Here is a 144179-nt window from a genome sequence, read left to right on the forward strand (position 1 = left end):
TTCCACAACACAATTTAGTCACACACTTCAAAATGGTGTACACAGTATTATTCAGTTAAAAGATCCTACCCTCTCTGCTGGTTGTCATCAGCATGCAACCTCTGTGAGCTAACGTTACCTACCTAGCTAACGTTACTGTTTAAACAAAATGACCCAGTCAACTATTCACTTTTTAGTTTAATACATGAGGCATTGTCTAATGTTATCTAGCTGGCTAACTACTGATAGCTCCTGATATCAACAAATGATCCAGCAATAGTCGAGTGCATGATACCTCCATTAGCTAGGTAGCTAATGTTAGCTCACGTTAGCTCACTGTTTAAATGAAATGTCCCAGTAAACTAAATAGTTCACTGAGGCATTGTCTTAACGTTATCTAGCCGGCTAGCAGTAGCTACAGATAGCTCCTGATATCAATGTCTTATAACATTGATTCGATGCTTATTTGAGCCCCTGGCTTGCATCGCAGTCACAAAAGGGGCTAGCTGAGGGCATGCTGAATGTGATTTGACCAAAGCAGAGTATACACACAGACAGTGGAGCTGTTTGCAGATAGTGAGCATTTTGACTCGTTGCGTGGTGGCGATGTCTCGCAGATAATACAACTACAAGTATAATTATATAATATATATATTTGATATATAAAAAAAATAATATTTTTATAAAACCAAAAACGATCGGTATCGGTATCGGCCGATATGGCTCATAGACGATCGGTGATCGGTATCGGTGGCAAAAAACGTGGTCGTGGCATCCCTAATACAAATGTACACTGACTATTCCACACTGTATTATGCTGCAAACACTAGTGGTGATCTACACAAAGTTTTATCTTCAGAGTTATATGCAGTAACTAATTGGATACAACTAAATAAGCTGGTATTAAACAAAGACCAAATCCATTATCCTAGGAACCAGTCACAAACTATTAGCCAATCCTACACTGAGTCTGCACTTGTCTGGTGAACCCATACAACAGGTTGATAAGGTTAAATTACTGGGAGTCATAATAGATAGTCGACTGACATGGGTAGAGCACATTGACACAGTGGATAAGAAAATGGTTAATGGCATTTATATGGCAAGAAAATGTCTTCCTTGTGTTCCAGCACATATTCTGGGACAGGTCGTTAAGTCATTAGTTTTAAGCCACCTGGACTACTGCTCACCTGTTTGGTCCTCTGCATCTGACAGTGCATAGAGGAAACTACAAATGATCCAGAACAGAGCTGCCAGACTAGTCTTACATTTCCCCATAACAACGAACATAAACAGTATACATAGGGAACTCTTATTATTATTGGTAGATAAAAGGCTTGTCTTAAATACAGTCACATTCTACAATAATAGCATCCACACTCCTAAGCCTGAGTTTTTATATAGTCAAATGATCAGATGCAGTCACTTACACAATAATGTAACTAGAATGGCAGGAGAAGGTAAAATCATGTTACCTCGCCCAAAAATCGAATGCCTTATGAAAATCTGTCATTTATCGAGCCATTACTTATTGGAATAGCTGCCCAGAACACATACGTCAATTAACCTTTTAAGCCCGGAGCCCTATTTTCTAAAAATCCGCCTAAAATACATACCTAAGTAAATGGAATATTGCTCCACTTCTACAAGGTTCATTTGCATGTTCTTGGTATCTAGGGACATCTATGGACCTCAGTGAATGTATTCCCTGTGTCCGAAATATTGTGTCTATTACTAGGTTTGAGTAAATTGTGATGAAACAAAGGAGAATATAAATTATGATTTTTCTTTGCATCTTTGATGGTGAATAACACCATGCTAAAAATGACCAGACATGAAAAACTTCTCGTTCAGCACCTTGAGATCACGTGTACAAAAAATCTAAGCAAATTAATAAAGGGAATATGATTAAACGGAAGGCTTTGTAGATATAGTTCTGAATTCTGCCATCTGGACACATGCACTTTGAAATGTTGTTATAGTATATCAGGCCTATAAATTACCTTATTATAGTCAAGTTGCACATCTATGGATCGGGCCAAATCTACTCTTTCCAAATGCAGAGTTCAATCTGGATTTAGTATCACCAGGCGTGCAGCAAGAACCATGAATGAAATCTACTGTAAATAGTTATTTTCTATTATGGAAACAGATCCACCATTTGGAATCTGTTTGCAAGGCGGATTGTTGCTAAACATTCACAGAAGGTAGACAAACTAACTGCGCTCCAATCTATGCCAATAACGTTCCGTTTTTTGGTAGATAATCCCGAAAAATAAGAGAAATAAAAAGTTATTCCACAAGTCGGAAATTCCGACGCTCATTAAAAGCCCATATGAATACTTTTCCTAAACTGATATTTCATTAATAACACTTACTATTGGTAAACAAACGTATTGTTGAAAATATACACTATGACTGCTGTTTTGGCAGGATTAGGGTCTTTACTCTTGCCTACATTTGAAAAAAAAAACGTAACATACAGTCTGGAGAGATTGATTTGGCTTGGGTCCGGTACCGGAAACCGTCGGGCTTAAGAGGCAAATCATCACGCTGAATAGATCACGAATGTATTACTTAGCTAATGAGCAGTAGTCCAGTGGTTATTTATTTTTGTTTATAATTATTTGTTCTTATTATTTTCTTAACTGTGACAAGCTGAAGATGGTAATGCTGGCCTTTACAGGCATGCATTAGCTCTTCATCTTTCATGTGCAATATTGTTTTTTTTCTTTCTTTTGTATGATGTCTTTTTTGGATGATTGTAATACGTTAGGTTGTTGTATTGTGTGTACTGAATATGTGTATATATATGTATGTATGTGTATACATGTATATATGTGTGTGTGTGTGTGTGCGTGTGTATGTGTATATATTGAAATGTGGGACTTCGGACCCCAGGAAGACTAGCTGGTGCCATTGGCATCAGCTACTGGTGATCTGTTTTAATAAACAAATAAAAATATGACTGTTCTCTCAGTTTCAGAAAGGGACACAGACTGGTTTGTAATCCAAGGTTGTGAGGAGCTTGGAGAGAAAAGTGGAGCTAAACTACAGACAAGACTCTTGGAAATCCCGCTCAAGAGATTGTCAGCGGTAAGATGGGGAAGAAAATATTACATTGGGAGTTGTTTTGCATAATCCATTTTCAGATTTTATATATAAACTTTTACATGATACAAATATAGATATACTGTATTAAAAAAAACTAATAATAATTGCTTGCCTAGGCAAGACCTTGGCTGGGTCTTGCTTAACTAGGCTTGCCTAGTCTTGTTCTTGGCTGGGTCTTGCTGAACTAGGCTTGCCTAGTCTCGTTCTTGGCTGGGTCTTGCTTAACTAGGCTTGCCTAGTCTTGTTCTTGGCTGGGTCTTGCTGAACTAGGCTTACCTAGTCTCGTTCTTGGCTGGGTCTTGCTTAACTAGGCTTAACTAGTCTCGTTCTTGGCTGGGTCTTGCTTAACTAGGCTTGCCTAGTCTTGTTCTTGGCTGGGTCTTGCTTAACTAGGCTTGCCTAGTCTTGTTATTGGCTGGTTCTTGCTTAAATAGGCTTGCCTAGTCTTGTTCCTCAAGTTCAAGTTTGTTTATTATTAGTCACAACAAAATACAGAATACTTTATATGAAATGCTTATTTCTGAAAGAGCCCATGAGAGTGTGCTACATACAGTAAAAGAAAGTAAGTAAAAAATTAAATAAAAAAGTAATTAAGAAGTACGTAAAAGCAAGTAAAGTCAATATACATATATACAATATACAATACTAAGTAACAGTGAGGTACAATGCAGAAATGAGATGGGGTACACAACGTAGGGTAGGGTGCCAATGAGGTATGGATGTAGTGCAAAATCTCTTTAATAATAGATAAATATAAAGTTTAAAGTGTGTAAAGTGAGTGGTAGGGTGAGTGTTTGTTTAAAGTGAGTGTGTACATGTGGATGTGTGAGCAGTTGAGTGTAGATGATGGCGCCATCTTGTGTAGATGATGGGTTGTTACATAGTGTCATTGTCATTGAGCATCCTGATGGCCTGGGGATAGAAGCTCCTTCTGAGCAGTGTTAATTTTGTCAACGAAAATTATGACGAAAGATGTTCGTCAACAAAGGTTTTTTTCATGACATCAATGACACATGACGTCACGTTATTGAAGACCATGTGACACTAACGTGACTAAATAGTTAATTAAATACCGTTGACCACAACTGAGGACACAAAAATGTAATTTACAAAAACCAGGATGAAATTTTTCTTCATGTATGTTGATATTGTTGACTAAAACAAGACGAGACAAAATAATTATAACTTTTCGAATAATTCACATTATTATTATGCCATCGTCAAAACAGAGCAGTGTGACGGGGAGCTCTGTTATTAGCATTAGCTGAAGAGCTATCTGAAAAGCTAGTTTTAGCTTAACGTTACCTTGGCTAAAGTTGGGACTATTAATAATCTAATAATAATAATAATATTTATTTTGCATTAAAAATCACAAAACAGAGCCTCTGCTACTACAGTAGCTAACCTAAACAGAGCCTTCTGGTAGCAAGTGCAACAACGTATAACGTCTGTGTGGAACCAATGTGCCAATAACCTTTCCGTGGGTGAACTCATTGAGCATAGTTGTCAATTAATGATACTAATACTAATCTATACAATCACCTGTTGTTGAATAAATACCATTACTTTCTAGTTATTACAAAAAAAAAGTATATATAAAACAGTAGCTGTGAAAAAGAAAAGAAAAAAAAAGTTTTATAATTTATATAATATATATATATTTTTTAAATGTATGCACTGGTATCGGATCAGTATAACCAGACCTAGACCACCTCTAACTCTAACCCCTAACCAGACCTAGACCACCTCTAACTCTAACCCCTAAGTTAGGGTTGTGACTTAGAGGTGGTCTAGGTCCGGATAGGGGTTAAGAGTTGGTCTAGCCCTTTACATCCATCTATCTAAATAATAATAATAAATTATAATTAATGCTTAACTACCCCTAAGTTACCCTAACCCAGGGGTCGGCAACCTGCGGCTCCGGGGCCGCATGCGGCTATCTAGCCAATCAGCTGTGGCTCCCTTTTTTTCTCTCTTATTTTAGAGATCGATGTAATACTGTGGCACTGAAATGAAAAAATATTTCATCAACAAAAATCAACCAAACTATACAGTACGTCACACCCCACGCCTCTCCCTACCGCGTGTATCGCTTCCGCAACGGAATTCGGTTTCCGGGTTCCCCTGATTGGCCGCGACGGCCACGTGACCCACGCCGCTATACGCCCTCTCTGCCTCTGCCACTGCCTGTGTGTTGACGCGCGCGCGGCATAAACTTCACTGCCGCTTTCCCACTTCAACGCCAGAGCGCTCTTGTTTAATAACGCTGTCGCGTCATCTTCTGAGTGCAGAAACGCTGCTGTTTAATGCTGCTGTCGCTTTTCACATAGTCATCTTGAGTCAAGAATCACTTTTCCCACTTGGTGTTGTGTTCATTCATAGTTAAAGACGGTAGAGGTTGGCGTCAGTGTAAGTTAGTGTTGTGTTCATTCATAGTTAACACTTTCACTGCCACACACGAGATATCTCGGGTTTATTAATACGTGGTTGAAAGCCGGGCTCGCTGTAGCAGAAGGAGTTCTGCTTCTTCGTAGTTAGCTGCAGTAATGTCAGTAGTGGACGGAACCTCTGGGTGGTGCCACAGGAATGTCTTTAGCTGCGCACTCTCAAGGGTGGGGCAGTCGTCTATGTTGGGATCTGTGGGGACGAGTGTGTGTGTCAACCCACAGAACATAGATTTCTTCTTCTCTGCCTCCTCTTCACTCGCCTCCCGTGGGGTGGGTGTAGGCCACTCTTCTTCCGGGAGCTTGAGGAACTCGGGACCGTCACTATAGAGATTGTGACGGGTGAGGTCATCCAGGGACATTCCCCGTGTGATGACGTCAGCTGGGTTCTGTTTTGTGTCCACATACCTCCAGCATGCTGCTTCTGTTAAATCTTGGATCTCTGTGATTCTGACTCCCACAAAGACCTTGTATCCACACGAATCGGACTGGATCCATGTGAGTACGGTCATGGAGTCTGACCACAGGATTGTTCTTTGCACCGGGATGGTGAGTTCACGTTGGATTAACGTGGCGAGTTGCACTCCTGCTAGGGCTGCGCAGAGCTCTAGACGCGGGATAGATTGTTGCTTGCGGGGGGCTATTCTTGAGCGAGCCAGGATGAAGGCAGTATGTATTTCTCCTCCCTCCTCTCGGGCCCGCAAGTAGGCCACCGAACCGTAGGCTACTTCGGAGGCGTCGCTGAAGACGTGCAGGTCCATCTGGCACGTCTCCGGCCTCACTGTGGGTGGGAAGTAGCTGCGGCGTATGTTGACACCTGGGAGCGAGCTGAGTTCTGTCTCCCACTCTCTCCATGTGGAGGCAAGGTGTTCGGGTATGGGATCGTCCCAGCCCTGGTCCTTGTCCCATAGCGCTCGCACAATCATCTTTGCCCTGGTGGTGTAAGGTAGAATACATCCCAACGGGTCATATTGTCTGGCGAGTGTTCTGTATACACTCCGTCTTGTGGTCGGTAGTGAAGTCGACCTTCCCTGCTCCTTGGTCAGGGGTGTGTGTCTATAATGGAGCGAGTCTGTTTTGAAGCGCCAGACTAGTCCTAATGTCATTTCTTGGGCTTCTCCTGGGATGGTCGCCATCCAGGTCTCGCTGCTTGCTGCCTTGTCCTCTGGGGAGAGGCTGCGCAATACTTGAGGGTCGCTGCTGGCCTACTGCCGGAGATCAAAGCCGCCTTTGATCAGGGAGGCGCGGAGCTTGAGTAGGAGGGCCTCGGCTTCTTCTGGCGTCGAGACGCTTTGCAGACAGTTGTCCACGTAGAAACTATTTTCTACACTTTGTCGGACCTCTTAATCAGCTGCTGGGTCCTCTGCGACGTGTTTTTGCAGTGCAAACGTAGCACAGCATGGGCTGCATGTGGTTCCGAAAGGGAGGACTTCCCATTGATAGATGGATGGTTGCTCATCCCTGATCCTCTCTCTCCATAAGAACTGCAGCAGGGGCTTGTCCTCTTCCACTAGTCGCACCTGCAGGAACATCCCTTTGATGTCGCCGCTGATGGCCACCTTGTTCTGGCGGAAACGTAGCAACACGCCCAGTAGAGAGGGGCCGAGTGTTGGGCCGGGCAAGAGCTCTTTATTCAGATTTTGTGATCCGATCTGGTAGCTGCAGTTAAACACAATACGATCCTTGCCGTTGTGGTGGACTTTGTGGTGCGGCACGTACCATGATTCGGTCGTCTGATCGGCCTCTTTAATGTCAATTTTCTTTATGGGTCCCGCTGTGATTAGCTTGTCAATCTCAGCGCGGTACACAGTAGCTTGAGCGGGGTCTCTGGCTAGGCGCCGCTCTGTGTTCGATAGATACCGCTCCGTTGCTTCTTTTGGGGCGTGGAAGGTAGGCATACCCTCTCGCCTCAGGAGTGGAGTTGCGTATCTCATCACTCCGTTGACTTTGACTCTCTTTGTCCCCTGCTCGAGGAGGGCTATAGCATAAATGTCTTCCTTGGAACGAATGTGTTTCTTTTCGTTCTTAAAGGGCATTGTCTCTAGTGTCCATAGCCTCTCGACGTGCTGTAAGAGGGCGGTGTCTTCTTCTGTCACTCTGGAGTGGAGGCAGCGAGTGGCTGCTGTTCGGTTGGGAGACCTGGAGAGGGGGCCTTGTAGTGTCCATCCTAAGCGGGTCTCGACTGCTGCTGGACAGCCTCTGGGCCCAGTGTGGACCCGGTCCATCGGGACGATGAGGTGTGCATGGTCGGATCCTATCAGCAGGGTCGGGGTGGCACCGTCTATGAGCGGTATAGGTAGTTGACGCAGGTGCACGTATTTATCCATCAGCTTGGCGATGGGGTAGGTGTACTGCGACCGGCCTATGTCTTGGCTGGTGAAAGCGTTAGTGATCCTATACCGTCTCTCTGGCTGCCCGCTTGCTGCGATAGTGAAGGAGACGTTCTCACCCTTGATCGTCTTCAGGTCTCTTCTTATAGTCCGAATCGTCATCGTTTCTTCGCTCCCCCGCAGCCCCAGCTGGGCCGCAGCAGACGCGAGGAGAAGGGTCTTCTCTGACCCGTCGTCAAGGACGGCGTAGGTGTCCATGACCTTGTCCTCGTAACTCAGTGTTACGCGGACCACCTTCAAGAGCACCCGGGCGCCCCCGCTGCTGGCGGGGTCAATGTACATAACACTTGCCTTTGTGCTGCTTGAGGGTGCATGACTGTCATGTAAAATGTCCAAGTGGGCTCCGTCACACCGACTACACCTCTTCTTTAAGCGGCACTCGGCTGCCATGTGACTGCGCGCACATCGGTAACAGCGGCGGTTGGACTTTATCCATTGACTCACCTCGTCGGCGGTCATCTTCTTGAACGTGTCACAGCCAGTGTTCCTTTTCGCAGTACGGGCATACAATCTTCCACTTCTCTTTCATCGAGGGGGTACTGTGGTTCTTGTTGCGTGGTACTGATTCGGCTTGGTGCATGACGGTCACCAGCCTACGGCCATCGTTTGCTCTCCTAGGTCCCTCTCTGGAGCTTGGTGCGCTCCGCACGAATGTATCCAATCGTAGGCTGCTGACTTCTCTCGCCAGGAAGTCGGCTAGGTCTAGGAGGGATGGCTCGGGACCGTTAGGATCACGGTGGTCCCTTTGCCGCCTGAAACGTTCTTGTCGGGCGGGCGGAAGCTTCTCTAATATTCTCTCAACATTAGAGTTCGCGTACAGTTCGTGCATACCCTTTTCCTTTTGTGCCCCCAGCATCCCTACCAGGGATTGTACCTTGATAGAGAGGTCATCTAGTGAGCGATTATCTGTGGCTGGGGGTAGACGGTCAATATTCCTTATCTCTTGTATTACGTAGTCCCATATGCGTCCATAACGTTGGTCGAGGGCTACTAGAGCCGCGGTGTATGGGGTAGTAGAGTTGGAATATGCCAGCGCTATATTGTGCGCTCTGGGCACCTTCAGGTGCTTGAGTAGGAGAGCATACTTGTACGGTTCATCTGGTACATCGGACATCATTGTCTCTAAGCACATTCGTAGCTCTGTGTACTGTGCTCTGTTCTCGTGTGTGAAGTCCGGGAACGTCGGTGTGCCAACGTGGATGGCTGGCACATCGGTGAGCGTTGGGGGAGAGGCCTCCTAGGCGAGTCTCCTCTTACGTGTCGTGGTGGGCTGGTACCGGTTGGGTACCAAGGCCCGTGTACCCAGGTGCTGTTCCTCGGGGCTGGTCGTGCGTCAAGCTCACCCGTGAATTGAGTCGGGGGTCTGTAGCGCAGAGCCGCGGGGGTAAAGTCTGGGCTGTACTGGACCTCCTGGTCCTGTGGAGTACGATGCTGCTGTTGGGCTTGACTTTCCTCCTCTCCCTCTTCTTCTTCCTCTGTCAGGTCGTCTAGATCCTGTAATCGTCTATTTAGTCTCTCAGCGGCGTAGGCCGGTTCTTCCCTGTTGCTGGGTCTCGCATGGACCGGTCGGGGAGGGGGTTCGGAGAGGTGTATAGGCTCTTTATGTTGGCCGGGCTCAGGGTCGCTTGATCGGGTAGGGGAGGGTGCCCTAGACCCTTGTCTTGACGAGGCCCTGGAGCTCCGTGCGGAGGGAGGGGGGGTTGCCCTGGCAATCAGTTGCTCCATTATCTGCGCTTGTAATCGGTCGCGCTCGGCTTCGCGCTTGATGTGAGCGAGGTCGCGCTCTGCTTCGCGCTGGGCTTGGGCTGCGTCGCGCTGTGCATTGGCGGCTCCGCGGTCTCTTTCCATATTCTCTTCCGTCTGGAGGCGTCTAGTCTCTAGGCGTATGCGGTCGTCGTCACTCCTTTGCTGCGCCTGGAAGCGCTCTCGCTCGATCGCAGAGTGTTCGCGTTCACTAAGGGCTTGCACTTGGAGTTGCGCGTGGAAGCGTTCTCTTTTGTCTGCAGATTGTTCGCGCTCACTTAGTTGTTGAGCCTGCAGGCGGTCTCTTTCCATGGTAGAGTGTTCGCGCTCACTTTGGCGTTGCGCGCGGAGGCGCTCTTGTTCCATGGAAGAATGTTCGCGCTCGCTAAGCGTCTGTGCTTGGAGTCGATCGCGTTCAGTAGAGGCTGCCAGGGTGGCGATAAAAGCCTGCGCCAGCATCTTGTCCGCCTCGCTGGGGGAAGACACTGATGGAGGTGATCGGCTTCTGGCAGTGCTCGTTGGAGATCCGTTCTCCTGTCGCGCTCCGAGGAGGTCCATCTCCTGGGTGCGCGTCTCTTCTGGTGGTGGGTCGGGCTCCGTCCCTGGAGGACTTTCTTTATCCTGGAGCTCTCCGGGGACTGTCTCGTCGACGTTGGCGGGGGGTAAAGTCATGTCAGGTCCCTCCTGGTCCCCCCCATGAGCTTGGTCAGTTACGTTAGAACCCACTAGGGTCTCTACTGGCAGGGTCGCCTGTTCGGTAGGGTTTGACATACTTTTACTATCCGCTTTTTCCGCGTTTAACGTCTGTATAAAGCTAGGTAGTAGACTGGCAGCGTAGTCCTCTAGGTAACGAGGTGGCTGCCGTCTGCGCTCCGGGCGATCTAGCTTAGGAGAACCGTTTGTGGAGTGTTCATCATTGGCCATGTTAATATTAATATTATATTAATATTACGCTAATTACCATCCGGCTCGAAGGACCAATTGTAACTGAGGGGTACAATTCCCTGACTGTATTGAATAAGTATGGTATCATTAAACCACTACTGACTTATGTACATTACTACTGGCCATACAGTACACAGGTATATGAGATGAACACATCCACAATAACACGGCTTCACAACAAATACTTGTTTAGAAGAATATTTATTAGCAGCACGAAGATTATCTTACATTACTTTACTTATCAAGATTGAGAGTTGCGCTTGTAAGGCGAAGAATGTGCATGAATAGGTCAAGAGCGTAAGTCCATGAACATATTACGCAGGAGATAATGAATACCACCTGTATCATAAGAATTATATATATGGTACACTAGTAGGGCAGCTGGAGATACTAATAGGGTCCCTCCGGTTGTAGGCCAGCAGGGGAGAGGATTTGTCGGTAACGAAAGTCTGGGTCAACGAAGAATAAGGAGACTCCAGGTACAGGAGACAGTGCAATAATCTCTTGATCCGCAGACGAACAACAGCTATTCTCCGGTATGCGGTGCAGCATGGAGGAAAGCTAGCCAGCCTCAGGCGTCCTAGAGGCGGGCTCGACGTTGCTCCTCACAGGGTAAATCCCACACAATTGTGGGTGTAGACCAGGGGTAGGCAACCCTAGGCACGCGTGCCTGCATAGGCACGCGGGGGCATTTTCATAGGCACAGGGGGCAGCACAATTTTTTTTTTTGAAATATTATAGTGAAATATTTTGCACTGTTGTCGCATTTATCTTGTTGAAATCCTCCCACAGGTTCTTTTTACTACCACATATTTAATTGAGACCCTTTATTTGTTTATTATTTCAATTTAGCTGGAAATACATTGCTACATCATTCAGTAACATTTGCAGAGCCTTATAATAAAAACATTATTACGGTCACCATTGTGACCAGTGGGATTAATCAACTAATTTTATTATTTATTTTTCTATTTCATTGAACATTGCACATATTAAAAGCCATTTTTTTAACTCAAAATGTTAGTATTACCAAGTCAACTTGTGTTATTAAAACAATGACAATAAACAGTTTTATTAGGTTGAAATAATGTGGTTGTGTACTTATTTTTCTGTTAACTTATTATGGATTGAAAACTGAAAACCTTAATGCACAGTAACTGAACTCAATATTTTTAAGTTCTGGTAACTTATTATTATTTTTTTTTACAGTGTAGTCTTGCGATCAATCAAAACTTATTTACACGATATACCTCACATTCACCCTCCATTCACATCCTGGTGTTCTCCTGGTGTTCTCCATTAGGCCTGTAGGTGGAGCTATGACAGCACACATACAGTACACACACCGATGGTGTGTGATGTGTCCAAAACTTCGGACTAAGTGCTTCTGTATTCACCTGCGCCGTATTTATACGTTTAGGTGAACAAACTAGTACCAGCTTTATTCCTGTCTCATATCCTTGCGCAGAACCGTTCATGTCCAGGCAAGTCCCCGGCGGTGACTTTGAACCAGACCTTGGAGGTATGGCTATGGCGCCTGTGGACCGCTGTCCAATAGGAGAATGAAATATTATGGTCTGTACTAGGCTAAAGGGATATTCCGTGTATATGTACAAGGAATATACAAGGGATATCAAACGATATACAAATATTATGCAATATATATCAATCAATAAATATATATATTCGGTTTAATCTGATCCTTCGTAACATTAATACAATTACATGCATCATTGTTTACAATGAACGGGTGGGGCTAGTCAAAGGACTGGACACGGGGACAAGTTAAACATGAATTAATTTATTATAACACTCCGGTAGTTTCGAGTCGTGCTGCAGTGCTTACGCACCACAGCTATTCTATTATATACTGCTTTGACGCTTCCTCCTCATCGTTGATTGCCTGTAGTAGCTGCATCTAACGTTAGTAGCTAACGTTAAAACTAACCTAAAGTTAGTTGTTCACCAACAATCTCAACATTTGTTATTAGGTGGTCCAGAGGGGGGGGGGGGGGGGTGCGTCTCTACTAGGAGGTGGTCCAGTAGAGACTTGTTTTAAATTCTTTAATTCACATTTGTTTATTTCACAAGAATTTTCCCGACATAATGCTACCTGCCCCGACCAGATCCGTGACTCGTTGCGATACAGATGAATTATCTACTCAGAATAGTGGCTATCTTTTATGTGTATTTTAGCTGCTGTAGATCACTGCTGGTACGTGCGTGCAGAACCTTTATTTCAGCGGCGACTGTACATGTTTATTTTATGTTACTGTACAATATATGTGTATTAAAAGACGGCGCTGTCTTTTATTGTAATATAATAATTATTAATATTAAAAATTATAATAATAATTTATAGGCTACCTAATATAAACATCAAAATAGATTGTATGCCTCTACGAATCATATTAAACCATGCAGGTAGAAAATGTACGGATAACTTTAATCCCTGGGTATTAATCGAACGTTAAAAGAACGAAATGAAGAAAGTCATTCATATTCCAGCATACATTAATGACACCAACGGGCAACGGCAAACAGTGGTTAACGGTCTTTATTAGTGTTTTGTGGTGTCCAGGCAGCAATGGTCTTTTAGAAAGTTAATAGATATAATATCCGACATCACCATGTACATGTCTGTCAGCCTGTCGTGTATTTCTCCCACACAAAATCTCACCTCTTCATTGGTGTACTTCTCTCTTATCCAGGTACAATTGCTGCATTGCTCCCCAACAAGAAGCAGAGATATGGATGAGTCAAGGCCTCACTGCTGTGACCAGTGTGGAAAGCGCTTCATCAAAAAGTCCACTTTTCTAAAACACCAGTGCATTCGTACAGGAGAGAAGCCTTACCATTGTGACCAATGTGGAACGCGTTTCAGTACCTCTGCAGAATTAAAGAAACACCAGCGCATTCATACAGGAGAGAAGCCTTACCACTGTGACCAGTGTGAGAAGAGCTTCAGTATCTCTGGAAACTTACAGAAACACCAGCGCATTCATACAGGAGAGAAGCCTTACCACTGTGACCAGTGTGAGAAGAGCTTCAGTATCTCTGGAAACTTAAAGAAACACCAGCGTATTCATACAGGAGAGAAGCCTTACCACTGTGACCAATGTGGCACGCGTTTCAATACCTCTGGACGATTAAAGCAACACCAGCGCATTCATACAGGAGAGAAGCCTTACCACTGTGACCAGTGTGAGAAGAGCTTCAGTATATATGACAGCTTAAAGCAACACCAGCGCATTCATACAGGAGAGAAGCCTTACCACTGTGACCAGTGTGAGAAAAGCTTCACTCAATCTGCAAACTTAAAGATACACCAGCGCATTCATACAGGAGAGAAGCCTTACCACTGTGACCAGTGTGAGAAGAGCTTCACTAACTCTGGAGACTTAAATAAACATCAGCGTATTCATACAGGAGTGAAGCCTTACCACTGTGACCAGTGTGAGAAGAGCTTCAGTTACTGTTCAAACTTAAAGACACACCAGCGCATTCATACAGGAGAGAAGCCTTACTACTGTGACAAATGTGGAACGCGCTTTCGCACATCTGACCATTTAAAGCAACACCAGCGTATTCATACAGGAGAGAAGCCTTACCACTGTGACCAGTGTGAGAAGAGCTTCAGTACCTCTAGATGCTTAAAGACACACCAGCACTTGCATACAGGAGGGAAGCCTGAGAAGCTTTACTACTGTGACCAATGTGGAACGCGCTTCAGGACCTCTGGAGAATTAAAGTCACACCAGCGCATTCATACAGGACAGAAGCGTTACCACTGTGACCAGTGTGAGAAGAGCTTCAGTACCTCTGGAAACTTACAGAAACACCAGCGCATTCATACAGGAGAGAAGCCTTACCACTGTGACCAGTGTGAGAAGAGCTTCAGTCAATCTGGAGGCTTGAAGACACACCAGCGCATTCATACAGGAGAGAAGCCCTACCACTGTGACCAGTGTGGATCGCGCTTCAGTCAATTTGGACACTTAAAGATTCACCAGCGCATTCATACAGGAGAGAAGCCTTACCACTGTGACCAGTGTGAGAAGAGCTTCAGTACCTCTCCAGAATTAAAGATACACCGACGCATTCATACAGGAGAGAAGCCTTACCACTGTGACCAGTGTGAGAAGAGCTTCAGTACCTGTGGAAGCTTACAGATACACCAGCGCATTCATACAGGAGAGAAGCCTTACCACTGTGACCAGTGTGAGAAGAGCTTCAGTAACTCTGGAGACTTAAAGAAACACCAGCGTATTCATACAGGAGAGAAGCCTTACCACTGTGACCAGTGTGAGAAGAGCTTCAGTGTATCTTCTAGTTTAAAGAAACACCAGCTCATTCATACTGGCGAGAAGCCATACCACTGTGACCAGTGTGAGAAGAGCTTCAGTACCTCTGCAGAATTAAAGACACACCGCCGCATTCATACAGGAGAGAAGCCTTACCACTGTGACCAGTGTGAGAAGAGTTTCAGTCAATCTGCAAACTTAAAGAGACACCAGCGTAATCATACAGGAGAGAAGCCTTAACACTTTCAGTGCCAACTACATAAGTCATTTCTGGGCCCATGCCGTTGAGTGCCAAAAATGACTTAAGTCGTTTCTGTGTTGTTTATCCACCCAGGGAGCCTGTTGTTACCATAGGGAATGAGTCTGAGGTTGCCAAAGTCCAATACCGGCCGCATCCAGCTAGACGGCAGTATTGAGCACCCTTTGAAACCTTGTATCTTGGCCTGTGCGTCGATCTAATGGGTCCGGGTCGTTATTTTTTCAGATTGAGAAGAATCAAATGCTCCCGACGCATGATGTGTGGTGGATTATGTTGGCGACTTGGCGATACTTGGAATCGCGATCAGATAATTGGAATATTATTTTTGTGGTACATCCTAGTCAAGGTAAGAGCTATATGTGACTCGACGTGACCAAACCCGATTTGATTCGCAAGGGGGAGGTGTCAGGAAATGAAGAAAATGTCTTGCTGTTCAGAAAATCCTAAAAATCGAAATCTTGATTTTTTTTTACATATTTGAACTGTCATTAATGTGTTCCCTTATTTGCCCTTATTTGCAAACTTAAATACAACTTGTAAATGAGGTAATTATTGTTATATAGTTCCACAAGGATTTTCTCTCATGAGGAGAAAAACTACACGCGCGGGCTGGGTGCGGCCTGTCCGGGTATCAAGTGGTGGTACTTAAGAGGTGTTAAAAAACACACAGACACATTATTTAGCTCTCCTTTCTCAGAGAGAATAACAATGTTATTACACTATCTTAATGTTATAAGTTATAAGCAACGTAACGTGTGACAAACGCAGTGTCTAAATAAAAAAGATAAAAAAGAGGCCTTGACGGCCGTTATAAAACGCGTGTTTTAACTTAATTAAAAACCATTAAAACACAGTTAGAATTTTATGAGCGAACGAATTTCGTTAGGGTGCATTTTTTGCAACCTAATGGCTAAATACATCTAAATAACATAGTTGACAGCTGGGCTGTGTTAACGTTACAATGTACAATCGCGCGGGCATGCTGCTGCTGCTGCTTGGTGGTGCTGCTCGAGGCAGGAGAGATGAGGCGCATGGGACGAACGTGCGCTGGCAATTCATTTGATGACAAGACAAACGTCTTTCTGGGTCTGCATCCCCTTAACAATTGTGTGTATTGAGCTGTACTGTATTATTGCAACTTGGCTTGAATCCGCAGCAGTAAGCCAGATAAACAAATGTATTAACGTGCCTCGTTAAATCCTCCGCTGTCTCCTCTCTCTCAGTGCTCCACTGTCCGGCTGGCTGCTCTGCCTGTCTGTCTGGCTACTCTGATCCAATCACATTCAGCGTTTCTCCCCCCCCCCACCCACAGTCTGCGAATCAGAGCAGAGTAGGGCGGGTTTTCACGGAATGGAAACAGTCTCTTTGCTTGTGAAGAGTGGCAGAAACGCCGCTACCACACTACAGAAGGTTAACCCTTTCACTGCCACACTACCGAACTGTAGGAGTCGCTGTTTACAACGACCCGGACCCACCCCGCCAGCTTCTCCCACCCTCTAATACAGCCAATTGTATTAGTGTGAACGGCCAGCCAAGCTGGTAACAACCCCGGAGCTGTGAGCTGGATTCGAACAGGCGGGGTTGGTGACGGCACAGCTCCGGGGTTGGTGACGAACGCAATCTCCGCTCGGCCACCTAACCGCCTTAAATCTAGGTGTTCTAAAATCTATTGCTATTGGTAAGAGAGATACTATATAATAAGTTAGTGTCTCGGAAAACGAGAGCCCTGATCGCAATGGCGGAGTTTCAGGAAGTAAACAAGCAAAATGAGAGCTTCCGATTGGTCATTTGCTTTATTTCCCATGAAACCAGTCACTTCACTCTACTGTGATTGGACCGTTGGCTTGAGTGCAATGTGGGACTTGTAGTTTTTTAACGATTCTCAGCGGAGAAATAAAAAGTACGACTGAAGGCTGTAATCTGCAGTCGCACACCGTGCGCCTAATTGACTTGAGGTTCGCACACAAATATTTTTAGGGGCATATGCGAGCAATATGGTCGCACTGTAGAGCCCTGATCAGCAGTATGATAGCCCAGAGTCCCCAGACCAACAACCATCACCCAAGGGACCAAGTGTGATAGTAGAGAACAAGATGAGTGAACCAAGGTACAAGAAGACCAGGACCAGGTGGAACTTGGCCCGCAACTCAGAGAGAAGAGGGGCGGAACAACAGCTGTCTGAATCATCGGACAGTACTCTAGAGATGGATCTTCATCCCACAGATCCTAGAGTGCAGCCTGAAGCCATAAGACAGGAGCTCTACTCACCCTTCCTACTAAACTACAGCCCACCATTGGCCCCAAGTTATAGCACAACCGAGGGATGGCTGACAAGAAACCCACAATCAGGTGAGATGGAGAAACGTGTGATTGGTCTAGGAGAACTGCGGACTCCTTCCTCAGACCAGAAGCAGGGCCAATCCTTCCAACCCTTCCAGAGAGAAAGTGGGACCTCGTTCAAGGTTGGTATGATGTAAGCCTGATACCATTCGAAGGACCACCAGAGGATACAGAGGGAGTGGGCGAGACGGCGTTGGAAATGCTGATACGAGAGATGGAAGAGGGGATCCTGGAGATGGAGCAGGCCCAGGGAGACCAAGCTGAAGGAAAAGCAGGTCAAGGTGATTGATTCAGCGCCACCGATCCTGGGGATCCAGGAAGGGCTGGAGAATGACGAGATTCCAGATGAAATACTGGAAATACATGCCCCAGATTATGAGATTCCAGAAGATATACTGGAAATACACGCCCCAGACCATGAGGGTCAATGGACAATTTGTTAAAGGACTGGTGCTGAATACAAAGTAGGTACCAAGAAGAATAAATGCAACAAACACAAGTAGCCTCCAGAGGGCGATGAAGGGAGCGAATAGTAATAATCAATGTCAAGTATGACTGAAATGAAATAAATGTATTATAATCAACATACACAGAAACATGATTATAAATGTATTATAATCAGCATACACAGAAACATGATTATAATAAAGACAAAACCGTATCTACAAGGGAAGTGTGATACTGAAGGAAAAATAAATGAATACAGTGTACTGTGTGTAACATGATTCAAGCAGGCAGGTTGTGACTGAGTAGGGCCGTAACTGCATGGAAAGAATGACTCATGCTGGAAATGGCCCACAGAAAAAGGGACTCATGCTGTGTCTGGGCAAGAACAGATGGGAGGTCGTAAAGGAACGTTCTAGTAAGATTGGTCAGGACTAAAAAAGAGTTATTGGTTGAGCAGATAAAGGAGGGAGGACCAGGGGGATCGGAAGGCCTATATAAAAGGCTGTTTTACTAGTTTTAGGCAGAGTGCTGGGATCAGCTCTCAGGCTAAGTTGTCCTCTGCCTGAACCAACCAGATGAGGATCGGAGGATTGCTCCACGCACTACTGAGACTTCGAGGGGATCGTTAGCAGCTCCGACAAGTACCTAAGTGAGTATACAAGGCTCCATTGGTCAGGATTGAGAGCTACAGGTCGAACTGAGTGCGTTCACAGCTTACTTTCCTGTCTTGTTTCAAGTCAGGATTGTGGGCACGGGGAGGCACTCTCGACCCAGGTAAACCCTCGGAGTCCCTAGCGGAGTGCGAGGCTATAATTCTGCTCTGGTCCATCGCTCTCCCTGCTCGACCGAGGGCATTGGCCCACGGTCCGACTCCCTGTACTGGGCATCGGGCTTATTGGTAGAATACATCATCTGAGCAGGATAAGGGGAGGTAAGGTCGATCTGATCGGACTACTAAACTCCCCCAGCATGGTTATATACTCAGTCACAGTTTTATTATTTTAATTTGTTTACTCTATTTTCTTATTTAATTTGAACTAAGTTGTTTTCTCTATTTTCTCATTTAATTTGAACTGTGGCTTATTTCCCCATGTGCAAAAATAATTAAGCTTGAATAAAAAATACATCATGAGATTGTGTGGAAATTCTCTCTTTTACCCTGAGAAGGGTTTTTTCTGGAAGGTGATCGTAAAGGTTTAGGTAGAGTGCATTTTTTATTTTTTTTTATAAGTATTTTTTATTGCACATTACTTTAGTTACATTCCATATTGATGCACACATGCAATCTTATTTTTTTCTTGTTCAAAAACAATTGTCCAGCGGCATATAACAAAAAATATTCAAAGTAAGAGTAAACATTCTTTCTTTCTTTTGGCGGGTCCATACATAGATATAAACAGGATAGTTAAATAAGCTAGATTTTTGCTGAAAAAAAAAAAAAGACCAAAAAATAAATAAATAAAAAACAGAGCATTAGAAAAAGGCCAAAAGCCAAGACACAACATCGACTATACCTTCAGTTCAGACATTACTGTAATATGAGTGACCTTTTGAACTTATATTTCATTTTATATATCATTAGAAAAAGGCCAAAAGCCAAGACACCACAGAGATTATACCTTCAGACATTGCTGTAATATGAGTAACATTTTGAACTTATTTACATTTAGTCATTTTTTTAGCTGACGCTTTTATCCAAAGCGACTTACAAGTTCTGTACGACAAGCCATCAGGAAGGGCACAACTCTATCAGCTGAGCAACAATGTTCATCAAAGTGTTGAGTGCTACAGTGTAGGTTAGTTTATTAGGACAAGTGCATGACAGTGCGGTTAGTTAGGGTTAGATTTTTTTATTGTTATTTTTTTTTTTTTTTTTTTTTTTTTTTTTTTTTAATTCAGATAATGGTTGAAGAAGTGCGTCTTTAGTCGACGGCGAAAGATTGGACGTGATTCGGCTGTCCTAACTGGGGTGGGTAGTTCATTCCACCATTGTGGGGCAAGGACTGAGAATAGGCGACTTCTCTTTGATGACCCTCCCGGAGCTTGGATAGGAGTAGGTCTGAGGCGGCCAGAAGATGCAGAGCGTAGGGGTCTTGAGGGTGTGTAGTTAGAGACCATTGACCGGAGGTAGGCGGGAGCGGTTCCCTTTGCCGCACGGTATGCTAGGTCGAGGGCCTTGAAGCGGATTCGTGCAGCAATGGGGAGCCAGTGCAGGTCCCTAAGAAGTGGGGTGACATGGGCCGACTTCGGTAGGTTTGAGATCAGGCGGGCCGCTGCGTTCTGAATGAGTTGAAGAGGCTTAGTGGCAGTGGCCGGGAGGCCAGCGAGCAGTGCATTGCAGTAGTCGAGGCGGGAGATGACTGTTGATTGGACGAGGAGTTGGGTGGCTTCTTTTGTCAGGAAGGGGCGTATCCTTCTGACGTTGCTCAGGAGGAATCGGCAGGTTCTGGTCGTTGCTGCGATGTGAGCAGAGAAGTTCAACTGGTCGTCGAGGACAACACCAAGGTTCTTGGCGGTCGGGGACGCAGTCACAGCTGCATTCTCGACTGTGATTGAAAGGTCGGTTAGGGGGGAGGATTTGGCCGGCAGGTGGAGCAATTCTGTTTTGCTTAGGTTCAGTTTGAGGTGGTTGGACGTCATCCAGGCTGAGATGTCGGACAGACAGGCCGAGATCCGCACAGAGACGTGGATATCTGAGGGAGGGAAGGAGAGGAAGAGTTGAGTATCGTCGGCATAACAATGGTAGGAGAAGCCATGAGACGTGATAATGTTACCCAGTGATTTAGTGTAGAGGGAGAAGAGAAGGGGTCCTAAAACCGAGCCCTGGGGGACACCCGTCCGCAGGGGGCGGGTGGCCGACAGGGTCCCTCTCCATGACACTTGGTAGGAGCGGTCATTGAGGTATGATGACAGCCATGTCAGCGCAGAGCCAGCCACTCCCATTCCTGCGAGGGCCGCAAGGAGGATCTGGTGGTTGACTGTGTCGAAGGCTGCAGATAGATCTAGGAGAATCAGGACAGAGGAGAGGCCTTTCGCTTTTGCTAAGTGAAGTGCCTCTGTGACCGCAATGAGGGCTGTCTCTGTGGAGTGACCAGTCCTGAAGCCTGACTGATTAGGGTCTAGGAGGTCATTCTGTAAGAGATAAGTAGTAAGTTGGTTGGATACAGCACGTTCAAGTGTTTTAGAAAGGAAGGAGAGAAGAGAGACAGGACGGTAGTTGCCTATGACAGTAGGGTTCAGGGTTGGTTTTTTTATGAGCGGCGTGACTCTGGCTTGTTTTAGGGAGGTGGGGACCACCCCCGAGTTGAGTGAGGAGTTGATGGTTGCAGTTAGGAATGGGAGGATGTCTGGTGCTATGGTCTGGAGGAGTGGGGAGGGTAGCTGGTCCAGCTGGCAAGTAGTCGGACGGTTTGACGTTACCAGTGTCAGGGTCTCTGCTTCTGTAATGGGAGAGAAAGATGACAGAGTGAAGGATGAGGTTCTCGATTCAGCATTTGGAATGGGTGGGGGTTGGGAGAAGGAGCTGCGGATGTTCTCCACTTTTTCCTCAAAGAAGATCGCAAAGTCTTCGGCAGAGAAAGATGAGGGAGGGGGGGGTGGGGGGGGAGTGAGGAGGGAGGACATGGTAGCATGCAGTTTGCGAAGATTCTTGGCAGAGGCCTCGATCCTATGGTGGAAGAAAGAAGCTTTGGCATTAGTGATGGTTTTGGAGAATGTTAACAAGAGGTTGTGATATGTGTCGATGTCAGCAGTGAGGCGTGACTTTCTATACTTCCTTTCAGCTGCTCTCAGGACCTGTCTTTGTTCTCTCACTGGATCTGTCAGCCATGGACCCTTTAAGTAGTCCAACACCGGTCCCCATGTCGTATCAAACACCTTTCTCCGTCCTGTATTTTTAAATCTAAGCCTCTCTAAGTAGAGGGTCTCACCCAGCTCTCTCATCCACATTTCAAATGAAGGTGCTGCATCCGACTTCCAAAGTCTCAAAATGAGCTTTTTAGCCAACACAGCACCTAGATATATCGGCTGTACTCATTTTCAGAGTACTTAGTGACATCGTCACTATATCCCAAAATGGCCACTAAGGGGCAGGGTTCCCACTGTTTATTAAAAACCTTTGAATAAAAGTCAAATATATCAGACCAGAACGTGTGTAAGTTGGGACAAGACCAGAGTTGATGTGTAAGGGTACCATCTTGATTTTTACATTTGTTACACAGTGCTGATACGCTAGGATACATCTTATTCACTTTCACCTTTGAGTAGTGCAACCTGTGTCTCACTTTAAATTGAATCAAGTTGATTCTAACATTTACAGAGCACCGGTGAATATTTGTAAGACATGTTTCCCAGAGTTCCTCATTGAGGGGTATCCCCAGTTCTGACTCCCACTCAGTCCTATATCTTTCTGTGCTAACTATTACCTGATTGAAAAGTGTCTGGTATATTTTTGTCACCGCCCCTTTACTACCTGGTCTAACATTAATTATATTTTCCAGTGCTTGATGCTGAGGAATGTCTGACCATGTATCTACATGAGTCCTTACGAAGTTCCGTATCTGTAGATAGCGGAAAAAATGTGTTGATGGTAAATCGTGTTTGACCTTCAGTTGCTCGAATGATAGGAACTGGCCCTCTTGGTACAAGTCCTTCAAGCTCCCTATACCCTTCGCCTTCCACTGAGCAAACCCTTGGTCCATAGTGGATGGCTTAAAGGCATGGTTATTACCGATTGGAGTGTCTGTATACATATGTGGAGCTTTCAAGTATGCTTTAATCTGTTTCCATACCTTCAAGGAGCTATGTACTATAAAATTCCCTTCATATAATGATTTGTTTATCTTGACAGGGCTATTCAAAAGGGCTAGGAGAGAGGTTCCCTGACAGGCTGCTCGCTCCATTGAGAGCCATGCAGGAGTGACCTCCTCCATGCCCTCCGTAAGGTTAGCACTTCTCCAGAAAGCCATATTGTTTAAATGTGCAGACCAGTAGTAACATTTGAAGTCTGGAAGACCAAAGCCACCCTCATTTTTTGTTTTACATAAGTGTTTTTTGCTAATACGTGCAGCTTTATTCTGCCAAATAAAGGGGATTATAATCGAGTCTAGCTTTTTGAAATACCGCTGTGGTATGAATACTGGAATTGACTGAAAGATGTATGTAAATCTCGGAAGAACCACCATTTTAATAGCGTTTACTCTCCCAACCAGTGACAGTGGGAGGGTCTTCCAAAAATCTATATTCTGTTTCAACTGTTTTATTTTTTCTTTCCAATTCTCTTCCAGTAAGAGTTCAGTTTTTTTTGTAACGGTCACTCCTAGGTAAGTAAATCTATCTTTGGTAATCTTAAAGGGGATAGAGTTCAATGAGGAGCTATCCTTATTTAATTGTATTGGCATTAATTCACTTTTATCCCAATTAATTTGAAAACCTGAAAGAGAGCCAAAATAATTAAACACTTCCATAATTGGAGGAAGGGACTCCTGTGGGTTATCTCTTTAGGGTCTGTAAGAACAGTGCCTGTGTCTGATTTTATTTTTAGTATTGCACGGGAAGCTTGCGCCTGTCTTAATTGACGTGCCAGCAGTTTCTGAGGTTTGTCACCTATTTCAAATTGTATCTGTTTTATCATATTCAAGGGTAGAGTGCATTTTAACAGGTTCACAAAGGTAACTTAAGCCCAACATTTTCCTGACTGTGAAAGTATACTCATGGTTAAAGCTTTTCCAACACCCATCAGACTCAATCATAAGTAGAGCGCTGTCGTAAATTGTGGTGACTTCAGTAGTGTCTCAATCTACCGGCTATTCATTGAGAGACGCTGAGGTTGAAACGGGGGAAGACCACGAGACGGAGACGGTGAGTAAGTTGGGTAAGAATCTCTACACCTCGCAGCTTAAACACTCCGGGAGGAGCTGGGTTGGGTAAGAATCTCTACGCCTCGCAGCTTAAACACTCCGGGAGGAGCTGGGTTGGGTAAGAATCTCTACGCCTCGCAGCTTAAACACTCCGGGAGGAGCTGGGTTGGGTAAGGGCATGCATCCACATAGCTCACATTTCCAGCTGAAAAACGCTGGCAGTGCGCCGGTAGTTTTGGGATGAAGCGCATCTTGTAGCGAGATGACAGAGAGAAAGAAATCTAGCGACAGCCATCTTTTTATCGTATTTTACCGCGGTTTTGCACATATAGCATATTTTAATACACTTTATTGTATATTAATTATATATATAGTTATTGCCTGACACCACAGTTCGCCCTTTGCTTTTTATTAGTGTATTCGTGTAGTTATTAGTGTATTTGTGCCCTCATACTGCTCCTGTCTCTTGTGGGTAGACAGGCAGGCAACTCCGGTGTCAGGTTACAAACAGAGTGGTAGATATGATTGGCTGTGATTGGTTGTCTGAAAATGCGCTCAGCGCATCGCTCTGAAAAGTTCAGAAAGTTTAAACTTTAAACGCTGGGTGCGGCCGCACAAAAAAACTGAAAGGCGCTGAAAAAAGAAGCCGACTGCAGCGCATTTCCTATAGGCGGCAGCATGCGGCCGCATACGCTCTGTCCTCATTGGGAACAATTGACAAAAGACGCTTGCGCCCAGAAATATGCGGCAGGTGGATCCAAGCCCTAAGAATCTCTACGCCTCGCAGCTTAAACACTCCGGGAGGAGCTCGGTTGGGTAAGAATCCCCCCGTCCTCCAGAGCGGACCCTTTGGACGGAGAGCTGCTCAGTAAGGTAATGACTGGGATTGAACAATACTTAACCCCTTAAGCCCTAGCCCTATTTTCTGAAGATCCGCCAAAAAATACATACCTAAGTAAATGGAAAATTGCTCCACTTCTACAAGGTCCATTTGCATGTTCTTGGATCAGTGTCAGAAATATTGTATCCGTTACTAGGCTTGGGTAAATTATAGAATATAGAATATCACGCCTATAAATTACCTTATTATAGCCAAGTCTCACATCTATGGATTGGGCCAAATCTCCTCTTTCCAATGGCAGAGTTCAATCTGGATTTTGTATCACCAGGCATGATCCACAAACCGTGAATGAAATCTACTGTAAGTACAGTTACTTCTTTATAATGGAAACTGCTCCACCATTTTTCATCAGATTGCAACACGGATTTTTGCTAAACGTTCACAGAAAGGTAGATAAACAAACTGCGTTCTAATTTATGCCAATAACGTTCAGTTTTGTGGTATATAATCCCGAATAATAAGATAAATTCAAAAGTTTTTCCACAAATCATTTGATTGACAGGAGCTGGCTTGAGCTGGGTAGTGTAGTTCTTTTTTTATTCCAACGCTATTCGAAACCTCTCTGTGTCCTCTCTTCATATGACTACAAACAAAATGGCGGATATTTGCTTGTTTATGAATACATTTTCCAAACTAATAGTTATATATCGCATAGCTCTGCTCTGCGTCATACTGGAATATACTTCCATATCAGCCTAAGCACTGAATACATTTTCACATGCACCTTTACCTCATCTGCCTGGCCACACCCCCATCCGCTCCCTACATAAGCAGGGGTGTGTGGCCATACCATCAGCTCCTTCTTCAGTTTTCACCACGTCAAGTGCCTGCATGTACCACACTTTGAAGATTGCTGGATTTTTTAAGAAGAGAATAGGAGATGAAGGAGCTACGTTGACATTATATCTTTGTTTTCTCTCTCACTATTTTCGAGGAAATACAGCGATAATGTCTTCGCCACTGGGGGGTCTAGAAGATGATGATCATTCTGACCTCCACCGGCATTTTCGTATTAGGGGCTCGCGTCGCTGGCCTAATCCCCACCTGCAGTCCTCCAAGCTGCAGCTGTACAGGTATTACCTCCGCTACTGCAGCTGGACTGTGCGGGAGAGGCGACGGCTGTTGTGAGAGCTAGTTACCTCTCCGGGTGAGTGATGGTTTTTGATATGCGAGCGCCAGTTGTGTTGCTATGAGGGGATTAGCTACACGATTTACGAAAGCCGGCCCCAGACTGGTACCCTTTTTTCTGCCTCTTAGACGGCGGAGAGAGGGTCCTGGTTTGACGCCCACGGTAGTCAAACTAGTGGGACCGTGACCAAGATCTGTGGTTAAAACCCCCGGATCTTTGGACGAACGGATTTCTCTCCGTCACGTGCATGGCCCCATCTTTCAAGATGAAAGTTACCCTAGCGCGAGGAAAGTGGGTTTGGTGTTTCGTTATTGGAATTTCTCCACACACAAATCGGCTGCAGCCCATGGGGAATTGTGCCGACACCGCTGTATATCTGTTAATCACCGTTCTGAAAACTGTTAACTTCTTTTTCTCTTCTCTCTTAGGATGAGGAGGGGGACAGACGGCGGCTGTCTGAAGTGTTGGCCTTATTGTGTTCTCTCGTTGTGCAGTTCGGTGATAGCTGCTTAGCTTGCGTTCTAGCTGGGTGAGCTACCTGTTAGCCAGTTAGCTGTGCTAGCTCTGTACACTCGCTAGGCTAGGAACGTTAGCTTGATGCTACCAGTTGGCCTGGAGTTGGCTGTTAGCTTACGCTACACCGTTGAACATTAGCCGTGAGAATAGCAGGCCAAAACACTCTGACTACGACGTCATCTTTGACAGAGAATGTAGTCGACTCTGCACTATGATCGGCTGTTGGAGGGGGGCGTTTCGCCGGAGCCTTGCTCCGGCCTTGAAGAGCTTCTTTGCCCCGCCAGCGAGGGCCTTCGTCAACGTAAGGAGGCCAGCCTGTTGCGGTCCTCTCAGCCTGCGTTCATTGGTGCAGGTAAGGGTCCGTTGGACACTTAACGCCTCTTTCTTCCTTCCCTTCTGAATGTTTTGTAATAACGATGTTTTTTTCCAAAACGTACGTTGCTTCACTACATTGGGGATGCAACATGTGTTGTGTGTGAATTGTCTTGTCGCTGGTATAGCTTTATCTCTACCTAGAAAATCGGCATTGTTTTTTACGTGAGTAAAAATGAACTGGTTTGGTTGTGATGAGAAATTGTGTGTTCATGTAACGTTAGACAACGTAGTAGAGCTCACAACTAGCTGGGTTAATAACCCTGCAAAGCTATGCTTAGTGACATGTGATCGAGGGGTGAGTCCTTCTCTCAGCCTGTGATGACAATAAACAGGTGGCGTGTTCACATATTAACCGAGTCATATCGGGTAAGGTGGTGAGGGGTGATCCCCCCGGTTCCCCTGGGGCCCCCCCCCTCCTCTCAAACATTTACAATATATTGTTTCACTATGTTTGTGGGGATACGGTGTAATCCCTCAGCTTCTGCTGGGGTTGTGCTCCTGCTTAGAGAGAAAAAAATGTCCTAGAGAAAATATTGTTTGGTCGCTGTCATGTGGACTTAGCACGGCCTGTGGCCAGTACTTAATCGAGGACTTGTGTCTTCTCTTGTTATGAAAAACGGCGTTCCTCTTACGGTAGTGAGAGTGTACTTTTGCCTTTTTTGTTGTGATGATGGGTTGTGTGTGTCGTTAACGATCCACAACTGGGTTAGGTGTTGGCCTACAGAAGTCACATGTGTAAGCTCTTGTACCAGGGCTCTTAAAGGGGCCCTCTCTTGGTCTGTGTTTTTCTTCCTTTGAAAAATTCAGATGGCAGGTTCGCACATGAGTCTATGTGAAGCTGTTAACGCTTCATGTAGCATGCTATGACTGGTGTCATGACTCTGCTTTGTCATTACATCGTATCAGGGGTGAGGGGTCATGAGGGGGTGAACTGGTCAAACCTTCCTCCCATTTTTCTGATTGGTCAGGGGTTAAAAGTGGGAGCTCAACATCACGGGCCTGCTCAAGAAGGCCCAGGGGAGGATGTTCTTCCTCCGGCAGTTGAAGAAATATAAACTGCCGAGGACCATGATGGCCCAATTCTACACGGCCATCATTGAGTCCATCCTCACCCACTCCATCATCTCCTGGTTCCCTGCTGCAGCGGCAAAAGATCTTGCCAAGCTGCAGCGGGTGATTCGCTCCGCGGAGAGGGTGATCGGCTGTCCCCTGCCCTCCCTCAGGTCCCTGCACGACTCCAGGGCGCTGAAGAGGGCGAGAAAGATCATGGCCGACCCATCCCACCCCGGTCACAGCCTCTTCACCCTGCTCCCCTCTGGGAGAAGGCTGAGGATCCCAAAGGCTGTGAAAGCTCGACACAGACTGAGCTTCTTCCCCTCAGCCGCCAGGCTGATCAATGCCTCAGGCCCCCCCCCCCCCCCCCCCTCGGTACCCCCCCCCCCCCCCCCCTCTGCCCCCAAGTGACACTGGCTCAATGACATTGACTGCACTGCACTAGTCCGTACTGGATCTCTGCACACTTCACTTTATATATATATATATGTATTTTATTTATTGATTAATCCCCCACTGCACTGTTTTCGTTTCTTGTCTGTGTTGGTGTTTGTTTACTGTGAAAAAAGAAAGAATGCATACACTGTATTGCTGCAACAATTACCAATGTGTTTTACACAAATGGCTCAATAAAGGAATCTGAATCTGAATCTGAATCTGAGTCCTTCGGGCTTCCTGTCACGTTGCTGGATCAGCGCGTCACAGGGTAGGGGGGGGGGGGTTTCCTGGTCACACACCATATTGGGCGGTGGACCACGGAAATTCCCCCGCCATAGAGTACGTCACTGGGCGCGTTTCTATTGGTAAGACTTCTGTGGGTTATTCAGGCTCCATGTTGTGGACCTCTGTTACTGGGAGTTTCAGAGCCTCCTCCTCAGGGATTTTCAGAGCCTCCTGTGAGTTCAGACCCTCCCTCCCAGTGAGGGAGCCTCCTCAGAGTTTCAGAGCCTCCTCATCAGATTGTCAAGGTGAGTAGAACTTAAAAAGAAGTTCTGCTCTGTTTGTATGTGTATTGAGCTTGGTGGGTGATGCAACGCAGTAGAGACGATTTGTTCTTCTGCTCTGCTCCCTACTAGTAGTGTGTGTATTGGGTCAGAGCCTCCTCCTCAGGGAGTTCAGAGCCTCCTCGGTGAGTTCAGAGCCTCCCTCTCAGTGAGGGAGCCTCCTCAGAGTTTCAGAGCCTCCTCCTCGGAGAGTCCTAGTCCAATTGTTACATAGCTCAATATTGCAATATGTCTTTTCAATCTATTGCTCACGTGGGAAGTCTCTCTGGTGGTTCCCCGTCCCCTCCTTTATGGTGCAGGTTGACGGGGTATTGTTTAGGGAGTTCCCTGACTCCTCGCCGGTAATGGTCTGTTGAGTCATGGGTTTCCCCCCGTCATAGGGTACGTCGCTCCCCGTCCCCTCTTTTATGGAGCATGGTTGACGGGGTATTGTTTTCCCTCAGCCGCGTCGTAATACATGTGAAAAAGTAGAGCCAGGTACTAATATTGAATTGTGTGCCCAGGTAAACGAGAAGCCATTCTTCCTGTTTTAAATTATCAATATTAAGACTTGGGGGAAAGCCCAATGCCAGTGATGTTTACAGATATCCAGGAGAGGTCATATTCCAGGTCGAGTTAACTCCTATCAAGTGGAGCATGTAACGCCTTACTTTTATACATAATAAATTACCTTGGACCTAAATGTTAACAACGTATATTAAACTGGACTTTGAAGAAGTCTTTATTCATTGCACACATTGACAATGTGGTCATGCAGGGCCCAGGGGACCAATCCAAGTGCTCCTGTCCATCTTCGTCAGGGATGCAACAGCGTCAGCGATCTGTTCTGCATGTTTTTCCATTGGGTTTATCTTATCGGGAGGGGAAACCCTTGCGAGCGCGGGGAGAACATGCAAACTCCACACAGAAAGGCCCGGGAGATACCCCACCTGGGTAACTGGCAATGCGGCAACCTGGTACCCAAGTGGGAATCGAACCCTGGACATTATAGCTGTGAGGCGACTGTGTTAACCACTACTAGACCATGCCGCCATTGAACAAATATTATTCACCTGATGGTTTTCACTTTGATTTGGAGGTAAACAGATGGACAGATCTTTACTGAATGTGTCATTAGGAAGTGGAAGGATTTCAGGTCATCAGGTCTGAGACTTGAGTAACGATAATCAATAGTTTAACATCAGATTCCTCAATAGGTGCTTAATCATGATTATTATGCCCTCTAAAGTAATTGTTTAACATAGAAATCATATACAATCCATAAAATAAAATACAACACAATAATTGAAATAGTAATAAAAACAATAAATAACTAGTGGTAATGAATTAGATCAAATAAAATTAGCATGGTGAGACAGAGACTAAAGCAGCACAGTAAAGAGTCCAATTAAAATATAATGTAAAATAACCATTTAAAATTAGCAACTGGTTGGGCTGATCTAATCCCAGCAACTGGTTGGGTTGATCTAATCCCAGCAACTGCAAATACAGTCACCTAAAAGGTTGAACATCTTCTCTGTGATATCAACAACTTCCACATGCCCAGCATCAGGAGACTAAATGCACCCATGGGGCCTGCAAGCCCAGTATATGTTATGTATTTAAACATTTTAGGGATATGGTTATGAGGGTGGTTAAGGTTACTAGGTTAGGGTACACTGTGTAGGAGGTCATGCAGCAAGTGATGGCTGTTCACCAGCTGACAGGCAGAGGGCGCACATGATTAATTTACAGTACAGGGTGTCCCAGGTGGGAGGAAGTTTGCGGGGGGTGCGGTCGAGTCAGAGATAAATAATAATAATACCGTCATATTAAATGCATGCGCGAAGCAGAAGACGATTTATTGCAAGCGGCAACAACAAGCATACATCACCAGCCTACCCCACCTGTTGCGCCCCCGTACCAGAACGCTACGACGGATGGGGACGTCTCTAAATGTCGTGCCTTTATTTTTCAATGTTCACTATTCGGACAACAGCCGCACACTTCCAAAGTGATTATACATCTAAAATCGCTTACCTGCTCAAGGGTCCTGCGTTAGAATGGGCGACAGGCAGCTCTCCACTTCAGTCAGTCCTTTATCCATTTTGTCCAGTCTTCTGCCTTGAAGGTGAATTTCTCTGGCGGGGGGAACTTGAAACTGACTCATACTTTCGCTTTCACGCCGTTAGTGCTAGCTACCCTGCTGTCTCTAAACTCAAACTCAAACTAGTACTAACGTTACTGTAGCAGCCTACTCTAAAGTCTATACCAACGGATTTCCAGTTCCGCGTTGACGCTTCCAGGCCGCGTCTATTCGAATCCCAACCGGTTCATGCGTCGGCTACACGCTGTTAATAACACTGCATTATCGAGACAGCGCCCCTATGACGATCTGGCAATGAAGTAGGGTAAATCTGCAGTGCCGCTTCGCTCTTTGACATTGAGTAGCTTCGGTTACAATGGAATAAATGCCAAAACAACCTTGCAGTTGCAGTTACACTCCCATCCAGCAGGGGGTGCTGCAGCCCCTGCCGCACCCCCCCTTCCCGCGTGCCTGCATGGTATGAGCAGCAGCACATGAGGTCAAGTCAAGTCAAGTCAAGAGTTTTATTTGTCACGGCATACAAGTATACAATGAAATGCGGGTGGTCTTGCCCGCAACGATGTGCAATACAGTAGTACAACATATAATAGAATCCAGTAAAACAACATTGTGCAATAAACAGGTAACATAGTGGGACATCTCGGTATTTGTACATAGTTATTTACAGAGCATGGAGGACATGCTAGGTCCTTTGGTAGTGCAATACACTGTTACTGTTGCTATACTATTTTTAAAGTGACCTTTCCTTTGTGGCCATAAGTGTGGGCATGTGCAGCATGAGTGTGTGCTTGCTCATGTTAAAGTGGCTGCTAGTGTGCGAGCATGCACAGCGTGCGTGTCGTGTGTGTGCTCATGTGTGCTTGTGTGTGGAGAGTTCAGTGTTCTGTGGCACTCAGTGTTCATTGTTCAAGGCTCTGATGGCCTGGGGGAAGAAGCTGAGCAGGCTGACCTCAGCAGCTGGAACAGGCTGTTATTGGGGTGGTGAGGGTCTTTCATTATTCTGCAGGCTCTGGATTTGCACCTCTTGTTGTATAGAACCTGCAGGGGAGGTAGTGCAATACCCGTGGTACGCTCGGCTGAGCGCACCACTCTCTGTAGGGCCTTCTTGTCCTGTGCCGTGCTGTTTCCATACCAGGCAGTGATGTTTCCAGTCAAGATGCTCTCTACAGCTCCGGAGTAGAAGGACTGGAGTATCTTCCCCGATACTCTGAACTTCCTTAACTGTCTCAGGTGGTAGAGGCGCTGCTTCGCCTTTTTTACGACTGTGACTATGTGTGTTGACCATGTCAGATCCTCTGAGATGTGGACCCCCAGGTACTTAAAGCTGCTCACCCTGTCCACGGTAGCCCCGTTTATCCTCAGTGGTGTGTGTGTCTCCTGCTGTCCTCTCCTATAATCCACGATCAGCTCCTTGGTTTTACCAATGTTCAGGAGCAGGCTGTTGTCCTGGCACCAGCGTTCCAGTACCTCAACCTCCAGGTCTCCTCTCACTGAGAGGCTGGGGGGAAAAGAGGTAGAGCAGGAGGAGACATCTCTATTTATACTCGCCACCTGGTGGTGTCTTGAGTGGCTCCGCCTAGAGCGCCCTCTAGTGGAAACAGTTATATATGCAGTTAGACCGTTACTAACCATCCTACATAGAACCTCTGACTTCAACAGTTTGTAGGCTGGTGTTGTTATTCACAGCCTGGCTCAAACCATCCGGACATATGCCATTTGAAATATGATTATAGAATATTAGAACATTTTCATCAGATTGCAACGCCGTTTTTTAGATGTTCACAGAAAGGTAGAGAAACTAACGTTCTGTTTTATGGCAATAACATTCACATTTATTTCTAAAGCAAATTGATTGATTGATTGATTGAAAACGTATTAACAGATTGCAGAATGGGTAGAATACAGTAGCCTACAGCTCAATACAAAACAATTGTTAAGGGGATGCAGACCAGAAAAAAACTTTTTTCTTGTTTACATCGGGGTCCCCCATTTTCAATTCATCAAGACATTTATGACATGATACAAAACATACAGATATACAGAACTGTGTAGTAAAAAGATATCATAAAAATATATACATCCGATGGGGAACTGTTTTTTAACCCTGGTGGTGGTTCTGTACATTGGTAAACAAGACAAAAGTATTTTACTGTATTGTACCCATTCTGCAATCTGTTAATAAAGTTTTCAATCAATCAATCAATTTCTTCCCGCCTTCTCTCTCTTCTTTTCGCGGCCTCTCTCTCTCTCTCTCTCTCTCTCTCTCTCTCTCTCTCTCTCTCTCTCTCTCTCTCTCTCTCTCTCTCTCTCTCTCTCTCTCTCTCTCTCTCTCTCTCAATCACTCCATTCTGATTGACAAGCTAAAAGCAATTGGTTTTGATAGTCTATCAGTGAGCTGGATGCAATCCTACCTTGAGGGGAGGGAACAGATGGTGGAGGTAAACGGTACCCTATCCCCCCCCCCTCACAGTGAGCTGTGGTGTTCCACAAGGAAGCATACATACTAGGACCGCTACTGTTCCTAATTTATGCAAATGACATGTCGTCAGCTTGTGACTGCAACTTGTTCCTGTTTGCGGACGACTCAGCCCTGCTGGTCTCTGACAAGAACAAGTTACAGGTTGAAAAAACCCTCAGCTCGGAACTAGGCAGAATCTGCATATGGCTCGCTGATAACAAACTATCATTACACATGGGCAAAACAGAGTCCATTCTCTTCGGTTCAAATAACAAACTCAGCAAGACCGACGGCTTCTCAGTTACAGTGGGTGACAATATTGTAACAAGGAAAGATGAAATTACCTACCTGGGTTCCATCCTAGAGGCTAATCTCTCCTGTGACAAAATGGCATCCAATGTAATAAAAAAAGTCAACCAACGAACTCGATTCTTGTACCGGATCTCCTCTCTGGTAAACAAGAATACCCTGAAGACTCTGGCAGGAGCACTCATTCAGGGGTACTACGACTACACTGTAAACCCGCACGTTCAAAATAATCAATTAGTTTGAGTAGGGTATACTCAATATTCTATGAAAGTTCTACTAACTTGAATGTCTTGAGTTCGTGTGACGTGTTCTTATGTTTTGAGTAAATAAAACTCATAGTTTTTGATTGACTTGGAACTATTCACTTATTAAGTAAGTATAATGTAAAAGCATAAATTAAGTACAACTTAAGATAATTAAGTAGATACAGACTGTAAACCGCATTATGTTTTGAGTAAATAAAACTCATCGTTTTTGATTGACTTGGAACTATTCACTTATTAAGTAAGTATAATGTAAAAGCATAACTTAAGTACAACTTTATTAACAGATTGCAGAATGGGTATAGAGGTGTGATAGGTGTGATAGGTGTGATAGGTGTGATAGGTGTGAGAGGTGTGATAGGTGTGAGAGGTGTGATAGGTGTGAGAGGTGTGATAGGTGTGAGAGGTGTGAGAGGTGTGAGAGGTGTGATAGGTGTGAGAGGTGTGAGAGGTGTGATAGGTGTGAGAGGTGTGATAGGTGTGAGAGGTGTGATAGGTGTGAGAGGTGTGAGAGGTGTGAGAGGTGTGATAGGTGTGAGGGGTGTGAGAGGTGTGATAGGTGTGAGAGGTGTGAGAGGTGTGAGAGGTGTGATAGGTGTGATAGGTGTGAGAGGTGTGAAAGGTGTGAGAGGTGTGATAGGTGTGAGAGGTGTGATAGGTGTGAGAGGTGTGATAGGTGTGAGAGGTGTGATAGGTGTGAGAGGTGTGAGAGGTGTGATAGGTGTGAGAGGTGTGATAGGTGTGAGAGGTGTGATATGTGTGATAGGTGGGATCGGTGTGAGGGGTGTGATAGGTGTGAGAGGTGTGAGAGGTGTGAAAGGTGTGAGAGGTGTGATAGGTGTGAGAGGTGTGAGAGGTGTGAGAGGTGTGATAGGTGTGAGAGGTGTGAGAGGTGTGATAGGTGTGAGAGGTGTGAAAGGTGTGAGAGGTGTGATAGGTGTGAGAGGTGTGAGAGGTGTGATAGGTGTGATATAATATTTCTGCAAGCAAGCAACAGGAAACCACTGTTGTGCGCAGATGCGCAGATGCGGAGGAATTCTGGGATGATACCTGCATACCGCATGTGAGTTGCAGCAGCAGCCAGCAGCAGCCATCAAGTTAGCTGAAGCAGCGCACGTCAAGTTTCTTTCATGTGAGTATAAATATTTTTTTTATAAATTTGCCAATTTGCGGTTATCTGTGGTCATTTAATCTGTTCGGATATGCAATTTGTAGATGCAAATTGCGTGAGCTGCTAGCGCATCTTTTATAGTTAATGGCTGTTCAGTATAATTAAGCTAACTCGGTCTCCATTGTCTTCTTAAACAACTGCCTGCATGCATGCTGTGTGCAATTAAAATATTATGGCACACCGAAATGATGTTGTTTCATGCAAAATATTAAGTGTTCGATATTGGGTCAAGTGCAAGTGTGAGTTATAGTGCAGGTAAACATGGCGTCGCCATGCGTGCATGCATGCTGTGTGCAATTAAAATATTATGGCACACCGAAATGATGTTGTTTCATGCAAAATATTAAGTGTTCGATATTGGGTCAAGTGCAAGTGTGAGTTATAGTGCAGGTAAACATGGCGTCGCCATGCGTGCATGCATGCTGTGTGCAATTAAAATATTATGGCACACCGAAATGATGTTGTTTCATGCAAAATATTAAGTGTTCGATATTGGGTCAAGTGCAAGTGTGAGTTATAGTGCAGGTAAACATGGCGTCGCCATGCGTGCATGCATGCTGTGTGCAATTAAAATATTATGGCACACCGAAATTATGTTGTTTCATGCAAAATATTAAGTGTTCGATATTGGGTCAAGTGCAAGTGTGAGTTATAGTGCAGGTAAACATGGCGTCGCCCTCGTGCGTGCCATGCATGTCAAGCCGCATCTCCATTTTAGGTTTGTTTGCACATTATGTCCTATTATCGGGTTTGAGGGAGATTCATTTGGTTAGGTTGAGTGTCATGCAGGCGTCGCGTCCTCATGGCATGCATGGTCGAAGCCACATATCTCCATTTCTTTGAGCTTGTAAATTGATGTTTGTAATAGATATATATTTTTGACAAAAGGAGGTTTGAGAGAGATATTAATTCACGCTCTCATTCATCTCCGCTCTCTCTCTCCCTCCCTCCCTCTCTCTCTATCTCCTCTCTCTCTCTATCTCCTCTCTCTCGCTCTCTCTATCTCCTCTCTCTCGCTCTCTCTCTATCTCCTTCTGATTGATGGTTAAACATTCAAACTGTGAAAATTATGATCATGTTTTTGTAAGCTAATATATAGTATGAACTTGTTATATTGAGTTGTAAGTTATTCTGGTATATGTTTCATGGAGGTCTAAACGTTGTATTTTTTCCCTTGCCTTTCAGGTAGCAAGTGCTGCTGGGAAATATTCAAATGAGCCAAACAGTAAGCTGATTATTTTTAAATATAAAAACACATTTGTGAGATGGGACTGTATCGTTGAGACCAGAACATAGTTTATTAATCTGTTTCCACAGAGCTCAGTTTTTTCTCATAGTTCCAATATGGTAGTCTGGCAGTGTAAATTGTGTGCAGCTTCTTTGACTTCTAGAATACAGTTATTTAAACACTACAGACTGCAACACAGCCACTTTTCCAGAGTCAGTCCTCTTCCATGCCTCCATACTGATTGTATCTGTAAATTTAATACGCTAAATGCATTAAGTACTCATTTGTCAAGATATCATACTGCACAACTTAGCAGTAGACCAGAACAGAGTCTGAGCCCTGTGGTAATAAAATGCCCTTTGTGCGCATTTCGGGAACCCTTTTCTGAATCAATTTTCTTAAGTCATCTCAGAAAACATTTAAAAAATAATGAAACAGTGACATGCCCATATAAGGATTGTAGCTATAGCACAAATGTTTACTCTTCATTCAATTGCCATAAAAACAGAGTACACCAATTAAGTCTTGCATCAGACTTAAAAGCTGTCGTTGTTGAGGATCCCCAAGACAGGATTTCTGAGGTCACTAGTGATTTGCATGAAGAATGTCCAGGCCAGAGCATAGAAGTGGTGGATGATGATGATCAATGTGACACTGACAATCTAAGAAATCAACTTAAAATGAACCTATCTTCCTTGTTCCTAAAGATGCAGGCTATCCTCCATGTCTCAAACACAGCTATTCAAGAAATAGTAGACCACTTGAATCAGGTCTTCTCCTTATCTCAGCCATTGATCAAGGAGTCAGTTAATGACATATTGCAGAGAAATGGTCACAATATTGCAGAACCTACACTGGATGAAGTTGTTGGCGCTGTCATGAACTGCAATGTTCTGTCTACATCTACCTCTGAAGGTGCAGAGTTGTGTTCAACCAAGCGCAGAAAAAGCTTTATGGAGCGCAACTATCCATGTGTAATGCCAGTAGAGTATCAGTTGGAGCAACCAAGACATACCAGCATGTATGTTCCCATCCTTTCAATGATTCAAGAGTTGTTTAAAAACACAGACATCCTTGACAAGATTACAGAACCAAATACTACATCTGGTCAATATGTGTCATGCTCTGATGGCTCCCATTTCCTTGAAAATGAGTTACTGTCAACAGGGAATCTCATCCTACCACTTCAGCTATATATAGATGATCTGGAAATTGCCAATCCGCTTGGCACATCACGTAAAATTCACAAACTTTGTGCTATATATTGGGTCCTTGCCAATGTGCCACCAAAATACCGATCAGCATTACACGCTATACAGCTGGCAATGCTGGTAAAAGTGACAGACCTCCGTAGGTATGGATATGCAGCTGTACTTGCTCCATTGCTGCGTGATGTTCATACTCTGGAACAAGATGGTGTTTTCATTGAAAGAGTTGGTCAGAATGTCAAAGGCACAATCTGGTGTGTTTCTGCCGACAATCTGGGCGCTCATGGATTCGGTGGCTTTCTGGAGTCATTTAGAGCAGGCTATGTTTGCAGATTCTGTCTGGCCACAAGTTAACAGTTTCAAACAACTGAAGTCAGAGAGGGAGAGTTTTCTCTGAGAACCAAAGTCAGCCATGACCTGCATGTACAAACTGCACATGACACTTCGAGCAGCCATTTTGGTGTTAAAGGTGGCTGTGTCTTATGTGAATCCCTGAATTACTTTCATACAATCACAGGATTTCCTCCAGATATACTTCACGATCTTCTGGAAGGTATGGTTCCCGTGGAGCTTTCTCTCTGTGTTAAAGAGATGATTCGGCGAAAGTACTTCACTTTAGAGTATTTGAACAAAAAGATTGCATCATTCCCGTATCAGCACGCTGATAAAGTGGATAGACCTCACCCAATTCCCCAAACATTTGTTTCTCGAGGAACAATAGGAGGCAATGGGCATGAAAATGCCACTCTGCTCCGACTGCTTCCATTACTTGTAGGCAGTGTAGTACCAGTGGGTGATGCAGCATGGGCAGTTTTGATGGAGCTGAAAGAGGTGCTAGAGTTAGCATTGTGCCCATCATATACTGATGAAACCTTAGACTATTTTCAGTGCAAAATCAGTGATCATAGACAGGTACTATTAGAGGTTTTCCCTGCAGTTAAACTCCGTCCTAAACATCACTATGTGGAGCATTATCCCGCTCTAGTTAAGTGCTTTGGACCCCTGCTGCATGTTTGGACCATGCGATTTGAGGCCAAGCACCGCTTTTTCAAAAGAGTGGTGCATGACACTCAAAACTTCAAAAATATCTTGAAGACGATGGCAATCAGACACCAACACATGATGGCATATCATCTTGCTTCACCATCATATTTCAAGCCAAAAACCCAGGCATCCAGGGTTGACTCTGTTCTGGTTTCATCTCTACCAGCAGTAGCTCAGGTACACATTAGAGGACACACAGTTAGTGACACAATCTACCAGACATCAAAGGTAACCATTGATGGCACAGACTATGTCTGTGGAATGTTTCTCTCCGTCAGAGTCAGTGGTGGACTGTCTACATTTAGCCAAATAGAACAGATCTACCTTGTGAATAACGAGGTTTCTTTTCTGTGTCGAGACTATGACTCCTGGTATATAGAACATCTTAGGTCCTATGAGCTGTCAACCACACAACCACATCTGTCCATCTACCTACAGTCTGGTCTCAATGATACAGTCCCACTCTCAGCATACAAGATCGATGGTCTGCTGCTGCTGACTCCCAAGCGATTCATTCAAGTGAAACGGAACTGAGTCCAGCTAATGGTGAATAGTTATTTTATTAATCAATTATTGTGTCTTTATTCACTCGTTGTGTAATTGACCAGTTTATATTCTGTATAAGTTCATATTCTGTATATGTTAATAATGACGCTTTCTGTGTTGTGTTTATGATTACTCCTTAGGTCCTTGAGCTGCTGTCTGTCGACCGGACCACATCTGTCCACTGTCCATCTACCTGCAGTCTGGTCACAACGAAACAGTCCCACTCTCAGCATACAAGATCGATGGTCTGCTGCTGCTGCTGCTGACTCCCAAGCGATTCATTCAAGTTTCCATAGCACAATGGCAGCTGCCTCCCCACAACCCACGATCCTTCGTGTTGTTGAGCCAGACCGGGCTAGAAAATTAAAACTCAGTTCACGACCCGCCTCTGTTGATGCACTGATCACGATTATAAAAGAACAGTTGGAAATAGACCTTGACTTCAGTTTGCTGTATGAAGATCCAGACTTTGATGGGAAACTTACTTCCCTTGATGACATTACGGAATTGCCACAAAAAGCTGTTGTGCACATTTCACTTTCGCTCGACTCCAGCTCTCTCGCATCTACTGATATACTTTCAGATATGTCATCTCCAGAACGTCTAAGCAGATGGCCTCCAGGTCCTTTTCCAGTTCCTACATTTGCATTCGATGTTGAGCTGAAACTTAGAGACGGAAACAACGAATTTGAGAAGAACAAGAGACACCTTAAGTTGACAAGAGACCTAAAGCACGACATCTTAGAAAAGCTTGCATCTACAATGTATGCTTTCAAGGCTTATCCAAGTGATAAAGAGATAGCAGTGGCTTCTGCGGCTCTTGTCGCCACACATCCCTGCTTGAAGGAAGCAGGATCTGAGACCGGCTGCAATGGATGGAAGAACAGCATCAAATTCAAGATGGGCAATTTCAGGAACAAGCTGAGACGGGCAGGATGTGAGGAGGTCACTGTAAATGCTGGAAAAAGAGGTAGAAGCAATCCTGATGGCGAACCTTCACATTCCAACATTAAAAGACCCAAGCGAGCAGAAGTAAACTTCCTACCCAACTATCCCCAAGGAGAGGATTCCTTGAGGCTTGAGCAGTTGAGGCAGACAATTGCTGAAGAAGTCAAGAAGACTGAGAAGAACCTGCCCCTCATTAGAAAGCTGATGCAGACCACATTTGCCCTGCGCCGACAGACCATAGTGAAGTCCAGCCCACCAGTGAAAGAGCTCATGGACCTCTGGCCTGCTCTCAAAATGGAGTCTGAGGTAATATAGATCAGCTCTCTCTTTCCTGTGTTAACATTTGGCACATTCTGTGTGTTTTAAAGTGAAACTTGTGATTCTTAAGCCTGGTTTATATACTCTAGCGGCGCATCTGCGTGTGTTCTGTGCGCCCCCGCGAGCTAGTCATCAGCGACCGATTCCGCAAAGCATGTAATGACATGGTTGACCAGAAATCCCGCCGTCATGCTCTGAAGCCCAAACCAAACAAAGTAAGAGATCCACCAAGTTGAAGTGACTAATTGATGTTGATATACTATATTGTCCTGCTGTTTTTAAATATAGGTGTATGCAGAGTTCCAGCTGATTACCAACCAGAACCTGCCCAACACATTCTACGCTGAGCTTGACCGCCATCTTCCTCGACTGATGACGTTATTCAGACAGAAGGCGTCCAAAACTGGGAACACAGCAGATGCTTTGGCTCACATTTTAAAAATCCACGATGAACAGGTGAATAGATTATTATACATGTCATAGGTCGAACCTCTGTAACATTGAACAGGTTCAATGATTCAAATGAGCATTTGAATTTTACAATTAGTCCACCATTGTGTTTGCCATTTTTCTGATTGCATTAAAGATGTGAACATGTTATTTGTGGACATATCTGATTGGACTGTTTAAAATCCGCTTTGTTCAGTAAACATTTCCATATAATACAATTCTTTTTCTTCTTCTTAATCTTACATCTTAATAGGAAATCCATGATGTTCACACCAGGCGTACCACTGTTCTCCATGCCCTGCCTGTGTATCTGCATGAGGAAGTCGCTGGATTTTTCAAAACTTGCACAGTGAGTCAGAGTAAAAATAATTTACAGTACAACTGTATATTAAGTGAACAGTTGATCAAAATGCTAAGTATCAGTCTTCCTTCCTTCCAGGTCTCCCTTGTGAAAGAGATATTTGATCTCGACGGGACTAACCTGGTTAAATAAAAATAACCTCACCAAAAAAATTGTTCTAACTAAAATATAAACAACTTACAAACACAACTCCATATACTTAGCGTTGTGCTGCACTTTGTAGAAACCATGGATTTATTTGTGATTATTATGTCTCTTTCATTCCTTCAGGACACGTCTGATGAGCCAGAGCTTCAGGGTGTTGCAGTGGCCCTCCTTACTTTCATCAGTGACGACCATGACACAAGTCCAGTTCACTACCAGCCTGTGACAATCTCTGTTGTCATTGAAAGTCACATCATGATCAGCCTCCCCAGATTTGGTGATTCCTTCCTGGTAATGTTTGGACTAATCTATGCACTACACCTCAGCTACCCCAAGGGACTTACCAACACTTTTGAATTCATTCAGAAGATTTTACTAGGTCTAGAAGCTGGTAAACTGTCGCCCAGGTTGCAGACTCTCAAGAATGACTTGATGATGCAATAACTTTTTTTTCTTCTGATTTTTCAATGGATTTTCTCCCCGTCCCAATTAGTCGTTGTGCCAATCCCCCCCCCCCCCCCCTCCCCTACCTGGTGCTGTATGCATGTTCTCCTACGAGTCGGTATAAGGGCGTCCCGAGTCGATCGCACGCTTCCCCCGAGACATGCGCCGACAGCCAGTGACGTCTTTTCACTTGGCAGCGAGGGCTCTCATTGGTGAAGTGTAACGTGTGGGAGGGCACGCTATCTCCACCAAGTCCTGCCCCGCTTAGCAAGCGCCGAGACCTGACCTGTAGGCGTCGCTGTCCACAACGCCAGATTCCCACCCGCCAGCTTCCCCACCCCCTAATACTGCCGAATTGTATTAGTGTGAACGGCCAGCCAAGCTGGTGACAACGCAGGGAGTTGGATTCGAACACGCGAATCCAGTGTCTCCAGCGTTGGTGACGAACGCAATCTCCGCTACGTCACCTGACCGCTCTTGCATTAAACTTTTGAAGGTATTATTTTGACATGACAAGGAAATTAATACCTCACCCCACATCCTTCTTTCAGATGAGTTTCTATTCCTTACTGTAATCAGTGATCATGACACAAGTCCAGTTCACTACCAGCCTGTGACAATCTCTATTGTCATTGAAAGTCATATCATGATCAGCTTCCCCAGATTTGGTGATTCATTCCTGTAATGTTTGGACTAATCTATGCACTACCCCAAAGCACTTACCAACACCTCAAAAGTGTGTCTATAGAAACTCATCTGAAATGTCTTGTCATGTCAAAATAATACCTTCAAAAGTTGCTGTACTACTTTGCAGATGTTCAGCCAAATAGGTCCAAACTACTCAATGTACCTTGTTCTTTATTTTTTATGTAATATGTTTACATTTGAGAGTTTTACAGTTCGAATTTTCTTAACCGTCTATAGCTGGCATTATTGTAATTTCATCCAAGTAAGTTTTAGAGTTGAAAGAGTTTATCAGAATCTCAAAGGCAACATCCAAGTCCCAAACGTTTGTTTCTCGAGGAACAATAGGAGGCAATGGGCATAAATGCCACTCTGCTCTGACTGCTTCCATTGCTTGTAGGCAGTGGTAGAGTTAGTGTTCTCAGTACAGAGTACAAGGCGATATACCAGGAGCCATAAACGCAACACAGAAGCGTTATTATTAACATATACAGAATATGAACTTATACAGAATATGAACTGGTCAATTACACAACTAGAGTGAATAAAGACACAATAATTGATTAATAAAATAACTATTCACCATTAGCTGGACTCAGTTCTGTTTCACTTGAATGAATCGCTTGGGAGTCAGCAGCAGCAGACCATCGATCTTGTATGCTGAGAGTGGGACTGTATCCTTGAGAACTTGTAGGCAGTAGTATACTGCCCTGTCGAGGGCTAACCGCAGTAACTTGAAAAAAGTAAAAATTTAGTTATGAGTGAAATTGACCTTGTCAATAAATGTTTTATCTTGTGACCAAGTTTCAGATGTTAATGTCGCTCAGTTTTGGAGATATGGGGTTTTAAAAACTGCAGTAACTACAAAATCACACTCAAAACCCAGGCAGACCGCAGTAACTTCCAAACAGTGAAAAATGGCTTTAAAGTGTTTTGACTTGCCATCCAAAATGTGTTATAGGTAAATAGATGATAGTACCCAGATTTAACATGTATTAATGAAGTAATCTTTAGGCATACAAAAATATGACACAATTATTTTAATTAACCCCAAAAAAGCAGATATTGCACTCTGCTGCACGATTTCCTTAAATAATTATACAGGTAATGTACAGGCAAAGTGCAGTAACTTCAAATGCAATGTTGTTTTCCCTCCAGCTTTCATAACTTAACCTAAAGCTGGAGGGAAAACAACATTGCATTTGAAGTTACTGCACTTTGCCTGTACATTACCTGTATAATTATTTAAGGAAATCGTGCAGCAGAGTGCAGTATCTGCTTTTTTGGGGTTAATTAAAATAACTACGTCATATTTGTGTATGCCTAAAGATTACTTCATTAATACATGTTAAATCTGGGTACTATCATCTATCTACCTATAACACATTTTGGATGGCAAGTCAAAAAACTTTATAGCCATTTTTCTCAGTTTCACTGTTTGGAAGTTACTGCGGTCTGCCTTGACAGGGCAGTATAGTTAGTGTACTGTATAGTGTTCTTAGTACAGAGTACTGTAGTGTTCTAGTTATCATTCTGCAAACATAGCCTGCTCTAAATGACGGATGGTGCCTCTGACATTCTGACTAACTCTTTCAATGAAAACACCATCTTGTTCCATGATACATCATGGAGCAAATACATGCAGCTGCATTTCCATATGTAGGTATGTGCACTATTAACAGTATTGCCAGCTGTATAGCATGTAATGTGGATTGGTATTTTGGTTCCACATTGGCAGGACCCAATATACAGCACAACGTTTGTGAATTTTACATGTGCCAAGCGGATTGACAATTTTCAGATAATCTATACATTTTATTCTGTACTGTACATAGATACACTGTGTTATCCCAACGGTCACAATAGTTGCCGTCAACATGTTTGCTCATTCTATGACCACACTATACAAATTTGAGTAATTCAGCCAGGATGTAAACGGCTCTGGTCATGTGCACTGCACATATTGAGACCCTTTATTATTTCAATATTTGCTGGAAATACATTGATACATCATTCAGTAACATTTTCAGAGCCTTATAACAAACATTATTACACTATTGTGACCAGAGGGATTACATGTGTAATATACATTACATTGTATGTACATGTTATAACATGCATGTATTTATTTTCTATATATATTTTCTATATATATATATTTTCAATTTTAACATTGCCATAATGTTGGAGAGGGCAACACAATGTTTTTGTAAGATAAATAGATGTATACTCTTTGAATAGAAATAAATATAAAGAGTTTGAAGTTGTAACACAATGTTTTTGTAAGATAAATAGTTTCGATGAAGAACAAAACCTCCTAAATGCATACAAAAAAAGGGGAAAACTTCATATCTGCACTTTGCAAGGCACTAATACCTGGTCGGTATTGTTAACATATATAGTCCAAAAACAGTGTACGGTGTTTACAGTGTTATTGTACATTGCTAACATACAGATTATATATGTATACTCTTTTATACTCTTTGAATAGAAAAAAATAAAAGAGTTGTTTGAAGTTGATATAATGTGCTTGTGTAGTTATTTTTCTGTTAACTTTTTCACATGGATTTTAAAACTGAACCTTAAGTTATAGTAACTGCAAATATTTGAGTTGATTAACTTAGAAATTTGAGTTGATTAACTTAAAAGAAATGAGGCATGGGATGGCCTCAATGTCGTTGAATTCTGTTAACTTAATCACATGGATTTAAGGTTGAACCTTAAGTCACAGTAACTGAACATATTTGAGTTGCCTCCACTTGAGAACCTTAAGTCACAGTAACTGAACATATTTGAACTGCCTTAACTGAGAACTGTAAGTCACAGTAACTGAACATATTTGAGTTGACACCACTTGAGAACCTTAAGTCACAGTAACTGAATATATTTGCATTGCCTTAACTGAGAACTGTAAGTCACAGTAACTGAACATATTTGAGTTGACACCACTTTAGAACCTTAAGTCACAGTAACTGAACATATTTGAACTGCCTTAACTGAGAACTGTAAGTCACAGTAACTGAACATATTTGAGTTGACACCACTTGAGAACCTTAAGTCACAGTAACTGAACATATTTGAACTGCCTTAACTGAGAACTGTAAGTCACAGTAACTGAACATATTTGAGTTGACACCACTTGAGAACCTTAAGTCACAGTAACTGAATATATTTGCATTGCCTTAACTGAGAACTGTAAGTCACAGTAACTGAACATATTTGAGTTGACACCACTTGAGAACCTTAAGTCACAGTAACTGAATATATTTGAATTGCCTTAACTGAGAACTGTAAGTCACAGTAACTGAACATATTTGAGTTGACACCACTTGAGAACCTTAAGTCACAGTCACTGAATATATTTGAATTGCCTTAACTGAGAACTGTAAGTCACAGTAACTGAACATATTTGAGTTGACTCCACTTGAGAACTGTAAGTCAGAGTAACTGACCATATTTGATTTGACTTAACTGAGAACCTTAAGTCACAGTAACAGACCATATTTGAGTTGCCTTAACTGAGAATTGTAAGTCTTAGCCAACTGAAAACATTTGAGTTTATCAACTTAAAAAAATTGAGGCCATGTATGGCCTCAATTTTTTTAAGTTCTGGAAACTTATTCGGGTTTACAGTGTATGCTTGCACCTCATGGTACCAAAGCACCTCAAAGGCGCTAAAAACAAAATTACAAACATCTCAAAACAAACTGGTCAGACTACTGCTTGACCTTACTCCTAGAACCCACCTCACCCCTGCCCACTTTGACAACCTAGGATGGCTTAGAGTAGACGACAGAGTACAGCAACTTGCAATGGGCCTGGTCTACAAGATACACTACACGACCAAGGTACCCATGTACATGTCAAAATACTTCCCAAAGGTCAGTGAATACCACGATCACAACACCAGAGGGAGCTCCACAAATCATGTTAAACCCAGATTCGGCTCAAATAAGGGACTAAACACGTTTCGCAATTATGCCACATCAATGTGGAACGCCCTACCCAAAGCTGTAAAGGAATGTGGATCACTACCCACTTTCAAAACCTCTCTCAAGGGACACCTACGGGAGACTGCAATTCAACACTGGCCCCTGTAAATATCCTAACCCAACCCCCTCCAATGTACAGTCATTTACCTAGTATGGTTTTGTCAATAGTCCAATGTACAATTTTGTTTGTTTGTACAGTGTCTCCCCCCCCCCCTCACCCCCTCAATGTACAGTTTTGCTTGTTTATACAGTGTGCCCCCCCCCCCCCCCCCAACCACCTCCAATGTAAATTACCCAGTATGGTTGTCAATATCCCAACGTACCCAACCCCCCCCCCCACCCAACCTCCTCCAATGTACAGTTTCTACGTCAAATGTATATACTCCCTTTTCTTGACTCCTTCTGTATCACAAACAGTACTGTATTTGCAAATCTGGTATGTCATAAATGTATAGATGTAGCAGTACTGACTATCTGTATGTCATGTATGTCATATATGTCCTGATGAATTGAAAATGGGGGACCCTGATGTAAACAAGACGAAAGTCTTTCTCTGGTCTGCATCCCCTTAACAATTGTGTGTATTGAGCTGTACGGTATTGTACCCATTCTGCAATCTGTTAATAAAGTTTTCAATCAATCAATCAATCAATCACTCTCTCTCTCTCTCTCTCTCTCTCTCTCTCTCCCCAACCGCACGTCTCAACCGAGCCTGGTCAAGGGGGAGGGGCTAGGCCCAATGTGGAGTGACGTCCCCTCTCCGCCAATCAGCGCGCGGTCTCTGTGGCTGCCTCCATGAGCTCAGAAGTGCAGTCTGTGGTCTGTTGCGTGTTTCGTACCGTCGGCGCTGAGGCTTCCAACGTCTTCCTGGATTCCCGCACAAACGCTTTGTGTGTTTACAGTGTGTAGAGGTGGATGGCAATGAATAAGACACTGGAGAGAGTGGATCCATTTCAATTGACTATCCTTTGTTTAGTTCCTGCATAGCATTTTCACATCATGGCATGCAATGCCTCACTTCCTGTATTCATGCTTCTTCTTCATGCCTGTCTAGGCAGGTCACCTCTGTTGACACCAAGTGGTGCAAATAAGTAACTGCATGCTTCACACTGTGTAACAGTGGGACACAACATTTCCTCTCTTTGTAGAAAAAACATTTCCTCAGAGGCTAAATAAAATTATCTCAGAACCTGCATTCAGGCATAACCATTTTCCTTAACTGTACTCAGTACTGTATGAATAAAGGTTAGTAAACCAGAAAATATAAGAAAGGTGAACATGAACATGAACACAAAATACTCTGTTTCACAGATCTGAAATAGGATACAACTGTAGGATTTTTCTTCTTTTTTTTTTAACACTACATTGCATACTTTTGAAAATACAACAAAACAAAAGATCTGTTGACAAGCTACATTCGGAAGACCAATATCTAATCAGTCACATATTCTTGCATCCAGTTAGGCTTCTTTCTGACTCGTGGTTTCTTTGGAGAGGATGGAGAGGCAAGGTCAGGTGAAGCAGGAATGTTCTGTGGCTTTACGGCTGCACAGCGATCAGGAGCTAGGTGAGAGGCGTTCCATCTTCGGCCATCTTCCAGCAAGTATGTGCTTTGGCCGACCTTCTTAGTGACTCTCAGGGGAGCACCAAACTTTGGGTGAGCTTTGGGCACATGGAGAGGTGTTTTCACCCGTACACTATCCCCTTCTTGAAAAGGTGGAGTGCATGCGCCTCGTTTTCCATCAGTATAAGTCTTCATCTTGTGTTGATGGCGTGTGACTTTCTCTCGTACCTGTTCATCCGAGACAGGGTCAGTATGAGAGCGCGGCAGGACAGTCAACTTTGTGCGCATCTTCCGGCCATACAGTAGTTGATAGGGAGACACACCTGTAGCTGCATGCGGTGTGGCACGGTAAGCCATCAGGAAGGCAGTAATGGCAGGTTTCCATGGTACAGACTGTATGATAGCCATCTGCACAGTCTCTTTCAGGACACGATTGAAACGCTCTATGGCGCCATTCGCAGCAGGGTAGTACACAGAGACTCTGTGGTGTACAACATCCCGTTCAGCTAGGAAAGCAGCAAAGTCAGCTGAAGTAAACTGTTTTCCATTGTCTGTCACAATGGATTCCGGGTTTCCTTGTTTACTGAAGACGGAGGAGAGGAAGGATGTAACATCCTTTGTAGTGATATTTGCAGTGAAAGCGACCTCTGGCCACTTGCTGTAGTAGTCAATCAGAGTGATGGCATATCGACAGTCCCATGTAGCTGTTTCAAAAGGACCGACAATGTCCATTGCAAGCTTTTGCCATGGCCTGTCCGGGAATGTAACTGGTTGTAGTGGAGCAGGGCGTGGCTTTGCAGTCTTGTCATTGGACTGGCATGGCTGACATGACTGAATTGTAGAGTGGACCAGGTCATCCATCTTTGGCCACCAGTAGTACTCTCTCAGGCGTTGCTTTGTTCGCACCACTCCTTGGTGTGTCTCGTGTGCAAGAGCCACCAGAGTAGCACGCAGTGCAATTGGCACAACCAGACGTGCTCCCCGAAGCACCAGTGAGTTTTCCACTGACAGTTCATGACGTATGGGGAAGTATGGGGCAACTTCTGGACTCAGCATTTTCACCTTTTGTGGCCAGCCACGTGCAATCTGTTTACGGAGTGCAGAAATCTCCGGGCAAGAGGCAGCAGCAGCCTCAAAGTCAGTAATGGGCAGAGCAGCAAGAGCATCAGTGATGTAGGCAACCATTTCGGGCTCCGCATCCAGGGCAGGGTCAGGAGCTCCAGGAAGTGGAAGACGGGACAGGCAGTCAGCCGTGTAGTTGTCTGACCCTGGGCGGTAGATCACATCATAGTCATAGGTCAAGAGCCTGGCAGACCAGCGTGCAATGCGCATTCCAGCGCGACCTATGCCTTTAGTAGTAAGCAGTGTAGTGAGGGCTTGATGGTCAGTACGTAAGGTGAATTTTTGCCCCCACAAGTATGTGCGCCACTTTTCCACTGCCCAAACACATCCCAGCGCTTCCTTTTCTACAGTGGAGTATTTGCGTTCCACTGTGTTGAGAGCCCGGGAGGCAAAAGCCACTGTATGTTCCTCCCCGTCAGGATGAAGCTGGGTGAACACAGCTCCCAAGCCGTAGTCTGAGGCGTCAGTAGACACCACTGTATGCAGGGAAGGATCGAAAAGGGCAAGGGCAGTACTGTTCACCAGTAGCAGTTTAATTTTCTGAAAACTCTTCTGTGCCTCACTCGTCCAGTGAAAGTCAATGTCTTTCCTGATGCATGCCCGCATTGGCTCAGATTCTGTTGCGTAGTTCGGGATGAACTTTGAATACCATGAGACTAGGCCTAGAAAAGAGCGAAGGGCAACGCCATCTGTCGGAGCTGGGGCATTCAAAACAGCTTCGATGTGCTCTTTGTCAGGCGTAATACCTTCAGCTGACACCACGTGGCCCAGGAAGCGTAGACTTGACTGATTATAGCAGCACTTTTCCTCATTCAGGAGTAGACCTGCCTCTTGCAGGCGGTGTAGAACTTGCTTCAGTCGAGCATCATGAACTGTGCTGTTGGCTCCATAGATGATAATATCATCCAGATAATTCTGCACCCCTGGCAGGCCTTTGAGGATGGTAGCCATCATCTTTTGGAATGCAGATGGTGCAGAGGAGAGGCCATAGGGCACACGGCAGTAGCGGAAGAGTCCTTCATGGGTAATGAAAGCAGTCAGGTCCCTACTTTCCTCATGTAGGGGCACCTGGTGGTAGGCACTAGCCAGATCAATGGTTGAAAACACTGTGGCCCCACGCAGAGTGGACAGCAGCTCATCTATGTGTGGAATTGGATAGCAGTCTGTAATGACAGCCTTGTTTGGCTCTCGGAGATCCACACACATACGAATGTCTCTTGTCTTCTTTCGTGTGACAACGATAGGAGACACCCAGGGGGAAGCATCAATCCTCTCTATCACACCAGCAGCCAGCTGTCTGTTTATCTCTTCTGTGACTGCATCTCTCACAGACAGGGGCAAACGGCGCAGTTTTTGTCGAACCGGGGGAACAGAGGCAGAGACTTTGACCCGGTGCACAAACTTTTTAGCACAGCCAACTAGTGGGGGAGAGGTAGAGAGGTTCAGCACAGGGGCAGTTGGAGCAGAGGCAAAAGGAGGAGGAACCACAGCACCTCCTACAATGTGAATGTTCAGTGCAATCATCAAATCCAGGCCCAGCAATGGGGTCCCCTTCTCCACCACAAAGAAGGTTGCTGCAGCAGTGACATCATCTCTAGTCACCAATGCTGAAAGACATCCCAGCACAGGTATAGGTGACTTGGTGTATGTGATTAGTTGAATAGAAGGTGGTGTTAGGTGTGACTCACCAAAATGTTCTTCAAACACACTTCTGGGCAGTATGGACACTGGGGACGCAGAGTCAACAACCAGGTCCATGGCATAGACTGGTGAGCCTGAAGGCTGGATCTTGACATTGCATTTTATTTTATCAGATTTACCGGCAGCCTCTTGAATGCACAGGACAGTCAATTCAGGAATCTCCACTTCTCTTACTTGATGTGTAGGAGCAGAGCGGCACACTCTGGCAAAATGTCCCTTCTTGTTACAAGTTTTGCAAGTAGCCTTAGCAGCAGGACATGAGGGAGCATTTGCTAGGTGACTGTCAGATCCACATCTGAAACATGTACGGGAGGACTTCCCAGTTGCAGCAGTAGGTGCAGGTGTGAATGGTTTATGCTGAGGCCGTGATCGAAATTGTTTCTTTTGCACTGCTTGTACTTGAAAGCTAGGTTTATCTCCAACCATGCATTTAGCTTGTTCAGCTGCAGACTCAATCTGTGTAGCAAGTGTGATAGCCTTGTCTAGAGTGAGATTAGGCTCCAGTAGTAGCTTCTCCCTAATATGGGCATTTGTAACATATTGGATAAGCTGATCACGCAGCATCTCATCATTCTTATCACCAAAGTCACATGATGATGCAAGCTCTCTGAGAGCAACCACATATTGGGCAACAGTCTCATGTGGGCTTTGTACCCTTTTTCTGAATGTGTGACGTTCCACTACCACATTAGTCATTGGTGTGAAGTGTGCACTTAATGCAGTAACAGCAGCATCATAGGTATCACCTGTGTTTGGCAATGAGTGAAAAGTCCTCTGTCCTTCTGTTCCAAGGCAGTGAAGAAGAACAGCTCTTTTCCTTGCATTAGGCCAAGCATTCCCTGTTGCATTTATGACCAGTAGGTAGTTGTCAAACATTAGCATCCATGTCTTGAAAGGAATTGTAGGCTTTCCAGGGCATTGCAAAAACGGAGCAGGATTATGCACATTTACAGCCATCTTCACAAATAAATTGTCAAAAATAGTCTTCTGTAATCAAACTGTAGCAGGTGGGTTATCTCGTCGCCAATTTGTAGAGGTGGATGGCAATGAATAAGACACTGGAGAGAGTGGATCCATTTCAATTGACTATCCTTTGTTTAGTTCCTGCATAGCATTTTCACATCATGGCATGCAATGCCTCACTTCCTGTATTCATGCTTCTTCTTCATGCCTGTCTAGGCAGGTCACCTCTGTTGACACCAAGTGGTGCAAATAAGTAACTGCATGCTTCACACTGTGTAACAGTAGGACACAACACAGTGTAAAGAATATTATCTTTCGCAGAACTCTACTGGACCAAGACTTCACATCTGGATCAAAACGTTCTTCCTGAGAAAACAGACATCAGACTGTGGACACCACAACATCTGTAAGTACAATTATGTTTACATTGTTTTCCTCTCTTGTGCTGCTTCCTTGCAGCAGCGGCACAGTAGCTGTAGTTTCAAGTTTATTTAATTGTATTTGTCACATATAAGGTACAAGTACATTATGGTGAAATGATTGGTTCTGTGTGGCCCCTGATATTGTGCTTCATACAGTAAAAATGAACCAAATCAAGCAAAATTTGGACGGAGCCACAGAGAGACAGAACGCCATCTTGTTGACTTGTTGTTCACTGTTCACTGTATTCAGCCAGACCGACATTACGGGGAGCTGCTAGGGCTGGGCGATATGGCCTAAATATGATATCACGATATTTTCTGACCTTTCGGCGATACACGATACGCATCACGATGTTTTTCTTTTTTTCCCCAAACAATTCATTATGAGGCTTACCAAGACAGTATTTGAGTTTGCAAGCTAACATTAAAGACAAAATAAAATACCCATGCATTTAGCATTTTTATATTATATATTAGATTTAGATTATTGGATTATTAGATTATATATTGCATATATTTAGCAATGAGATATTATATAATTTAGATATGAAATATGATGAATCGAAAATGGGGGACCCTGATGTAAACAAGACGAAAGTCTTTCGCTGGTCTGCATCCCCTTAACAATTGTATGTATTGAGCTGTACTGTACCCATTCTGCAATATGTTAATAAAGTTTTAAATCAATCAATCAATCAATCAATCAATCAATAGGATTTTAGCATTTTTATGAAACTACTGTATATTTGTATGTCTCTAAATGTTTTGATGAATTGAAAATGGAGGACCCTTATGTAAAAAAGCCGAAAGTCTTTTTCTGGTCTTCATCCTCCAGTCAGTCCACTGTTGTTGTATTGAGCTGTACTGTATTGTACCCATTCTGCAATCGTTAATAACGTTCATTCGTTCAATCATTCAGCCGGCAACACAATAATTTTGATTGACAGTCGAGTCTGCCAATTACGTCACACCGCTTGTACCCGCCCTGCTGTTCTTAGCACCAATCGGCAGCGCTATTCTTTTTTTACTTCCTGAATGCCCTCCTTGATTTTAACGAGAGCTCAGCTCAACGACAACAACAACAGCTCACCGCAGCCGACGAGTGATTACTAGCGCACCGCAGCATGACAACGAGGCATAATGATTTTACTGCAACAAATGTTATAATAAAAGCCTTTCCATACATCTGTCTGATTGAAAACTTTATTAACAGACCGCAGAATGGGCACGCACAACTCGGCACGGACTGAGATATGAACAGTAACGCTTGCTATCTATGTCGTCATTGGACGTTGCTATGTTTGGGTAAATACGCTGATGTGTAACTATATAACGTGTAACTATATAATGTTGATGCCACAAAACGAATGCCTTTGTTAATCATACGTACTAACTTTGATGCAGTAGTGTGTGTGTGGGAGCGGCGTTGTTCAAAAGTTTGAACGGGGTGGACCAGATTGACGCGACACAATCCTCTTGGGCAAAACATCACGATATCCACGATACGTTAAAAAAGTGTATCGTTAATGAACTGTACCCGATATTTATATAATATCGTCATATCGCCCAGCCCTATTAGATGTTAACTTTAACGTGATATTAACGTTAGTTCTATCCGACCATTCAAAGTGTATTACATGCCTCACCGGGTTGTAACTTGTATTGCTATTCAAACAGCGAGGCATCGAGCTAACGCGGCTAACAACAATGGACATAGGACCCCCTCCCCCTCCCCACCTTCTATGATACACTGGATGGGTGTTTAGCTGGGGTGGAAGGTGTAGAAAATATTCTTATCAGGACTGGAACACGGATATGCTACGTAAAGAAGCACCCGTCTTCAAGGCCTTCAGTAGGTTTTCTGATCTGCACGGTTTCAGCTGATCACCCAACCCACAAGAGTATGTGATTCAACACAAACTACCACTATGAATTGAAAATGGGGGACCCTGATGTAAACAAGACGAAAGTCTTTCTCTGGTCTGCATCCCCTTAACAATTGTTTGTATTGAGCCGTACTGTATTGTACCCATTCTGCAATCTGTTAAATAAAGTTTTCATTCATTCATTCACATCTACCCGACCACAATGTCTGAACTCTTTCCTCCCCAGCCCCACCTTGGAGAGTCCAACGTTAACTCTCAGTAAAGGCTAGATCCGAGAACCAAGACAAACATCTTGGGTTAGGGATGTGGTTACCGTTACACTCTCACTCCCTACAATTGTAATGCTCCTACAGTAGACCCCCCCCCATAGGACATATTCCCCAGTATGACGCAATCAACACCAAATGAATGAACCCCCAACCTTAAGTCCAAAAGGTTACATTGAATACTTTCCCCATGGTTTGGTATTCACAGTGGGAAAGATGATTAAAGATGGAGTGCTGCATGCATGTGTCTAATCGTTGTAAAGAGCCAAGAAAAATAATAAAATGTTCAGAGACAAGTTGAAATGTATTAACTGTTCATTGCAGTGGGCTAATTTAGATGTCCCAGAAAGTGAAATTCCACAATTGGCTGTTAAAACATAACTTTGAAGAGAACAGCCCAATTATAGATGTGCCAGCTAATACAGGCGACCACAGAGAATGCTACATGCAATTTGATAATGTAAGGAAGTCAAAGTCAACTTTATTTCCATTTGTGCAAGACGTACAGACATTTTTTATTGCGTTCCCCCCTTCCCACGGTGTATATAAAAAAAGATCTAGACAATATCAAACACAAAAGTAACATATAGGACATATACAACACATAATATACAGGACTGTGGGATATGTGTAACGGTTGTGACAACGTCACCTCAAACTTCGATGCCCCGAGTGGGAGTTGAACCCCGGTCTCCCACACCGCGGGCAGCAACACAGACCGCTATACCAAGAGGTGAATTTACTACTTTGCAACGTGTCTATCTGTCTTTGAGGATGTGAGAGTGAGTTTAACCCATAGCACCGCTACTCACCCCAGCCCTTCTTGACTGCGCTTCACGATACCATCCGTTACATATGTACAATATAAACAGTAGCTAAAATGAAATTTGACAAAGACCACAAAAGGTTTGTACCAAATGCTATTTACTTTAAACATATGATACATGATTACTGTATTTTATTTTACTGGACTAGCCCTGTAACTTGCCCTGGTTTGGTTTTGTAATCAATATGGGTGTAAGAGATGTGTATTAATCCTGTAACATGGGCACAGCATCTATGAGTCAAGGTCAGATCTAGCCTGTAATAGAATACATAATGTTGATTTTGTGATGAGTAACTAGTACATTGCAGGGGTGTCCAGGGCCCAGACAGAGTAGAGAGCTGTGTGAGATTCTTGTCTGCTTGGGGGGAACAATTAAAACACCCTAAACCGCTCTGTTCTCTCTCCTCCTGTTGTTTGCTATTGGGCTCCGCAAAACCCATACCCTCACACTATGGTGTATTTCATATTGAATCTCTGGTGTATTTCACATAGAATCTCTGGTGTATTTCACATTGAATCTCTGGTGTATTTCACATTGAATCTCTGGTGTATTTCACATTGAATCCCTGGTGTATTTCAGAGTGTACTGCAGTATAGTGGTGGACGGTATAAACGGTATACGGTATGAATTTGCGCTACGGTATTGATTTTGACTATATCTTGTGACCGGTAGAGTAGAGCAGCTAGTCACATCAGTAGCAATGACGTTATTAGAGTTATATTCAAAGAAAGTTGATTTAATTAAAAAAAATACTAATTTAATCAGATTAATCACTTTATTCAAATTGGGATTTAGTTTAATTTTCCTCAACATAGATATAGTATTTTCCCCAACACAGATACAGTATTTTGCTGGCTTGTTGCCGTGTTCTTCCTTGATACATTGGTTGTATATATTTTTACTGTCCAGAGTCGTCGGAGGAGGATGTGGAAGCAGACGATGAGAGCGATGAAGACTGGAGCTCACATAGTGGACTTGCAGCAGAAGAAGAGAAGGGAGGGGGGGGGTGAAAACTCAGAAGATGAAAGAGGTAAAGAAGAGGAAGATGAGGCAGAAAGTGAAAAAGAGGAAGGTGAGAATGCTGTGGGATGGGAAAACATTATTAAGTCTAAATTATATCCTCCTGAGACCCAGGGAAAAAAGTGTTGTCACTTGTGTTTTTTTGGGGATAATTTAAGTGTTTGGGTGCTAAAGCACACAGAACACTTTATTTATTTTACTTTACTCTATTCATATTTTACAAAATGTGCACTGTAGTGCACAACCGGACTTCATTGATCGTAAAACAATAAGAATCTTACATAGGAATTATGAAAATTGCATCCACATTCACAGTCTTTTCACTGACCAAAAGGGTGTGTGACAAAGAAGAAAAGAGAACGTCAAATTAGATTCTTCTGAATTGTCTCAGTAGGAGGCAGGCCCCTTTTCTGAAGAGCATCCAGAAGACTGATGGTCTTTATCAACTTCATCTGGCTCTTCATCTTTCGTCTCTCACACTCTGACATAGAGCGGTCTACTAAATAAATATGAAACAAACTAGGGGTGCACGATATTGATTTTTTGACCCTTCGATACGATAACTTTCTGCTCCTCAAGGCCGATACGATATATATATATTTATTGTATTATCATTTTTTTAAATGTATATTGCTGTAGTTTTGACCTAACCAGATTCATCATGACATGAGCGTTACTACTATGAACAAAACAAAGCCAAGAGAACAGTTTTGACTCTTCAAATAAAGTGACTATATTTATTTTTCCAAATAAATATAATTTGAGTCAATCACAAAATTCACAATCCGACAATGTCATTAACAATGTGTTTCCCTGAACAATGAGTGAACTAAAAACCAACAGGTATTGTGCTTTGTCAGTAGGGATGGGTACCGGTATCTGTGAATCGATACCGGTACCCAACTGCACCTTTTTTCGGTACTTTAGTCTCTAAAAAATCTACCTACCGCAGTTGTAAAAAAAAAAATCCAAGCTTCAAATAACCCCATTTTCGACAGTTTTCGGCTTGCCATTGCCCCGACTGCTTTGTTGTTGAATCAAGTCAAATCCTAAGTAAGCATATATTGTGCATGTGAACGTTGACATGAAAAGATTTTTTTTTTTTTTTTTTATATATAATTATCGGAGCTATCAATAAGTTTATCGGGATGACGTCATAATAGCTGATATCGGCCCGATAATTATCGACCCGATAATTATCGTGAATCCCTAAAAGAACATACAGTAAGTCCTGATGTGCACTACAGTGTACATTAATCAATTCATGTTTTTCCTCTGAAAATAAACATGTTTAACTCTGACAACTCTCTCAAAATGCTCCTTAGATGTTTACTTACTAAAAACTATAAAAATATAACATTAAAAAAGAGTTTAAATGTGAATATCATGCTTATCATTATTTTTCCGTGCAATGTGCCTTTTGTGTTGACAGCCATTTTGAAAAGACAAAAAAGGCAAGTTTGCATGGTCACAACCCAACACATGAAATATCATTTGAAAACTACGGTTGTCCTCTGTAAGGAATGTCGGGACTGAATAGAGTGACATGTATAGTAAACCTAATGTGCACTACAGTGTACAAAAATGAATTGCTGGGTCCAGGGCTGTACGATAACTTTTTTTGCACATAGCGCTGGTGCTACAGAAGTTGATAGTTTTGTAGCACAGGCCAAAATGTTGTAGCATGAGTATAAAACATATCTAAAATCTCTCAAAACAACCACTAGTAGTGCAGTTCATTACTTAAATAGGTATGTGACTGGCAAAGGACATGAATCTTGCATACAGGGCACACAAAATCCAAACTTTAACAAGAAATGTTTTCAGACAAACATTTTCTCTTTATTTGCCCATAATGGTAAATTGCAGGGACATAACTGTATACAATACATCAATATGTTACGCTTCAAATTAGCAGTGCAAATCTGTTTAAATTAGTCATACAATGTTTTTTTGATTGAGAGTGTGTAAATCACTAATAGAACAAAAACAACAAACTGTGTGTGTGCGTTTCTAGTACTCCTTGAATGAGATCATCATCACACACACACACACACCATTGCATTAATCAGGAGTACAAGGAACTTTGCATACCTTTGTTTCACAATGAAAAGTGCTTTATAAATTTAATTATTATTATTGTAAATAACCCCATGAAAGGTTTATTTTTATGGGTAATTACATGCTTCATATTTGTGATGTTACTGGTTTCAGTGTGTGCCTAAAGTGATCTATGTGTTGGGCGGTTTATAGAGATCTATGCCAATTAATGTTTAAATGTATATCCGGGACTTTTATTATAAGAATTCAAGTCAAGAGTTTTATTTGTCACGGCATACAAGTATACAATGAAATGCGGGGGGTCTTGCCCGCAACGATGTGCATAATTCAATAGTAATGTATAATAAGAATCCAATAGAATGACATTGTGCAATAAAACAAGTAAACAAAGTAGGGCATATCGGTATATGTACATGAGTTATTTACAGAGCATGAATGAAAACTTTATTTAACAGATTGCAGAATGGGTACAATACAGTACGGCTCAATACACACAATTGTTAAGGGGATGCAGACATGAGAAAGACGTTTGTCTTGTTTCCATCAGGGTCCCCCATTTTCAATTCATATAGACATTTATGACATACACAACATACATGACATTTATGGCATAGGGACATATAGGTATATATTTCTGATACATTTGTGACTTAAACGGTATTCAAATATACAGTACTGTTACCCCTAGATCCTGACAGAGTATATACATATGATGGGGAGGGGACTGTACATTAGGAGGGGGTGGGTGGGTGGGAGAGAAATATACATACGGCGGGGAGGGAATATATACATGCAGTGGGGAGGAGACTGTCTATTAGGAGGTGGTGGGGGTTTTGGGCATTTACGGTGGCCAGTTTCGAATTGCAGCCGTAGGTTTTTGATTGATTGATTGATTGAAAACTTTATTAACAGATTGCAGAATGGGTACAGTACCGTACAGCTCAATACATACAATTGTTAAGGGGATGCAGACCAGAGAAAGACTTTCGTCTTGTTTACATCAGGGTCCCCCATTTTCAATTCATCGTAACATATGACATGCATGACATACAGACAGTACTGCTACATCTATATATTTATGACATACCATATTTGTAAATACAGTACTGTTTGTGATACAAAGAGAGCCCAGAAAAAAAAAGTATATGCATTTGCCGTAGAAACTGTACATTGGATTGGGTAGGTGGGGGGGGGGGGGACTGTACATTGGAGGTGGGTGGGGGGGGGGGGGGGGGGTTGGGTAGGAGGGGTGGGTGGGGGGGGGGACACTGTACACTACAACTGTACAAACAAAACTGTACATTGGAATATTGACAAGACCATACTTGGTAATTTACTGTACATTGGAGGGGGTTGTGTTAGGACATTTACAGGGGCCAGTTTCGAATTGCAGTCTCCCGTAGGTGTTTTTTGAGAGTGTTTTTGAAAGTGGGTAGTGATTCACATTCCTTTACAGCTTTGGGTAGGGCGTTCCACATTGATGTGGCATAATTGCGAAACGTGTTTAGTCCCTTGTTTGAGCCGAATCTGGGTTTAACATGATTTGTGGAGCTCCCTCTGGTGTTGTGATCGTGGTATTCACTGACCTTTGGGAAGTATTTTGACATGTACATGGGTACCTTGGTCGTGTAGTGTAGATACAAGAATCGAGTTCGTTGGTTGACTTTTTTTATTACATTGGATGCCATTTTGTCACAGGAAAGATTTGCCTCTAGGCTGGAACCCAGGTAGGTAATATCTTCTTTCCTCGTGACAATATTGTCACCCACTGTAACTGAGAAGCCGCCGGTCTTGCTGAGTTTGTTATTTGAACCGAAGAGAATGGACTCTGTTTTGCCCATGTGTAATGATAGTTTGTTATCAGCGAGCCATATGCAGATTTTGCCTAGTTCTGAGCTGAGGGTTTTTTCAACCTGTAACTTGTTCTTGTCAGAGACCAGCATGGCTGAGTCGTCCGCAAACGGGAACAAGTTGCAGTCACAAGCTGACGACATGTCATTTGCATAAATTAGGAACAGTAGCGGACCTAGTATGCTTCCTTGTGGAACACCACAGCTTACTGTGAGGGGGGGCGATAGGGTACCGTTTACCTCCACCATCTGCTCTCTCCCCTCCAGGTAGGATTGCATCCAGCTCACTGATAGACTATCAAAACCAATTGCTTTTAGCTTGTCAATCAGAATGGTGTGATTGACAGTGTCGAAGGCCTTTTGTAGGTCCAGCATGACCATGCCGCAGTATTTGCCCGCGTCCACCTCTTGTTTGATGTGGTCGTTTAAATAGAGAAGGCATGTGTCAGTGGAGTGGGATGTTCCGAAGCCAGATTGGAATTCGTAGATTAGATTTTTTTCCGCAAGGTATTTTTCGACCTGTTCGTATACAATTTTTTCCATGACTTTCGAGATGGAGGTAAGGATAGAAACAGGGCGGTAGTTGCCTGGGTCTAATTTACTGCCTTTTTTGTGCAGAGGGGTCACTCTTGCGATTTTGAAGTCCTTGGGGACGTGTCCCTGTTTTATGGAGAGGTTTATTATGTGTGTGATGACTGGGGTGATGGCGGCTGCTGAGTCTCTGAGGAATTTGGAGGGGATGTTGTCATGGCCAGTGGCCTTGTTAGGTTGGAGGGCGCTCAGTTTTTTGAGTACCTCATCTGTTGTTACCATTTCCAGTTTGAAGTCGTCTTTGTGGACCCCTAGGTTCTTGTAGTATGCTACTATGTGTTCTACCCCATTCAAGATTCAAGATTCAAGAGTTTTAATTGTCACGGCATACAGGTATACAATGAAATGCGGCTGGTCTTGCCCGCGACGATGTGCAATACAGTGGTACAACATATAATAGAATCCAATAAAAATACAGTGGTACAACATATTAATAGAATCCAATAAAACAGTGCAATAAACAGGTACATGGTGTGCCATCTCGGTATCTGTACATTAGTATTTACAGAGCATATAGGACATGCTAGTTAGCTTTAGTAGTGCAATACACTGTTCCTGATGTAATACTACTTTAAGTGGCCTTTCCTCTGGCCATAAGTGTGCGTGTGTGCGGCATGAGTGTTAAAGTGGCTGCTAGTGTGTGAGCGTGCTCAGCGTGCGTGTCGTGTATGTACTTGTGTGTGGATAGTTCAGTTTCTGTGTCTCTCAATGATCATTGTTCAAGGCTCTGATGGCCTGGGGGAAGAAGCTTAGCCTAAGCCTCTCCGTCTTAGTCTCTAGAATTCGCAGGCGTCTGCCTGACCTCAGCAGCTGGAACAGGCTGTTATTGGGGTGGTGGGGGTCTTTCATTATCCTGCAGGCTCTGGATTTGCACCTCTTGTTGTATAGAGCCTGCAGGGGAGGTAGTGCAATACCCGTGGTACGTTCGGCTGAGCGCACCACTCTCTGTAGGGCCTTCTTGTCCTGTGCCGTGCTGTTCCCATACCAGGCAGTGATGTTTCCGGTCAAGATGCTCTCTACAGCTCCTGAGTAGAAGGACTGGAGTATCTTCCCTGATACTCTGAACTTCCTTAACTGTCTCAGGTGGTAGAGGCGCTGCTTCGCTTTCTTTACTACTGTGACTATGTGTGTTGACCATGTCAGGTCCTCTGAGATGTGGACCCCCAGGTACTTGAAGCTGCTCACCCTGTCCACGGTAGCCCCGTTAATCCTCAGTGGTGTATGTGTCTCCCGCTGTCCTCTCCTATAATCCACGATCAGCTCCTTGGTTTTACCAATGTTCAGGAGCAGGCTGTTGTCCTGGCACCAACGTTCCAGTACCTCAACCTCCTCCCGGTAGGCCTTCTCGTCGTTGTCCGAGATCAGCCCCACCACCACCGTGTCGTCGGCGAACTTCACAATGGAGTTGGAGCTGAACTTGGCCACACAGTCGTGTGTGTAGAGTGAGTACAGCAGGGGGCTTAGAACACAGCCCTGGGGGGACCCGATGCTCAGGGTGATGGTGTTGGAGGTCTGACCCCCCACCCTGACCGCCTGGGGTCTTTCACTCAGAAAGTCCAGTACCCAGGCGCTCAGGGCGGAGCTCAGGCCTAGCTCGATCAGCTTGTCCACCAGTCTGGTGGGGACTATGGTGTTGAACGCTGAGTGGGAGGGTAGTTTGTTTACCAGTGTTGTGGCTATGTTTGTGAAGAAACTATTTAAGTAATTGGCTACATCCAGCTTTTCTGTGATGAACGTGTTGTCCGTCTTTATGTTTATGTTTGAGAATCTGGTTTTAAGTTTTTTACTGCAGCCTAGTTGGTTATTGAGTAATTTCCAAAGTTCACGTGGTTTGTTTTTGTTTTCCTCGGTTTTGTCATTGATGATTTTTTTTTTGCTGTTCTGATCATGGAGTTTACATCATTTCTTAGTCTGTTTCTTTCCAGTTTGAGTTCAGTCACGTGGGCTTGGAGTTCACTGCTCGTATTTATGGTAAGCTTTGACTGACTTTTACGAAACTCAGAGCATTTTTTGTTTCTGGTTTTCATAGCGGTCAGTATTTCAGCGTGCATCCACGGCTCCGCGCGATTCTTTACCCTGGTGGTTCTTAGGTGGTTGCTCTTTAAGAGTGGTTTTGAATGTGTGTAGGGATTCACATTCCTTTACAGCTTTGGGTAGGGCGTTCCACATTGATGTGGCATAATTGCGAAACATGTTTAGTCCCTTGTTTGAGCCGAATCTGGGTTTAACATGATTTGTTGAGCTTCCTCTGGTGTAGTGGTTGTGGTATTCACTGACCTTTGGGAAGTAATTTGACATGTACATGGGTACCTTAGTCGTATAGTGTATCTTGTAGACCAGGCCCATTGCAAGTTGCTGTACTCTGTCGTCTACTCTAAGCCATCCTAGGTTGTCAAAGTGGGCAGGGGTGAGGTGGGTTCTGGGGGTAAGGTCAAGTAGTAGTCTGACCAGTTTGTTTTGTGATGTTTGTAATTTTGTTTTAAGCGCCTTTGAGGTGCTTTGGTACCATGAGGTGCACGCATAGTTGTAGTACCCTTGAATGAGTGCTCCTGCCAGAGTCTTCAGGGTATTCTTGTTTACCAGAGAGGAGATCCGGTACAAGAATCTAGTTCGTTGGTTGACTTTTTTTATTACATTGGATGCCATTTTGTCACAGGAAAGATTTGCCTCTAGGATGGAACCCAGGTAGGTAATTTCGTCTTTCCTTGTGACAATATTGTCACCCACTGCAACTGAGAAGCCGTCGGTCTTGCTGAGTTTGTTATTTGAACCGAAGAGAATGGACTCTGTTTTGCCCATGTGTAATGATAGTTTGTTATCAGCGAGCCATATGCAGATTTTTCCTAGTTCCGAGCTGAGGGTTTTTTCAACCTGCAACTTGTTCTTGTCAGAGACCAGCAGGGCTGAGTCGTCCGCAAACAGGAACAAGTTGCCTAGAGGCCTAGAAGCGTGGCTAATGCTAATGGGGCACATACCAGAGGCTAACTGCCTACGAAAACAGGCACAGAGGCACTGAAAGAGGATTTCACCCATCTAATGAACACACTAGACTAGACAAATTTCAAGATGTATCCATCAGTGGACCAACTGCATGCTTTTGCAGAGGACAAGAAGCCTTCAGTCCACTCCTTCAGACATTAAGCACCCCCCACAGCCCAAATGGAATGATACAAAATAAAATAAAAATTGTTTAAAAAAAAATATTATACTTTAAAAAAAATATATATAATTTGTCGACCAATAGTCGACTAACGGCAAATTTTGGCCAATCATAGTCGACCATCCAAATCCTTAGTCGGGGACAGCCCTAATATATATATAAATGTGTGCATTGGCTATAATAAGGTAATTTATCTCCGCCGACATCTCCGCCTGGATGACGACCAACCACCTCAAACTGAACCTAAGCAAAACAGAATTGCTCCACCTGCCGGCCAAATCCTCCCCCCTGACCGACCTTTCCATCACAGTCGAGAAAGGTCCCCGACCGGCAAGAACCTTGGTGTCGTCCTCGACGACCAGTTGCACTTCTCTGCTCACATCACAGCGACAACCAGAACCTGCATATTCCTCCTGAGCAACGTCCGAAGGATCCGCCCCTTCCTGACAAAAGAAGCCACCCAACTCCTCGTCCAATCAAGTCATCTCCCGCCTCGACTACTGCAACGCACTGCTCGCTGGCCTCCCGGCCACCGCCACAAAGCCTCTTCAACTCGTTCAAAACGCAGTGGCCCGCCTGATCTCAAACCTACCGAAGTCTGCCCATGCCACCCCACTTCTTAGTTTCAAGTTTCTTTAATAGTTGTCATACAGAAGTACAGAATACTTTCATACAAAATGCTTCTTACTGTTACGCTCCAGAGACTGTGCTAGACAAGATAGTATCAAATAACATAGTATAGCATGTAATTTAGAAGTAGAAAATGAGGTCACAGTGTTCAGTATAGACATATGTACAATGTTCGATGCAGAATAGACGTAACTGAGTTACCATATAATATACAATACTATGCAGTGTACTAATGTACAGTACTATATAGTGCAAAGCAGAAATGGGATGAGGTACAATTTAGGTACAATTTACAGTAAGGTGTACGAGTTGTAGTGCAATCCTTCATCAATAAATATAAAGTGTGGGGAGTGGGTGCTACAGTGTGTTTGTTTAAAGTGGGTGTGTGCTATAAAGTGTGTGGAGTGGGTGCTACAGTGTGTTTGTTTAAAGTGAGTGTGTGCGTGTGGATGTGTGTGCTATGTGCGTTTGATGGTTGTTGTTGTGTAGTGTTCATTGTTCGTTTAGCAGCCTGATGGCCTGGGGATAGAAGCTTCTTCTGAGTCTTTCTGTGCTCGCCTTGAGACTCCGGTATCGCTTGCCTGACCGCAGCAGTTCAAAGAGGCAGTTGTTCGGGTGACTGGAGTCTTTAATGATTCTCGTAGCCTTGCCCCTGCAACGCTTGTTGTAAATGTTCTGGAGGGTGGGGAGCCCCCCTCCAATTGTGCGTTCGGCTGAACGTGTCACTCTTTGTAGTCTGCTTCGGTCTTGTGCAGTGCTATTCCCAAACCAGGAGGTGATGTTGCCAGTCAGGATGCTCTCTATTGTACATGAGTAGAAGTTCTTAAGGATCTTCTGACTGACTTGGAACTTCCTTAGGCGCCTGAGGAAGTAGAGGCGTTGTCGTGCCTTCTTCACAACACTGTCAATGTGTGTGGTCCATGTCAAGTCCTCGGATATGTAGGCTCCGAGGTACTTAAAGCTGTTGACTCTCTCAACCGGTGCCCCGTCGATGCTGAGGGGGCTGTAGTCCTTGACCCCCGACCTCCTGAAGTCCACAATCATCTCCTTTGTTTTGCTGACGTTCAGGGAGAGGCTGTTTTCCTGGCACCATCCCGCCAGGACCTTGACCTCTTCCAGGTAGGCCCTCTCGTTGTTGGCAGAGATCAGGCCCACCACCACTGTCGTCAGCAAATTTGATGATTGTATTGCTACTCCGCTGAGCCACACAGTCGTGTGTGTACAGGGAGTAGAGGAGGGGACTCAGAACACAGCCCTGGGGGGCCCCTATGTTGAGCGTGATGGATGAGGAGGTGCAGTTGCCTGCTCTCACCACCTGGGGTCTGCCCGTCAGGAAGTCCAAGACCCACTGGCAGAGGTCATAGTTCAAGCCCAGGTCCCTGAGCTTGGCTATGAGTATGGAGGGGACTATGGTATTGAATGCCGAGCTGTAGTCGATGAATAGCATTCTCACATAGTTCCCCTGCCTCTTGTCCAGGTGTGATGCTGCTGTGTGCAGCACATGGGCTATGGCGTCCTCCGTGGACCTGTTGGGGCGGTATGCAAATTGCAGGGGGTCCATGTTGATGGGGAGGGAGGAGCAGATGTAGCCCTTTACTAGCTTCTCAAAGCACTTCATGGCTATGGAGGTGAGAGCTACAGGGCGGTAGTCATTGAGGCAAGCAGGCTTGGATTTTATGGGTACAGGGATAATAGTGGACTTCTTCAGGCAGGTGGGGATGACGGCCTGTTCTAAGGACAGGTTAAATATGTCAGTGAATACCGGGGCCAGTTGGTCGGCACAGACTTTTAGGACGCGGCCGGGGATGCCGTCCGGACCTGCTGCTTTCTTGATATTCACTTTTTTAAAGGTCCGCCTCACCTCATGCTCTGTTACCCTGAACACTGAGTCTCCCTCAGCAGCAGACCCCCCCCCCCCCCCCCCCCATTGCCGTGGCTTGTGGGCTGGTGTTGTTATTACCAGCATCAAACCTCGCATAGAAGGTATTGAGGTCATTTGCTAACGAGATGTCACTGTTCAGTTTGAGGGAGGCGCCTTTGTAGTCTGTCATCGTTTTGAGCCCCTGCCACATAGCTCTAGAGTCAGCCTGGGCAGATCGTTCTGAATTTTCCTTTCGGCGCGCCTGGCACTTGCAGTCGAAAGCGTGTATCTTTCGGAGTTCCTCTTCTATTTCGCCCTCCTCCGTTAAACCAGACATCTTTTCAACTGATCGCATGGTCGATTCAGCTGAAAAGCCCAATGCTACAGTTTCAACGCAAATGTCCCCGTCTTCCTCTTCTGTTTCACCATCGTCGGTAGGTTTGATTGGATCTGGGACAAGTTCACCTGCACCTTCGGTCTCCTCGTCGTCGGATGATAGAGCTGGTGGCCGCTCACCTTCGTTGTCACCGATGTAGTCCGTGATGTGGTCGCTCATTAACGCAGAGGAGTCTATACTCATTCCATCTCTTTCTCTATTAAGAGCAGCTGATAATCTTTGTGCGGCCATGTTAACGGTGTTATCTAAGCAGCAAAAAAGTGTTTTGTGGGCTACAGGTGCTGTGAATATAAACACACAGTGTGGGGGCGTACCTCACATTAACAGCAGCCTTTCACATGCAAAAATAGGAGAGCCGAGGGAACAGCCCCCACAGCTTCGTGAGAGATGATCAGAGTCTGTCTCAAGGAGCCATTTTTAAACACAATTAGAGTTATTATATATGTTCGCTGTTATACTAAATATGTTCTTCAACCCTCGAACTGTAAGTATATATATATATAAAAAAAAAAAACGGAAATGAAAAATAAAAATAAAAATACTTTCCCTTCTCGTCAGGAACCTGGGTCGCCGAGTTGTAGGCGCACATGCTGGGCGGGGTCACATATGTGTGTGTGTGTATGTGTATATATTGAAATGTGGGACTTCGGACCCCAGGAAGACTAGCTGGTGCCATTGGCATCAGCTAATGGTGATCTGTTTTAATAAACAAATAAAAATATGACTGTTCTCTCAGTTTCAGAAAGGGACACAGACTGGTTTGTAATCCAAGGTTATGAGGAGCTTGGAGAGAAAAGTGGAGCTAAACTACAGACAAGACTCTTGGAAATCCCGCTCAAGAGATTGTCAGCAGTAAGATGGGGAAGAAAATATTACATTGGGAGTTGTTTTGCATAATCCATTTTCAGATTTTATATATAAACTTTTACATGATACAAATATAGATATACTGTATTAAAAATGGTTTATAATAATAATTGCTTGCCTAGGCACGTTCATGGCTGGGTCTTGCTTAACTAGGCTTGCCTAGTCTTGTTCTTGGCTAGGTCTTGCTGAACTAGGCTTGCCTAGTCTCGTTCTTGGCTGGGTCTTGCTTAACTAGGCTTGCCTAGTCTTGTTCTTGGCTGGGTCTTGCTGAACTAGGCTTACCTAGTCTCGTTCTTGGCTGGGTCTTGCTTAACTAGGCTTAACTAGTCTCGTTCTTTGCTGGGTCTTGCTTAACTAGGCTTGCCTAGTCTTGTTCTTGGCTGGGTCTTGCTTAACTAGGCTTGCCTAGTCTTGTTATTGGCTGGTTCTTGCTTAAATAGGCTTACCTAGTCTTGTTCCTCAAGTTCAAGTTTGTTTATTATTAGTCACAACAAAATACAGAATACTTTATATGAAATGCGTATTTCTGAAAGAGCCCATGAGAGTGTGCTACATACAGTAAAAGAAAGTAAGTAAAAAATAAAATAAAAATAAAAAAGTAATTAAGAAGTATGTAAAAGCAAGTAAAGTTAATATACATATATACAATATACAATACTAAGTAACAGTGAGGTACAATGCAGAAATGAGATGGGGTACACAACTTAGGGTAGGGTGCCAATGAGGTATGGATGTAGTGCAAAATCTCTTTAATAATAGATAAATATAAAGTGTGTTTAAAGTGTGTAAAGTGAGTGGTAAGGTGAGTGTTTGTTTAAAGTGAGTGTGTACATGTGGATGTGTGAGCAGTTGAGTGTAGATGATGGCGCCATCTTGTGTAGATGATGGGTTGTTACATAGTGTCATTGTCATTGAGCATCCTGATGGCCTGGGGATAGAAGCTCCTTCTGAGCAGTGTTAATTTTGTCAACGAAAATGATGACGAAAGATGTTCGTCAACGAAGGTTTTTTTCATGACATCAATGACGCGTGACGTCACGTTATTGAAGACCATGTGACACTAACGTGACTAAATAGTTAATTAAATACCGTTGACCACAACTGAGGACACAAAAATGTAATTTACAAAAACCAGGATGAAATTTTTCTTCATGTATGTTGATATTGTTGACTAAAACAAGACGAGACAAAATAATTATAACTTTTCGAATAATTCACATTATTATTATGCCATCGTCAAAACAGAGCAGTGTGACGGGGAGCTCTGTTATTAGCATTAGCTGAAGAGCTATCTGAAAAGCTAGTTTTAGCTTAACGTTAGCTTGGCTAAAGTTGGGACTATTCATAATCCAGTTGCAGACCTGCAAGCAAAGTACAGCAAGTTGGCAAAGGAGTATTCCAAGGTAAATCACTTTTTCACCAGTAACGTTACATTGTTTGTCTTTCCATCTAGCTCGTGTTAACTGCTAGCTCACGCTAACGTGGCTAACTGATCGACCTCTCTCACACATGCACGCAATTAATGACATAATGCGGACAGCCATACCGGTGACAATGTTTAGTTTTTAGTGCCAAATGATAAGAGTCTGAGGCGGAGTCTCAAAAGAGAATGTTGAATATTTATTTTGCATTAAAAATCACAAAACAGAGCCTCTGCTACTACAGTAGCTAACCTAAACAGAGCCTTCTGGTAGCAAGTGCAACAACGTATAACGTCCGTGTGGAACCAATGTGCCAACAACCTTTCCGTGGGTGAACTCATTGAGCATAGTTGTCAATTAATGATACTAATACTAATCTATACAATCACCTGTTGTTGAATAAATACCATTACTTTCTAGTTATTACAAAAAAAAGTATATATAAAACAGTAGCTGTGAAAAAGAAAAGAAAAAAAAAGTTTTATAATTTATATAATATATATTTTTTTTTAAATGTATGCACTGGTATCGGATCAGTATAACCAGACCTAGACCACCTCTAACTCTAACCCCTAACCAGACCTAGACCACTTCTAACTCTAACCCCTAAGTTAGGGTTGTGACTTAGAGGTGGTCTAGGTCTGGATAGGGGTTAAGAGTTGGTCTAGCCCATAGGTGTCAAACTCACGGCCCGCGGGCCAAATCCGGCCCGCCACGTCATTTGATGTGGCCCCCCAAGAGCTCAGGTAAAAAAAAATTTTTTTTTTTTTTTTTTTTTTTTTTTTACATTAATATTGGGTTAAAAAATAGCAGTGTTAAAATAATTGTGGGTTAATGCGTTAATAAAGCTTTAACTTTGACAGCCTTAGTTATTACACATTCTTACACATACATGTATGTTGAACATCTGAGGTAACAAAGGAAAAAAGCCAAAAGCACTTACTCCTCAGACATTCTTTGACAATTTTACAGCCCAAAATACAAAAAAGATCCAGGCGGAATAGGTAACAAAGGGTTGAAGAAATATTGTCTGAACTGTCAGATGCAAACTGGCTGTGTGACATAACCGAGCATCTCGCTCAATTGAATAAGAAGCTGTAGGGACGCAAACAAGTCCCACCCAAAACTTGACCAATATAGTTGTGAACTGAGACAACCCTTATTTTGTTATTTTTGAGTACAGTTACAGTTGTGTGTTCATGCAGACACATAATAGCAATTTCATTACGAATTGAAAATGGGGGACCCTGATGTAAACAAGTCGATAAAGTTAATTAAACTATCTTCCATTAGTTGGATGTATGGCCTCTGCAAGGTTGTGTGCAGCCATTTGTTTTTGTAACATCTGCTACATCTGTCCCACGTGTTCTTTGCAGCTCACAGTTGTTAGTTCTGCCCATCTTGACTGTGACAAAAAGGTTTTGAACAAACTTAATGTCATAGCTTGTATTTGATGATATTCTTCTTTGTTATTTACTTGAATGGTTTGATCATTGATTGGTGGAGTAATATGGGGTTCTGATAAACTAAAATTATTTGTTAAAATAACATAAGCTAACATATATTTTTACATTTATGCAAATGAATATGCAATATGTATAACTTGAATAAGTAATAAATACAGAAACACCATGTTTAACAATATGTAAATGTGTAGCTACATTTATTTTACATTACATTAACATTTATACGGTCTTTGGCCCTTTGAGGGCAACCATAATGCTGATGTGGCCCTCTGTGAAAATGAGTTTGACACCCCTGGTCTAGCCCTTTACATCCATCTATCTAAATAATAATAATAAATTATAATTAATGCTTAACTACCCCTAAGTTACCCTAACCCAGGGGTCGGCAACCTGCGGCTCCGGAGCCGCATGCGGCTATCTAGCCAATCAGCTGTGGCTCCCTTTTTTTTTCTCTTTATTTAGAGATCGATGTAATACTGTGGCACTGAAATGAAAAAATATTTCATCAACAAATATTTCATCAACCAAACTATACAGTACGTCACACCCCACGCCTCTCCCTACCGCGTGTATCGCTTCCGCAACGGAATTCGGATTCCGGGTTCCCCTGATGTGACCCACGCCGCTATACGCCCTCTCTGCCTGTGTGTTGACGCGCGCGCGGCATAAACTTCACTGCCGCTTTCCCACTTCAACGCCAGAGCGATCTTGTTTAATAACGCTGTCGCGTCATCTTCTGAGTTTACAGTATCCTGTTGTTATAGAATAAACCGCTGCCAGACACAGCAGAGAGAGAGAGGACAGACTAGGAGGTGGTCCAGTAGAGACTCGTTTTAAATTCTTTAATTCACATTTGTTTATTTCATAAGAATTTTCCCGACATAATGCTACCTGCCCCGACCAGATCCGTGACTCGTTGCGATACAGATGAATTATCTACTCAGAATAGTATAAGTGGCTATCTTTTATGTGTATTTTAGCTGCTGTAGATCACTGCTGGTACATGCGTGCAGAACCTTTATTTCAGCGGCGACTGTACATGTTTATTTGACGTTACTGTACAATATATGTGTATTAAAAGACGGCGCTGTCTTTTATTGTAATATAATAATTATTAATATTAAAAATTATAATAATCTCACCAAGTCCACATGGCTTTTTTACATACAGTTACGGCTATATTTGAAGTCTCACGGTGTTCCATTAGACATACCAATTGAACACCACAGATACCACAAATTCTTCTATGAAAGAGAGACATCGAGTGGTTTTGTTTCAGATTTTTATCATCAATTACTAACGTCCTCGTATGAAACCCTCCAACTAGACTCTGTCTGGAGGAGGGATATACCAGACCTGGAAAGCGACTTTGATTGGCAAGCAGCCTGGGCAAATATTCGATTCACATCAAGGAACCCGGACCATCAACAAATCAATCTTAACTATATTCACAGGACATACTTGACTCCTATAAGACTGAAAAAAATGGGTCTTATACAAGACTCAATGCTCCTTATGTACAAATGAGGACGAGGGGACATTTATGCACATGTACTGGGACTACCCACCAGTTAAGATATTCTGGAAAGAGGTGACTCAGCAAGTATCAGACCTCTTAACTTGGAATATACCTGTACACCCCTCTGTACTACTGCTGAATGATGTTTTTGAGTGGGCAGTACATCCACAGCTAAAGAGATTGGTTTTATCGGGTATCACAGTGGCTAAAAAGCTGATAGCATCACGATGGTTCCAACCGGAAAAAATGTGCCGAAAGGTCTGGATTATTACATATCTCGATGTGATCTATAAAGAAATATCTACAGCAAGAATTTTGGGTCTCAATGAATCCAAAATGACACTGGTTAGAAGTGGTGGAGAAAATAAAAGCTAGCATATAATGGTAATGTCTGGTTAGGAGCGAGGGAAAATGGATGGATTATCCAATGGGGGGTCCGGAAGGGGGGGGTACGAGCTGGAGCATATGTGTGTAGGTTTTTAGATAACAGGTATTAAGGGTATATCCTATATAAGACAATTAAATAAAATGTGATTTCATTTCATTGGATGTGCACTGACAAATAATGCTTGTATATCTTATCGTGTGTTGTCATGTTTGTTTATGTGTTTGTTTAAAAAATAATAAAAAAATAACATACAAAAATAATAATTTATAGGCTACCTAATATCAACATCAAAATAGATTGTATGCCTCTACGAATCATATTAAACCATGCAGGTAGAAAATGTACGGATAACTTTAATCCCTGGGTATTAATCGAACGTTAAAAGAACGAAATGAAGAAAGGCATTCATATTCCAGCATGCATTAATGACACCAACGGGCAACGGCAAACAGTGGTTAACGGTCTTTATTAGTGTTGTGCGGTGTCCAGGCAGCAATGGTCTTTTAGAAAGTTAATAGATATAATATCCGACATCACCGTGTACATGTCTGTCAGCCTGTCGTGTATTTCTCCCACACAAAATCTCACCTCTTCATTGGTGTACTTCTCTCTTATCCAGGTACAATTGCTGCATTGCTCCCCAACAAGAAGCAGAGATATGGATGAGTCAAGGCCTCACTGCTGTGACCAGTGTGGAAAGCGCTTCATCAAAAAGGCCACTTTTCTAAAACACTAGTGCATTCGTACAGGAGAGAAGCCTTACCACTGTGACCAATGTGGAACGCGTTTCAGTACCTCTGCAGAATTAAAGAAACACCAGCGCATTCATACAGGAGAGAAGCCTTACCACTGTGACCAGTGTGGATCAAGCTTCAGTCAATTTGGACACTTAAAGATTCACCAGCGCATTCATACAGGAGAGAAGCCTTACCACTGTGACCAGTGTGAGAAAAGCTTCACTCAATCTGCAAACTTAAAGATACACCAGCGCATTCATACAGGAGAGAAGCCTTACCACTGTAAGTAAGTAAGTAAGTAAGTAAGTATTTATAAAGCACCTTTCATACATGTCATGTAGCTCAAAGTGCTGTACACAATTATAGGCATATATAACGATAAAAGCAATAAAGTCATAGTGATCAGTTAAGATCAATGTTTAAAAAAAAAAATAATAATAATAATAGTAACGTAAAAATGAAAATAACGTAAAAACAGTCATTTGCTTACCAGTTTGGGAGAACAGGTCCGCACAAACATTTCCGCTCAGTGGCAACCGGAAGTGCACTAAACCAATGCACTTGTATGGTAGGTAGCAATGTTTAGGTCTTATAATGCTAGTGTAGTTACGTTTTTATCAGTGGTCATAGTTGGGTCCATAGTGCTTTACCAAGTCCCATGGATCCATCAGTGGCCGTGTATTGTGTGCGTATGTACCCGTTCGCTCATGTGGTCAGTGGCCAGAGTTGGGTCCACAGGACTTATCCAAGTCCCATGGACCCATCAGTGGCCGCGTCTTGTGGTAGAAAGAAAGAAAAAGAAAAACGTATAAAGAAAACAGTCTAAAGTTTGAAAGTTTGGGAGGTCCGCAAAAACACGCCTTCAGCTCAGAAGCTGAGGCGTGTCAAAAACTTTTGAAAAACTGGAGGCGTGTCTCCTATTGTACCCATTCCTTCATCTAAAAAGTTTGAAAGTTTGGGAGGTCCGCAAAAACACGCCTTCAGCTCAGAAGCTGAGGCGTGTCAAAAACTTTTGAAAAACTGGAGGCGTGTCTCCTATGTACCCGTTCCTTCATCTAAAAAGATGGGTCCTCAAGGCTTATCCTAGCCTCATGGATCCATCAGGTTTTTCCAAGCCATAACTATTTGTAAGCTAGACTGTATAGGTACGTTTTTAATTTTCCTTTAAAAATGTGTATAGAGCTGGCGTTTCTGATGTGTGTTGGTAGTGTGTTCCATAGTTTTGGGGCATAGTTGGCAAATGCCATACTTCCTATCCTTTTTTGGTTTCTGGGCGTGTCTAGTAAACCTGTAGTGGATGACCGTAGCGTTCTTGAGGGCAGATAACTAACTAGGGAATTTGCTATGTATTTTGGGCCTTGCTCATTAAGAGCTTTATATGTTAGGAAAAGGACCTTAAAATCAATTCTATGAGTTATTGGAAGCCAGTGCAGAGTGGCCAGGACTGGAGTGATATGTTCTCTTCTCCTTGTATGAGTTAGTAATCGAGCTGCAGAGTTTTGGATAAGCTGAAGCTTCCCAATGGTTGCTTTGGGAAGACCAGTGAACAGTGCATTACAATAGTCAAGCCGACTTGATACAAAAGCATGAATAAGTTTCTCTGCATCCTTTTTATTTACGAAAGGTCTTACTTACGCTGTGACCAGTGTGAGAAGAGCTTCACTAACTCTGGAAACTTAAATAAACATCAGCGTATTCATACAGGAGTGAAGCCTTACCACTGTGACCAGTGTGAGAAGAGCTTCAGTTACTCTGCAAACTTAAAGATACACCAGCGCATTCATACAGGAGAGAAGCCTTACTACTGTGACAAATGTGGAACGCGCTTTCGCACATCTGACCATTTAAAGCAACACCAGCGTATTCATACAGGAGAGAAGCCTTACCACTGTGACCAGTGTGAGAAGAGCTTCAGTACCTCTAGAGGCTTAAAGACACACCAGCACTTGCATACAGGAGGGAAGCCTGAGAAGCTTTACTACTGTGACCAATGTGGAACGCGCTTCAGGACCTCTGGAGAATTAAAGTCACACCAGCGCATTCATACAGGAGAGAAGCGTTACCACTGTGACCAGTGTGACCAGTGTGAGAAGAGCTTCAGTTTCTCTGGAAACTTACAGAAACACCAGCGCATTCATACAGGAGAGAAGCCTTACCACTGTGACCAGTGTGAGAAGAGCTTCAGTCAATTTGGACACTTAAAGATTCACCAGCGCATTCATACAGGAGAGAAGCCTTACCACTGTGACCAGTGTGAGAAGAGCTTCAGTATCTCTGGAAGTTTAAAGACACACCAGCGCATTCATACTGGAGAGAAACCATACCACTGTGACCAGTGTGAGAAGAGCTTCAGTACCTCTGCAGAATTAAAGACACACCGCCGCATTCATACAGGAGAGAAGCCTTACCACTGTGACCAGTGTGAGAAGAGCTTCAGTCAATGTGCAAACTTAAAGAGACACCAGCGTAATCATACAGGAGAGAAGCCTTAACACTTTCAGTGCCAAAAACGACGTAAGTCATTTCTGGGCCCATGCCGTTGAGTGCCAAAAATGACTTAAGTCGTTTCTGTGTTGTTTATCCACCCAGGGAGCCTGTTGTTACCATAGGGAATGAGTCTGAGGTTGCCAAAGTCCAATACCGGCCGCATCCAGCTAGACGGCAGTATTGAGCACCCTTTGAAACCTTGTATCTTGGCCTTTGATATAAGATATAAGAATCAAATGCTCCCGACGCATGATGTGTGGTGGATTATGTTGGCGACTTGGCGATACTTGGAATCGCGATCAGATAATTGGAATATTATTTTTGTGGTACATCCTAGTCAAGGTAAGGGCTATATTATATCAATCTTGCGTTGATCCAAGCATGTCTCCACCTCGATCCGAACATGTGTGTGTAACGTTAGTCCACAACGTATGCCGTTGGTGGCGATCAAAGCATTAAAAAAATACCCCCTCCCCTTTCATGATGAAACATAATACCTATGATATAGATTTGATTTGAGAATAATAGCGGGTCCAGGCAAGAAACGGCAACGGTTATAGTATAATACAGGAATAAGGCTATTCCTCAGCATTTCAGGAATTACCCCAGACCGATCTAAAAACATACTTATATTCACCGCGGTATAACACGTGAATGTATGCATGGAAAAATTTTCTATTTTTTGCATATTGACCGGAAGAAAGTTACTGTCAAATGACCATAGTATTGTATCCATAGCTATAATATAGAATATAGTTATAGCTCTACAAACAAGGTGGCAGACTCCTATCGTTTAAAGCGTGACATTGAATAGATGGGGCCCAAAAACAGCGCAGCACTCAAAGTGTTAGACAGTGGGGGAAACATTTAATTTGATCATTCAATTTACAGACACACCAGCACATTCATACAGGAGAGGAAGTTACACCAGTGAATACATACAGGAGAGAAGCCTTACCACTTAACCTCTTCCACCGTGGAATATTTTCACCTAAAATATATACCTAGGTAAATGGAATATTGCTCCACTTCTACAAGGACCATTTGCATATTCTTGGTATCTAGGACATCTATGGACCTCAGGGAATGTATTCACAGTGTCAGAAATATTGTGTCTATTACTAGGCTTGCTTAAATTGTGATGAAACAAAGGAGAATATCTCTTTGAAGAGAAGGAAAGTATAATTTAAGAGGGTTGTGTATTCTTAAAACATGTAAAAAGGTAAGAACTAATGTAAAAGCTAGATGTGTTTCAATTTTGAGAGTTAAATTGTGGATTAGTCTTTGTGACGGGATGAAGTTGTGTACTTCTCAGGGGAGATTTAAAAAGGCCCTGAAGGATAAAATAATTCAGGAGTACAGTTTTGAGTAAAACATTCTCTTAAATTTTTTTAAATGATATCTTGCAGCATATTTTAAGTTTTTCTTTATATTTCGTTTTTAAGAATTAAGGATAGGCAAAAATAAGCATGTGCTTCAGCCTATTCCTTTTTTTCTGTCATTGAGTTTGGATTTTGTGTGTGAGCTTACTTTGAATATGTACATTTGTGATTTTTTTTTATTTTTTTTTGAAAGTCCACACGTGTGTTTTTGATTTATCTGTAAACAAAGACAGAAAATAAACTATTCATCAATATGAATTATGATTTTTCTTTGCATCTTTGACAGTGAATAACACCATGCTAATAATGACCAAACATTAAAAACTGCCACTGATCTCGTTCAGTACCTTCTTGAGATCATGTGTACAAAAAATCTATGGAAATTAATAAAGGGAAGATGACTAAACAGAAGGTTCTGTAGATACAGTACTGAATTCTCCCATCCGGACCAATGCAATTTGAAATATTATTATAGAATAGGAGGCTTATAAATTACCTTATTATAGCCAATTCGCACATTTATATATATACATATATTATCTTTCAAATGCCCAAGTTCAATTTGGATTTAGTATCACCAGGCGTGCATAAGAACAGATCTACTGTACTTTTTTTATTTTCTCCACAGTGCAACCGTTTTGAAACTAATTTCAGATCTAATTGTTCCTACATGTTAACAATAGGGAAGAGAAACTAACTGCCTTTCAATATTTGTCAAAAACTTTACCTTTTGTGCCTTATTATCCCGAATAATAACAGTTATAGAAATAATTCATACAGAACTCTGAACCTTGAACCCCATAGAACCTTACAGGAAGTGTAGTTTTAAAAACGTTCAACGCAGAACCAGACCTGTGGAAGTCTGCTACAAAATGGAAGCAAAAAACTACAATTCCCATGGTTCAAAATAGCCAAAATGGTCCCCCTCGTGAAATAGACTTGACCAAATCAAAAAGTATCTATCTAATAACACTTTTAACCTATTGCTAAACTAACGTATTGATGATAATATACATTCTACATGCTGTTGTGACATGTTTATGATGTTTATACTTGAATACGTTTGAAATAAAAATCGCTACTTTTATACAACAGGCTGGAAAATATTGATTTATGACCAGATGTCATTTCGGGACAGGTACCGGTCCCGTCGGGTGGAACAGGTTAAAGAAGCACCAATATATTCCAGTATATTCATTCAGGTGTCAAACCATAAAATCGTGTAGAAATCTGCTTAAAAACTCAACATACTGTCAAGAGACTTGAAGAATCGAGAATCCCAACCTTCCCAGCCAGGACAAACTGGACCTCACCAGGGGATCTGTACCTGACCAAAGCCGAAATGGGTAAGAGAGCAGGTCCTATAGGTCTGGTAAATAAGGTGGTAAGATTCCAGGAGGACCCAGCAGAAGAATACGTGATGGCATGGCTGAATCCAGGAGACCCCCCTCAGCCAGGGACGTTGGAGTGGTATCAGCAGTATGATAGCCCAGAGTCCCCAGACCAACAACCATCACCCAAGGGACCAAGGGTGATAGTAGAGAACAAGATGAGTGAACCAAGGTACAAGAAGACCAGGAACAGGTGGAACTTGGCCCGCAACTCAGAGAGAAGAGGGGCGGAACAACAGCTGTCTGAATCATCGGACAGTACTCTAGAGATGGATCTTCATCCCACAGATCCTAGAGTGCAGCCTGAAGCCATAAGACAGGAGCTCTACTCACCCTTCCTACTAAACTACAGCCCACCATTGGCCCCAAGTTATAGCACAACCGAGGGATGGCTGACAAGAAACCCAGAATCAGGTGAGATGGAGAAACGTGTGATTGGTCTAGGAGAACTGCGGACTCCTTCCTCAGACCAGAAGCAGGGCCAATCCTTCCAACCCTTCCAGAGAGAAAGTGGGACCTCGTTCAAGGTTGGTATGATGTAAGCCTGATACCATTCGAAGGACCACCAGAGGATACAGAGGGAGTGGGCGAGACAGCGTTGGAAATGCTGATACGAGAGATGGAAGAGGGGATCCTGGAGAAGGAGCAGGCCCAGGGAGACCAAGCTGAAGGAAAAGCAGGTCAAGATGATTGATTCAGCGCCCCCGATCCTGGCGATCCAGGAAGGGCCGGAGAATGACGAGATTCCAGATGAAATACTGGAAATACATGCCCCAGATTATGAGATTCCAGAAGATATACTGGAAATACACGCCCCAGACCATGAGGGTCAATGGACAATTTGTTAAAGGACTGGTGCTGAATACAAAGTAGGTACCAAGAAGAATAAATGCAACAAACACAAGTAGCCTCCAGAGGGCGATGAAGGGAGCGAATAGTAATAATCAATGTCGCACAACAGAACACCAGTGTTTCTAGTAGATATGTTTATACATATATATATACATACATATATGCGCATGCGCAGCCACTCTGCCGCGACTGCCGCGTCTCTCTTGTCTCTCTTGTCGCAAGGCCGCGTGCTAGTGGATTGATTGATTGGCCGTGTGGCCAATCAGAGAAACGCAGAACGAAAAGCTGAACACAAGTTGGTTGCCTTTAATATTCACGCCTCCGGGAGGAGCTCGGTTGGGTAAGAATATCTACGCCTCGCAGCTTAAACACTCCGGGAGGAGCTGGGTTGGGTAAGAATCTCTACGCCTTGCAGCTTAAACACTCCGGGAGGAGCTCGGTTGGGTAAGAATCTCTACGCCAGTGGTTCTCAAACTGTGGTACGCGTACCACTAGTGGTACTTGGTGGTACTGCTGGTGGTACTTGAAAACATTTACAAAAAAACAACAACTGAACTTAGAAGCAGGCCAGGCCAGTGTTTCTGGTTGCGGCGGCGCGATAGGTAGATAACCTAAGTGGGGAACAACCAGGAGATCACTGTGACAGAGTAATGCAGTCTAAACAGTCATAAATCTTTAATTCAACTTCAGCCCTGATCATAACCATTTAAGATTTTTTTGTATTGTCAGATAAAAAATGAAATACTCCAACTTTTCTGAAAAGAGTTTGTTAAATCTGACATTACAAAAAATCCATCAAAATCTGTGTTGCTGCTAATCATTGACACATGCCTAGCCTGTAATAATCCCCCCCAGAAAAATTTACTTTGCATTTGATATATTGAAAATATTTAACTTTTGTGTGTTTTTTTTAACAATAATTTGTGATGCCATCACACAAACTGGCATTTAAAGGGTAAACATTCAAAAATGTATTGAATGTGTTTTCTTTTATTTTTTACAATAATTTGTGATGCCCATCACAAACACTGGCATTTAAAGGGTAAAATTTCTAAAATGCCTGCACCAGAATGCAGGAAATTAAGTTTTTGTAACAAAATAAGTGTGTGTGTGTGTGTGTGTGTGAGAGAGACGCATCGCTCAGCGCATCGCTCTGAAAAGTTCAGAAAGTTTAAACTTTAAACGCTGGGTGCGGCCGCACAAAAAAACTGAAAGGCGCTGAAAAAAGAAGCCGACTGCAGCGCATTTCCTATAGGCGGCAGCATGCGGCCGCATACGCTCTGTCCTCATTGGGAACAATTGACAAAAGACGCTTGCGCCCAGAAATATGCGGCAGGTGGATCCAAGCCCTAAGAATCCCTACGCCTCGCAGCTTAAACACTCCGGGAGGAGCTCGGTTGGGTAAGAATCCCCCCGTCCTCCAGAGCGGACCCTTTGGACGGAGAGCTGCTCAGTAAGGCTAATGACTGGGATTGAACAATACTTAACCCCTTAAGCCCTAGCCCTATTTTCTGAAAATCCGCCAAAAAATACATACCTAAGTAAATGGAAAATTGCTCCACTTCTACAAGGTCCATTTGCATGTTCTTGGATCAGTGTCAGAAATATTGTATCTGTTACTAGGCTTGGGTAAATGATAGAATATAGAATATCACGCCTATAAATTACCTTATTATAGCCAAGTCTCGCATCTATGGATCGGGCCAAATCTCCTCTTTCCAATGGCAGAGTTCAATCTGGATTTTGTATCACCATGCATGATCCACAAACCGTGAATGAAATCTACTGTAAGTACAGTTACTTCTTTATAATGGAAACTGCTCCACCATTTTTTATCAGATTGCAACACGGATTTTTGCTAAACGTTCACAGAAAGGTAGATAAACGAACTGCGTTCTAATTTATGCCAATAACATTCAGTTTTGTGGTATATAATCCCGAATAATCAAATTAATTCAAAAGTTTTTCCACAAATCATTTGATTGTCAGGAGCTGGCTTGAGCTGGGTAGTGTAGTTTTTTTTTTTTTTTTTACGCTATTCGAAACCTCTGTGTCCTCTCCTCATATGACTACAAACAAAATGGCGGATATTTGCTTGTTTATGAATACATTTTCCAAACTAATAGTTATATATCGCATAGCTCTGCTCTGCGTCATATTGGAATATACTTCCATATCAGCCTAAGCACTGAATACATTTTCACATGCACCTTTACCTCATCTGCCTGGCCACACCCCCATCCGCCCCCTACAAAAGCAGGGGTGTGGCCATACCATCAGCTCCTTCTTCAGTTTTCACCACGTCAAGTGCCTGCATGTACCACACTTTGAAGATTGCTGGATTTTTTTAAGAAGAGAATAGGAGATGAAGGAGCTACGTTGACATTATATCTTTGTTTTCTCTCACTATTTTTGAGGAAATACAGCGATAATGTCTTCGCCACTGGGGGGTCTAGAAGATGATGATCATTCTGACCTCCACCGGCATTTTCGTATTAGGGGCTCGCGTCTCTGGCCTAATCCCCACCTGCAGTCCTCCAAGCTGCAGCTGGACAGGTATTACCTCCGCTACTGCAGCTGGACTGTGCGGGAGAGGCGACGGCTGTTGTGAGAGCTAGCTACCTCTCCGGGTGAGTGATGGTTTTTGATATGCGAGCGCCAGTTGTGTTGCTATGAGGGGATTAGCTACACGATTTACAAAAGCCGGCCCCAGACTGGTACCCTTTTTTCTGCCTCTTAGACAGCGGAGAGAGGGTCCTGGTTTGACGCCCACGGTAGTCAAACTAGTGGGACCGTGACCAAGATCTGCGGTTAAAACCCCCGGATCTTTGGACGAACGGATTTCTCTCTGTCACGTGCATGGCCCCATCTTTCAAGATGAAAGTTACCCTAGCGCGAGGAAAGTGGGTTTGGTGTTTCGTTATCGGAATTTCTCCACGCCCAAATTGGCTGCAGCCCATGGGCAGGGCTGCCTGGGAGAAATGCGAGGCCCTGTGCGAGATTTAAACTTAAATAATAGCGCTGCTCGAGGCTGGGCATGATACAGTCAACATATAGCAAGAGAGAGCGAGAGAGACCTCCCGTTCTACAGTCAATATACAGTGTTATCGCTGCACAGACCCGGCAATGCCCCTGACCCTCCACCAGAGCAAGGCCAGAGAGTGAGATAGAGAGAGAGCATGTCTGTTTGTGTGTGTGTGTTAGAGAGAGAGCATGTATGTGTGTTAGAAAGAGAGAGAAATATATAGAGAGAGAGCATGTCATTTTGTGTGTTAGAGAGATATAGAGCATGTCTGTGTGTTAGAAAGAGAGAGAGAGAGAGCATGTGTGTTTGTGTGTTAGAGAGAGAGAGCATGTCTGTGTGTGTGTGTTAGAGAGAGAGCATGTATGAGAGAGATAAGCAAAGATGAGCCCCTAAAGGATATTCAACTTTTAATGGAAGAACAAAACAGAAGCAAAAGATAACTTCACAAAGGCAACAAGAATATTCTGTAAACAAGAATACCCTGAAGGCTCTGGCAGGAGCACTCATTCAAGGGTACTATGACTATGCGTGCACCTCATGGTACCAAAGCACCTCAAAGGCGCTTAAAACAAAATTACAAACATCACAAAACAAACTGGTCAAACTACTACTTGACCTGAACCCCAGAACCCACCTCACCCCTGCCCACTTTGACAACCTAGGATGGCTTAGAGTAGACGACAGAGTACAGCAACTTGCAATGGGCCTGGTCTACAAGATACACTATACGACCGGGGTGCCCATGTACATGTCAAAATACTTCCCAAAGGTCAGTGAATACCACAACCACTACACCAGAGGAAGCTCAACAAATCATGTTAAACCCAGATTCGGCTCAAACAAGGGACTAAACACGTTTCGCAATTATGCCACAACAATGTGGAACGCCCTACCCAAAGCTGTAAAGGAATGTAAATCCCTGCCCACATTCAAAACCGCTCTTAAAGAGCACCTACGGGAGGCTGCAATTCGAAACTGGCCACCGTAAATGCCCAAAACCCCCACCACTCCTAATAGCCGTGAGAATAGCAGGCCATAACACTCTGACTACAACGTCATCTTTGACAGAGGATGTAGTCGACCCTGCACTATGATCGGCTGTTGGAGGGGGGCGTTTCGCCGGAGCCTTGCTCTGGCCTTGAAGAGCTTCTTTGCCCCGCCAGCGAGGGCCTTCGTCAACGTAAGGAGGCCAGCCTGTTGCGGTCCTCTCAGCCTGCGTTCATTGGTGCAGGTAAGGGTCCGTTGGACACTTAACGCCTCTTTCTTCCTTCCCTTCTGAATGTTTTGTAATAACGATGTTTTTTCCCAAAACGTATGTTGCTTCACTACATTGGGGATGCGACATGTGTTCTGTGTGAATTGTCTTGTCGCTGGTATAGCTTTCTCTCTACCTAGAAAATCGCTGTTGTTTTTTACGTGAGTTGTGTGTTCATGTAACGTTAGACAACGTAGTTGAGCTCACAACTAGCTGGGTTAATAACCCTGCAAAGCTATGCTTAGTGACATGTGATTGAGGGGTGAGTCCTTCTCTCAGCCTGTGATGACAATAAACAGGTGGCGTGTTCACATTAACAGGGCGGTACCTGTTCAACCGAGTCATATCAGGGGTAAGGTGGTGAGGGGTGATCCCCCCGGTTCCCCTGGGCCCCCCCCCCCTCCTCTCAAACATGATTTTGTTTACAATATATTGTTTCACTATGTTTGTGGGGATACGGTGTAATCCCTCAGCTTCTGCTGGGGTTGTGCTCCTGCTTAGAGAGAAAAAAAATGTCCTAGAGAAAAGATTGTTTGGTCGCTGTCATGTGGACTTAGCAAGGCCTGTGGCCAGTACTTAATCGAGGACTTGTGTCTTCTCTCGTTATGAAAAACGGCGTTCCTCTTACGGTAGTGAGAGTGTACGTTTGCCTTTTTTGTTGTGATGGAGGGTTGTGTGTGTCGTTAAGATCCACAACTGGGTTAGGTGTTGGCCTACAGAAGTCACATGTGTAAGCTCTTGTACCGGGGCTCTTAACACTTTCAGTGCCCAGCAGGGGGCGCACATTTAGTGCTTGAATGCCCACCATCCACTGCAATGTTAGCATTAATATCGCCTAATCTATGTTTTAAATTATGGCTATGTGTCTAATCTGCCCGTCGCATTATCAATGACTCATTTCCAGTCAACATTGTCGAAGCGGATTGTTTTTTTATCGGTTCATTTCCGTTTTATAGCATTTTGAAAAGCCCTCGTTTTCAAGGAAAAATAAAAGATTCCATGATAATCGCCCTGTACTGTAATATTCTAGATCTAGAACGTTGTACATTTTCGGCCTATTTATGAATAGTTTTCAAATAAACGCTAGATTATCGATAGTATATGTGTATGTGTGCATGCTGGTGCCGCGCGCTGAAAATCCATTCTCTCAGTTCCTGATTGATCTTACAGTCAAACCGCCATATCACATTATAGGGGAAAAGCTTATATCTCCGTGAAAACGAGTCTGATTATCCTAAGACTGGTAAAATAGATTCCTTACCTGAGATCAGATGGTATCCAAATGGATTATTCCAATTCCTGATCGCCATTCCAAAAATCGATCCTTTTATTGATCCCACGCGTATACTGCTAAACACATATTACACGCTGTGCTGAGGGTCCAGAATGAAGCTGATTGGCTCCGATAAACATGCGTGAGAAGTAAAATGTGGATTCCGGAGTTTTTTTTTCTCATCCATTTTCATAGAGTCCAATCCAAAATGGTGCATTACCATCTGGGAGACGATAGGGGCCGCTTTTTTCACATCTGAGCGCCTGGCGGGGCAGGATTACCAACGGTAGACTCGGTTGATGAAATATTAATTCAGATCGCTAATAAAAAAAGATCTGAGAATTCTCGTGATGGGCATTCAATGTGTTAAAGGGGCCCTCTCTTGGTCTGTGTTTTTCTTCATTTGAAAAATTCAGATGGCAGGTTCGCACATGAGTCTATGTGAAGCTGTTAACGCTTCATGTAGCATGCTATGACTGGTGTCATGGCTCTGCCTTGTCATTACATCGTATCAGGGGTGAGGGGTCATGAGGGGGTGAACTGGTAAAACCTTCCTCCCCTTTTTCTGATTGGTCAGGGGTTAAAACCCCCTGTCCTTCGGGCTTCCTGTCACGTTGCTGGATCAGCGCGTCACAGGGTAGGGGGGGGGGGGGGACCACGGAAATTCCCCCGCCATAGAGTATGTCACTGGGCGCGTTTCTATTGGTAAGACTTCCGTGGGTTATTCAGGCTCCATGTTGTGGACCTCTGTTACAGGGAGTTTCAGAGCCTCGTCCTCAGGGAGTTTCACAGCCTCCTGTGAGTTCAGACCCTCCCTCCCAGTGAGGGAGCCTCCTCAGAGTTTCAGAGCCTCCTCCTCAGATTGTCAAGGTGAGTAGAACTTAAAAAGAAGTTCTGCTCTGTTGTATGTGTATTGAGCTTGGTGGGTGATGCAACGCAGTAGAGACGATTTGTTCTTCTGCTCTGCTCCCTACTAGTAGTGTGTGTATTGGGTCAGAGCCTCCTGCTCAGGGAGTTTTCAGAGTCTCCTCCTCAGGGAGTTCAGAGCCTCCTCTGTGAGTTCAGAGCCTCCCTTTCAGTGAGGGAGCCTCCTCAGAGTTTCAGAGCCTCCTCCTCGGAGAGTCCTAGTCCAATTGTTACATAGCTCAATATTGCAATATGTCTTTTCAATCTATTGCTCACGTGGGAAGTCTCTCTGGGGGTTCCCCGTCCCCTCCTTTATGGTGCAGGTTGACGGGGTATTGTTTAGGGAGTTCCCTGACTCCTCGCCGGTAATGGTCTGTTGAGTCATGGGTTTCCCCCCGTCATAGGGTACGTCGCTCCCCGTCCCCTCTTTTATGGAGCATGGTTGACAGGGTGTTGTTTTCCCTCAGCCGCGTCGTAATACATGTGAAAAAATAGAGCCAGGTACTAATATTGAATTGTGTGCCCAGGTAAACGAGAAGCCATTCTTCCTGTTTTAAATGATCAATATTAAGATCTGGGGGAAAGCCCAATGCCAGTGATGTTTACAGATATCCAGGAGAGGTCATATTCCAGCTCGAGTTAACTCCTATCAAGCGGAGCATGTAACTCCTTACTTTTATAAATAATAAATTACCTTGGACCTAAATGTTAACAAAGTATATTAAACTGGACTTTGAAGAAGTCTTTATTCATTGCACACATTGACAATGTGGTCATGCAGGGCCCAGGGGACCAATCCAAGTGCTCCTGTCCATCTTCGTCAGGGATGCAACAGCGTCAGCAATCTGTTCTGCATGTTTTTCCATTGGGTTTATCTTATCGGGAGGGGAAACCCTTGCAAGCACGGGGAGAACATGCAAACTCCACACAGAAAGGCCCGGGAGATACCCCACCTGGGTAACTGTCAATGCGGCAACCTGGTACCCAAGCGGGAATCGAACCCTGGACATTATAGCTGTGAGGCGACTGTGTTAACCACTACTAGACCATGCCGCCATAGAACAAATATTATTCACCTGATGGTTTTCACTTTGATTTGGAGGTAAACAGATGGACAGATCTTTACTGAATGTGTCATTAGGAAGTGGAAGGATTTCAGGTCATCAGGTCTGAGACTTGAGTAACGATAATCAATAGTTTAACATCAGATTCCTCAATAGGTGCTTAATCATGATTATTATGCCCTCTAAAGTAATTGCTTAACATAGAAATCATATACAATCCATAAAATAAATGCAACACAATAATTGAAATAGTAATAAAAACAATAAATAACTAGTAGTAATGAATTAGATCAAATAAAATTAGCATGGTGAGACGGAGACTAAAGCAGCACAGTAAAGAGTCCAATTAAAATAGAATGTAAAATAACCATTTAAAATTAGCAACTGGTTGGGCTGATCTAATCCCAGCAACTGGTTGGGTTGATCTAATCCCAGCAACTGGTTGGGTTGATCTAATCCCAGCAATTGGTTGGGTTGATCTAATCCCAGCAACTGCAAATACAGTCACCTAAAAGGTGAACATCTTCTCTGTGATATCAACAACTTCCACATGCCCAGCATCAGGAGACTAAATGCACCCATGCGGCCTGCAAGCCCAGTATATGTTATGTATTTAAACATTTTAGGGAGTGGTTAAGGATAGGGTTATGAGGGTGGTTAAGGTTACTAGCAGGGCTTGACGTTGACACCTGCCCAATGCGGGTAGAATTCGTCATTTGCGGGTAGATGCGTCATTCTACCCGCCAATCGGGCGGGTGTTTTTTTTTTCTATGAAAAAAAAAACATTGTAGTCTACAAAAGGCATCTGGAATAATGAAGTCAATCCAGCTCATACTATATAAATACTACAATTCCCACAGGACTGGGTGCGCACAGTGTGCTCATTCATTGGCCCATCCACTTCGCCCGGCCCCTATCGCGCGCGTCGTGTTGCTTCCGTGTTGTGTGTCTGGCAGCTGACAGCTGAACGAACGCTGTTAATATTAGGCTTGTTCGAGATGGATTTCGGTTTGCCTCGACTAGTAGACGAGAGTAGCCGAGTGAAGCCGGGGGAGGAGTTAAAAGGGCGGACACTGCCGATTTCACGAGAGCCTCTCGCCTATAGACGGTGGGCCGAAGGTCTCTAGAGGCTTCCGTTAATGAAATGATTGATCTGGTTTTACAGAGTATATGTTATTGTAATATGTACTACATAATATACTATAATAACACATTTCCGTTTGTTGGCAACGGTTTTTGGGTCATATCTTTATGAAATGAATGTGTTGATAAGATAAAAACTACCTACGTTTGTGAAAAGGGGCGTTGCTGCGGAACCAATCAAAACGCATTACAACGTCAGGTGACTTGATTTCTCCCAATGGCATTCTTCAAGCCCTGGAACCAGGAAGTAAATATTGCTACTCGTCTGTTCACAACACTGGATAGCTCTGCATTCGGTAAGCTCTCAATTCATTACTATTACTATTGAAATGCATTTTTACTTAACTTTACAGCATTATTCAAACGTGATAGGAAGTTATGAGTCATCAGCCGTTTATATGCAGTCCGTTTTGACGTCCGATTACACATTGGAAAATGTTGTAGCCAGCTCACACGTTACGTTAGCATTTTAACTTTCTCAGATAGCAATCTAACATTACGTTAGTGTAAATCAAACAACTCTAACCCAATACTAATAATAGTAACTTGTTTCACATTCTTGCTGTGTGTTACACTATGGTAATAGCGGTCTGTGTTGTTGCCTGTGACGTTAGAAATTTTACGTTGTCACAATGTACAAAATATACTGTCTCATAAATATACTCTTCCAATATATAAATATACATATAAATATATTGTTTTAGATGCTGTTGTCACTATGAATTACAAATGGGGGGCCCTGATGTAAACAAGACAAACGTCTTTCTCTGGTCTGCATCCCCTTAACAATTGTGTGTATTGAGCTGTACTGTACTGTACCCATTCTGCAATCTGTTAATAACGTTTTCAATCAATCAATCAATCAACATTTATAACACAATAACAAGTGTGAAAATAACATGTTATTTATTTTAACAGTAACATGTATTACAAAAACATATTCCCTGTTGTCCCAAATTACTGCTCCTTAATGATGATGATTCTTTAGCTTGGCAGGAAGTACTGCTGAGAAAAAAAATTGGCACTTTGATGGCAAGCTCCACATTCTCTGCCCTTTAATCACTGGAAACAGTTATTAGCTGATGTTGTAACAATGGAGCTTTCTACAGCTAGATTAAATGGTGCAAACTATCAAACAATAGATAGCTGGAACCAACAATGTGCATTGTATGCCTGTACATGTGCCTATCTTCCAAAAATGAAATAGAATATATGAAAAAAAGAAGAGAAAAACTCCAGTGAAAACTTAGGATACAGTGTTCTGACAGTCCAAACACAGACACATGTCTGTACATGGTAGGTTGTTTGATTTGCATGTGCATCGCCCCTTCATGCATTGTGTTTTTTTGCAGGAGCAGTATACAAGTTCCAGGATTGCGACTGGGGCTGGAGGAAGTGACATCCAGTCAATCTCGAAGAAATCTCCCTCTATCTTCCATCCATGGCTCATTGGTGGAGGTATGTCTGGCTGGCTCTGCAGGGACCTCCGGTATATGGCTGCCTGGTAGTTAGCCTGCTGAGTGTGTTTACGCAGGGAGTCCTGATTTGGTGGCAGACTGCGGTCAGTGCACTTCCCACTCTTGAACAGTTGACTTCTTGCATCATTGACATCCCTGCAGCCTTTCTGGTCATAGAGGTCACAGGTAAATGTCTCTGTGCCTTGATACAGCTCCTCTGGCAGTTCGAAAGCTGCTCCCAATGTTCTGAACGTTGCACAATTCTCCACCCAGTCACACCCAGTCACAAGTGTGAAAATAACATGTTATTTATTTGAACAGTCAGAAAAAATAAATAACGCACATCCTCCGTTTGTTGGTGCTGAGCCAAACTGTAAAAACAGTAATACATAAGAACAAAGCGGGGCTCGCAACTCACTTGTAGTTCCAAGGTGATTTTAATAAACAAAAAAGGCAGTAGATGCAACGTGTCCCTTTGAACCTAAACATCTTCTCTTCTGCACTTCTTCACTCAGCTCCAGTGGGCAGGATGGGAAGGCAGAGGAAGAGGGTGGTGACCGGTGAAGCTGCTCCCCTCCAGAGGAAAGAGGAGAATCCTGCTGCCTTGCACCGCAAGGAGAAGAAGAAGAAGGTTGACATGGGCAAAGTGTTCATCAACATCTCCATCGGCCTGTGCATCTTCAGCCTCGTCTGGTTCTTCTATGCCCTCGACATGCGCTCTGCCCTAGCTAAACAGGTGGTGACAATCCACCCCTCACCTCCTGTGCTTGATGCCAACAGCACCATGTCTGGGAAAATGTATGCCGCAATTCATATCTTACAAGAGATGCATTGATGTATGTGCAGGCTATTCTGCCTCCGTCTGATCAGTATGTAAAAATCACAAAGTTGGGGATATGGATGGGAATATATTTCACTGATTAAAAGAAAAACCAAAAAAAGAAGCAAAACTCATTCTGTCTCTAGTATTATTTGTTCACACCAACTGTTTTGGAGATGAGGGTGGAAGGGAAGAAAAACTAAAAATGGTAAAGAGCAAGAATAGTTTGGTTTTCCATTATTGTTGATTAATCATCAATTGTAATGCACAATCTTTACATCTCTTACTTAATTTCTCCATTCAATCCCCAAGTTCCTCCTTTCTGTAGTGTTCGCTGTCTTTCTCAACACCTTTTTTGTTTGTTCATGGTCCAAGTGGATGTAAGAATATTACAATATCACGATGCTGGAAGAAAGTTGGAGCAGCGTGAGGCTGAAGTTGCATTTTCTTTTTCTCAATTCCTGACTTGTGGTGTACAGTGTCTTCAACACCCATGGGGGTAATTTGGCAGTATGTTTTTATGGGGGGGGGGGGCATTCATTCTGTGTTTATTGTGTCATACTGGGGAATAATATTAATATTATGTCCTATTGGGGACATAATTTAAAATTCTGAGCAATTCAATCGTTTTTTTTATGGAGAGGACGTCTGACATTAATTGAAAACTGTATTAACAGATTGCAGAATGGGTACAATACAGTACAGCTCAATACACACAATTGTTAAGGGGATGCAGACCAGAGAAAGACTTTCATCTTGTTTACATCAGGGTCCCCCATTTTCAATTCATCATAACATATATGACATACATGACATACAGATACAGTAGGCCTACTGCTACATCTATACATTTAATTATGACATACCAGATTTGCAAATACAGTACTGTTTATGATACAAAGAGTCCAGAAAAGTATCAAACAATTGCAGATGGGATGCAGACCAGAGAAAGACGTTTGTCTTGTTTACATCAGGGTCCCCCATTTGTAATTCATAGTGACAACAGCATCTAAAACAATATATTTATATGTATATTTATATATTGGAAGAGTATATTTATGAGACAGTATATTTGCAGTCCAGAGAAAGACTTTCGTGAGAGACCAACAAAGTGAGGTATGTAAAAACTTGGAATCAAATTGTGGTCATAGATCTAACGTTAATATCACGTTAACAATCTAATGGCTAGAAAGCTCACCTGACGTCGATATGGCTTAATACAGTGCGAAATACAATCTTATAGTAAGAAACAAAACACAAGTTGAACATAGTTTTGAACGTTTTATTACAATAGTATTTAGGTCGGACCGTCGGATCTAACGTTAATATCACGTTAACCATCTAAAGCTCATCTGTGACGTCGTTATGGTTAATACAGTGCTAAATACAATCTTATATAGTAACAAAACAATACACAAATTGAACATAGTTTTGAACGTTTTATTACAATAGTATTTACTGTCTCATGTTGTGTATAATCAGCTACCGATCCATTCTCCGTTGTTCTTGTTGACAATTTTGGCGTCCCGAAATCCCGTTTCTGTATCCTGATTGGTTTATCAGCTAGAGGTGTCCAAAGATATGCATGAGCAAACATTTAATTTAAATGTAAGATTACGAACACCAATGACCAACAGACGGCTGGCCAACAAACGTATTTTGACTCAACATAATAACTAGATATTACACACAAAGAATTGTGTAGTCTGCCAACATGGATCAATCAAGTTCACTTTAGACTGACTCGGCCTCCCATCTACTAGTCTCGCATGGCAGATACGCTTTCACGTCACCACACACACATTACACACCTGTCCAGCTCATTATAATGCGATGGCCGTTTGCAAAATTAGATCAGATTCAAATGTACAGCACACACCATATACTGCTATAGTGGAATATACTATTCATATACCATAATGTATACCATCTTGTTGCGCGCTCCTGGCCGCACGCACACACAACACACTGCTGAATAATTCTGTTTTGCATCAATATATATATATGTGTTACGAAGGATCAGATTAAACCGAATATATATATTTATTTATTGATATATATTGAATAGTATTTGTATATCGTTTGATATCCCTTGTATATTCCTTGTACATATACACGGAATATCCCTTTTAGCCCAGACCATAATAGTTCATTCTCCTATTGGACAGTGGTCCACCGGCGCCAGGGACCGGCCCCCGGAGCCAAGTTCAAATCACCGACACGACATGTCTGTACTTGCCCCGGCCCTGCCCAGGGATACGGCGACAGAAATGAGAGTGGCACTATTTGTGCACCGTGCGTATAAATACGGCGCAGGTGAATGTAGAAGCCTTTTAGCCCCTTACCTCCGTACCCTTCGTGCACTTAGCATGTTACCGATAAGTTGAAGCCTCACCCACGATACAACGTGCGGTGAAGTATGGCCTGTTTGGCCTCAGAGTAGAGCATCGAGACCGCGTGCGAATTAATAACTGAATTGTCAGAGTTTGGCACTATACCGTCGAGTGCGACATATTTCTATTGAGTCTTTAATAGTCTATTTGAGTATAGTGTATCGTGCGGTTAGAATTCTATAGTGACCAGCATCTCCAACGCTTTCTCGTATTAGCTAGAGTTCTTATCCAGGCTGGGCCGACCGCATGGCGCCTTCACCCGAGGAGACCTAGGCGAGAACCATATGGGCATGTACACTGGATTAATCTACCCGACAACTGCATAGCCTTTGCGGCTGGAATATATTTGCTTTGGTCCTATGATTTATGGAGCGGATAATCGCCGACGCCTGCACGTGTTGGATTTACCCCGAGAGGAGTCAAGTCGAGTCGGCGCTCAGAGAGCTTGAGGCCGCCTAGCTTTCTTCACTGTAGAGCTACAGTCTACCAGAGAACCAAGCTGTATTCGTCTGTGGATCAAGAGACTACTGCACCGGCTTCTGTACCTGAAGTCTCCCTAGTCATCGTTGACCAGACGTCCTACTACCGACAGATCTTCTACCCCCCTTGCTGGCTTACAACCAGTGGGAACCCCTTCCAGTATCTCCCGCTATCACTAGTGTACCATAGATATAATTCCTTAAGATTCAGGTTGTATAATTACCTCCTGCGTAACCAGAGAATGGACATTCGTTATTGATTTGCCTACGCATACTCCTTTGCCTTACAAGTGCATTCAAAGAATAATGTAAAGTATCCTATGTACCTTTTGCTCCATTAAATACTTGATTAATACCTTTGACTGGAACCGATTTCATTGTGGGAAGTGTTCATCATATTCATATATCGTGTACTGTATGGCCAGTAATTAAAGTACATAAAGCGGTAGTGGTTTAATGATACCATACTTATCAATACAGTCAGGGAATTGTACCCCTCAGTTACAATTGGTCCTTCGAGCCGGATAATAACTAGTGTAATATTAATATAGTGGTATTAATATTGAAATGGCCTATGATGAACACTCCACAAAACGGTTCTCCTAAAGTAGATCGCCCGCAGCGTAGACGGCAGCCACCTCAGTACTTAGAGGATTACGTTGCCAGTATACTACCTAGCCTTCTACAGACGGTAAACGCGGAAAAAGTAGAAAGTAAAATTATGTCCGACCCTATCAACCAGGCTACCCCGCCAACAGAGGCCCTAGTGGGTTCTAATGTAACTGACCAAGCTCACGGTAGGGACCAGGAGGGAACTGACACGACTTTACCCCCCGCCAAGACCGAAGAAGTAGTCCCCGGAGAGCTCCAGGAGAAAGACAACCCTCCAGAGATGGAACTCTGCCCGGTACAAGAAGAGGAGAGCGCCCAGGAGATAGAGCTCCAGGACTCCCCGCAGGAGAACGCATCTCCAACGAGTACTGCCAGGAGCGGATCACCTCAACCAGCGTCTTCCCCCAGCGAGGCGGACAAGATGCTGGCACAGGCGTTCCTCGCCAGCCTAGCAGCCTCAACAGAGCGCGATCGACTCCAAGCACAGACGCTTAGTGAGCGCGAACATTCTTCCATGGAAAGAGAACGCCTCCAAGCGCAGCAACGGAGCGACGAAGATCGTATACGTCTAGAGATTAGACGCCTTCAGACGGAAGAGAATATGGTAAGAGACCGGGCCGAGGCAGAGCGCGCCGCCGCCGAAGCCCAGCGCGCCGCTGCCGGTGCCCAAAGAGAAGCAGAGCGCGCCGCCGCCGAAGCCCAGCGCGCCGCTGCCGGTGCCCAAAGAGAAGCAGAGCGCGACATCGCTCTCACCAAGCGCGAAGCCGAGCGCGACCGATTACAAGCGCAGCTAATGGAGCAGCTGATCGCCAGGGCAACACCCCCTCCCTCCGCACGGGGTTCCAGGGCCTCGTCAAGACACGGGTCAAGGGCACCCTCCCCTAACCGATTAAGCGACCCTGAGCCCGACCACCAGAGAGAGCCTATACCCCCCTCCGAACTCCTTCCCCGACCGGTCCCAGTGAGACCCAGCTACAAGGAAGGAACGGTATACACCGCGGAGAGGCTAAATAGACGACTACAGGATCTAGAGGACCTGACAGAGGAAGAAGAAGAGGGAGAGGAGGAGAGTCAAGCCCGACAGCAGCACAGTACTCCACAGGACCAGGAGGTCCAGTACAGCCCAGGCTCTACCCCCGCGGCTCTGCGCTACAGACCCCCGACTTAATTCACGGGTGAGATTGACGCACGACCAGTCCCGAGGAATAGCACCTGGATACGCGGGCCATGGTACCCTGCCGGTACCAGCCCACCGAGAGGCGTAAGAGGAGACTCGCCTAGGAGGCCTCTCTTCCAACGCTCACCGATGTGCCAGCCATCTACGGCATCATACATTGGCACACCGACGTTTCCAGACTTCACCCATGAGAACAGAGCACAGTACACGGAGCTACGGATGTGCTTAGAGACAATGATGGCTGATGTAGCTGATGAACGCCACAAGTATGCTATCCTATTGAAGCACCTCAAGGTGCCCCGAGCGCACAATATAGCGCTGGCCTATGCCACCTCTACTACCCCATACACAGCGGCTCTAGCAGCACTCGACCAAAGATATGGACGCATATGGGACTACGTAATACAAGAGATAAGGCATATTGACCGCCTACCCCCAGCAACAGACAATCGCTCACTAGACGACCTGTCTATCAAGGTACAATCCCTGGTAGGGATGCTGGGGGCGCAACGAGAAAAGGGTATGCACGAACTATACGCAAACTCTAATGTCGAGAGGATTTTAGAGAAGCTTCCGCCCGCCCGACAAGAGCGCTTCAGGCGGCAAAGAGACCACCGTGATCCTAACGGTCCCGAGCCATCCCTCCTAGACCTAGCCGACTTCCTGGCGAGAGAAGTCAGCAGCCTGCGATTGGATACGTTCGTGCGGAGCACACCAAGCTCCAGAGAGGGACCTAGGAGAGCAAACGATGGCCGAAGATTGGTGACTGTCATGCACCAATCAGAACCAGTACCGAGCAGCAAGAACCACAGTACCCCCTCGATGAAAGAGAAGTGGAAGATGGTGTGCCCGTACTGCGAGAAAGAACACTGGTTGTCACAATGTGACACATTCAAGAAGATGACCGCCGACGAAGTGGGTCAATGGATAAAGTCCAACCGACGCTGTTACCGATGTGCGCGCAGTCACATGGCAGCCGAGTGCCGCTTAAAGAAGAGGTGTAGTCGGTGTGACGGAGCCCACCTAGATGTCCTACACGACAGTAACAGAAGAAAGCCCGCACCCCCAAGCAGCACAAAGGCAAGTGTTATGTACATTGACCCCGCCAGCAGCGGGGGCGCCCGAGTGCTCTTAAAGGTGGTCCGCGTAACACTGAGTTACCAAGACAAGGTCATGGACACTTACGCCGTCCTTGACGACGGGTCAGAGAAGACCCTTCTCCTCGCATCCGCTGCGGCCCAGCTGGGGCTGCGGGGGAGCGAAAACCAGATGACGATTCGGACAATAAGAAGAGATCTAAAGACGATAAAGGGCGAGAATGTCTCCTTCACTATCGCAGCAAGCGGGCAGCCAGAGAGACGTATAGGATTACTAATGCTTTCACCAGCCAAGAAATAGGCCTGTCGCAGTACACCTACCCCATCGCCAAGCTGATGGATAAATATGTGCACCTGCGTCAACTACCTATCCCGCTCATAGACGGTGCCACCCCGACCCTGCTGATAGGCTCCGACCATGCAGACCTCATAGTCTCGATAGACCGGGTCCACACAGGGCCCAGAGGCTGTCCTGCAGCAGTCGAGACCCACCTAGGATGGACATTACAAGGCCCCCTCGCTAAGTCTCTTAACCGAACAGCAGCCACTAGCTGCCTCCACTCCAGAGTGACAGAAGAAGACACCACCCTCCTACAGCATGTCGAGAGGCTATGGACACTAGAGACAATGCCCTTTAAGAACGAAAAGAAAGACATTCATTCCAAGGAAGACATTTACGCCATAGCACTCCTCGAGCAAGGGACAAAGAGAGTCAAAGTCAACGGAGTGATGAGATACGCAACTCCACTCCTGAGGCGAGAGGGTATGCCTACCTTCCACGCCCCAAAAGAAGCGACGGAGCGGTATCTATTGAACACAGAGCGGCGCCTAGCCAGAGATCCCGCTCAAGAGACTGTGTACCGCGCTGAGATTAACAAGCGAATCACAGCGGGACACATAAAGAAAATTGACTGGCGACGTCGTGCGCTGCTCCGCGCCTCCCTGATCAAAGACGGCTTTGATCTCCGGCAGCGGGCCAGCAGCGACCCCCCAGTATTGCGCAGCCTCTCCCCAGAGGACAAGCCCCTGCTGCGGTTCCTATGGAGAGAGAGGATCGGGGATGAGCAACCAGCCATCTATCAATGGGAAGTCCTCCCTTTCGGAACCACATGCAGCCCATGCTGTGCTACGTTTGCACTGCAAAAACACGTCGCAGAGGACCCAGCAGCTGATGAAGAGGTCCGAAAAAGTGTAGAAAATAGTTTCTACGTGGACAACTGTCTGCAAAGCGTCTCGACGCCAGAAGAAGCCGAGGCCCTTCTACTCAAGCTCCGCGCCTCCCTGATCAAAGGCGGCTTTGATCTCAGGCAGTGGGCCAGCAGCGACCCGCAAGTATTGCGCAGCCTCTCCCCCGAGGACAAGGCAGCAAGCAGCGAGACCTGGATGGCGACCATCCCAGGAGAAGCCCAAGAAATGACATTAGGACTAGTCTGGCGCTTCAAAACAGACTCGCTCCATTATAAACACACACCCCTGACCAAGGAGCAGGGAAGGTCGACTGCACTACCGACCACCAGACGGAGTGTATACAGAACACTCGCCAGACAATATGACCCGTTGGGATGTATTCTACCTTACACCACCAGGGCAAAGATGATTGTAAGAGCGTTATGGGACAAGGAACAGGGCTGGGACGACCCCATACCCGAACACCTTGCATCCACATGGAGAGAGTGGGAGACGGAACTCAGCTCACTCCCAGGTGTTAACATACGCCGCAGCTACTTCCCACCCACAGTGAGGCCGGAGACGTGCCAGATGGACCTGCACGTCTTCAGCGACGCCTCCGAAGTAGCCTACGGCTCGGTGGCCTACTTGCGTGCCCGAGAGGAGGGAGGAGAAATACATACTGCTTTCATCCTGGCTCGCTCAAGAATAGCCCCACGAAAGCAACAATCTATCCCGCGTCTAGAGCTCTGCGCAGCCCTAGCAGGAGCGCACCTCGCCACGTTAATCCAACGTGAACTCACCATCCCGGTGCAAAGAACAATCTTGTGGTCAGACTCCACGACAGTACTCACATGGATCCGGTCTGATTCGTGCAGATACAAGGTCTTCGTGGGGGTCAGAGTCACAGAGATTCAAGAGTTAACAGAAGTAGCAAGCTGGAGGTATGTGGACACAAAACACAACCCAGCTGACGTCATCACCCGGGGAATGTCCCTGGATGACCTCACCCGTCACAACCTATACAGTGACGGGCCAGAGTTCCTCAAGCTCCCGGAAGAAGAGTGGCCTACACCCACCCCACGGGAAGCGAGTAAAGAGGAGGCCGAAAACAAGAAATCTGTGTTCTGTGGATTGAACACACTCGTCTCCACAGACCCCGACATAGACGATTGCCTCACCCTAGAGAGTGTGCAGCTAAAGACATTCCTGTGGCACCACCCAGAGGTTCAGCCCACTACTGACATTTCAGCAGCTGACTACGAAGAAGCAGAACTTCTTCTACTACAACGAGCCCAGAGAGACTCGTTCCCCGATGAGCTAGACTGTCTACAGGGAGCAAAGCCCGTCCCATCAGACAGCAGACTGCTCCACCTAGCACCCGAGAGCGACGCCCATAGTCTCATCAGAGTGGGTGGTCGTCTGCGGAGAGCCCCAGACTTACCGGATGACGTCAAGTACCCGATAGTCTTGAACAGCCGACACAAGGTCACAGAGCTGATCATAAAGAAATACGACGAGGATGTGCACCACGCAGGGGCAGAGAGAGTCTTCGCGGAGATCAGACGTCGTTATTGGATACTGCAAGGGAGAGAAGCAGTGCGGCGCTTCCAGCGAACCTGTCTAGACTGTCGTAAGTGGCGAGCGCAGCCCAGTATACCCCGGATGGCTGACCTACCTCCCTGTCGCCTCCGACTCGGCGACAAGCCTTTTCACTCCACCGGTATGGACTGTTTCGGCCCGCTGTATATAAAGAAAGGAAGAGGAACCGAGAAGCGGTGGGGTATTGTATTCAAATGCATGACCACCCGAGCGATACATATAGAACTCCTTCCAACCATGAGCACAGACTCATTCCTTATGGCCTTCCGAAGATTCACATCGCGGAAAGGCAAACCGTCTATATTGTTGTCTGATCACGGGACAAACTTCAAAGGCGGAGAAAGTGAGCTGAGAGAGAGCTTCCAAGCTATGGGCCCAGAACTTAAGACCCACCTCGCTCCATCCCAGATTGACTTCCAGTTTAATCCCCCGAACGCACCTCACTTCGGTGGAACTTGGGAACGAGAAGTACGTTCAATAAAGACAGCCCTGTACGCCGTGCTTGGGGCCCAGACCGTGGCGGAAGAAGTCCTAATGACAGTCCTCACGGAGATCGAGGGAGTATTGAACTCAAAGCCCCTCGGTTACGTCTCAAGTGATGTAGCAGATGTCGACCCAGTCACCCCCAACACACTCTTGATGGCGCGGCTGGACCCCGCGCTACCCCAGACAATGTACAGGCCTGAAGAAGCGAACGGCCGAAGAATGTGGAGGTACAGTCAAGTATTGGCTGACAAGTTTTGGAACAGCTTCCTACTCCACTACCTACCGTCTCTACAGACCCGCCAGAAATGGGTAAAAGAGAGAGACAATTTGACAGAAGGAACAGTCGTCATGATTATCGACCAGTCACTACCCCGAGCTATGTGGCCGGCTGGCCGCGTAAGCCAAGTGATCACCGGTGCCGACGGAAAGGTCCGAGCAGCTGAAGTGCTCGTCCAAGGGCGGACCTACACCCGACCCGTGGCGAGGCTAATAGAACTGCCAAGGCTCCCCGATACTATCGATGACGACCATGACCCCATGACTTTGTGAACTGACTGACCCTCACAACAGACATTGAGTAGAGGACAGTGCGGTTAATCTGTCTCTGCTTAGCTAATTAGGTGGGACTAATTAGGGGGCGGCTGTTACGAAGGATCAGATTAAACCGAATATATATATTTATTTATTGATATATATTGAATAGTATTTGTATATCGTTTGATATCCCTTGTATATTCCTTGTACATATACACGGAATATCCCTTTTAGCCCAGACCATAATAGTTCATTCTCCTATTGGACAGTGGTCCACCGGCGCCAGGGACCGGCCCCCGGAGCCAAGTTCAAAGTCACCGACACGACATGTCTGTACTTGCCCCGGCCCTGCCCAGGGATACGGCGACAGAAATGAGAGTGGCACTATTTGTGCACCGTGCGTATAAATACGGCGCAGGTGAATGTAGAAGCCTTTTAGCCCCTTACCTCTGTACCCTTCGTGCACTTAGCATGTTACCGATAAGTTGAAGCCTCACCCACGATACAACGTGCAGTGAAGTATGGCCTGTTTGGCCTCAGAGTAGAGCATCGAGACCGCGTGCAAATTAATAACTGAATTGTCAGAGTTTGGCACTATACCGTCGAGTGCGACATATTTCTATTGAGTCTTTAATAGTCTATTTGAGTATAGTGTATCGTGCGGTTAGAATTCTATAGTGACCAGCATCTCCAACGCTTTCTCGTATTAGCTAGAGTTCTTATCCAGGCTGGGACGACCGCATGGCGCCTTCACCCGAGGAGACCTAGGCGAGAACCGTATGGGCATGTACACTGGATTAATCTACCCGACGACTGCATAGCCTTTGCGGCTGGAATATATTTGCTTTGGTCCTATGATTTATGGAGCGGATAATCGCCGACGCCTGCACGTGTTGGATTTACCCCGAGAGGAGTCAAGTCGAGTCGGCGCTCAGAGAGCCTGAGGCCGCCTAGCTTTCTTCACTGTAGAGCTACAGTCTACCAGAGAACCAAGCTGTATTCGTCTGTGGATCAAGAGACTACTGCACCGGCTTCTGTACCTGAAGTCTCCCTAGTCATCGTTGACCAGACGTCCTACTACCGACAGATCTTCTACCCCCCTTGCTGGCTTACAACCAGTGGGAACCCCTTCCAGTATCTCCCGCTATCACTAGTGTACCATAGATATAATTCCTTAAGATTCAGGTTGTATAATTACCTCCTGCGTAACCAGAGAATGGACATTCGTTATTGATTTGCCTACGCATACTCCTTTGCCTTACAAGTGCATTCAAAGAATAATGTAAAGTATCCTATGTACCTTTTGCTCCATTAAATACTTGATTAATACCTTTGACTGGAACCGATTTCATTGTGGGAAGTGTTCATCATATTCATATATCGTGTACTGTATGGCCAGTAATTAAAGTACATAAAGCGGTAGTGGTTTAATGATACCATACTTATCAATACAGTCAGGGAATTGTACCCCTCAGTTACAATATGTATACTGTGTATATTGAGGCAAAACAGAATTATATATACAGTATTTAGGCAAAACAGACAACGCATGTGTGTATGTGTGTGTGTGTGTCTGACAGCTTGAAGTTTATCATGATGATATGATGATAACGCATAACATAATAAAGTTTTCAATCAATCAATCAAACGTCTCATAACTCCCTGGCTGTCACGTGGCTGGTGACTGACAACTTTTCTGAGCCAATAGGCGCTTTGCCCGACCATAGCAAGTCGCTTCCCAGCCGGGAGCAGCCGAGTGAGAGGTACTGTGGCGCCTCGCTCTGAAGGCTGCTTGTGGCTCGCTCCCGCAGGAGTTCCACGCCTCGCCTCGTCAGATTTTCAGAGCAAGTCGGACAACATTCTAACCGTCATGCAACGCGCTTGGCGAGGCAGTAGTGAAACCTGCGCAGATCTGTGTCCGCCTATCCCATCTCAAACAAGCCTATTAGCTCAACTGGTTACAATACAGACAGTTAGCTAACGGTACGTTACAATGTGGCGGCATATTGTGGGTGTGAACAGATCCGGTGAACCAAACCACCAACAAACAAAAAATAGAAAAGATAATGAGACCGAGTCCGAAAACACGAACAAAGTAGAGGAGGCGAATAAAAGAAAGTGGGTGTTCATTGAAAAGTGGCACTCAGGTCACGAGTGGCTAGGATATGACAAGATCTCTCTGCTAATCTACCAGGGGAATCCGACTGTTTAATTAACACAAAGCATTGCGAAGGCCCGAGGTGGGTGTTGACACGATGTGATTTCTGCCCAGTGCTCTGAATGTCAAGTGAAGAAATGCAATGAAGCGCGGGTAAACGGCGGGAGTAACTATGACTCTCTGTAGCCAAATGCCCCTCTTATTTTATCACACACCACACTACTGACACTTTGGATTAGATATTATTTTATCACACACCACACTACTGACACTTTGGATTAGATATTATTTTAGCACACACCACACTACTGACATTTTGGATTAGATGTTATTTTAGACGTTTCTGTTCAAATAAAATCATATGTCCAAACAAATGCTTGCAGTTACATTGTCCAATGACCTATATGTATTACTTTTTGGGTGGGGGCGCGAGTGCAGGGATTTTTGGCTGGTGAAAATGCTGAGTGGCTAGTGACTTTGGAAAACCACTAGCCACAGTGGCTAGTGAGCCAAAAAGTTAACGTCAATCCCTGGTTACTAGGTTAGGGTACACTGTGTAGGAGGTCATGCAGCAGGTGATGGCTGTTCACCAGCTGACAGGCAGAGGGCGCACATGATACATTTACAGTACAGGGTGTCCCAGGTGAGATGAAGTTTCCCTTCCTGTACCATAACATTACATAGGCCCAAGGGTAAAGTGCAATAGTAATATACTACGTATACAGGTGATTAAACTGTGTATAAAATATATAAATTAATACTACTGGGTAATAGTGCTAATCAGTAAGCTACATCACTATGCAGACCTCACCCAAGATGGCAGACAGTGCTGCCGTGCATAGATAGATAGATACTTTATTAATCCCCTTGGGGAAATTCAGGTATCCAGTAGCTCAGTCAGTTGACAGACAATAAAAAGCTATAAAAAGGACAACCAATACAACAAACAAACAATCAATGAAGGTCAGTGCTGATGTTTTAAAAAGTTCCAATAAATAAATGGTGAACACTATTGCACAGTGTTAATTACATTATACAAATTAAAAATTAAGAATGGGAACCAACTCGAGTGACAGGCCCAGGGAGATCGTGGTGAAATTCCTACGATTCAAAGACAAGATGGCAGTCCTGGAAAGACGCCATAAACTAAAAGGATCTAACATCTTTAACGAGGACTAGACTGAAGCTGTACACCAAAAGAGAAAATAACTGATCCCAGCCATGAAGGCTGAAAGGAGTAAAGGGAACATTGCATACATCACACTGCTCGTGCTTTTGGTAAGCTTTGACTGACTTTTATGAAATTCAGAGCATTTTTTGTCTCTGGCTTTCATAGCGGTCAGTATTTCAGTGTGCATCCACGGCTCAGCGCGATTTTTTACCCTGGTGGTTCTTAGGGGGGCCATGTTGTTTAGTATTGTTGCGAATTTGGTTTTGAAGCCAAGCCAGGTTTCTTCAACCAGTGTACCATTGAGTTCATCTGACCAGTCCAGGCTCTTCAGTTCAAGGTTAAAGGCCTCGCTAGAGTACGTTTTGAGGTCTCTAGATGTGACCATTTTGTGACAGCCAGCCTTTTGCTTTGGCTTTTTGCGGGAACAGAATATCATATAATGATCACTTAACCCGCATGCTATCACCCCTTTATTGGAGATCATGGACTTGTCGGAGGTCACGATGAGGTCAATGGTAGTCTGGGTTGATTCACACACCCTTGTGGGTTGGGTGATTAGCTGGCTGAAACCGTGCAGATCAGAAAATCTACTGAAGGCCTTGAAGACGGGTGCTGCTTTACGTAGCATATCTGTGTTCCAGTCCCCAATAAGGATTTTTTCTACGCCCTCCACCCCAGTTAAGCACCCATCAAGTGTGTCATAAAAGCCACTCTGTTCTGGTGGTCTATAGATTGTGCCTATTAGTACTGATTTTGCCCTTTCAAATAAGATTTCAATCCATACAGTTTCAATCTCGTCATGGTTAAGGTCAGTACGGTTGCTGAATTTGGTATCTTTGTGTATATACACACAGACACCACCTCCATACTGGTTCCTATCCCTCCTGATGATTGAATAGTCCTCGATTTCTATCTCTGGATCCTGGATCTCTCTCTCTCTCTCTCTCTCTCTCTCTCTCTCTCTCTCTCTCTCTCTCTCTCTCTCTCTCTCTCTCTCTCTCTCTCTCTCTCAAGGGGGAGGGGCTAGGCACAATGTGGAGTGACGTCCCCTCTCCGCCAATCAGCGCGCGGTCTCTGTGGCTGCCTCCATGAGCTCAGAAGTGCAGTCTGTGGTCTGTTGCGTTTCGTACCGTCGGCGCTGAGGCTTCCAACGTCTTCCTGGATTCCTCCACAGCGCTTTGTGTGTTTCCAGTGTAAAGATTATCTGTCGCAGAACTCTACTGGACCAAGACTTCACATCTGGATCAAAACGTTCTTCCTGAGAAAACAGACATCAGACTGTGGACACCACAACATCTGTAAGTACAATTCTGTTTACATGTTTTCCTCTCTTGTGCTGCTTCCTTGCAGCAGCGGCACAGTAGCTGTAGTTTCAAGTTTCACGTTTATTTAATTGTATTTGTCACATATAAGGTACAATTACATTATAGTGAAATGCTTGGTTCTGTGTGGCCCCTGAGATTGTGCTTCATACAGTAAAAATGAACCAAATCAAGCAACATTTGGACGGAGCCACAGAGAGACAGAGCGCCATCTTGTTGACTTGTTGTTCACTGTATTCAGCCAGACCGACGTTACGGGGAGCTGCTGCCATTAGATGTTAACGTGATATTAACGTTAGTTCTATCCGACCATTCAAAGTGTATTACATGCCTCACCGGGTTGTATTGCTATTCAAACAGCGAGGCATCGAGCTAACGCGGCTAACAACAATGGACATAGGTCCCCCCCCCACTTTCTATGATACCATCCCACCTACCATCCCCCCTCCCCACCTACCCTCCCTCCCCACCTACCATCCCCCCTCCCCACCTAAATTCATCAACCGTACTGACCTGAACCATGATGAAAATTGATACTGTTTGTGTTGAAATCTTGTTCGAAAGGGCGAAATCCGTACTAGTAGACACAATCTATAGACTCACAAATCAGAGTGGCTTCTATGATACACTTGATGGGTGTTTAGCTGGGGTGGAAGGTGTAGAAACTATTCTTATCAGGGACTGGAACACGGATATGCTACGTAAAGAAGCGTCTTCAAGGCCTTCAGTAGGTTTTCTTATCTGCACAGTTTCAGCCAGCTAATCACCCACAAGGGTATGTGATTCAACACAAACTACCATTGATCTCATTCTGATCTCTGACAAGTCCATGATCTCCAACAAAGGGGTGATGGCATGCGGGTTAAGTGATCATCATATGATATTATTATTCTGTACCCGCTAAAACAAAAGGCAGGCTGTCACAAAACAGTCACATCTAGGGACCTCAAAACCTACATCTCTAGAGAGGCCTTTAACCAAGAACTGGAGAGCATGGACTGGTCAGATGAGCTCAATGGTACACTAGTTGAAGAAACATGGCTTGCAGGGTTCGAATTATCATCTGAGAGCTATGGGGGCCCCCTGAATTTTATTTTGTTACAATTTTTTTTCCTGAAATTGTGGCTGTTTTTGAAGTCATATTTAGAGGAATATCTCATTAGGGTTAGTCTAATACTAATAGAATAGATCTTTATTGTCATTGTTACAGCTGTTACAACGACATTTAAAATGCAGCCCTAGGTGCTAGTAAAAATATAAAAACACAGTCCTAAACACAGTATTAAATATAAAAACAGGAGTAAGGCATAAATGACATTAACATAAGTAATAATTACATCACACAACAGTCTAATCATTAGACTATGATGTCATTATTCAGTCTCATTCTTAACAATCAATATTTGTTCATTTTCTTACTCACCTCTGATATATAATGCCATATTTACTTATTTGCATTTTGCATCTGATAAAATACAACAATTTAATTTGAAAAATGAGACAAAATGTATGAACTTGAATTAACATTTATTTGTCTCTGCACTTATAAATCAAAAACTAACTAAATAATCGATTGGAAAATAAATAGTTGTATGGCACAACAGCATTATTTATCAGGATACAGTAAGTAACATTATCATCTGATAATAAAATGAACATAAAATAAATACTTGTATAAATCAAAATAAATAATGTTATAAACAAATGTGCACAGGTAATCAAGAACTGAATGAAAAATAAATGAGAAGTAGCAGCATCTTCTTAGAACAACAAGAAGAAAAGTAACTACTGCAGCATGTCACCGACATGCAGACTGGAAGAGCCGGGATTCAAACCACTGACCTCTTTTATCCAAAGCGAGTAGTGACGACTAGCTCAAACCACTGACCTCTTTTATCCAAAGCGAGTAGTGACGACTAGCTCAAACCACTGACCTCTTTTATCCAAAGCGAGTAGTGACGACTAGCTTTACCTCCTGAGCTACAGCCGCCACATCATGACCTCTTAAACGACTTACAGTGTCACACAGGCAGGGGTTGATGCCTTTCTATCTCAGACCACGAGAGTAATAACAACATCTGCAATTGGAGCTCTGCATTATCAGAAGCCATTACATCAAGCTATAGATATCAGGGGTGCACCGATATGAAAATTGGCCACCGATACCGATACCGATTGTTCAACTAACACAATCGGCCGATACCGATACCGATAATTGTGGCAAAAAATAAGTATTTTTAATTTTCTTTAATTTTTTTTAATTTTTTTTAAATTTTTTTTAATGAAACTACTGTATATTTTTATGTGTGTTTGTATTTGTAGGCCTCTTTACTTACTTAAAAAAGGAAACATCAAGAAATATGTTTATGGTATCACTGATCCCTCTCCCAGTATCGTCTGGCGGCCTGCAGAGGGATACTATTTTCTCAACCAGAGCTTTCAACCAATGCAATGGAACCATTCTGGCGGCCTGCAGCGGGATACTATTCTCTCAACCAGAGCTTTCAACCAATGCAATGGAACCATTTTGATTGACAGTCGATTCGGCCAATTACGCCACACCGCTAGCACCCACCTCCTGCTTACCACCAAGTTTATTCATTTTTCTACTTCGGGGCATGCCGCCATTGATCTGCTTGTGAGAATGCGAGTCAAACTCAGAACCACAACAAGCTAATAAGTTAGCTGCCCGGCAGTGCCCGCCGACCAGCGCGCTCCACAGGATGGCCAAACGAGACACAATGATTTTACTGCAACAAATGTTATAATAAAACAAAGCCTTTCTATACATTTGTCTGGTTGAAAACTTTATTAACAGATTGCAGAATGTGTAGTTGGGTACGGAATGAGCAACGGAATGTAACCGAGCTATGCACGGCTTGCTTGCTATCTTCGGGTAAATACTATGCTGATGTAATTGAACGTGTAACTAACTATAATAACGTTAATGCCACAAAACGAATGTTTGTGTCATTTTAACAGCAGATACTTTCTTAAATGCCATCCTCCCGACAGAGCGGTGTTGATGGGGAGCTCTGATGGATTCGCTTGGTTGTGTTATTACATTAGCATTGAACAGCTAACCGAAAGCTAGGGTTAACTAATGTTAAAGGTTTAGCCATAACGTTACGTTGGCTAAAGTTGGGGCTATTCTTAATCCAGTAATAATGGCTGCAGACCTGCAAGCAAAGTACAGCAAGTTGGCAAAGGAGTATTCCAACGTAAATCACATTTTCACCAGTAACGTTAGTCGTCTGCCTCCCGGCTATGAACGGACTCGGAGTAATGCCTTGCTGCTATGGGTAATAATAATATGCTGATGTTATTGTCCGTGTAACACTAACTATATAACGTTAATGCCACAAAACGAATGCCTTGTTAATCATAAATAGTAACTTTGATGCAGTAGCTTGTGTGTGTGTGGGGCGGACGGCGGGCGTTGTGCAGGTAGGTCGCGAGTGAATTTTTTTTTTTTGACGCTACACAAATGGATGGTTAGTTATCGGCGACTGCTATCGGCACATTTGAGCTTATCGGCCGATAGGCCGATAGCAGTCAACAAGGCACTTATCGGCCGATACCGATACCCGACCGATATATCGGTGCACCCCTAATAGATATAGTCATCTCAAGTGGCAATTATTACGATTTTCTTAACACTTTCTCCCACAAATCTGTCAAAATGCAAAAACTATACAATGATCAAAATACCAGCAGCATGTTACCAAATAAGCAGGAACATTACATCAAGTAAACAACAGTAACAACAACTTCCGCAGTTTTTCCTCCTACAGCTCTATGACTCATGTCAGTCCAGAATCCAGAAGACCCATCACAAGCTGAGTTTTCCCTCTTCACTCATTCTCTCTTTGGTTCCGTCTGTCTGCCTGTTGAAGGACAGCACATTTGAGGTTTATTGTTTATTTATATATGTATAGTTGTTGTGTTACACATACCGTACTTTTCGGACTATAAGCCGCGGCTTTTTCCCCCATTTTTCGACCCTGCGGCTTATATAACGGTGCGGCTTATATGTGACTCGACGTGACCAAACCCGAAAATGTTAAAATCTAAATATGGCTTTTTTGACTGCATTGAAATGTTATTTATCTGTTCCCTTATTTGCTAAACTTAATACAACTTGTAAATGAGTTAATTCTTGTTATTTGTCCGACAGTATTGTGTCCCAATGCTAATTACATATGGTAATTAAACATTAACACCTGCGGCTTATAGTCCAGTGCGGCTTATATATGTACACATCATTCAATTTAGCTGCTGCGGCTTATAGTCAGGTGCGGCTTATAGTGCGAAAAGTACGGGTACATACATTTACTCTATTTCCAAGGGACAAATTGTATTAGTGTAGGCTTGAATATTGGGGGGCTTGGAGTCTGGACAGTGCTGCTTGTTATAGTCGCAGCCAATGTTTTTTTTGCCATTTTTCTATAGATACGTTATGCTTACACAGAGGCAGATGAGGGGTAAATGCATATAAATAGCCTGGTTAAAAGTAAAAGCCATTCTCTTACCATTACACAGAGAAGATAGACCAAAGTGCTCTGTTTTCAGGAGGCTTTGGTTGTGATCCTGGAACCCATGATGTTGAAGTACGATGTCCTTTCTTTATCCAGGATTGTATGGGCAAGGCCAGATTAAGACTTCAGAGGCCCCTGGGCCAGATTCTTGTGGAGGCCCCCCCACACACACATACACGTGCACGCATGCACAGTGGCGTTTTTATGTCACTTTAAAAAATATATAGAATATTTAGAGGTGGTGGGCTCTGAGGGCCAAGCTAAAAGCACTTTGATCACCCCTGCTCACTTTGACAACCTAGGATGGCTGAGAGTAGACGACAGAGTACAGCAACTTGCAATGGGTCTGGTCTACAAGATACACTACACAACCAAGGTACCCATGTACATGTCAAAATACTTCCCAAAGGTCAGTGAATACCACGATCACAACACCAGAGGGAGCTCCACAAATCATGTTAAACCCAGATTCGGCTCAAACAAGGGACTAAACACGTTTCGTAATTATGCCACATCAGAGAAACACGTTTGTCTTGTTTACATCAGGGTCCCCCATTTTCAATTCATAGTGACATGTATGACATGCACAACATATATGACATCATGACATTTATGGCATAGGGACATACATGACATACAGGTATATAGTACTGTTACATTTGTGACATATATGATATGCAAATATACAGTACTGTTACCCATAGATCCTGACAGAGTATACATATGATGGGGAGTGGACTGTACATTAGGAGGGGGTGGGTGGGAGAGAAATATACATATGGTGGGGAGAGAATATATACATTACATACGGTGGGGAGGGGACTGTATTAGGTGGGGGTGGGGCTGTATGTATGTATAAAAGAAAAAAAATACAATAGAAATATTGACTGACGTTTCTTAGGCGACTCTTTTGAAGTTGGTTAAAGGGGAACTCCAACATTTTGGGAAATTAGCTTATTTAACATCTTCCCTGGAGTTAGACAAGAAGATGCATACCTTTTTTGTCTCTGCGTGCATTTAGCTTTGGGAATAGACGCTCCGTTAGCATAGCTTAGCTTCATCACTGGAAGTGAGGCAGATCCGTAGCCTTACAGTGCCTTACAGTGTATAGTTTGATTGATTGATTGAAAAGTTTATTAACAGATTGCAGTAGGCCTGCCGCGATAAGCAATAAATCGATTAATTGCTGCGATAATTAAAATGAATGCAATGATTTTGACGGGCGCGATTAATTGCTATTTGCGCGTTTGTTTTAATGAGGCGGAACCAGTGCCGCTTGTCAGTCACTGTCCGTGTTGGGAGGCGGGCCGCTGACGTTACTAGAGTACAGCACGGGAGCTCCGTGGGGCAACGCCACAGCTTAACTACATTTCTCAATAGTGTTGCTCCTTTTAACCAAGTAGCATTATTTGTAGTGTAACGTTAGCTATTTTTAGACCCAAGTAGTTACTCGCTACTGCCCGGAGAAACTGGACTGCTAAATAAAGATGAAAGATAGAGCTTTGATTCTCATTCCATGCTAACATTAGCTAAATAGCTAACAAACGAAATACAACGTATAGCATAGCTACAAGTACAACACAGAATAACGTTAATACAATTACATGCATCATTGTTTACAATGAACGGGTGGGGCTAGTCAAAGGACTGGACACGGGGACAAGTTAAACATGAATTCATTTATTATAACACTCCGGTAGTTTCGAGTCGTGCTGCAGTGCTTACGCACCACAGCTATTCTATTATATACTGCTTTGACGCTTCCTCCTCATCGTTGATTGCCTGTAGTAGCTGCATCTAACGTTAGTAGCTAACGTTAAAACTAACCTAAAGTTAGTTGTTCACCAACAATCTCAACATTTGTTATTAGCTCAAAAACAACCGGACGAGACAAGTTGTCGGCTCATATGTTCTGCTTAGGATAATCACAACAATACTTCCGGTCCGGTCGGTGGGCTTCAAAATAAAAGTCCAAAACGGAAAAGACGGAGCGGTGGGCTTCAAAATAAAAGTTTTGGGAAATAAATTTCTCAAAAAAAATTCTCTAACCGGTCGCAATAATATCGCTTATCGCGATATTTTCTGGGGCAATTAATCGCCCAGCAAAATGTGTTATCGTGGCAGGCCTAGATTGCAGAATACACTCCAAATACAACTCCAAAACGTTCATGTAAACATGTTGTGACCTGTGTATTCACCACGTGGAGAAATACAAAATAATTGAATTAGACAATTACGTTTTATAAGCAAATATACTCTGAACAATTTTTTTGACCAACCACTACTCTATGAGCGCAGCCAGTGATTTCAACGTGACGCTGTGTGTGTTTACATTCTCATTCATTCAAAAGATCCAAACCGATTGAAGTTTATGGATACCATGACTTGAAATCCTCTTACCTTGACGATTAAAAGCCTCCCCAATTTAGAAAACAGTAATCCAATGGCTGGTATTGTTATATACCGGACGCTCTGAGCTAACCGGAGCTAACACAGACCAGGATCGCAAAGCATAATATAATGACTTCCTTTCTGGGGTTGTCAAAATAAAAGTGCAACGTTTATTAGGGATGCCCCGATCACGTTTTTTGCCACCGATACCGATCACCGATCGTCGTGATCCATATCGGCCGATACCGATCCGATACCGATTGTTTTTGATTAAAAAGAAATTAAAAATTATTTTATATAAAAAGTTTTTTTTTTTTTTTTTTTATAAAATATATATATTATATAATTAGACTTGTACTTGTATTATCTGCGACTGCGAGACATCGCCACAAGTCAAAATGCTCACTATCTGCAAACAGCTCCACTGTCTGTGTGTACTCTAGTAGCCCAGCTCAAAAGGATTCTCCGGCGCTGCAGCGGGACCCCATTGGTAACGTTAAGTGCTTTGGTCGTTTCACATTCAGCAAGCCCTCAGCTTGAATACGCATTAAATCAATGTTATAAGACATTGATATCAAGAGCTATCTGTAGCTACTGCTAGCCGGCTAGATGACGTTAAGACAGAACTTTAGTTCAATGGGACATTTCGTTTTGAACAGTAAACGAACGTCAGCTAACGCAAGCTAACTGAGGTATGAACATGAACTACTAGACTTTCTGGATCATTTGTTGATATCAGGAGCTATCGGTAGCTAGCCGGCTAAATACCGTTAGACAATGCCTACTAAACGTGAATAGTTGACTGGGTAATTTTGTTTAAACAGTAACGATAGCTAGGTAGCTAACGTTAGCGCAGGTCGAATGCAGTGCACTACAGACTCGAGCAGATGAGCCGCACCTCTTTGTTTACAAACTCTACACGGGGCGGGCGGGGCTAGGGAGGAGGAGCAGCGGCAGTTTGCAGGTCGTGTGTGTCTGAGACAGACAGCGAGTGAGAGCTTCGCTTGATCGGTTTCCGCTATCGGCGAATATGACTAATTATCGGAATTCACAGATTGCATATTTATACTGAGTATCGGCCGATAACGATCGGTGGCCGATCGATCGGGGCATCCCTAACGTTTATAGCAGCGGAAAACGTTTATTTTGTACATTATCTAACGTTAACACGAACCTAAACTAACGTTACAACTAACCTAAAGTTAGTTTAGGTTTGTGTTAACGTTAGATAATGTACAAAATAAACGTATCAATCAATCAAACTATACACTGTAAGGCACTGTAAGGCTACGGATCTGCCTCACTTCCAGTGATGAAGCTAAGCTATGCTAATGGAGCGTCTATTCCCAAAGCTAAATGCACAGAGACAAAAAAGGTATGTATCTTCTTGTCTAACTCCAGGGAAGATGTTAAATAAGCTAATTTCCCAAAATGTTGGAGTTCCCCTTTAAGGTTAGAGTATGGAATCAGGGCTGGAGTTCTATCGCCCTGCTCTAAGACAAACTCTAACCTTAACCAACTTCGAAAGAGGCGTCACACGATTGGCGCTACCAGAAACGTCAGTGGCCAATCAGAGCGCAGAACGTGAACGCGGAACTGGAAATCCGTTGGTAAAAGTATTCAGGCGTCGGGGCTGGGATGTGGAGATGCAAGTTGACTTTTTATTGCTGTTTTTACCTCAAATGGAAAACCTCAAACTCTTATGAAGAGGAGAAAAAATACTCAAGATTAGCCACTTGCAGACGGCAGGGTGTGACGTACTGTATATTTTAGTTGATGAAATATTTCGTTAATCCGGCCCTGTGTATGGGAGAGGGTCGAATTTGTTGATAGGAGGCCCATTCAGGTCCACAAACAACAGTGCGGTAACTAGCTCCTAGCTTGCAGCCGATTCCTGGTCTTACGGTCTGTGTCGTTGCAAGCAGAAAAGCCCCTCTCGCACTCTGCAGAGGTCGGAAGGATGGTGTTGCTTGCCACTATGAGTCTTTTCAAGGTTTCACCCTGTCCCTGATGTGCCTTGCCTGAAGTTAAGATCAAGATTCCATTATTGTCATTGCCAGTGCATACACCAAAATGCAGGCGCACTGCCTGAGTGGAGCAAAAACAATTAAATAAAGAAATGTATATAATAATATAGATACAAAATAAAAAAAATAATACTTTCAAGACTATTCATGCATACATCTTCACACATCACACACGTACAGTACACACTGAGTATTACATGAAGCTATAGCTTAATTAAGATCTAAAAGAAGAGGCATGTTAGTTGTCATGCCTTTCACTCTCCCGCAAGGAGAAAACATTTAGTTGTCACACCCAAACTTTTATACAATCGTATATTCTATTAGGCCTACTAAATAATAATTACACACCTTGTAGTTTCCAGTCTCGAAACTCATTGACAGCGTCATTGGCAGACTCTCCGAGAAGTTTAGCAAACTTCACCACCTCACGTTCTCCAAACAGAATAAGTTCTGCCCTCTCTTCCGGCCAGAAGTGCTGATCCATAGGCTTCAATATGGTTACCAGCTCACTATCAGGGAGACGCCTGGTGAGGTTATCGATAATTGGGTTTTCTTTATCTTAGGCAGCGTTTTGGTGAGATTGACCTCTTTGAAGTGGCTGCTGGCTATGCCTGTTTTCACTTTAATTTCCGTTTTCCCTCCTTGGTCCTTCATGGCAGAGAGCACCTCGATCGTTTGGTCAATGTGGTGGCTTGCAGTGACCAGAGACATGTCACTTCGCTGTAGTTTCAGGGAGAGACGTTGTAGTTCACGCAACACGTCTTTCATTGTGGCCAAATCAGCAAGAAATCCAGTAGATGTCAGATGCTTATGTAAACCAGTGTACTTGGCCTTCTCAACACTGGAACGTGAGTCATCTTCACTAGCAGTTTTGAAGTGATGTGCTAACACTGGAAAATCCTTCAGCACAGCTTTGACAGTGTTGAAACTGCTTGACACCCATCTTATTGTAAACACTTGTCCGATCTTCAGAATCTGCATATTCAGTTCAGCAGCCGCTTCCTGTAGCTCCCTTGCATTTTTCGTGGACTGGTCAGAACAGGACGAAAATGGACAGGAAACGCCTTCTAAAGTTCGCAAAAAGGTTTCTAAACAATGTTATATGCATCTCATGTCCGTTCAGAAAGAACGTGTACAAGATTTTACACAGAGACGGTGGGATAGATCAGGGGTTCCCAAACTTTTCAGGCCGGGGCCCAGAAGATAAGGCATCAGAGAGCCGCGGCCCAATGCACATCGTCAGGCTTTTTTTTTTTTTTTTTTTTTGTCAGGCGATCGGTTTTTTAGGCCAAATATCACTTCAATCCTATTAAGTTAGTTCAAGTTAGTTATTCATTTATATGTGCTATTTATGAGAGGGCTAACTTGTTGCAAAATAATAATGATAATAATAATAGCCTCATTAAAATACTATTGTTGCTTCGGTTGTTTTCAGCGTTTTATGTGCATAATCTGTTATTTAGTTTGAAATGTTCGTTGAAATAAGTAGATTTTTCGTTTTTGTTTATTTATTAAGTTAATATAAAACCATATAGTCACATTTTAGAATACAATAGAATATAATTTTAGAATACAACTAGAAACACTGTCCTGGCCTGCTTCTAAGTTCAGTGGCCTGACAAAAAAAAAAAAAAAAAAATCTTTTGAAAATCATCTCGCGGCCCTCCCGTGGCTGCTCGCGGCCCACCTTTGGGTCGCGACCCCGACTTTGGGAACCACTGGGATAGATCTAGAAACTGCATTGAACGGTGGCTTAACCTACCAGTCCAGAATCATACCATTGTGGAGACATACAAACATTGTTTAGAGATCGATTTGTGTCATAAATGTCATGTATGTTGTGTATGTCATAAATGTCATGATGAATTGAAAATGGGGCACCCTGATGTAAACAACACAAAAGTCTTTCTCTGGTCTGCATCCCCTTAACAATTGTGTGTATTGAGCCGTACTGTATTGTACCCATTCTGCAATCTGTTAATAACGTTTTCAATCAATTAAGATATTCCTTTATTGGTCCCATTGGGGAAATTCAGGCTTCATAGCAGCATGGGGGAGGGGAGGTACAGGTAGTAAAAACAAGCAGTGTAAACAATATAACAAGTCAATATAATTAGCTAACTAACTAACTGAAATATACAGTATTCACATAAGGTGTAGTATGCATACGGTAGTGTTATTGTCCTTTTTAGGTTCCTAGTAGTTGTAGTTGGATGTCTGGCAGCAGTCCCTGCCCACTGTTGTGGAGCCTGATGACCGCTGGTATGAAGGACTGACCGGAGGTTTATTCGTCACATACATACACAACTAACACAAGTTTAAAGTTTCAAGTTTGTTTATTATTTATCACAATAAAATACAGGTACTTTACGATGAAATGCTTGTTTCTGTATGAGCCCCTGAGAGTGTGCTTCGTACAGTAAAAAAAGTAAGTAAAGAGGAATATTCAATATACATGCAATACAGAGTAAAATGAGTAAACAGTGAGGTGTGTGGAGAGATCAGTGTCAAACTGATCTCAACTAATACAAACAAATCACACTACTACTGTATAATCCTAATCCCCTCGCCCTATACATCCCAACCCCAGTCCACACCCTCATCCACCACCACACTTCCCAGATGTTAATCATCCTCACCACTATCATCTGAGTCATCATCTCATGTAGCCCTATCTTCGGTTTCCTTAGAAACATTTGCACAGTTTTGGCATTGACAAAGATCTGTACATCAGTTTTGCAGACACACAAGAACATCTTCCTTTTTCAAATTGTCCTTGTTTGCAACCTTAGTGGACTACCTGCAACACACTATCAGGGGCCGGATTTGTAGTCATCCGTCATAGTCACTGTTAAGTGTTAACTCCCCATCCTCGACATGCCACACATTGCCAACAGGTAAAGGGGCACACATTATAGCTTTCAATGAATGTCTCATTATAGCTGCTTGGTCATTTGCCCTTTTGCAGTGTTTGCACAATGCGCCACTTGTCGGGGGCATAGAGAGTTCTGGCAAAGCCGATGATGCCATGCAGAATTCTTTCTATCTGGCATCATTCACATTCTTAGCTGATGGCTGGCCATACAGGTGGCACACATATTTGCTAAGACCATCAAAGGTAGACTGGTGTAGGGTAATTCACCTTTCCCCCTCCTCCCACACTGCAACATCCTGATGTGCAATATCCACAGTGCAATACCCACCCACTACCATCTGACACTGTGATTGTTATTTGTGTATTGCTATTGTTGTGGCTGATGGTTGTTTAACACAGCAGGAGACGATATTTCCAATTTTAACAAGTAGGTAATTTATTTAGGAAAAGAAGTTTTAACAGCAAAAGCTATGGCTCAGTAGACGGTCACCACAGTTGAAGGAAAACACTCTAACTCTCAATCCCTCTGCTTGTCCCCTAAATCCCCTCTCAGTCCTGCCCCCACATGACAGATATGATGACGTGTCATATCATGTCAGATATGACATGACGTACATTAAGATGACACGTAGATTTAACATCGGAGAGAGATAAAAACATTAAGAACATCGAAGAGAGATAAAGACATTAAGAAGAACATAGATTTAGATAAAAACATTAAGAACATCGAAGAGAGATAAACAAGATATGATGTACACACACGATATGATGTAAAACATTAAGAACATCGAAGAGAGATAAAGATTTAGTGAGATGTGTGTGTGTGTGTGTGTGTGTTTGTGTGTGTGTGTGTGTATGTGTGTGTGTGCGTCTGTGTACAGACGTGTGTGTATTGTATGTGTGTATTGTGTGTGTGTGTCTGTGTGTGTGTGCGTCTGTGTACAGACGTGTGTGTATTGTATGTGTGTATTGTGACACAGGGAATGTGTGTGTGTGTGTGTGTGTCGGTGTGTATGTCTGTGCGACTGTGTGTGTCTGTGTGTGTGTGTCTGTGTGTCTGTGTGCTGTGTGTCTGTGTGTCTGTGTGTGTGTGCTGTGTCTGTGTGTGTGTGCTGTGTATGTGTGTGTCTGTGTGTCTGTGTGTGTATGCTGTGTATGTATGAAAGAGAGAAAAGACACAAGATTAGAGCACACGATATGATGTACTGAAATGTCCATCTGCCTATCTTGAGGTTGTTTTAAGAACATCAGCCAGACTGTCGCCCTAGTGTCTTTGAGCCCTGCTAGTTGACCTATATTAAACTAGTCAAGACTAACCCCTTTCCTACCTCCACCCCCGTATACACATTTTCCACAACACTATTCTGTATATTGTTGTTATTTTGTATATTGTACAGGACTAACATTGTCTTATTGTATAACATTTAATGTTTCTGTATAGGATTTTATGTTTCTCTTTTATTACTTGTGATTTTATTACTGCACCTTTTCAGGTTTGAGTCCCAAATCTCATTGTATGCAAATATAATGACAATAAAGTAGAATCTAATCCAATCAGGGTTCCCCGTTTTCAATTCATGACATTTATGTTAGGAAAATATGCTCTAACCCCATCACACTATGCTCCGTCAAGGCCTGGAAGACTGTCCATAAGGTGGAGGGCCGAGCTAAGCTGACCTCTCCTCTTACCCCGATCATAGGCAATCCTGACTTTAAGCCAGACCAAATTGGCGGCGGCTTCAAGACCTGGCATACGCAGGGCATAACTGATCTTGGCCACCTGTTTGATGGCCAGACCCTAATGTCCTTTATACAGCTGCAGCAGCGGTATGGCCTATTGAAAACAGAATTTTTTAAATACTTACAAATTAGGCAGTTTATCACCAAGGACACCTCACTGTTAATTAACAGTTCCACCTCGCAGGTGGAGAAAGCCCTCTCCTTGCAGTTTCCTAAAAAAACAAATATCTATCTTCTATAGTACTCTAAACCTTAATTCATCTTTATCTTCCCTTGTCACTAAACAGTCCTGGGAAAAAGACTTGGACATAGAGATCACAGACGGGGAATGGCAGGATGCATGGACCTACGCAAAAAAAATCTCTGTTTGCAACCGCACCAAGTCTATCCAAGTTAGAATCTTGCACCGCATTCATATTACCCCTGCCCTTAAGAGTAAGATGGATCCCAATACATCCTCACTCTGCTTTAAATGCAAGATAGAGATTGGAAACCACGTCCACTGCTTTTGGTCCCATGTGAATGAATGAATGAATGAAAACTTTATTAACAGATTGCAGAATGGGTACAGTGCAGTACAGCTCAATACATACAATTGTTAAGGGGATGCAGACCAGAGAAAGACTTTCGTCTTGTTTCCACCAGGGTCCCCCATTTCCAATTCATCGTAACATATATGACATACATGACATACAGATAGACAGTACTGCTACATCTATACATTTATGACATACCAGATTTGCAATTACAGTACTGTATTTGTGATACAAAAAGAGTCCAGAAAGAAAAGAGTATATACATTAGGCGTAGAAACTGTACATTGGATTGGGTAGGTGGGGGTGGGACTGTACATTGGAGGTGGGGGGGGGGGGGGGGGGGGGTGTTGGGTAGGAGTGGGGGGGGGGGGGGGGGGGTTGGGTAGGAGGGGTGGGTGGGGGACACTGTATAACTGTACAAACAACACTGTACATTGGATTATGGGACTGTACATTGGACTGTACATTGGAGGTGGTTGGGTGGGGGGGGGGGTGGGTAGGAGGGGTGGGTGGGGGACACTGTACAACTGTACAAACAACACTGTACATTGGATTATTGACAAGACCATACTTGGTAATTTACTGTACATTGGCGGGGGTTGTGTTCGGACATTTACAGGGGCCAGTTTCGAGTTGCAGTCTCCCTTAGGTGTTTTTTGAGAGTGTTTTTGAAAGTGGGTAGTGATTCACATTCCTTTACAGCTTTGGGTAGGGCGTTCCACATTGATGTGGCATAATTGCGAAACGTGTTTAGTCCCTTGTTTGAGCCGAATCTGGGTTTAACATGATTTGTGGAGCTCCCTCTGGTGTTGTGATCGTGGTATTCACTGACCTTTGGGAAGTATTTAGTCATGTACATGGGTACCTTGGTCGTGTAGTGTATCTTGTAGACCAGGCCCATTGCAAGTTGCTGTACTCTGTCGTCTACTCTAAGCCATCCTAGGTTGTCAAAGTGGGCAGGGGTGAGGTGGGTTCTAGGAGTAAGGTCAAGCAGTAGTCTGACCAGTTTGTTTTGAGATGTTTGTAATTTTGTTTTTAGCGCCTTTGAGGTGCTTTGGTACCATGAGGTGCAAGCATAGTCGTAGTACCCTTGAATGAGTGCTCCTGCTAGAGTCTTCAGGGTATTCTTGTTTACCAGTGAGGAGATCCGGTACAAGAAACGAGTTCGTTGGTTGACTTTTTTTATTACATTGGATGCCATTTTGTCACAGGAAAGATTTGCCTCTAGGATGGAACCCAGGTAGGTAATATCTTCTTTCCTTGTGACAATATTGTCACCCACTGTAACTGAGAAGCCGTCGGTCTTGCTGAGTTTGTTATTTGAACCGAAGAGAATGGACTCTGTTTTGCCCATGTGTAATGATAGTTTGTTATCAGCGAGCCATATGCAGATTTTGCTTAGTTCTGAGCTGAGGGTTTTTTCAACCTGTAATTTGTTCTTGTCAGAGACCAGCAGGGCTGAGTCGTCCGCAAACAGGAACAAGTTGCAGTCACAAGCTGACGACATGTCATTTGCATAAATTAGGAACAGTAGCGGACCTAGTATGCTTCCTTGTGGAACACCACAGTTTACTGTGAGGGGGGGGGATAGGGTACCGTTTACCTCCACCATCTGCTCTCTCCCCTCCAGGTAGGATTGCATCCAGCTCACTGATAGACTATCAAAACCAATTGCTTTTAGCTTGTCAATCAGAATGGTGTGATTGACAGTGTCGAAGGCCTTTTGTAGGTCCAGCATGACCATGCCGCAGTATTTGCCCGCGTCCACCTCTTGTTTGATGTGGTCGTTTAAATAGAGAAGGCATGTGTCAGCTCCAGAGCTCCAGAGCTATTGGTTCGACATCGTAGAGGAACTATCTGATATATTCCAGACCCCCATCGAACTGGATCCCCTCTGCCTCTTACTAGGCCTCCCAGATATTCATATTGCCAATTTCAAACATAGGAGACTGTTCAATTTGTTGACATTTGCTGCTAGGAAAAACATTCTGTTGTTCTGGATCAAGGACGAGGTCCCATCAAAGAGGTCATGGCACAATATTATAATGGAATGCATTCCCTGTGAATACATCACGTGCATGCTGCACTCTAAACTGGACACTTTCTATGAAATATGGGACCCATATCTGTCTCATATCGGGCCTGCACTGTCTGCCACTGTACTTGGTGGATTTCCCCATTACCCATAGCCCCCCTATAGACCAATGCTGCCTTGTTTTTGTCTGATTGTGCTGGTGTCGTTGCCGAGGGAACCGTAATTACTATAAAGGTGCTTACATATACACGCACACATACACATGCTCACACCACACATATACGCATGCACAAACACCCATCACTCACACACATGCAACATGCACGCGTAAATTACACAGGCATATTAAACATTCACACATAAAACACGCACATAGGTAATGCACACACACATGGGTAGGTAGAACACACATATATAAAGTAGGGCTTGGCGATATGGCCAAAAATGATATTGCGATATATTTTGGCTATATCGCGATACACGATATATATTGCGATATTTTTACATTTCCTCTAAATCACTTAAAAATGCTTGATTTAACCCTTTGCTCCCAGGTGTGAATGGAAAAGAACATCTGTGCTCAGCGAACCTACCCTGGGTAAATAAAGGTAAAAAGAAATTTTTTTTTTTTTTTTTTTTTAAGATTAATGCGTTAATTATATTATCGCGCGATACTAGTATAGCGTTAACGCAGCACGTTAACGCCGTTAACGGCCCAGCTCTAGTATATACACACCCTACTGTGAGAAAATAATAATCACACACAAAGGTATAATGGCTTATAGCAGACTTAATGATTTTAGAATATTTCAGATAATGAAATTAAATGTTTATATCATCAACTATCCAGTTAGTATTTATACTGTCTGTAACGTTTGGCTACTTTAAATCATTGAATGTAGAGAGAGAGCGAGAGAGAGAGAGAGAGAGAGGGGCGAGAATGGAGCCTTGCAGTTGTACAAACCCAGTTTAATTTTACATTTGTAGTACTTTACCCTCTCCATGGTCAACTAACTGCTAGCATTTAGCATGACTGCCATGCTGTTTTTCCATCTGTACTCCCCGGTGCCAGCGTTTTTGACCATCTGTCTTTCAAAGCGGCAGTAGAACTCATTTAGGTAGACGAGGGTCGTTCATGGAAGGAGGGGATTGGGCTTGTAGTAGTGATGTTCCTGAGCCCTCTCCAGACAGAAGCAGTGTCATTTGCTGAGAGCTGGTGTTGGAGCTTCTCTGAGTACTGTCGTTTAGCTTCTCTCAGCGACTTGCTAATTTCTTATCAAAAGGAAAAGTGTCAGTTATTTAAAATAAATAAATAAACAAATTAGAAGGCCATCAATATAAAATGCAGCATACATCAAACTAACACACACACTGTACTGTTCATTCTATTTTTTAAATACGTACATTATCTGTCTACATTTATTTAGACTAACATTATTTAAATATTGAGTGCAACTGTGGTGGATTAACGTAATTTGGTGAGTTGGAACTATCTATGGGTTGGGGGGTCCGCACGGACAATTTAGCGTGTGGTACCACTAGGGCTGACCTTCGAAGCTTTTTTTGGCAATCGAAGCTTCGGGGCCGAGCTTCGATTTTAATTCGAAGCTTCGGGGGGAAAAAAAAATTATATATTTTTTTTAATATTTTTATTTTTATTTTTTTATCTTATGTTGTGGGACTTGTACAGCACTTTCGTAAACTTTGTTGTTTTTAAATGTGCTCTATAAATAAAGTGGGTTGGATTAATTAATTAAGTAGCCCCTTTCGTGACTGTGACGCATCCAACAAGGTTTCACTCGGCTGTGTGATTTAATTCAAGGTGGATCGCTGTTGTCGTTTGAACAACTTCAGATTTCATGGGAACTACCAATCCCCCAAATCAAGAATGTTTAAGATGAATGAAGTAAGATTTTGATTATTTAAAATATGGCCTGTGTAGACTAAACTATGTACAGAATTATGTCAGTCTACAAGGTCCGGATTCTACATGGTCCGGCAATGTAGACCTTGTAGACTCCACTACAGACCAATTATCAGCATTTCATGCATTTTTAAGAAGGGCAACTTCCACAAAAAAACAAAGAACTCACCAAAACATCTCAGTAGCACCTTATCTAAATGTTATATTTCATATATGGAGATTCATATTTATTTATGTATTGCATGCATTTCTACATTTTATTTCCTATTTTGTTTATTCATCCCAGTATCTTTCTTTCTTATGTGTGGAATTCTACAAGGCACACACACACACACACACACACACACACACACACACACACACACACACACACACACACACACACACACACACACACACACTTACATTTAGTCATTTAGCTGACGCTTTTATCCAAAGCGACTTACAAGTTCTGTACGACAAGACAGCAAGAAGGGTACAACTCTATCAGCTGAGTAACAATGTTCATCAAAGTGTTGCGTGTTATAGTGTAGGTTAGTTTAGGACAAGTGCATGATTCATTTTTTTTCTTTTTTTTTACTTCGATTTTTTTTTATTGTTCGAAGCTTGTGCCATCGAACGAAGCTTCGAAGTATTTAAGACAGCCCTAGGTACCACTACCTTCAAACCTTCTCGACTCTAACGTTACTGGAGTTGAATCGAGTTGATAACATGCAGTGGAAAAGCGGCAATAGTCCCGGTTGGAGTTAGTGAACACAGTTGTATGTTAGCCTTCTTGGATGTTGAATAAACGCCTATCATTGTCTTTCAACACCCCGCCTCTCAGACTCCCATTTTCTCCTCTGCTAGCTAGTACCTACTAGCTATGGTAACATTTCATTGGCTGTATTAGAGCTGGCGGGCTACCATAGTTAAAGTGCGTTGTGTTGTACAAACCGTGCTAACGCTATGGCAAGATAAATATAATAAAATAATAATAATAATAATAATAAAAGAGCCAAGTCTAAAACACTGAAGCTATTGAAAGATGTTTATTTTGTACATTTGTGGCAGTGTTACAGCATTTTCAGTCTTTCTGTGCTCGCCTTCCTCTGCTGCCACTGTAGGCAACGTGTTTTCGCAAGAGAGCAGCGCATGTGAGCCACTGTTTCTCTCCTCTCCTTTGGAAACTAGCGTTAGCTCAAAAGCACAGAATCGGATGACAAGTTGTTCCGCTAGCGATCACAACAATAACACTTCCGAGCAAAGTCTAAAACAGGAAAGACATTTATTTTTGACATTTGTGGCGGCGTTACAGCATTTTCAGTGGTTTTGTTTGGACGCACATATTTTATTATTATTATTATTATTATTATTATTATTATTATTATTATTATTATTATTATTATTATTATTATTATTATTATTATTATTATTATTATTATTATTATTATTATTATTATTATTATTATTATTATTATTATTATTATTATTATTATTATTATTATTATTATTATTATTATTATTATTATTATTATTATTATTATTATTATTATATTTTGTTTACGGAAAACCTTTTTGAAAGGAAAACGAAAAAGATCGGTTCCGTGTGGATGTGGCCTAAGCTTTGTCTTAAACCAAGGTTTGTCATTGTTATAACTCACCCGGGTCTGAGTTGGTATACAGCTGTCCTTACAGAAGCTGGTGTATGACGTTACAGCCACTGTGTACTAGGGGTGTAACGGTACACAGAATCCACAAATCCGTACGTACCTCGGTTTTGGGGTCATGGTTCGGTACGAGTTTGGTACAACAGGAATAAATATTTATAATGATTATATATTTATCATTTATTATAATTATTATTATTAAATATAATGATCTTTTATTAAGTTATACTTAGTTCCACCTAGGCTTGGCACGGTAGTCGGTGATACCAGTGTCATTCTGTGTTCAGGCATCACTGACTAAATTAATTGCCTGCTGCCCCCACCCGCCACCAGTCTATGCTTTCAGTTTCACTTCTAGAGTAGAGTTAACTTCACGTGAGGCAGAGAAAGAAGACTCTAGAGAAGAAATGACATGTTACACAACAATGGCAGAGGATTTATCAATATTTTGGATTTAAACATAGCAGCAGCTCGACAAGAGAGGAGCTCAGCAAACGTATGCTGTGTTTTTTTTCCTCTGATCCGCATTGAATGAAAGTAGCGCGGAAGAAAGTTTGTGTTATTTGGCGAACAAGAAAATGATGAAAATTTTTCAGTAATGGCCCTATTGTGTTACAAACATATTTTGGGAAGGGGTGAATTTGGAGTTTTGAATCAAATTCTGCATGCAAAAAAAAGTTCTGTGCGTTCCGTTTTTTAACTAACCGCTGCATTCGTTCGCTACACAGCGCATACTGAACCAAAGGTCCAGTACTGAAACGGTTCTGTACGGATACGTGTACCGTTACACACCTACTGTGTACTCATCCAGACTATTTGTAGCAGTCCTGAAAATATCTCAATCAGTAGAGTCCAGACATGCCTGAATATCCTCCACAGCTTCACTGGTCCAAAGTTCTGATGTCCTAACAACAGGTGTAGAGAGTTTTAATTTCTGCCTGTATGATTTCCTGTATGCAGGAAACAGATGGATCGTGATGTGGTCAGATTCTCCCAGTGGTGCGCGGGGGACGGCATGATAGGCATTGATCACCGTGGTGCAACAGTGATCAAAACTGTTCTCTCTGGTGGGGCATTTAATACGCAGTTTGTATTTAGGAGTTCGTGGTTGAGGTTACCTTTGTTAAAGTCACCAAGGACAATAACTAAGGAGTCTGGGTTAGTTCGCTCTACACCCCGTATCTGGACGGCCAACGTGCACTGCGCATCCTGCACGTTACCCGCTGGTGGAATGTAAACACCGACCAGAATGAATGAGGCAAACTTGCAGGGGGAGTAGAAGGGTTTTACAATTCATGAAAAAAGTTTCCAGGTCAGGAGAACAGTGTTGTAGGATCACTGTCATATAGTTACACTAGCCACAGTTAATATAAAAACAGGACCCCGGCCTGACTATATCCTGTACCTACACTCCTTTACCATCACAAATTGTTTATGAAACTGGATAATTCCAGGTAGGCTATGTTTTTTTAACAAGTGATGGTATAAAAAGCTGAAAAGACTCATATGCTGCAGCTTTTATTTTTGAAAGATTCATATTGTAAGTCATATTGTTGTTGTTGCTAGTTTGACAAGTCTTTGTTAACACTTTGGGTGCCGGGAAACGCTTAAACACGTCATTCCCGGCCATGCTCAAGTTGCCGAAGACGCTTTACAGCGTCTTTGATATCAATATTTCAAAAATCTGGGACCGGATTCATATTTCCCCTCCGCTGGCCTGAGATCCACCAGGAGGACCCACTGAGCTCTCTGGCGGTTCAGGAGCGCCATCTGGTGGCCGATCGGCGCAATCGCTTAACAGGAAGTGCCATAGAGGTTGTGCTGGACGGCCGTATTACTTCCGGGCACTCGCTATAGGTCCCGGCATTCTAGCTCGTCACAATACACAGCGATCGATTGCCAATAACTCGATAAACAACATGATTTGGACGTATATACCATTATACAAGCTGGAGATGGACCGGGTAAATCTACATCCCATAATGATAAAATGTCTACTCTACGATGATCGCCCAACGGCGCGCGGAGACTGGGGTGAGTTTTAGCGTGTAAAGTTACCGTCTTCGATACTAACTGCTATTATCAACATTTGACCCACATTAGATGATTGGTATAACGCTGCCCACGGAATTATAAACGCCCCCTAGCCCATCCGGTCAACATCAGATGACGTGTAGTAACTTCTAGAAGTACGTCTAGTTGGAATTTTTTATATCGCGCTGATTGCCATAAAACTGTATTGCATCATCAATATAATGTATTTGGGGCTATAGATCACGTTCTGGAGAAAGCTGCAGAAAGAGATGAAAACATACGTATACATTAGACCATACTTTACTATGAATATGTGAATGAAAAAGTTTAACGTTGCTACACAATGAACAATACATATAGGACTTTGAATGGGCCCTAATAATGGCAATGTAGCAATAGAATTTAAAAAGTTATAGCCCTGCAAAGAAGGGGACTTTCTCTATAGACAAATAGAGCCGGCAACCTACGGTTGATAATGAATTTAACCCATGGCAGCCAAAGTGTTAAGCTTGCGTTACAATCTCTTGGAAGATTCAAGCAATTAGATTCCAGCTTCCAATAAAAATTGATAAAGTAAGTGACGATGGACATTTCATGATACGTAAATTAAAGGGGTTATGCACTGCTATTCCTAGCACTATTTGGGCAACTTTACACACTTCCTGTGAGTCTATGTAACACATCTGTAATTTTTATTCCAAAAATAATCATTGTTTTATATTTCTAATCTTGTACTCAAAACCAGCATTTTTCAGCCTCATGAAAGCAGGCTATTATTGGCTTGGCTCCACCCATACTAGCAGAATGCTTTGAGTGACAGCCACCCACCAAATAGCTCCGCCCATCTCCCCGTCATTCCATCCAGGTGAAGGTCTTAGGTTTCAGGTTTTTATTTCGACACGCAAAAACATATACCGATTTTACTAACTAATACAACATGGCTGTACATTATGTTTGGGATCCAGAGAGCGACCCACAGTATGATTCAGAAGAAGAAGAAGAAGGCGATTTGCTACAGCGAGGCTTACATTACATCGTTTCCGATTGGTAATTAGTTAGTTAGTTACTGTTATCTAATAGTTGTGTACTTCTGTCGCGCGCGGCCCGTCGAAAACACACACTAACGTTAGATTGTACTGACCCCCCCCAAACAACAGCGATCGAGGCTTACATTACATCGTTTCAGATTGGTAAGTTGATTGATTGCACTGTTAGTTAGTTACTGTTATCTAATAGTTGTGTACTTCTGTCGCGCGCGGCCCGTCGAAAACACACACTAACGTTAGATTGTACTGACCCCCCCCCCCCAAACAACAGCGATCGAGGCTTACGTTACATCGTTTCCGATTGGTAAGTTGATTGATTGCACTGTTAGTTAGTTACTGGTATCTAATGGTTGTGTACTTCTGTCGCGCGCGGCCCGTCGAAAACACACACTAACGTTAGATTGTACTATGTCATAGCAGTTGTTGGTATTGAGCAGTACTGTAGCAATACAAATATGGTATGTCATAAATATAGAGATGTAGCAGTACTGTCTATATATATGTTACCATGAATTGAAATTGGGGGACCCTGATGTAAACAAGACGAAAGTCTTTCTCTGGTCTCCATCATAGCAGTTGTTGGTATTGAGCAGTACTGTAGCAATACAAATATGGTATGTCATAAATATAGAGATGTAGCAGTACTGTCTATCTATAAATATGTTACGTAGCTAGCAACAGTCAGTAAGTTATATGGCTAATTACGACATATATACTTACTATTTGTGTCGGGTCGCGTATTGAAGGCACAGCTCCTTTGTTTAGAACCAACATGGAGACCACGCCAGCATCAAAAATACCTTGATTGGCGACGTCCTCGGTGGAGAAATGTGCAGTACAAACCCGAGTATTAGACGTTGCGACGGAACTTGGAGGGTCGCCAAAAAGGAACTTGTTCCATTGTTGGCGAAGTTCGGCATCAACGGGGAAACTGTGCAAAGACTTCTTTGTAGCTCTACAACCAGGAACGTTACATGTTCTGCGGGGTTTGCTCATCGTGAAATTGAGGCGAGTGACGGGATTTCTGTTTCTAGGTTGTATCGGCTGCAGGTAGCAAGAATGGAGGCGGGCATTAGCTAAAACCACAGAGCCAATCACATCACCGTGCGCTATAAACAGCGCCCTGTGACGTGCACCAGGTCGTCAAATCAACATGACCTGATTTACTAGAGGCAAAGAGGGGATGGGCTGTAGCTGAGGAATTCGCCAATATAGTATTTAGGCCCAAAAACACATTGATACGAACTTCTATTACTATAATACAATGCTAGAGACTGAAAAATGACATTTATAATGCATGGCACCTTTAACACTTGTCTGTGATCAGTACATAGCACTATCCTACATGTTTGTGATCAAAACATAGAACTATCCTACATGTCTGTGATCAGTACATAGAACTATCCTACCCGTCTGTGATCAGTACATACTTTATGTTGCATGGTTTGGAGAGCTAGGAGGCTACCTTACACTTTAGCCTAAAGCTAACATTTCCTTTTTTCCCTGTTTCAAACCTTTATTTCAACTTGTTAGGAAGGGAGGTTTCCCCTCATTTAGATTTGATTAGCTATCATTATATAGCACAAGTACAGTACAACTGACCTTGGGGTTTCAACATTTACACAATTATTTGATTCAATGGTGGGTTCTGTTTTATTTTATGCTGCTGGAGTATGGGGTTTTGATGATGCACCTGAATGTAATGCGATCCAGAACCGGGCCATAAGATACTTTTTAGGAGTCCATAAATACACACCAAAAGGGGCTATAGAAGGGGACATGGGGTGGGACTCTTGCTTGGTCAAGCAAAAAGGTGAAATGGTGAGGTTATGGAACCGCCTGGTCCAGCTGCCAAATGGCAGGGTGACAAAAAAGATTTTTAATTGAGACGGAGCACACAGTCATCCCTGGTCAAGAGAGATGTCCATGATTTTTTCTTCTACTGACTTGAGTATGATTTTTATGAACAATTTGCAGTGTAAGGTTCACATAATTAAAACAAAATTATCAACAATCCATCAGGATAAGTGGAAGGTGGAGATTTGGAAAAAACCTAAACTTAGAAAATATGTTGCAATTAAAAATGAGTATTTTACTGAACCTTATGTAATGTTAAACTTAAAGAGAAGACTGAGGTCTCTGTGTGCCCAGTTGAGGTCTGGCACCCTGCCATTGGCGGTGGAAGTGGGTAGATTCCAGGGTAAACCTGAGGAGGAGCGGTTGTGTGTTCTGTGTGATCTGGGAGTGGTGGAGGATGAATATAATTTTGTTTTTTATTGCCCTTTGTACACCACTTTGAGGAGGGCTTTATTTGAGAAAATTCAAATTGTAAACCCAGATTTCTTTTGGCAGTCTCAGAGTTGTATGTTGAGTTGTATGTTGAGTTGTTTTTTTGTGGAGGACATTTTCGGTTTTGCAGGATTTTTGGAGAAGGCATGGCACCTGAGACAAAACACACTGTATCCTATATAATTGTATTTGAATTCACCTTGTTTTTCTGTTTATTTACATTGAGTACAGCTTGTGTTATATTACGTTTTATTGTATTTTCTTGTATTTTTTAAGGCCATCTTGGTCTATGTCATTTGTTAAGTAATTGGTAAAGTATATTATTATATACTTATTGTTATGTGTCTTCTAAGCCCATATGGGCTGGGCATACATCTGTATGTAAGACACGAAAAAAATAAAAATAAAATAAAAAAACAACAAAAAGAAGTTTGGCAGATTTAGGCTATTGTCGGTACATTATGAACCATGACATGAAGGTATCTTTTTCTTTTAACCTTCTGTAAGTTAGCCTTTCGTTTTGTCAAATAATCCACTGCGTCCACCGTGATTAATTTGTTTTGGGCATCTTTGTGTCAACGTCTAGAGAAAACCCTAATGGATTGTCCAGACGTCCACACGCTTCCCATCACTCGTGGCAACAAGAAAGGGCTGCTGGACATAGACGAACTTGCCAGAGGTAATCATTTTACCACTTCATTTACATTCTTTACATTCTTTAGTCATTTTGTTCTTAATTTCTATCATTCCTAAATACCTCATGGATGTCGATCAATCTACATTTTATTACGACTCAGGGTCCATATAAAAGACAATACATAGAATAAATAAATTACATATAAAATCACCATAAAAAACATAGTTTAAAAGATAAGTCTTACATAAAGACAACTGTCTCCGTGTTTCCTCTGCTGGGATTGAAGGACAACACCAAGATGATCTCATTTACAGAGTAATTTACCCGGCAAATACATTTCTACATACGATTTCTTAAGGCAGCTTGGGATGGAAGTCCTGCAGCCACAAACATCTTACTTGCACTACACCATCTAGCCCTCTTAAGTAATATTATGGTTTATGGAGAGTTTATTATGGAGATGGTTGTGGATTACAGAAGGAACCCAGCCCCACTCAACCCCATCACCCTGTGTGACTCTCCAGTGGACACTGGAGTCCTTCCGCTTCTTGGGAACCATCATCTCCCATGACCTCAAGTGGGAGCTGAACATCAGCTCCCTCATCAAGAAAGCACAGCAGAGCATGTACTTCCTGCAGCAGCTGAATAAATGCAACTTGCCAAAGATGATGATGGTGCACTTTTACACAGCCATCATTGAGTCCATCCTCACCTCCTCCATCACAGTATGGTACGCTGCAGCCATGGCGAAGGACAAAGGCAGGCTGCAGCGTGTCATCCACTCTGCTAAGAAGGTGATCAGCTGCAATCTGCCATTTCTCCAGGACCTGTACGCCTCAAGAACTCTGAAGCGTGCAGGTAAGATTCGAGTCACTCCCCTCTGGCAGGAGGCTGGGGTCCATCAGGGCCAAAACCTCACGCCACAAGAACAGTTTCTTCCCCTCTGCAGTGAGCCTCATCAACAAGGCTCCGGACCCTCACTGACACTACCCCACTGTCTTACATTAACACACCCTACTGGACGATATACTTGCCCACTGTATTGTTACTCTTTCTAATGTGTATATAATTGACCACATTTGCACAGTCCTGGCCTATTCCTATTTTATTTTTACTTATAATTGTACTATATCTATTGTGCTATATTTAGTTATTTAGTTTATATCCCATATAATTTTATTCAACCTCTTATAATATAAGAGGTTGAATAAAATTCATTATATAAAAGTGTTAACAGACAGATAATACAATAAAGTGGTGGAGTAAAATAAAATGAAATATGAGCTACGTTAAGCACAATAGAATAATATATTCATGAAATAAAATATAGGCCAGGGCTGTACGACTGTATATTATACAGTCGTACAGCCCTGGCCTATATTTTATTTCATAAATATATTATTCTATTGTGCTTAACATGGATCATATTATACAGTCGTACAGCCCTGGCCTATATTTTATTTCATAAATATATTATTCTATTGTGCTTAACATAGCTCATATTTAATTAAATTTTACTCCACCACTTTATTGTATTATCTGTCTGTTAACACTTTGTGCGCCAACAACGAGTATACTCGTTATTGCCCGCCAATCGTTGTGCGCCAACAACGAGGGAACTCGTTTTTGGGATCAATATTTCAGTTTTTTGCCATGGCATTCATAATTCATCCAGCCTCCCTCCGGAACGCAGCTGGACCCTGGTCTGATATTGCAATACCTAAATACCGCCGCCTGGTGGATTTCGGGTGAGTTACACTCCGCGCCAAACCGGAAGTGGCGCTCTGTGCATCGGGGAAATTCCTCCGCCAGAGATATATTGTAACGTGGGTCTAGATACACACTCGAGTGCATTGGGATCGCTTTTCGAAATTGGCTGACGACACAGTAGTGGTGGGCCTGATCTCTGCAAACGACGAGAGGGCCTACCTGGAAGAGGTCAAGGTCCTGGCGGGATGGTGCCAGGAGAACAGCCTCTCCCTGAATGTCAGCAAAACAAAGGAGATGATTGTGGACTTTAGGAGGTCGGGGGTCAGGGACTACAGCCCCCTCAGCATCGACGGGGCACCGGTTGAGAGAGTGAACAGTTTTAAGTACCTCAGAGCCCACATATCCGAGGACTTGACATGGACCACACACATTGACAGTGTTGTGAAGAAGGCATGACAACGCCTCTACTTCCTCAGGCGCCTAAGGAAGTTCCAAGTCAGTCAGAAGATCCTTAAGAACTTCTACTCATGTACAATAGAGAGCATCCTGACTGGCAATATCACCTCCTGGTTTGGGAATAGCACCGCACAAGACCGAGGCAGACTACAGAGAGTGGCACGTTCAGCCGAACGCACAATTGGAGGGGGGCTTCCCACTCTCCAGAACATTTACAACAAGCGGTGCAGGGGTAAGGCTAAGAGAATTATCAAGGACTCCAGCCACCCAAACAACTGCCTCTTTGAACTGCTGCGGTCAGGCAAGCGATACTGGAGTCTCATGGCAAGCACAGAAAGACTCAGAAGAAGCTTCTATCCCCAGGCCATCAAGTTGCTCAATGAACAATAACACTATGCAACAACCATCAAATGCACTCACAACACACACATCCACACGCGCACACACTCACTTTAAACAAACACACTGCAGCACCCACTCTCCACACTTTAGAACACCTAAACGCACTTTATATTTATTGGTAAAGGATTTGCACTACAACCCATACCTTACTGTAAATTGTACCTAAACTGTACCTCATCCCATTTCTGCTTTGCACTATATAGTATTGTATATTAGTATTGCATAGTATATTGTATATTGTATGGTAACTCTGTTACTTCTATTCTGCATCGAACATTGTACATATACGTATATACTGAACACTGTCTACGTACGTGACTTCTATTTTTATTTCTATTTTTACATGCTATACTATTTTATTTCATACTTATCTCTTGTCTAGCACAGTCTCTGGAGCGTAACAGAAAGAAGCATTTTGTATAAAAGTATTCTGTACTTCTGTATGACAACTATTAAAGAAACTTGAACTTGAAACTTTAAACTTATTTTCAGCTTGATTGTCCATTTTTTTTGTTTGCAATCAGTCTGATCAACGTATCAACCCATACTAAATAAAGCCGCTACTGACTATCAAGGAATTATAAACGACCCCCCCCCCCTTTCCTTAACGCATGATGAAGCATAATGTATACCGATCATATACATTTGCATTTTTTAATATAGCGTGTATAGGAAAGCGCCAATCGCTAATCTATCATATGCGTTGGGGCCTATAACACGCGTTTTAGGAATGACTGCAGAAAACCTTAAAAACATACTTATATTCATGACGGTATTAACACGACAATGTATGAATGAACAAATATAACGTTCCCACATCCGGAACGATAGATACCCGATGTTGAATGGGCCATAGTAATGTCGATATAGCTATAATATTTTAAAAGGTATAGCCCTGCAAAGAAGGTAAACATCTCCATAGGCTTACAGCGCTGGCAGACTGGGCCCAAAGATGGGTACAATGCATGGCGGCCAATGTGTTAATGTCTGTCCGCTAATGTCACACCAGTAACGTCCAAAGCAAATTCCTTGTATGTGGAAAGTATACTTGGCAATAAAGACCTTTCTGATTCTGAATATGTATATCTATGTATATAGTGTGTGTATATTTGTATGTGTATATATTGATATGTGGGACTTCGGACCCCAGGAACACTAGCTGGTGCCATTGGCATCAGCTAATGGGGATCCTTTTTAATAAACAAATAAAAATATGACTGTTCTCTCAGTTCCAGAAAAGGACACAGACTGGTTTGTAATCCCCGGTTATGAGGAGCTTGGAGAGAAAAGTGGAGCTAAACTACAGACAAGACTCTTGGAAATCCCGCTCAAGAGATTGTCAGTGGTAAGATGGGGAAGAAAAAATTACATTGATAGTTGTTTTGCATAATCCATTTGCAGATTTTAGACAAAAACCTTTACATAAATTATGATAAAAATATAGATATACTGTTAATCGCATGGATATATCTAGTGGAATAGACTATTAATATTCCATATTTATACTGTCTTGTTGCACGCTCCTGGCCATTCAGTGCACACATTTACATTTTACATTTAGTCATTTAGCTGACTCTTTTATCCAAAGCGACTTACAAGTTCTGTACGACACTTTGAGGAGGTCTTGTAAATATGTATTTAACCGCATGTAGTATGTACGTATTGTAAGTGATATATGTTCTATGTTGGAACGATGCTGTAACAATGCTGCACTGAAAACAAATTCCACCAGCCTGGCTGGGTGGTCATTAAAGAATCTAATCTAATCTTTACGATAGACATCCTGGGTTCTTTAATGACTGAATTCAGTCAGGACCTCAGTTTAGCGTCTCATCCAAAGGACGGCACTCGCAGCTGTACGGTGTCCCTAACACCGTAACAGGGGCATTGTTACTGACAAATCCAGAGGACAGAGTGCCCCCTGCTGGACAACAACACCACTTTCCGACAGCAGCCTTGACCGGGGCTCGAACCGGTGATCTTCCGATCATGAGTCCGGAGCTCTACTCATGTAGCCACACTGCCAAGTTGGGTGGCTTCTTTTGTCAGGAAGGGGCGGATCCTTCTGACGTTGCTCAGGAGAAATCTGCAGGTTCTGGTTGTCGCTGCAATGTGAGTGGAGAAGTTCAACTGGTCGTTGAGGACAACACCAAGGTTCTTGGTGGTCGGGATGCGGTCACAGCTGTATTCTCGACTGTGATGGAAAGGTCGGTCAGGAGGAAGGATTTGGCCGGCAGGTGAAGCAATTCTGTTTTGCTTAGGTTCAGTTTGAGGTGGTTGGTCATCATCCAGGCGGAGATGTCGGACAGACAGGCCGAGATCAGCTCAGAGACGTGGATATCTGAGGTCGGAAAGGAGAGGAAGAGTTGAGTATCATCAGCATAGCAATGATACAAGGCATGAGAAGTGATAATGTTACCCGGGGATTTAGTGTAGAGGGGGCGGGGGGCCGACAGGGTCCCTCTCCAGGACACTTGGAGGATCTGATGGTTGTCACAGGGTGTCCGCGGATCCTTAAAAAGTCTTAAAAAGTCTTAAATTGGTTTATCAATAATTAAGGCCTTAGTTTGTCTTAAAATGTCTTAAATCCATTTTCAGAGGTCTTAAAAATGCCATAGAAAGGAAAGATAAAATGCCATGTCATGTTTTATTATGAAATCTGGGGAAGTACGGTTAACGGGAGATAAAGTCGGGAGTTTTTATTGACCGCGTTGTAGCATCACGCAGACCGGAATGGGGCGGAACCAACACGGGTCCTTATGTTGGCCGGGAACAATTTCAGTGGAGTCTAGCTAACGTTAGCAAGGCGAAGCGGAAGCGATAACGTTACGTTTAGTTTAGCATTTGCACTCGTTAATATGGGAAAGTGCCAATTTAACGAGAACTGGCTCGACAATCCACTGTTTGCGCCATGGTTGGTCCCAGTCAAAGACCATTACGAGGCCCGCTGCAACAACAAAAAAAGAGCAGTCGAGTCGCACATGCTGAGCAGCGCTAAGCGTACCTCTGCAAAAACGGCGCCTGCAAACTACTATTTCGAATTTCTTTTCGGCCCCGCCATCTCAGGTAGGACTATAACATCTGCACCAACAGAAGTCTGGATAACATGCGGCTCCACGCCAACACTTGAAGCTGAGGTCTTAACTTGAAAATAATCTATTCACGGATGTAAACAAGGACACGTTTGTGTTTATGTTCGATGAGAGTCACCCACTATGTATTTTTTCCTCCCACCCACCCCCTCCTAATGTACAGTATCCTCCCATCATATGTATGTTAGGATCTATGGGTAACAGTACTGTATATTTGCATATCTTATATGTCACAAATGTAACAGTACTATATACCTGTATGTCCCTATGCCATAAATGTCATGTATGTTGAGTGTCATAAATGTCACTATGAATTGAAAATGGGGGACCCTGATGTAAACAAGACTAAAGTCTTTCTCTGGTCTGCATCATCTTAACAATTGTGTGTATTGAGCCGTACTGTATTGTACCCATTCTGCAATCTGTTAAACAAAGTTTTCATTCATTCAACCAAACCACAAAAACAAAACGACTGGATGAATAAATGAAAAACTTTATTAACAGATAACCGATCAATACACACAATTGTTAAGGGGATGCAGACCAGAGAGACTTTCGTCTTGTTTACATCAGGGTCCCCCATTTTCAATTCATAGTAACTGTACTGTTACATTTGTGACATATGCAAATATACAGTACTGTTACCCAGAGATCCTAACAGAAAATATATACATATGATGGGGAGGATACTGTACATTAGGGGGGGGGGGGGGGGCGTTGGACATTTACGGTGCCCAGTTTCTAATTGCAGCCTCCCGTAGGTGCTCTTTAAGAGCGGTTTTGAATGTGGGCAGGGGTAAAGTGGGTTTTAGGAGTGAGGTTAAGCAGTAGTCTGACCAGTTTGTTTTGTGATGTTTGTAATCTTGTTTTTAGGGCCTTTGAGGTGCTTTGGTACCATGAGGTGCAAGCATAGTCGTAGTACCCTTGAATGAGTGCTCCTGTTAGAGTCTTCAGGGTATTCTTGTTTACCAGAGAGGAGATCCGGCACAAGAATCTAGTTTGTTGGTTGACTTTTTTGATACCCTGGGGAGGGTGGTAATAGTTATGTGTTCTGACAGGTATCAGTCCTATGGTGATAATCATGTGTTCTTACAGGTATCAGTCCTATGGTAGTATGTGTTCTGACGGAAATGTGGCTGTTGCACTTGCTGCTTGGCCCCTGGTATATTTTGTATAGCTATATTTGCTATTTATGTTTGGTCACCCCTTTGTTGAAATTCATCCAATCCAGTTACTCCTTTAAGTTCAAGATTTTTAAGTTTCCAAGTTATTTTTTAATAAACATCTTTGGACCAACGTGTCCCTAAACTTAAACTAATTGGTGTCGTTGCATGATTTTTGCCATTTTGTTATTGTGAAATTGGTATTAAATTTAATTCTGAGTGGCATTAAAAAGTCTTAAAAAGCCTTAAATCTGACTGGGCTAAACCTGCAGATACCCTGTGTCAAAGGCTGCAGACAGGTCTAGGAGAATCAGGACAGAGGATCCGCCCCTTCCTGACAAAAGAAGCCACCCAACTCCTCGTCCAATCAACAGTCATCTCCCGCCTCGACTACTGCAACGCACTGCTCGCCGGCAAAGGGAACCGCTCCCGCCTACCTCCGGTCAATGGTCTCTAACTACACACCCTCAAGACCCCTACGCTCTGCATCTTCTGGCCGCCTCAGACCTACTCCTATCCAAGCTCCGGGAGGGTCATCAAAGAGAAGCCGCCTATTCTCAGTCCTTGCCCCACAATGGTGGAATGAACTACCCACCCCAGTTAGGACAGCCGAATCCCATCCAATCTTTCGCCGTCGACTAAAGACGCACTTCTTCAACCATTATTAAAGCTCGGAACATTCCCGTCATTCATGGAGTTTAAAGGCATTGCACATGTACTGAATCATGTAATTGTTTTTAATCATCATTGTAGTAATTGTAATTCATTGTAATTATTAACTGTTATGATATTTGTGTCCTTTGTTAACTCGTCATCACTGTAAATGAGGGAAACCTCAGTGCTTTCACGAGTATAAATAGAGGTTTGAAATGAAATTATCTGAAATAATAATAATAAAAAAAAAACGAACCCTAACTAACCTTACTGTCATGCACTTGTCTTAATAAACGAACCTACACTGTAACACGCAACACTTTGATGAACATTGTTACTCAGCTGATAGAGTTTAAAAAAAAATTTACTATCTTTTTTTTCCCCCTCCTCTTTTTCCGATTTTTCTTCCATCCCACGGTTAGTCGTTATGCCAATTCCCAACTCCCTTCCTAGTTGTTGCGCACCCCCCCTACTGTTGGTCCGGGAGGCCGGAGACTATCACATACTATCCTCCGACACATGTGCAGCCAGCCTGGCAGCTCAGATTCTCACTGGGAGAGTGTAACGTGTGGAAGGTCACACTACCTCCCTCCAGATCCTTCCTTTGCTGAGCAGGCGCCCCGACCGAACTGTAGGAGTATTTTTCTGTTTACAACGCCCAGGACCCACCCATCAGCTTTCCCACCCTCTAATACTGCCAATTGTATTAGTACGGATGACCAGCCAAACTGAAAACAATGTGGAGAGCTGGGATCGAACATGCAAACCCAGCATCTCCAGCATTGGTGGTGAGTGCCTTGCCCACTGCACCACCTGGCCGCCCATCAGCTGATAGAGTTGTACCCTCGCTTTGGATAAAAGCGTCAGCTAAATGACTAAATGTAAATTAGAAGCGGCTGGCTGACTCCACATGTATCGGAGGAGGCATGTGGTAGTCTTCACCCTAGGCCGACAGTGGGGCAATAGTTAGAACAAAAAAATTAAGAAAATAAGTACATTTGGAGCATAAAAAATATTTAGAACTTGATAAATACAAACTGTATGAATGCAAAACACACAAAATCTGAACTCTTGGTGTACTTCTCTCTTCTCCAGGTACAATTGCTGCATTGCTCCCCAACAACAAGCAGAGATATGAATGAGTCAAAGCCTCACTGCTGTGACCAGTGTGGAAAGCGCTTCATCAAAAAGTCAGCTTTTCTAATACACCAGCGCATTCATACAGGAGAGAAGCCCTACCACTGTGACCGGTGTGGAACAGGCTTCAGTCTATCTGGACACTTAAAGATTCACCAGCGCATTCATACAGGAGAGAAGCCCTACCACTGTGACCAGTGTGAGAAGAGCTTCAGTAGATATGACACCTTAAAGATTCACCAGCGCATTCATACAGGAGAGAAGCCCTACCACTGTGACCAGTGTGGATCGCGCTTCACTCAATTTGGACATTTAAAGATTCACCAGCGCATTCATACAGGAGAGAAGCCCTACCACTGTGACCAGTGTGCGAAGAGCTGCAATAACTTTGGAGACTTAAAGATTCACCAGCGCATTCATACAGGAGAGAAGCCCTACCACTGTGAGCAGTGTGAGAAGAGCTTCAGTACCTTGTCACAATTAAAGATTCACCAGCGCCTTCATACAGGAGAGAAGCCCTACCACTGTGACCAGTGTGAGAAGAGCTTCAGTCAATCTGGAGACTTAAAGATGCACCAGCGCATTCATACAGGAGAGAAGCCCTACCACTGTGACCAGTGTGAGAAGAGCTTCAGTAGATATGACAGCTTAAATATTCACCAGCGCATTCATACAGGAGAGAAACCCTACCACTGTGACCAGTGTGAGAAGAGCTTCAGTAGATATGGCAGCTTAAAGATTCACCTGCGCATTCATACAGGAGAGAAGCCCTACCAATGTGACCAATGTGGGAAGAGTGTCAAGACCTCTGGAGAATTAACGAGTCACCAGCGCATTCATACAGGAGAGAAGCCCTACCAATGTGACCAATGTGGGAAGAGTGTCAAGACCTCTGGAGAATTAAAGCGTCACCAGCGCATTCATACAGGAGAGAAGTAGGGCTGGGCGATATGGCCTAAATATGATATCACGTTATTTTTTGACCTTTCGGCGATACACGATACACATCACAATGTTTTTCCTTTTTTCCCCAAACAATTCTTTATGAGGCTTACCAAAACAGTATTTGAGTTTTCAAGCTAACATTAAAGACAAAAGACCCGGTGGTATTCAAATAAAGTCTTTATTGTTTCTTAACTTAACCTCCAAAATAAATCAAACAAATGCAACAATAATACAGTGCAACAGTGGGGTCAAATTCTGAGTCAGACTTTTGGACACACACACATAGTAAATTCTTAACTTAACCAAATTGAACAAATTTAAGAAAATACACATGCCAAATGTGTAACTTTTCAAAATAACAACGTTCTTGCTTTTCAATTAGTGCAGTGTGAACTTCACATGTCCTGAGAAAAAAGAATAGAAGATAATTAACCTAAAATAAATAAATTGAACAAATTTAAGAAAATATAACAATAACAAAGTTCTTACTTTTCAATCTGGTGGGGTCAGTGCTGAATGAAAATAAATAAGTAAAAAAAAAAAAAAACTAATAAATAACGTCACAAGTTATGAGCGAGGAAAACGAGCCTATCAACAGTGTCTGGCTTCAGAGCTGCCCTGTGGCATGTGACAATGTTGCCACCAGTGCTGAATGCCCTCTCTGATGGAGAACTGGTGGCAGGAATGCAGAGGTACTTTTTGGCGAGTTGGCTAACCTTTGGAAAGTTACCCTCGTAGACTTTCCACCATGCCAGTGGATCTGTCTCACTATCTGCTTCAGGCGTCTGGAGGTAACTTGTCAGTTCACCTTCAATTAGTTCTTTCTCGGAACAGGCAGAAGAGACATCGGCTGTTTTTTTTAACAAACTTCCAAGTGTCTTCTTGGCTTTCTTCGCTGGTGCTGCTGGGTCAGCTTCTGCTCCTTCTTGGGAGGCAGACACGGTTGCGCCAGCCTGTGATGAGCTCTGCAGAGACTCCAGTTCGGAAACCGCCCTGACTTTTACATTTTCAATCTTTTCCTTGCTGATGTAGTGGGTTTTAAATCGTGGGTCAAGGAGTGATGCCATGTCCAGCAGGTCATCTGTGGTGCGGTCAGATTTGTGTCCTCTTCCTCCGGATTTAGGATATTGGAGTTGAAGAGGTGAAGGACAGGCTTTAGGTAGGATACGCTCACGTAGTCTTCACCTGATTGCGTCAGTGAATTCCTGCAGTGGGCTTAGAGCCTTGTTCACCGATTCTAGGACATCAATGTCAGAGATGGCATACATAGTACTTATCTTATTAAAAAACAAAGCATTGATTAGCAAATCATGAAAATGTCAAACCACATTGTCAGAATTGTAATGTTTATTTAAAGTTAATTGTTTACTGAAACGTTTGACTGTTTAAAAATAAATGAACCACCACTCTCACTGTACATGATGACTAATTTCTTTAATTGTTACATTAGATATAAATACTGATATTTTTTATGTAAATCTTTAGACTAGTAGCTTATAACTGGTAATCGAATGCTTGTGTATACATTTATATGAACTATTACACTTACCAATGGCCAGGTGAAGCCTGTGCCCAAAACACTGGAGTCTGGTCCACTTGTTTAAAGCCAAGGCTTTGACGACGTTGGCTCCGCTGTCTGTTGTCATGCAGACATGGCGTTCTTCTCTCAGCCCCCAGGATTGCAGCGCCTCCTTCAGGCCTTCGGCGATTACTTCAGCTGTGTGGTCATCTGGGAAGTATGACGTCTGCAAGCATGTGCTGCACAACTTCCATTCATCATTAACGTAATGCACTGTTAGGCTTAAGTATGGCTCCGACGTTCGGCTTGACCACAAATCCGTCGTGGTTGAAAAATAAGCCACGTTTTGCAGCTGGCCAGCTATTTGATCACGCAATGCAGTGTACATGCGTGGTAAACTATTCTGTGAAAAATATTTTCGGCCAGGCATCTCGTACCTAGCGTCCACTGTTTTTAACAGCCTCTTGAACCCCATCTTTTCCACGGTTGTTAATGAAACCATGTCCTTTCCTATGTGGAACGTTATCGCTTCTGTTATCTCTCTCCATCGCTTGCTGCTCTTTTCATAAGGGATGCCGCTGGCAAATTATGTATTTAGCGTCGTCTGTTTAGGCTGTGGTGGTTTCAAAACACTGGAGGTACCGCGCAACTTACTGCTTTCGGCATATTCTTTGGGGTGTTTTCTTTTCAGGTGTGTGAAGAGGTTGGTCGTGTTTCCTCCCGTTGCCCCGACTTTCATTTTACAGAGTTTGCACAGGATGGTGGTTTGACTCACGTCTGTTCGCGTGTAGCCGAACCAGGTCCATATCACAGACGTCGAACCCTTTTTTGGAATTAATTGCGAGTCCTCTCTTTCGCCTGGGTCACTCATCTTCACCGAGCCACATGCCTCTCTGTCTCGGTGTGTGGGCATGTACTAGGTGACGTAATTTGCGCAAGTGTGTGTGTGTGTGACTGACTTTTTTTTCTCCCAGGGAGATTTTTTTTCTGAGAGGCGAGAGGAGGAAAGCATTATACCTTTAACGCTGCGCTTTTCTCATTTCAGCGCGGCGGCCCCTAACGTGAGGGCAAAACATCACGATATCAACGATAGGTTTAAAAAGTGTATTGTTAATGAACTGTACCCGATATTTATATAATATCGTCATATCGCCCAGCCCTAGAGAGAAGCCCTACCACTGTGACCAGTGTGAGAAGAGCTTCAGTAAATCTGGACACTTAAAGAAACACCAGCACATTCATACAGGAGAGAAGCCCCTACCACTGTGATCAGTGTGAGAAGAGCTTCAGGGTGCTTTCTCACTCACCATTCGGGTCCGTACCGTCCTCATTCCGGGTTAGGGTGCAAACTTCTCCCCCCTCTAGTTTGTGTACACACTTCAGTCTTGGTTCGCTCCGGGTTCTGTTTACGGTTTGCGTTTTGAGCGTGTACGCTTGCCGTAGGCGATGATGTCACGCTCGAAAATGTAAACAGGAAGAGTGTTAACACAGCGGTGGAGACTGGATGCTGATATAAAATAAACAAATAACCAATAAATATGAAGTTATATTTGAACCTCTGTTGTCAAGCCTTGTCAATATAACCCACCCCCTTTTCTCACGAATGGATGGTGTTGTAGAGTCCGCTTTTGAGCGTTTCCCAGAGCTAACGCTAAGCTAACGTCTAACGCTAGTTAGCGTAGCCTATTACTAGTGTAGTAATGCCACTGTAGCACTTATTTTTCAGCAAAGAACGTGCAATAAACAAAACGGATACATTCACTGTGTGTTCTGCCTCTCATTTGTTGATGAAACAAAACTAACATCAACACAATTGAACACCAAAAGCGGAGTTTAGTCTCATCGGCGCCGATTTTGTTAGCTTACATGCTAACGTGAATGGAATATGCCAGTATAGCATTGTGGCTAGCAGCTAACGTTAGCTCACGTTAGTTAGCCAGCCAGCACCAAACTGATGATATCGGGAGCTATCAGTAGCTAGATAACATTAGAGACACCACTGGTCTATAGAAATAAATGCATTCGAACAAGAAAGTATAGTAGACATAGCAATGGCAAACGCTAAGCTAACGGCTAACGCTAGTTAGCTTAGCCTGTTCATTATCCCATCGCTCGTGGCAATTATATTGCATGTCATTGATCTACTGGTCGACCACGGCCCTCAATTTACTATGTGTGTGTATATGTGTGTGCTGCATGCGTGTATCTAGTAATTCATGCATGAAAATAATCTCTTAGTTACTATGTTATTATCAAGATTGTGCCATGAAGGCAGTGTTATGTTTATATGTGATGTATTTACAATGATGACATGTCTCTGCATTTATAGATTAATAGTGGTGAGTGGAATATATTGGAGCACATAATCCTCTCAAAGTAACTCTGAAGTAACATGTGTATGCATTTAAGATGGATCTTTTAATGGCTCTCTATCTTACCATACAGGAAATCTATTATATTACAATATATTTTTCACGTTTTGTTTATAGTGAATAGACATTAAACAATACATATACATTTTTATACATTTTATTCTCATCATTGAGCAGTCCTTGAATATATGGGTACTAATCTTGTAGTTCCACTTAGATGGAAAGACATGCAGGACACAACTGCCATAGAAAATATTGTATTAATAATAATAATGCATTTTATTTATAAGGTGCCTTTCAGGACACTCAAGGTTGCCATACAACAATTAAAAACAGTTAATTTACAATCACAATCAAGTTTAAAATAAAATCAGACATGCGAACCATGGGGGAGCTAGGGGAGCCATGGCTCCCCTAGATGAGACATCAGCTCCCCTGAAAACATGATTTGTGAATTTTTGGGGGGTCTCTAAAATACTGACAATAAATGCTATTTTTGCCATGCATTTCTAATTTTTCTGTAATTTTCTGTATTGTCATCATCGTGTATAATGCGTAAAATTAGGCTATTTTAATGTATG

Source organism: Notolepis coatsorum (assembly GCF_963971535.1).
Source record: "Notolepis coatsorum genome assembly, chromosome: 3".
Classification (NCBI taxonomy): Eukaryota; Metazoa; Chordata; class Actinopteri; order Aulopiformes; family Paralepididae; genus Notolepis; species Notolepis coatsorum.